Source organism: Callorhinus ursinus, unplaced genomic scaffold (assembly GCF_003265705.2).
Source record: "Callorhinus ursinus isolate GAN/ISIS: 27379988/994484 unplaced genomic scaffold, GSC_fseal_2.0 scaffold42, whole genome shotgun sequence".
Classification (NCBI taxonomy): Eukaryota; Metazoa; Chordata; class Mammalia; order Carnivora; family Otariidae; genus Callorhinus; species Callorhinus ursinus.
The window spans coordinates 4,615,721-4,759,899 of NW_027397104.1; the positions used below are offsets into that span (position 1 = coordinate 4,615,721).

The 144,179-nt window shown below is 35.9% G+C and overlaps 1 non-coding gene across 1 annotated transcript; it reads right to left on the reverse strand.

The window, feature by feature from the left end:
* Positions 1-68,706: 68,706 nt before the first annotated feature.
* Positions 68,707-68,814, reverse strand: LOC112809671 (U6 spliceosomal RNA). The gene has a single exon (XR_003204632.1). It is a non-coding gene; the product is annotated as a U6 spliceosomal RNA (small nuclear RNA).
* Positions 68,815-144,179: the final 75,365 nt, after the last annotated feature.

Sequence of the window (144,179 nt, forward strand, 5' to 3'; positions counted from 1 at the left end):
ACCTTTGCTTTTCCTTTTATGGCTTATCTTTGTTCAGCAGATGATCCCCCTGGGGTGTGTTGGCAATTGGGAAAGTGTGTGATTTTATCAGCTGACTCCCTGTATTTGACAATCTGAAAGTTTCAGTCAAAGTGACCTTATTTATTCTCTCTTTGCATATTGCTTATATAGCTTGCTATTTTTTAAATATATCTGTATTTTATATTCTCCCTATTTGAGTTCCTAAAGTAATGATGGATCATTTTTATATGGTAGATATTTAGCATTCTTTACCTTTATAGTCTACTTGGCCTATTTACTTTGATACCAGCATGGCATTTTTAATGTATTTTGAAATGTGGAATTCATGCTAAAAGGATTAAGACAATGCTTTCTTTAATCTAGAGTTAGCTAAAAAATAAATGTGAGATGGGGGAAATATTGTGAGAATTTAAGAAAAAGGGAGAACAACCTATTTGGAGCCAAATTCCAACAGACTCTTACCAGCAATGCATGCAGTCTGAAGAAAAGAGAAAATCAGGGAGCCATAGGAGTTTCCATTACCATGAAATCTCACCAAGTTACATATCTCTCCAATGGGATAAATTCTCCTTTATTAGTTATCTGGTGCTTAGTAGCAGATCTTCCAAATATTAGCTTCTAAACCCAACTGTCATAATTTCATATCTCTCACAGTTTCTCGGGGTCAGGAGTTTGAAAGGGACTTGGCTGGGAAGTTTGGGCTCAGGGCTCTCCTGGGGCTGCAGCCACGTGAAAGTTTGCAGAGAGCTGAAGGATCCACTTTTAGGAGATGCTGTTGCAATATTGCTGGTCAGTATTACTCGGAGGCTTCAGTGCCTTCTCCTGGCCTTTCTGGGGCTGCTTAAATGTCCTCACATCATGATAGGTTTCCCCCAGAGTGAGCAATCTGAAAACCCAAAACAGAAACTGCAATACCTTTTATGGTCTAGCCTTGGAAATCACACTTCCACCGTATCTAGTGGGCACACAGACCCATCCTGATTCAATGTAGGAAGAAACTAGACAAAAATATGAATACGAGGAGGCGGGAATGATTAGAGTCCATCTTGTGAGCTGAGTCCACAACTACTAAGCTTAAAACTCTCTCTAGGCAGAATTAGAGAGACAGAAAGCAAAAATGTATCTCTCCAATTGTGACTGCCTGTATAATATTAGCTCCCTTAATAGTTTTTTCCTCTGTCTGAATGAATAATCAAAATCTACAACATCCGGTCCTACCATACCTTAGGGAGAATTCAAATGTTCAGACAGACATGAAGGAGACCTAAGTAGAATATACAGAAAGTACTTTTTTTTTTCTTCCATTTTTTTAAAAAAAATGTCTTTTTCAAATATCAAGCTTGGTAGAATTGACCTGTTCTCATTTAAATATTGGAAAAGAGGAAAACAAAGCAAATAACAGAATAGAACAATAATCATATGACATTTCCTTAGCCTGTTTTCTCTTCCACTCCCTGAAATTATCCTTTTGTGCCGTCATTCTCCTCAAAGCTCCTGCTATACTCTGTCAGTTGATGACCTTGCCTCTTAGTTCTTCAGCAATTAGCCTCACTTCTAGAAGATTAACTTTCCTACGTCTGCACCACATACTCTCCTCACTTCTGTTGTTAGGGGAGAATTGTCTGTGCTTTCGGCTGCTCTCAGTTCTTCCCCTCATGCACTAGAATGCATCATCTCTCCCTCCTGGAAACTTGGCTAACAACTGTGTCTTTTCTTTCCTCAATTTTCAAAGTTTTTCTTTTTTGGGGTCATTCCTGTCAGCCTAAGAACATGCCATTAATTTTCTCACTTTATGTTATTTTTTTCTTGACCTCACATGCATCTCCAAATCTTGCTCATTTCTCTTTTCCCCTTCAAGAAAGCCCCTCAAGAGAAGAATGAAGGGGAGTAAGTCAGAGGGGGAGACGAACCATGAGAGACGATGGACTCTGAAAAACAAACTGAGGGTTCTAGAGGGGAGGAGGGTAGGGGAATGGGTTAGCCTGGTGATGGGTATTAAAGAGGGCACGTTCTGCATGGAGCACTGGGTGTTATGCACAAACAATGAATCATGGAACACTACATCAAAAACTAATGATGTAATATATGGTGATTAACATAACAATAAAAAAATTTAAAAAAAAGAAAGCCCCTCAAAAGATCTCTGTATACTTGAGGTCTGTAATTCCTCCCTCCTCAGTCTCTCTTGAACAAACTTCATTTGAGCTTTTACATGGTTCCACTGAAACAGCTCTCGTCAAGGCCATCATTTGACCATCATATTGCTATGTCCAAAGGTCAGTTCTAAGCCCTCTTATCGGACTTATCAGTAGCACCCGACACAACCAATCACATCTCCTAGATCCTCCTTCATCTTGGCATACTATGGTTAATTTCTTTCTCCAGTGGTTTTTTGCATCCACAATACACATCCAATGTTAGAGGCAGATAGGAAACTCTTTACAGACTAAAGGCTGTTGAAATGGCTGCTCCTCTCCTTAGAGCTAATGGGATCCTTCCTGCTTTCCCCTATTTATTTTCTTTTAACAGAGAGGAACAATAAAAACAAAATAATGCAAACAAATCAACAAGGTCCTGAGTCTAAGAGTAAGACTGCATGTAAGCAATATGAACAATCACACACGAGTTAGAAGGAGGGATATTTAGAGCTTGGGTATAGCAACTAACCCAGTTTGACGTGCCAGTATGGGAGATGGGAGCGCCTCCTGAGTACCAGTCATCCAGGCCTTGTTTTTAACACATGTATATTCTACGAACATTATAATTGTACAATCCAAGTGTTTTATATTCCCTGTTTTTCTTCAAGTACCATGAAATGAGAGCATATTAAATTCTCCAATTAAAATAATTCTATCAATACTAATTTTCAAGATTTTTTTTTTCTGAATAGTCTTCAGTGCTATAAATTCTTACAACTGTTTCCATTTTACATTGTTGTGAAGAGATCAGGTAGATGAGGGAGAAGAAACAACATGAACTGAAGATGTGCAGCCATTGTGACAGGCAGAAAATGGAAGAGTGTAAGTATCCAGGATACTTACTGACACTTGTATTCCCACTGAGGGGACCAGAATCCTAGTGCATTTAAACTGAACAGAAGCTGGGGCTAAAAGAATAAGAGAGTAGTTTTATTTAATAATTTAAGTTGCTGATTTTGGTGATAACACCTGTTCAGATTTTCTTACCCACAGAAAAAAGAATGGCAGGGGAAATTTTATCTTTTCCATAGTAGTATTCATTGAGAATTTTCTTTGTAAGTATGTACAGGAAGCATGATCAACTGGAATATTGTTAAGATGAGGGGTGGCTAGTATGTATATCTACTAATTTTGGAGGTTAATTAGAGTCTAGAAAGATAGGAATTCAAAAGAAATGTTTTCCAAAAGCAAATAGATAAAATAATGTACTTAGCATATTTTAATTTAATTAATCAACATTTAAATAATGTCTTAGGCATCCCTCAGTGGAAGACATTTCTAAGGCATATTAAGGCATAGTAAATGTTAGGAAAAAAATGATAGGGGCGCTGTCTCCATAATCTCATTCCATAATTGGTGCAATTTGTGCTTTGATGTGCACTTTTGGGAGTCAAAGATAAAGCCTCTGTAGGGTTATTTTTTACTCTAAATGTCCTTATGGGTGCTAGTCATAGTAATTTATGATATCACCTATTGGGGATTATCTGGAAAGTACAGCATTATAAGTAAAGTTAGTGAGTCTATGATATTGAATATAAATCAGTGCTATTAAAAGTGGAAAGGATCCTATTAATTTATATAATGAAAAGCAGAATCCTGTATTCATTTTTTGGGGTCTCATTTCCTATCAAATGGCGATAATAAATATTGGAACTAATATTGCTTCAAATAATATATAAAACAAGATAAGTTTTGTGCTAGTGAATGTTTGATTAAAATTATTTGAACCAAAATAAACATTGAAATAGAGCATTATTTGGGGATTTCAGGCACGTTAGGTGAAATTGGCTAGCAACTAGTATGAATAGTGATAATCGACTTGTATCTACTGGCAAGGGTGTAGATAGTGAGTTGAAAAATAGGACAATAAAAACATAAAGCTTATTTCTTTATGTAATAAATTTATTAAATAATGAGGTTTTAAGAGGTAGTTACTTCAGATTTTATTTGTTTTGGAGCACCATACTTAAGGTCGGAAAGCAATTTTTAAAGTTGATATGGATTGAGAATTTTGAAATTAAAAAAACAAGCGTATACCTATCAGTCTTAGAAGAAGTGCTAAGCATTTAGTTCTAATACAGTATTACAATAAATAACAATGATATTATGCCCACTAAACATTATAATGAAGTTATTATATGGGATAAATTAAAAGACTTAGGAAGGCTATTATGAATGTAACTGAAAGGATAGGGGTATTAAGTAATTATGGTATAACCCATAATATAAGGTGTCAAAGTTATTTGTCTTGTGCTTACACTAACTAATTTTACTCTTACAAGCCTTTTTGTAATTCATTTTTAGGCTAAATCTGTGACTCATAGCTTTTATTTTATTTTTACTTATTTATTTTTATTTTCTTTATTTTCTTTATTTACTTCTGTTATAGGTTGATATACTGGGAAGTCCAAGGCAGTGTTAGTAACAATAAATTTTGGGGGTCAAACAGTAACACTTCGATTAATATGGGAAGCATTTTGTTGTAAACTACAGGTGAACAGTTCTAGATTTTCAAATCCAATTCACATGTTCTTGATTTTTCTGTATATAGGTAGTTATTGTGGTAATAGAAGTGAAATTACTAATTATGGAAGTGAATAATGTTAAATATCTTGATACTAATAGATTAATTGCTCTTCACTGGGTTTAAAGCAAAACTAAGATTCCAAGTTAGTTGTACTAAATTAGTACAAGAAAAATAGGATCAGTATCAATACATTAGTATATAAAGACATAGAGAGCAGTTAGAAGGGTCAGTATTAGGGTCAGTTCCAAAAGTGAAGTGATCATGTGCGAAGTAAAGCTTTATTTGGCATATAAAACATGGTTGGGGAATGTTTTACCAGAAATAACACACTTTCCATGAAATCTATTTTTATAAGTACTCATGAGTCATAGATGCTGTCAGAATTAGTATGTGATGTTTCATAATAATTCGAATGTAAACATCTAGGATGGTGTTGATAAATAGTGTTTGTAATATTTTTTAAAATTTATTTCCTTTAGGCTGTGGGGGCTCAGGTGATAGATATGCCATCAGCAAAAGAGATAAAAATATTAAGACATGATACCACTAATGAGTTTAGCATTGCTATAAAGAAAATTATTGTCAAGACAAGGGCAATAATAATCAATTATAATCAGCCATAAATCTAAACATCTCCTAATAAAAACCCTCACTGATTAAGGTCAGCCTGAATTAGTTGTCTCTACTATTCTATTTGAGTTTAAAAACCATGTAGTCAATATTGTGATCACTTTGTGATTTGCTGAGTATAGTCAAAAGTAGGTAAGTCTATGTAAAATGGCTAAGCATAAGCTTCATTCAGCAAATGTAAGGGCAGAAGATAATTCTTCATTTTACCAAGTTGGGAGGTTTAACTTATGTACTGAATTGCACATTCCAAGAAGCAGTTAAATAAAACCTTGTCTGGGCTTCTTCTGCCTCTCTCCCCAAAAGTTACAAGTAGATCAAAGCCAGTTATTTAGGGAAGGTAGTTGTTAATGTAAAGGGCACACGTACATATATATATGTGGTTATTATTACCTATCACAGAATAATTGCCAACGTGACCTCATGTGGAATTTTTGTTATGCTCACATAGCTCCAGTTAGTGGGCACACTCTGAGCTTAACTGTCTGCACAGCTAAGCTTCATACAGACAAATGGTAGTTTGAAGTTTAATTCTATTAGTGGATATGATCTTAGTGTGGACGTTCAGATTGTTTAAGCAAGGTCAGGATGATAATAGGGGCAATAATCTATATTAGTGTTGATAAAGTTAGAAGTCAAAGTTGTTCTTTGATGTATCATTTGATGGCATCTGCCAGTGGCTGAAGTCCAAATGGACCTACAATCTTTGGTTCTTTTTGAAATTCAATGTGACCCAATTTTTTGGTTAAGCATTGAGAAGGCCAAGGCTAATAGATAGGACTAATTAGTAATTGCAAAGTAATTGGTAACATGTTTGTTAAAATAAAAAATTTGAGCCCCCCAAAACAAAGTTTTAAATTTGTTATTACCTATGTTATTATGTTATTACCTACCACCTCAATGAGCCCAATTCTTACAGAGGGATTTTAATAATCTCTTAAATCCACTGATATTTAATATCAGTCTTTCATTTTGAATAGACCTTATTTCTCAAATCCTTTTATAGTATGAGGTATCTTTATATGAAGAGAAACCAAAAGGAACTGCTCTGATTTGATCTCAGGCCACGCAGAATTTTAATGTTGGAACAAAAGAATATTTTTACTAGAAGTTACATCTTTAGGATGTCTGGATGCAACAATAAAACCATACATTTTAACATCAGTTTGATCTCTAAAATAGGATTTCATTGTTTCCACTTGAGAAATCTGTTCTATTGATAAAAATTTTGGTGCAACTAATGATGGTTATGTATTTTGAGTGATTAGTCTAGATTTGACCGTTTGCTGGCTTTTCTGTGCTCTGAGGTCACTCAACCAAAACAATTAATTCAGATAATTATTCCTTTAGTTTGGTAGATACTAGTTTTCATATTCAATTAATACATTTAAGTTTTTTTATGGGTTCCTTTAGCAAATAACAGGAAGGTTGAATGTTCATTTACTTTAACTTCTTTTAATCATTCCTTACTGCATTTATATTTCAGATTAATAGTATGTTAAATTAATATATTAACAAGTTTTTTTCTATTATTCTCAATCAATGGCTCATCCATTTTCATAAGGGATTATTCAAAGCAGTATTTATTACTATAGTACTTTTTTCTCTGCATATATAAGTTAATCCAATATAGTATTAAGAGATGATTTTGCTTATAGGTATTTAGTTATGGTTGAGCTGGAATGCATTTGTAATTGGTGCTGCCCTTAAGCCAATTATAATTTTACGAGTAATTACTCTGGAGGAAGGTTTTATCCTATTTCAAATGATCTCTACATCTTCTGATTAACATTTAATTTACATTAGGATTGATTCTTAAGGTAAATTCAAAGTTGAACTTAAATTCTGCTTTGGATAACCAACTGTCACCTGGCTATATTTTATTTTACCTCTATCTGTAAATCCGTGTCATTATTTTGTCACAGAGAAGAATTTTTCCCTATTAACTGTTTACAAGTAGCCCTTACATGGTCTACGTTTTAAGTTAGAGTTCTCTTGATTATGTTCTAGTTAATTCATTAGGCCAAAATGTAAGATTTAATCTTTCTTCTTTTGGGGGGGACAAGGGGAGGGGTTTGAGCCTTTAGTGGGAAAAAGATAGAATATGGAGCTCAGGAGCACTGAATTTGGTGTGTCACTGTGTCAAGGGTTGGGGACACATGGCAGCACCGGCAAACAGGATATACATAAACAAAGATCCACAGGGGCACAGGATGAAAACTGGTACGTGGCACGATTAAGTCTGGGTGCCTTCCTCACTCAGCAGCATGTTGGAGATCCTGCTGCTGTTGGGGAACAGATGTCCAGACTCTGGGCATTGCAAGGTGCCCTCTGACACACCCATCTCCTGCAGCGGGTGGTGCACCTTCCTTCCTCATCATGCTCAAAACCCTCAGTCTGCCCTCTGGGCACCTGGACCAACAGAAGCAAGGCCCTGGCCACCTCCAGAAGCCTTCCAGATACCACTTCCGGTATCACAGGTGACAGAAGTCGAGGCACGTGGGGTTGGGGGGAGGAGCCACAGAGCCGCACTCCCAGCACAGGCGAGCTCAGAGCGTGGTGGAAGAGCGGCTTCACGTCTCTAGGGTCTCTACCACGTGCTCAGTCAGGGGGAGCAAGGAGGCCAGCTCCGGGCAGCTCCACTTACTATGTTGTTGTATTAACCTTTGCATTACCAAGTTATTGTACTAAACTTTAGATTAATATTACTTATTTGAATTTATTCATATTATGTTTGGAGTTCTGTTTGAGGAAGGTGAGCTATGTACACACTTCAAGGCCTGATTCTATTGGTTTTTTTTTTTTTGTTGTTGTTGTTGTTAATTTACTTTTAACTTCTCGGTTTTCCAAAGGTACTATTAATGGACTCAGAGAAATGTAGCTCATTCCATATAAACTGATCTAACATTGTTATGGTAATTCTTGTCATTATTTCATCACTCTTGAGAGTTTGCTGAAATGGCACTGTACTGGTTAAATGAACAAGTGGTTATGAAGATTTATTGATTATAGAACAGGGTTCTTTAGAGGAGTTTAAAGCATTACAAAATATTTTAGATTTTTTTTAAGATCATTTATTTGAGAGAGACAGAGAGAGTGAGTGGAGGGCGGAACAGAGGGAGAGGGAGAGAGAAAAATCTTAGGCTCCGTGCCCAGCATGGAGCCAATGCAAGGCTTGACCTCTGGACCCTGAGATCATGACCTGAGCCAAAATCAAGAGTTGGAGACTTAACTGACTGAGCCACCCAGGCACTCCAAAATATTTTGGATTTTAAGGTACTGTTAGTAGTACTCTGGTGAACATACATAGATATACGTATATATGTATATATGTGTATATATATACACATTATATATTCTAATGCATTTATCCCAGTTGTTAGAATTTGTGGGGATACTTTCTTTGTATAGTTCCAAAATATTTTATTTTGACATATCTTTAAAGAATTTGATTTCAAAGTCAAGATTAGTTTTTTAATCTTATCCATCAAATAGTTGAATTGGAAAAATCATTTCCCTTTAAAATACAGCTTCAAAAAAGACACATGAATAAACATAACTCACTATTGTTAAATATACTATAAAAACCTCTGCAATTCAAATAAATAACTTATAGATTCGTTGGTTGCCTGTCCATCCCTAGCAAAATGAGAATCTCTGTGCCATTGGTGTATTAACATTTTTTCAAGGTGTTAGCCTTGAATAGAACAATCTTATTCTCATTTTGAAACTGGGAGGAAGAATAAGATGGCTTCTGAATGGATTAGTGAATGGACACTTTATGTTCCTTAATTTTATGTAGTTTATTTTATTTTTAAAAAACCAATGTTCATACATTTATGTATTCTTCTATATTTTAAGGAAAAGAATACTGAGAAGTAGGAGGAAGTCCTGGAAAAAGTACAACTGAAGTTTTTTCAAGCTTTGATAAATTTTTCTGTCAAGACATAAACTAGGAATAGCACATGGCTTTCAGGGGGCTGTGCAGTGTTGGGTAAACGAGGAAGAAGAACTTGGCACGGTGGTGAGAGAGTGGAAAAATGACCCTAGCAGCCTGCTGGAAGCTGACAGCATGGTGGGAATGTTCCACAGTAAACATAAACAACTTTTCAGAATAGAATCAATACTCAGAGAAGACCACTCTGTGACTGCTATAGAGTAAGACAGAGATGTTACGCTTGCAACCACAAGCGTAACATCCTCTTCTTCATGAAGGCATGCATGACTCTTGTTTCTTTACTAGTGACAAGTCTAGCTCTGCTTTGAACTTCCTGCCTCCTAGATAAAAAAAAATGGGAAGATAACCAGTGATTGATTTCTCTGTGCTGTCTGACAGCATCCCACTCAATTCTTCACATGTCTCTAAATCCTACTTAGCAGCTCTGGCACGTGTCCAAATACTCTATTAAGCTCCTCCTAACTCCCTTTTAGAGAGACACTTCAGTGTTCCTCTGATGTGTGTTCTCCCTTGCTGCAAGAAACTAAATAACCCCAGATGTGTTTGGGGAGAGATGCGTGGTGATCATTGGTTGGTAGGCTTTCACAGTCGTGGCAGGAGATGATTCTATCCTGGAATGAGATGATAAAGGCATAGTAGAATGCCTAATGCCAAGAAAATGGCCCTTCATCTTGTCTGCCATGGATGATTGCTGGAAGATACAATAAACAAGAGGGAGCACTTCAGAATTGTTTAAAAACATCATTTTGGTGGTGGTTTGGAAGATACATTGGTGTAGGGGCCAGACTGAAAGGAAATAATCTGGGTTTCAGTTTTAGTAATCTGGACAAGAGGTGATGAGGACCATAGTTAAAGATGTCTAATCTGGATGAGGACCATAGTTAAAGATGTCTAATCTGAATATAAAGAAGTAGACAGAGAGGAAAAGTGCAGGGCTTGATAACCGATTCTAGTGATGTCATTTATTGAAAAGCAGTGTGGAAGGAACAGCTCTTGGGAGGCCTGAATGATTTGTGGAGTAGGAGTTGCTTGTGAGATTACAGTTTTGTAGTCCAGGAAGCAACTCAATTCTTTGATCTGAAACTCAGGAGAGATATTTGGGTTGGAATGCAGATTTGGTTGCTACCAGCAGAGTGGTGACAATTACAGACATTTAATTTTTACAGGACATTTAGTTATATCGTACACTAAATGAACCCCGAAGTCTCTGTTGTACTAATTTTTGCTCTCTCTCTCTAGCGACTGATGGATGCATTCAGTTGTAAAAACACCAAGTAAAATTGAGTTGGATAATTTATACCTGCTTTAAGAAGGCAAGTAAACTAGATGCAGGCAACTCATAAATACAGTTGGGCTATGAGGTAGGATAAATAATCATTCTCTCCAGTTCGTGAATCCACACCGTCAAGCAGGAAAGACCTTACGGATAGCATCGCTTAGCTAATTGCTCAGATCCAGGCAAACGCATGACTATGGAGGGGAATCAGATGAATAGATGCATAAGTGGAGGGTTTCCTTTGAAAGTGGTCTAGTCCTTCCTTTTCCAGGAGAGAATACATGTAGGCATGAATGATAGCAGTAGTAGTAGGGAAGAGAAGCTTGGTAATCCACAGACAAAGGATTTTCAGTAATTATTCATCTCCACATTCATTCCAAACTAAAGGACTTTTTCATACAGCCAAAATCTTTTTTTAAAAAAGATTCTATTTATTTATTTTTGAGAGAGTGAGAGTATGTGTGTGTGAGCGTGAGCTGGGGGAGGGGTGGAGGGAGAGACTCTTCAAGCAGACTCCCCGCTGAGTGCAGGGTCCGGTGTGGGGCTCAATCCCATGACCCATGAGATCATGACCTGAGTTGAAACCAAGAGTTGTACACTCAACTGACTGAGCCACCCAGGTGCCTTCAGACAGCCAAAATCTTGAAGGGCATTTGAATCCTTACAGAATAAAACATTCTTAGTCCATGATTAGGCAAAGTCTTTGTATAGCAGGGTTCTGTTTTTCCCCCAAGAGTTGTAGAGTATGAGGATTTATTGTTTGATTCCACCCTTATCACCCTTATTTATTTTTCAGTCACAGCTTTGGAAGATATGAGAGAGAATGTTATAAGTATAATGATACTGGACATGCATGCAGTAGACACTGTTACATACTTACATGTATTATAGTGAATTGTCATCACAATCTCATGAGTTAATTAATAATTCATCCTAATTTTAGGGTTGAAACAACTGAGAAATAGAAAAAAAGTCTTTATAATGTAATTAATAGGTAATGGAATTGTTTCTAGAGGTAGAGCTCTTAAGTATTACGTATACATAAGTAGAAAATTAGTGCATAGTCTTCTGATGAAGAAAAAAAAGTGTCACTGACCTAATCATTACATTATTCCTGTTTGATAGCAATATTTATCATAATTTGCTTCTATTTTTTGATTGGTTACAAAATATAATCACTGTCTGCCAAATTTTATATCGGGCATATATAAATCTCTTACATTTTACATAATGTAGCTTCAGTTTCTCATCAAGTACAAAATTATAATCATATTCTCCTTCTAATCTTCTCTTAAAATTGGTAAGTTCTTTTCTTATCTTTTAAAATCACTCTTTTTTAAGTATTTTTTCTTTAACAAAACAAAAGACTCTAACATAGATGTACTTACCTTTTCCTTTTCTGCTGTTTATTTGGTTTTAACCTCTATTGATGAGGAGGGTTCTCCTTGCTCTGTCACCCACCCCCAACACACACTTTTCCTGTCGGCATCCTGCCTGTGAACCTTGGTGTGCTGATTTAAAACAGTTTCTTGGATTCCACATTATATAAACTGAATCAGAGGTCTCTAGGGATGAGGCCTATAAAGCTTGAGGATTTTTATCAAGGGTTTTAAGTAAGTCTTATGCATATTATAGTTTGACAACCATAGTTCTAGGGACAGATGATTGGACATAATTTTCTAGATATTTTTACCCTGATGCTAATCTTTATGATGAAAACAAAATTTGTTTTTATTTCCTCTAAAATTGCAAATAATACATTATCACTCCACACTCTTTATAATTTTACAACATATTTTCAGTATCACATAATTAGTATATTAATATAAACATACATATAAAACTCAAGTGTTAAAAGATGCATTTTATTAAACATATGATTCAGTGTTGGAATTTATTTATTACTATTATTTTTTTTAAGATTTTATTTATTCAACAGAGAGAGAGACAATGAGAGAGGGAACACAAGCAGGGGGAGTGGGAGAGGGAGAAGCAGGCTTCCCACCGAGCAGGGAGCCCGATGCGGGGCTCGATCCCAGGACGACCCTGGGATCATGACTTGAGCTGAAGGCAGACGCTTAACGACTGAGCTACCCAGGCACCCCGAGTGTTGGAATTTACAAACATGAATTAACACTTTAAAGAAGAACAAAGAAGACTCATGGCCATGAACACAGAGGATAAAAGTTTTATTCTGAAAGGATGAAGGAGAAGAGACCAGGAAGTTCTTACCATATCATTGGAAAAGGTTAGTTTTCCTTATTTCATAGCTAGCACAACTGAAAGGGGAGAAAAGGTAACACAATTATATGAGCTAAAGGCATCATGATTCATTTTATCAATTACCTTAGAAGAAAAACTTTAAATAATTAGTCTTGCCACTTTCAAAACTAATGTAAACATAAAATTACCAATGGTGAATAAAATGAATATAAAAGATACTGGTAGGGTGCCTGGGTGGCTCAGTGGGTTAAGCATCTGACTCTATTTTGGCTCAAGTCATGATCTCAGGGTTGTGAGATTGAGCCCCAAGTTGGGCTCCACATGTGGGGGGAGTCTGCTTAAGATTCTCTCTCTCCTTCTTCCTCTGACTCTTCCCCTGCTCACACATGCTCTCTCTTAAAAAAATACACACACACACACACACACACACACACACACACACTGGTTTTATATTATGGTTAGGTAAGGGAATGGAAGGAACATGGGGGTAATAAATAAGGCAAGAAAATGAAGCCATAGAAGCAGAAAATAAGAGGGCAAAGACAGGATCATAGCAAATTAACAAGGTTTATGTATTAGTGGGGAAAAACTGCAGGGGAAAGAATGCAAGCATCTTCTCAGACTGCTAATTGCTGCACCCTATCTATTTCCTCCTCCTTCTTTAGGAGCAGATCCTGAATATCACTTGGGTGCTCAATATTTTCAGCTAAGTGATGACATTTCCCATCCTTTGTGTCTGGATATGCTATTGAGACCAAATCTGAACCAATAAAGAAATAATAGAAGGTGGCTAATAGCATTAACTCATTTGGGAGAAGCACTCTGTACCCTTCCATTCCTCCTCTACCCTGCTACCTGCATTTGGATGTGGTGGACAGAGCTCCAGAAGCTCTCTTGTACCATGAAGTACACTTGAGCACAGATGCCAAGGCTGGGTGTGGCAGCAAAGGATAGAACAAACTCCATCTCCTTGATGATGCTCACACCAACCCTGGACTACCCACACCTGGAATTTTTCTATAAGAGGGAAATTCTACCTCGATTAGGCTTTTGTAGCTTTACTGGTTTGTTAGTTACCTAAAACTGAAACTAATTTGAACTGAACAAAAGCAAGGCATCAAAGAGAGTAGATATATATTTCACCTTTCCCCCCATCTTTTCTGCAGTTGACTTTAATTTAACCAAAATCTTAGCCCTAACTTTGGCTTTAAACTCATTTGTCTGGGAATTCCTCTAGCAATAGAAGAAAAGACATCATATATACTCCTATCCCAGGGAAAGCTATTCTGTATTGAAGAGTCTAGGCCAAGACTTGAAAGGTGGCACTTTAGAGTTTCTGCTTGCTAGTAAATAATGATATTGGTCAGTATAATTAATACTGGTTATTATCTTTAATTCCATCAACAAACCATTGCTGACTCGTCTATCCAGTACACATTGGCCCGAGCATCCCAAACAATATCACCCTGGTGCTAAATCCTGCGCTTCCTCATTATACTTTTCAAGCATCTGTTTTATAATCTACTCTTATCAGTCTGACCTTTATTTCTTACACTCTGAAATTGGTATTTCAGAAAAAGCAATGAGGAAAGATCCTGGAGAAATGAAACATGGTCCTCAACTTTAATGATTTTGATAGTATGTACAGTTGTGAATAAGTTATGTGAATTTTTTGTTGATAGTGATGGTAGATTGAGTTGATCCATATGCAGCAAAAGAGGAATTGACTAAGGGTCAAATTCTTATATGTCCCTCAGACTAGAGGGAAGGGCTACAGAATCAGCTATTCATTCTTTCCTTTTGGTCATTTCCATAATTGCAGTTTGTTTTGTTTTGTATAATTTTGTGTAGACTGAAACTTAAATAGTTCACAGTTATGGGATGATATTTTACTTCTAATATATCTAATTTTCCCAAGTCTGCTAATATGATCGCTAGAAGGTGTAATTAAAGAAAATGATCAACAAATATTTTGTTTCTGTAACCCTGATACTAAAAGCATTTATGGGACGATCTAATTGAAAACACGTTTTTCAACAAATTAGGAAAAATATTAAAATAACAAGAGATCGCCATATATTCATAAAATTGAAATCGTCACATAAATTCATAAAAGGGCTACACTATAAATACATGATTCAAATGGAAACCAAGTGCATATAGTGGCTTTATTCACAATTAACTCAGGAAAAATAGGCACCCACATGTTTACAACGATTTTAAGAAACACGAGATTGTTCCTTTACCAGCTAAATTATGTCTGAAATCAAAAACAGAATTAAATAGCAGAGCATCCCCTGAGCACAAAGGATTGAATTCATGCTTTTACCTTTGCTTTCTCCCAATACTCACTACAATTGCTACAGTAAAACAAGATGCACCGGGACTAAGAGAATGAGAGATGGTGTGACCACAGTATATTTGTGGAAGAGGGAAAACAGATGAATGTTCAATGATTTAAAAGAGCAAGGAAATTTGAAATCTAAACAAATGGTCAGGGAAGTGCAGAGGACAGTCACACACCCAACCATGGAAAGGCTCAGATAAAAGAGGCGACAGGGATCTCCATAAATGGAGATTCAGGTGGAGAAGATTTTTTAAAAATTGTATAAGATGCTGTTTGTTACCTTTCCATATCTGGCAGAGCTCACAACTACCCTTCCTCAGTGCAAGCAGAAGAAAGAAGGTTCACTCTATCAATAGTCAAACTAGAAGGAATCTGGACTCTGGGATATTAGTCACAGATGATAAAAGGGGTATTAAGTGAAGTTCAGTATGCTAAACTGTGAGATTTATCAGCCCATTTGTACAGTTACCTACCACTGTCAGGCTCAAAATCTCTAATCAGGAGTGTGAAAGTTTCATTTCTAGAAACAATCCTGTATGAGATAATATTCTTTAGGATACAGAGAGTAGGAGTTCCTCCATCAAAATATGTAGACTGGAGCTGGACCTCCCACCAGTCTGCAAGCCCTACTCCTGCCTTCAGAGCTTCCAATATGCTTTCCAGTGCTTCCTACTAAATAGGAATTCATAGCAAAGAATGGCAAGAAGTTTAGGTAAACAATTGAATCTGAAAAGCAAAGACCAAAATGAAGAGGTGTAAAGGAAATGACATAAGTATATCTATACACATAGATATGTAGAAAGAGAGAGAGCGAGAGCCTGAGTGCAAGTGAGCATGCAAGCAGGAAATAGGAATAAATGTTTTACTTATATATCCATCTATATAATTAATATTCTCAGAGGAAATTGGAAAATATTCCGTGACATAAGAAAGAAGATGTTAAGGATAAAAGTTTGTAAGATAAGAAAAAGGCTTATATTTAAAATAGAGCAGAAATTAAGAAACAATTGGAAATAAAATTGAGATATTCTCTCAAAGAATACGGAAAGAAAGGTCATACAATGGAAGCAAAAGTGAAAAAATAATGATTTTAGGCAATAAATGTAGGTTGTCCAGCATCTGGATTATAAAAATTCCAGAGAGAGAGAACTGAGAAGCTAGAGGGGAGAAAATTATCAGACAAATAATTTTAAAATGTTTTGAAGAACTGAATAACATGTGTTTCCAGATTGAATAGGTCCAGTAGTGTTTAGAAAATGTATTTTAAAAGGCCACATCCGAAAGAATATGATCAAGGAGAAAATCCTAAAGGATATATATATATATATATATATATAAAAAGAGAGAGAGAGAGAGAGAGAGAGAGTGAGAGAGAGAGAGAGAGAGGGAGTGGAGGAGGAGGGGATGCAGAGAGAGAGATTAAGTCATATTACAAATATTTGGAATCAAAATAGTATTGAGTGTCTCCACAACTATAGTCAAATCTAGAAGACAGTGGATCAGTGGCTAAATTACTTTAAAATAGTGTAAGGAAAATTGTTTTGAACCTAGAATTCTCTACTTGACCAAGAAACCAACTAGTTAGAAGAGTAGCTTGAAGACATTTTCCAGACATGCAAGGTATCTAAAAATTTCCTCTCTTGCACTCTTTCCAAGAACTCTACTGAAAGAGGTATTATATCAACTGAGATAATGAATTCAAAGTGTAAAATATATTTTAAGAAACAGAAGATTAAAACTGTATCTAGGAAAGAATCTTCCCCCAAAATTAAAACTGAAGAGCCCAAGATATCAACTTTGCACTAAATTTGGAGAAGCAGAGTCTGGATTTGAGCAGAAGGATTTAGGACTCCATAAGAAGTATTTTTGAAAATAAAACATCAAATAGGATATTTGATGGTTTTTAATATTTACAAAGCAAATTTACAATTATGATTGGTAGTTTGGTGGATACATTAAGATACAAAGAACAAAGCAAACAAAATAAAAATGTTTCTTCAAGGAAAATGAGGAAAGCTGTACACAAAAGAAAACGAAATCATAATGTACTTCAGCAATGCATTTTATTTACAATGTAATAATGACAGTGACACCAAACATTGACTTTGACAAACATTATTAATTACTCCATTGAAGAGATGGAGACATGGAAAGAATGTTTCAGTTTACAATGTAAGAAACCAGCTAAATCCACACTGGATATTTTTAAAAACTGAAAATCAGAAACAATACTATAAATGTTATTTAGAAACATGTAGTTAAATACCAAATTATCAACTAAAAGAGTTGAAATGGGTGGTCCCTGAGGAAGAGAAAGTGAAAAAGGGTGAATGTTTTTCATAAAAATGTCTTGCATTTTTGCAAGATGTACTAAATGAATTTTTGTATTGACATAACAAACTATAATCGTTTCAATTATAATTCTAAATAAAAGTAAAAATAGTTTTTAAAAGATGTATGATAACATTTTAATGCTGTCATGCTTTTTTAATTTGGAGTGCTCCATGTTACCAGCTGTTTCCTAACATAGCTTTGCATAGAGGTGTAGTTTGCACAGAATTGTAGTTTGCACGGAGTTGTAGTTTGCACAGAGGTGGAGGAGCAAGGAAGCTGGGAACACTGTCTCTGGGGACAAGGAGAAGATGGAGACACAGCAATACCCATTTTGTACTTTCTAGCTTACCCTGGTTCTGCTTGGGACACTATTTATTATCTAATGGCAAAAGACCAAATATAATCCACTAAGTTAAAAATAATGAGTCACTCTTTTAATGAAGAAAAATTATAAAAAGCCAGAAAATATGGAAACTTCTAAAAACTGTAATATATATTTCTTGTAATAAATATGTAATAAATATATTATTATAATATATAGTTATATCATTAGGCAAATTTTTAATTTGTTTTGCACGCTGTACAAAGTGACACAAAGCAGCACTCTAGCCTTTATAGTGACTTCAAATTATTCTGCACCATGGCAGAATGATTTACTTACTATCAGAGCTTTTTTTTTTTTCTTTAATCATGACTGTTCTTCTGTTACCATTTTTATGCCACCTTCCTTTGGGAATCAATATTAATGCTATTTCAAAGCATGATAGGAAAATCAATCTAAGAGTTATTTTTTCCAAAGTTTGCCTCCAAGGACCTGTTTACAAAGTTAAATGTCTTCTCAAGGATGACTCTTCTGATGTGACTGAATCAAGAGATTGATGAAGTCAAACAAACTTGCAAAAATCTTTTAAGAAAAAAGCACTAACTTTATAAAACAGAAAAAAAAAAACCAACCTGATCTTTAGGTAATACAGGCATTTGCCTTCTCCCTCTCTTCCCTCCCTCTCCCTCTTCCTCTCTTCAGATGCACATGCAAACACACACACACACATCAGTGTAAGTAAATGCACCCATCTATCAATCATCACCCTATGTATGTACAGTTACAGGAAGGAAGGTGTGTTGAACTGACATAGAAATAGATATTATAAAAGACCAGACTCCAATACTATTACTTTACTGTTATTTTTCACATAATGCTGAGCTAAATATTAATGATATATGGAACATGATCCCTAATGGCCTTAAATTAATCACCCAAAGCAAACAGAGCATTGTCTAACCTTTGATTATGTCTCAGAGAAATATTACATGAGGATCCCCTGGATATTTTTTAAAGTTGCAGATTACCAAGTCAATGTCTACAGAATTATGGTGTCTGGAAATAGAGGCTAGAATTTGTGCTTTTAAAATGCTTGCTTCTTTAAGAAAAAGTTTGAGAATCACTCACTGCCTGGGTCCTTCCTTACATTCGCTATGCATTTCTCAGTATGAAGTAGAATTCTATTGCCATTAACAAAACAACCAGCATCTGAAATTTTGGTTCAAGCAATGCACAGCACTGCAAAAGAATATGAAAATGTAGAAAGAACTATAAAGCAAATCTAGTTAGATTAAACTAAGTGGCTCCCCAAAGTGGTTCTATGTACTAGCTGCATCACAATCTCCTGGAGACTCTTATTTAAAATAGATTAGGATATGTTAACTAACTGGAATTTAAATAAAAACTTGAAACAAAAAAATAGATTAGGCACTTTTCCCATAAGTCTAAGATCACAACATTATAGAGTGTGTTCTGGTAACTAACAGATAAAAATTGAGCTGTTTCAAACTACCTGCTTAGACTGAGATGATTTTTGTTTCTAATATCGCCTTTGTTTATATTTAATTATAATAAACACTGAATGATAATTGAGGGTAAGTTAGTTTCTGCCACAGTTTTCAGGTTGTTATTGCATAAGCCACAACCATAATGACTGAAGGTAGATCTTCCCTCGGGTTACAAATTTAAAGGGTAAGGAGCCTCTGGAACCACAGGGGTAGAGTTGTGGGAGGGGGAGCGGAGAATCCTTGCTTTAATTTGTCACTGAGCGTTGTGATCTTGCCTCTTTTGTAGAAATAGGAAATTCATCCCTTAGGCTTAGAGGTTATTTTTCTAAACTACAACTCACTTCCAGAACCATGGATGAATATCTGAGGGAACACATGGTATAAAATATTTTCTGAAGACAAGATATTAAGTCACACGTGTCATGAGGGATCAATGAAACTTCACATACAGAGGCATGAATTTAATTGCCAGAGAATTCCAGGAAAAAAAATCTTGTCATCAAGGATAGATTTTTTTTTTCAGAAGGACTGGAAAGTCCCCAAATGTTAATAATGGTTGTCTGGGAGTTAAAGGGACAATTTAAAAAATGTTCCTTCTTTTTAGCATTCTTTAATTTTTTCAATAAAGATCATGCATTACTACTGTATTTGGGAAAATACTAAACATAATTTTAACATGCTTCCTTTAACAGAAAAACCATTAGGTGGGTTTATTTTTATTTTCTTATGGTCACAAAGCTGGAAAGTGGGGTGACTCTTGTGTCAGTCTATTTCAGGCTCTGCCTCAGTTGGTAAAATTTCCTCTACACACAGAAAGTCTTCCTCGTTAATGTGGGGGTTTGGGATTTTCAGATTTGGGTTTGTCTCTAGGAGTAAAGAGCAGTCTGGGAAATAGCTACAGTATGGGAAGATGGTCAGAGAAAAGTCTACAGTATGACAGAATATGCTTGATTAAATTTACCCCATATTACTTTAGGAGATAGTGGGACTCTCTTGCTTGAGGCTGTTATTAAAGTTAATAGAGGAGATACCCAAGTAAAATTAGGCTATCCCTTTCTTCTCTTCTGTGACATTGACAGAAAGATCAAAGGACTTTCCGTGAAGTTCAACATATACTTTACCTATAGACGTAGGGGGGTGTGCACACGAGCTGGTCAGTCCTGCATGGCAATCTGCTTGTTATGTGTTAGTACAGCTATTGCATGTTTAGACTTATTGTAAAATACACCCTATAACTTTTAAGTGATTTTACCAGCATGGATATATATATATATATATATATATATATATATATATATATATATATATAGGAGATGGGCAAGAAAACCTTTTTATAAGGGAGCAGGATTATCAGATAGTGACTAACATTTCTAGACGGGAATATTGATGAATGACTTTCTGCTTTTGACAACTTGGCAGCTGTGACTGCACAAAAAGACATTTGTTTAGAATGGGTTTGCAGGCCCTGTTCTGAGACTTGTCTTTTTTAAAGAAGTCCAGCTTTCTTTAATTCTATGAGTCACACATGTGTGACTAAATACGAAGTTTTCAAATTATGCTCTGAAATTTTATGCCTCTTATGGACAGATATCAATTACTTAGCTCTCCTCAAGTCTGTGCCCCGATTAGTCACCGTACCTCATGAGAGTCCATTAAAATGGTACGATCCCTTATCCTAGTGGTTGTAGACACCAAGCCGACTGTTCTTGAAGCTCCAAGGTTTGGGGAAAGATTTTATTCCTTTTAGCCACCTCATCGTGATTTCCTACTCTGCTTCCTCTTAAGCTACTGTATTGTGATAAAATTCACTCAGAAGTTAAATTGGCGTCACCTTCTCCCACTGAATCTGCTGCCTGGCATGTGAGAATAATGGCTGGAGCGCCAACAGTCATCTTCCTACTTGTATCATTCCATTAACTTCCTGCTGCTGGCTTTCTGTTGCAACTCTTGAACCACTCCCGTCTCTTCTCAATAAAGCAGCCAGAGAGACCCCTTTAAAAGGCAGAGGAATTATTTCATTCTTTGATAAAGTCTCCACTAACTCTCTTGCTCATTCAAAGGAAAGGCTAAAGTCATTTCAGTGGTCTACAGATCACAGTTTGGAGTCTTAAAATTTGGGTCTCAAATTACTGCCCTCCTGCTTTTCACATTATTCATTCTGCAATACACTAGCCTTTTTCCTTTTCTTTTTTTTTTAAGATTTTTTATTTATTTATTTGACAGAGAGAGAGGGGACACAAGCAGGGGGAGTGGGGGAGGGAGAAGCAGGCTTCCCGCAGAGCAGGGAGCCGGACGAGGGGCTCGATCCCAGGACCCTGGGACCACGACCTGAGCCGAAGGCAGACACTTAACGACTGAGCCACCCAGGTGCCCCGCCTTTCTTTTTCTTAAATGATTTATGAATGCTCCAGACCATGGATTTGCTCCTCCCTCTATCTGGAACGTTCTTCTTCAAGATAATACAAAGTCTCACGTCCCTTATCCCTTCAGGTTTTGCACAATTCTCAACTACTCAGCGAGACCTCCTTGAACAACTTCTTTAACATTGTTATGCCCGTAACTCCATATCCTTCTCCCTTCCTTGATGCATTTTTCTTCATGGACCCTCCCATCTTCTAACGTATTGTAAAATGTGTTGATTTTGTTTAAGGTGTGCTCAGTGACTAGAACACAAACTTTGCATTGGTGAGATTTTCTTGTCTTTTCTTTCTTTCTTCTTCTTTTTAAAAAAGATGTTATTTATTTATTTGGCACACAGAGAGAGAGCACAAGCAGGCGGAGCTGCAGGGAAAGGGAGAAGCAGGCTCCCCACTGAGCAAGGAGCCCGATCCGGGACTCCATCCCAGGATCCTGGGATTACGACCTGAGCCGAAGGCAGCCGCTTAACCGACTGAGCCACCCAGGCGCCCCATGGTGAGGTTTTCTTGTCTTCTTTTTTATCAGTACCCTATCGGCCATACCTAGAACACTGCTTAGCACCAGCACTTCTTGTTCCTGTGCCAGTGTAATTGCAAGCAGCCCCGAACTCAGAAGGGCCCCCGTACTTGGAATTTAATGTTCTGCAGTTGCCATCTTGAAATGTAATTTTTTAAAAAGATTTTATTTATTTATTTGACAGAGAGAGACACAGACAGAGAGAGGGAACACAAGCAGGAGGAGAGGCAGAGGGAGAGGGAGAGGGAGAGGGAGAAGCAGGCTTCCCACAGAGCAGGGAGCCCGATGCGGGACTGGATCCCAGGACCCCGGGATCATGACCTGAGCCAAAGGCAGATGCTTAAGGACTGAGCCTCCCAGGCACCCTTTGAAATGTAATTCTTGAATGTAATTCTTAATGATTTTCTCTTTGAGTTTGCATTATAAGTGAAGTCCAGTTAGACAATGAAGTATGTGTCTAGGTCTTGGAGCCTGAGCTCCAAGAGTCTGCCTCCTGCCACCTCCCTGTCTTCTCTGAAAGGTTCTGAGCTCACTGATCCCCAAACTCCAAGGATCCTAGATTTTGCTGGGTTTCCTTGTGTTGCCTTCAGCCCCTGGCATTTTGGGTAGGTCTGGGCAATGGCAGTTGGACTGGCATTATAATGCATTTGGTGTGTGACTCAGTGGAGTTGAGCCTCTTTTTCTGCTAAATTTGGTATTTACTTACCAAAGGTAAGTAAATATTACAGGCTCTAGTCCTATACACCTTCATTATATAACGATCAATTTCTCCCTCCTATGTGTTCTGAAATGTATTAAGATCTAGTCATTTTCTTCTGCAATGGCCTACCTGGTTTCTGGCCAGTTTTTAATTCTTTCCAATCATCCCAAGCTCTAGGGTTAGGCTCTCTTTCTCCCAGCAAGCCCCGTGGCTCTCCATCTTTCTCAGAGCGTTCTTACATATCCTTACTTTGTAGCGGTATGTGTTCTATGCCACATTCCTTTTATGGAAACAATAATTTACAAGTTGAGTTTTAAAGAAAAGTAGTTAGGAACTGAAAATAAACCGTGGATGGTGTCCCTACTATAAGCCTTCAAAGATATGTCAGTTTTCAGGAAATATGTTTACATTTTAAAGAAAGTATTTGATTTAGGGGCCTGGGTGGCTCAGTTGGTTAAGCATCTGACTCTTGGCTTCAGCTCAGGTCCTGATCTCGTGATCCAGAGATCGAGCCCCCTCCTGTTCCATGCTCAGCATGGAGTCTGCTTCAGATTCTTTCTCCCTCTCCCTTCCCTCTGCCCCGCCCTGCTGGCACTTGCTCTCTCTCTCCAGGAAATAAATAAATAGGGGCGCCTGGGTGGCTCAGTTGGTTAAGCGTCTGCTTTGGGCTCAGGTCATGATCTCAGGGTCCCAGAATCAAGCCCTGCATCCGGCTCCCTGCTTAGTGGGGAGTCTGCATCTCCCTCTCCCTCTGCCCCTCCCCCTGCTCATGTTCTCTCCCTCTCTGCTCTCTCTCTCTCTCAAATAAATAAAATCTTTAAAAATAAATAAACTCTTTTTCTTCAAAAAAGAAAGTATTTAGTGTATTTCTAAATTTTAATGGTACAATAAGTATTTCCGTCTAGTTATTGCAGGAGACATAACCTTTTGAAGTCACTCTACAGGTATCTTTCAGCATTTTGATGCATGAAATGGTTCTCAAGAAATAAATTTAATCATTTGAAAAGTATGATTACAAAATACTTATAGAAAAGCAAATGAGATCTTTTTTCAGGCACTTCTAGGATTATTAAAAAGCAGATATTCACATGAGAGACTCTGAACTTTGGGAAATAAACTGAGGGTTACAGAAGGGAGGGGAGTGGGGAGCTGGGTGATGGGCATTAAGGAGGGCCCGTGTTATGATGGGCACTGGGTGTTATACACAACTAATGAATCGTTGAACACTACATCAAAAACTAATGATGTACTATATGCTGGCTAACTGAACATAATAATAAAAAATAAAGTTATAAAATAAAATATAAATTATTTTATAATTATAAAATAAAATAATAAACTTACAATTAAATTAAAAATAAAACAAAGGTAATACATACTCAAAAAAAAAACACCCCATATATTCATTTGCTAACCAGTTAGTCATCAGAATATATTTACCATATTTTTTGTAGCAGTCTGTAGAGACAGGGAGAAATCACAAACTTTGAAGATATACCAAACTTCAGGAAAGTTACAAACAGAAATGCTAAGTAATAACTAACAGCAGACATGTGGAAGGAGAGCTACTTAAAAGTGCCAAGTGGGATAATGGAACAAATACAACTAATATGTGTTTAGTGCCCACGATGTGTGAAGCTTCACACCAGGCACTGGAGATAGGAAGGTGAACGAGAAGCACAAGATTCTGGACGTCAAAGTGAAGGGATTGAAATAACATGAAGTTCACATGGGAAACTGCAATGGGAATAACCCCTTCCACATATTCTGGGATAAATGAGAGAAAAGTGGGGAGTGAAACTGATACCATTTCTTTATTGAGCATAAAAACCTTACGAAAATAATAACTAATGTTTATAGATTGTTCATCGGGGACCAGGAGCTCAGTTATGAGCATTCAAGGAATTATTTCATTTAATCCACAGAAAATCACATGAAATAAAGACTCTCCTTATCGTCCATTTCTAGATTTTTGCCCTGAGGCTGGGAGTTTAACTAACTCACTAAATTGACACAGCTATTAGTGGCAGACTAATCCCGGGGGCTGTGCCTTTAATAACTACATGCGTGATCTAAGATCGTGTCTTAGGTAGGAGAAAAATAGTGAGGGGACTCAAGCCTTAGTAACTAACATTCTCAGGCTCACAAAACTTTCATGAGCAAGAAATGCTATTAAAAGTCGCATCTACATGATTTCAAATTACCTGTTTTTTCTACTAAATCAAAGCTACCTCCCGATGAGATTAAAATGGAAGTTTGGGGTGATGAGCAAAAGCTAGGAGTGAGTGGAAATAAGGTTGACTGGGCAGCAGGGTGAGAAATCAGTGGGAGGCTGTATAATTCCTACTTATGCAAGCTGTGTATTTTTATGTTATAGTTTGACACCTTTTCCACATTTCAATCTGCATGAATTTTGGAAGAATTAATTTAATGGAAAAGCATATTTCATCTTTCAGAAGAAGGAAAAAGCAATATTTATTTTATTTCTCCATCCAAATATCACAGACTCTACAATGGCTAGAATCTAAATGAATACTTTAAGTAAATATCACTGTAAATCTTTCAAGAAATATGAGTTCTTTAGATCTTCAAGGCAAATAGTATGGTTTCCAGAAAGGATGTGCACTTATATGGGAATTGGAGGGGAGTAACTCATTTTCCTTCAAGATGTTGGATGAACTTCTATTTTATGCACCAGTATTTCCCATGCTGCCCTGACGCATTCACCGGAGATGATTTTTTGAAGCAGTGGCTAATGGAACATTTGAATTTGTGTGTATGTGTGGCTGTGGCATTTAATTACGTTTTGTAACCATTCTTGGTTAAGTTTTCTGAGATGTAAGGCTAACATTTTATTTCTCTTTCAATTTCATGCTTTGAAAGGCATCTCTGAACTAAAAACTAAAATGTGCCCATGTTCTCTTTCTTATGCTTAATGCTAACATGTAATTTCTTGAATAAGCCTAGACTAATTATTAGAGACCAAGAGCTACACTATAAGTGTATTTCTTTATTCCTTGTCATTTGCTCTGTTTGAAATCTTTGTATGTCTTATCTCACTTAAGTATTTTTTAGATGTTACTGTAATTAGCCCTGCTTTACAACTTTAAGTAATTCCCCAAAGCCAAAGAGAGAGTTTGAGTTAGAATTTTATCCATGGACTCCAGGCTTACTCCTATCATTTGCGTTCCTGACTTCTTTATTGTGGTACGGTTTTTAGCCAGATTATGTTCTTTTATGTAAAACTATTTTCTGAAATACTTCAGAATGTCAACATAAGAGCTACATTTATTTTTATAATCACAGAATGGTATTCAGGTAACAAAACAGCAATAATTATGTAAGCTGCTTCAAACACAATTAAAAATGAAAAAAAATACTCCACATATAATTCCTTTGTGTTGTTTACGGTCCAGCAACAGGAAATGTTTTCAGTGTCTACCCAATTTCACACTCCCATCCTCTACCAGGTGAAGTAAGTAGCTATTTCATATAGCAGCAGGCCAGAACTATTTAAAGACATAGTAACATGCTAATTAGATATATCTGATAGAGCCTTGTATTTCAATGTTTCATTTTCTTTTCAAAGAAGGGTTTTTTTTTTTAAAGATTTTATTTATTTATTTGAGAGAGAGAGAATGAGAGACAAAGAAGGGGGTTTTCTTCCTTCCGGACAGGAAAACGAATGTACTGGAACTAACTGAGTTTGCATCATAATCTTGATCTTCCTCCTTCTGTTTTCCTCATGTATCACATCTTTTCTTGGTTTCTTTTTCCTTGTATTTTTCAGCCTTGGCAAATTCTTTTACTTCCACATCAAATTTTCTTCCAGTCTGGTATGCACTAAGATCTGTTTCTTTGTCCTTTGTTTTACTAGCCTCTTTTTACAGTAAGGCCACTTGTTGTCTACAGCAGTATTTTCACATCTTATAGTTTCTTTGCAACATAGCCATTGGTTAGGCTCAGATGCTTTCTTTGGTTTGGAGGTGATGCTAAAAACAAAACAAGAAAACGATTAGAGAATGCTTGTTGGGTGCACTGGGGTCTTTGCTGTTCCCTCTTATTCCCCTTTTAGGAGCAATACAGACTTTCACTTCTCTCTGTGACAGTCCTTAGCCACTTTTCTGTATTTAGTCTTCTTTTCTTTGGCAAATCTGTTCTTTCAGAATGCATATTATGACATTTGCCTCTTGATTACTTAGTATCCTTTTGGCTACTTTTATCTATCTATCTATCATCTATCTATCTATCTATCTATCTATCTATCTATCTATCTATCTATCATCTATCTATCTATCATTTATCATCTATCTATCTATCTTCATTATTTATCTATTTATTTTTTGCCCAGTTACTGCCCAGTTCTCTCTTCTTCTGGCACTGCCTCTGCCCAGAATAAATTCTGAATAAGTGTTTTAGAAAAAAAATTATAGCTATCATTCCATTGAGCCTTTGTATATCTGAGAATGGCTTTCAGTTATCTTGGTAAGTAAAAGACAAACTGGATAATTAAAGAAATTGCAAGCCCCTTTAGTTTACTATAAAACTATAATTATTATTTGTGTGTTGGGATCCAATAATAGTAGAGAATAATTTCATAAATGGCCTAATTCTATTCCTCTTTATAGATAAACCTAATTATGATTATCTTTTTGCCTTCGTGTTTATAGGATTCTTTACTGTCAGAATAGCAAGAAAACTAACAAAATTCAAGAAAAAAAAACAAGAAAAAAGTTCTCCCACATATCAACGTAGCTTCCATAAAAATTGCAAGTCTCCAGGATAGCTGGATTTCATCTTCTTTCAGCATCAGAAGGGGTTTTATACTAAAAAATATACTACTTTTGAAAGGGCACACTTAACTTTAGCAGAAGTTGTAGTATCAAAATTTATGTTTTATTGCTTTATTCTGTTCCTTTACATTATGTGGTTTGTGAAACCATTGTTTAGAGGTTTCCTATGGCCTGTCAGTGTAAGAAATTCATGGACAAATCTATGAGGTCTCATCATGGAAGAAGCTAAAAGTACTTATCTGTCAGTTGACAGTTCCTGACTGAGATGCTCTCAACCTCAAAATACCTGCAAAATGTTGGGAAAAAAGCGATAAGTTTTTAAGATTTTCAGAATCTTAGAGTAAGTTCTCTAATCCTGATGATTTTGGACAAAGTAAAACAGCTGCAACCTTGCCCATGTTTCATTCGTAACACATCCTATGGTATGTATATATGTATATATTACATTTTCTTTTTCCATTCTTCTGTCGGTGGATATTTGGGTTGTCTCTATATCTTACAGTGAATAATGCTGTAATCACCATGAGCAAGCAGACATCTCTTCAAGACCCTGATTTCAATTCTTTTGGAGTATGCTCAGAAATAGAGTTGCTAAATCATATGGTAATTCTATTTTTATATTTTTGAGGAACCTCCACATATTAATGGCACTATTTTATGTTCCCTTCAACAGTGTACAAGGTTTCCATTTTCTCCACCTCACCAACACGTTATCTTTTTTTTTTTTTTCCTGATAATAACCATTTTAGCAAGTAGGAGATGTCTCACTGTGATGGTTTTAATTTGCATTTCTCTGGTGATTAGGGATGCCAAACACCTTTTCATATGCCTGGTAGTCATTTGTCTGTCTTTTTTGAAGAAATGTCTATTCAAGTTCTTTGCCCATTTTTAAATGGGCAAACTCCCATTTAAAAAGGCAGAAGGCAGATGCCAAACCAACTGAGCCACCCAGGTGCTCCTCCCTTTTTATTTTTATTTTTTATACATTGCTAAGTTATTTATGAGCTAATTATATGTGAAATATGGTGTGTGCCTGTTGGAGTATGAGGCTTGATTATGTTTTTAATCAAAGAAATTATTTAAGATATATTTCCATTTATCCAATAACTGTTATCTATTGGGGGTGAGTGAAGGAGAACAGGGCTGGTGGCTATAGGCACAAGACCTCCTTAAGATTTGCTCTTCCATTTCCAGTGAAGCTTCTGCATAAACCCTGAGTTGTTTTGTTTTGTTTTGTTTTTCATTTGTTTGTTTTGCTATTGAGTTGTAGGACCCTTCTGTGTTTTGGATATGAACACCTTATCAAGTAAGTGATTTGCAAATATTAGCTCCCATTCCATTTTCATTTTTGATTGTTTTCATTCTTGATTGTTTCCTTTGCTGTGTGAAAGTTTTTCATTCTTGATTGTTTCCTGTGCTGTGTGGAAGTTTTTAGTTTGATATAGTCCTACTTGTCTGGTTTTTATTTTGTGGCCTCTGCTTTGGTATCACTAAAACCAATGTCAAAGAGATTTTCCCTGATATTTTCTCCTATGAGTTTATATTTTAGTCTTTAATCCAGTTTGTGTTGATTTTTGTATATGGTACAAAATAAAGATCCAATTTCATTCTTTTGAATGTGGATGTCCAGTTTTCCCAACACCACCTGTTGAAGAGACTGGCCTTTCCTCACTGAGTATTCTCGGCACTCTTGTTGACAGCTGTATGTGGGCAGGGCAAGGGCAGAGGAAATTCTGGTGGAGGTCCTTAGTGGTCCTGTTGTGCAAATCAGTCATCACAGCTGAATTCAGGGGGATAAAAGTAATTGAACCATGTAGTAGCTGCTTCACTCTGAAGGTTCCCTCAGGAGAACTGCAGCTCTGCACATGAACTCATACAGTTTTATTGGGTAAAGTGGATGGTTAAAGCTCTTAGGGACAAAATGGTCACAACCTGTTTTCAAACTTTAAATGGGCAAGAAGCTCTGCTCTCTGGCATAATACTTTTTGGCAACGAAAAGATAGAGTAGCCATAAATAAATTAAATAAATAAATAAATAAATAAATAAATAAAATCAATCCAGCAATGATTAAAAAAAGAGAAGAGAAGTAAAAAGGAAAATCAAAATGAAGTTGTATCTAAAAGGAAGTGCACGTGCAGAAAAAATATGCAGAATGATTACAAATTAATAGGAATTTTACCTCAGATGTTTTGTTAGGTTACCTTTAGTTAACAAGTTAAGGCATTTGGGGAACTAAAACTTTTTGGTCTAATGGTATATTCATTTAATTGACTGCCTGGACACAAACCATTCCATAATTCTGAACCTGCTGCTTCTTCATGAATAAACATGAAGGTCGCTTATGTGATTTTTTTTAGAGCACATATTTTATTGTTTTTTCATGATAATTGCATGGCACAATACCATGCATTATTAGGAGTAAGTTCTCTTTAATAAACCTTGGAAAATGATTATACTTTCTAAAAGAAAATTTCCAGAATTAATAAAATTCAACCATATCAACAGATGTGATAAACATATTTAATTTTTTTGCAAAAGCTGCATTTTATTTCCTCTTTTTACATTTGACAACACTGCATTATGTATAGAGCCATAAACCTGTAACATTTACAAACATCACCTCATTTGCAAGTGTCCCAGAAATACAACTGAACATATGGGTAAACACACAATTTTTCCCAAGGCACAACTAATCTCCAGCATGCAGCGCAGAATGTGGAGCATGGCTAGAGACAGAAGTCCCTGGTGTGATGAGGTGCCCTTCCTTGGTAGAGTAGTTTAATATCTGGCCCTACGGTGGTGGCAACCAAAAGATACTGTTGAAAGTGAATGCTTCGGGGCACCTGGGTGGCTCAGTCGTTAAGCGTCTGCCTTCGGCTCAGGTCATGATCCCAGGGTCCTGGGATCGAGCCCCACATCGGGCTCCCTGCTCGGCGGGAAGGCTGCCTCTCCCTCTCCCACTCCCCCTGCTTGTGTTCCCTCTCTCTGTGTGTCTCTCTCTGTCAAATAAATAAATAAAATCTTAAAAAAAAAAGTGAATGCTTAGCTTCATTGTACTTCCATGTAATTGTCTCAGAATGTGGTAGTGATATAATAAAAGGGAGGAGTTGGTAGAGTAGTATCAAGAGATGCTCATCACAGGGTGCCTTTCTGGTACTGTCAAGTTAATTATAGTCAAGATATTTTCCAGATTTTCCTAGAAGTTTTCATCAAAATTCTCCATAGGTTGTCACTAACAACTCTGAATATTGGGCATGTGCTCTGGTATTAGCTTGGTTTTTTTTGGGAGGGGGGCGTGATACTTTTTCTGTACTTAATAGGAATACTTTTTTATCTGTAAAATGTTATAAATCATTGTTAAAGTCTTCAAAGTCATACTCCAATTAATGATGTGTTTGACCCCTAATCATCTCTTGACCTCCTAAGAATTAAAGTATTTCAGTAACATAGGGACAGTGATCAACAGATCCCAATAGTACAGTGTATCTCTTTTGTTTTCCTTTTTTCCTTTTTTTGTTTACTTTGTTAGAGTAAAGCCATCAACATTCTTCATTCTTTTCATCTGTTTCAACAAAAATCACATGAATATCCCTTATCTTTCTATACATGCCCTGTTATGTTGTGTTCTTTAAAAACAACAAATAAAATATAATGATACCTACCATCATGAAAGAATTAAGAATCTTTCAAAGTGCTTGTTTGGATTTATTTCAGATTTGACTTGGAAATTATACTTTTCTTATCAACAGGTGTCATTATTTAACTAGCCCTATAAATAAGCTTTATTTACTTGAAGGTTATTATAAATAATGAGATATTATTAAAGTCTTCTTTTAAGTGTATTGATACAGTCCAAGGGAAGGCTAGATTCAAAGAAGTTAAATTTTTCTTGCATGTGACATCTTTTATCACTATCAAAGTGGACAAGACACATTGCTTTGTGATTTCTAAAGAAAGACAGCCTTAAATATATTTATGTAGAAATCAGAACAGTTATAATAGGATTTTATCTAACTATCCATTTTAAAGTTTGCATTGGAGTTATATATTTTTATTTATAGTGACCCATCACTTTTAGAGTATGCAACAAATTCAACTTTGTAATTAATTTAAAGGTTATTTATTGTCTGAGGCCGACGGTTAAATATTGCAAAAACATATTTAAAAGGTATGCAAAATGGAAGTTGATAGGACACAGCAATGTAGAAGGTTATTTAAAAACTGATTTGGACTCATATCGATTTTGAGACCAAAGCCAATTAAAGAAAAACAAGTAGATGTGACAAGAAAGAGCCATATGTCAACACCTATTTCTTTTTAGATTTGTTTGAGAACTAGTTAAATGTTTGTGAAATAGCTAATGCCAAACCTTTGTCAGAGCAAATTTATTTAAATTAAAAATATTGATTAAATTTATTACCTGTAGCCTTTATGGAAGAGGACTTTTATCGTAAAGAGAACTGCTCTTAGTTTGCTTTCTATGCATATCTGATGTTAGTGTTTATTAGATTACCCTATTAGATCTGGCCATGGTAGAATTGTGCTGAAAATGTCAATTTTACCCTTAAAATTAGGTGTAATATGGTGTTTTCCCCTCAAAAGTAATAACAATAAGTAACTAGAATAAACTTTGGATGGCTTTTTAAACTTTGACTTTTGGTGGCTATTTTTAACCCCAGTACCTTAGCAATAATTTACACTTCTATCTTATCTATTTTATTCTTCTAAATTTTATCACCATTACATCAATGTTTAGAACTAGAATCATTGGTAATTTGATAACAGTATTCTCTGAGAAACCATACAGAAGGGACAATAATTATTCTACCATTTTGCCACATAAAAGACAGTGACAAGGGTTGGATAAATTTGAGTTATAATTAAAGAGTAACCTCTAATAAGAGGTTCAAAAATGTATAGGAATTAGTTAAGATTCCAACAGTTGGGATTGGAAGCTTTGTTTCTCATATGTTAGCCATATAAGTTGCATTTTATTTGTAGATCAACTTTATTGATTTGAATACATATATGTTGCTTATTTATTATTTGTGTATATACTGAGTTTCTACCATGAGTCTCACCGTGATCTAGAACTAGGTAGGACTGGGTATTATAGTGCTGAAAAAAACTAGACAGTTACTAAATTCATGAAGCTTGGTTTCTGGAAGAAGTAGGCAATAAATAATCAGATATACATATGTGATACATACACACATATATGTATGCATGTGTGCATGCATATCAGAAGGTACTGATGAATACTGTGAAGAAAACAAATAGAAAAAAGGGGTATGTTTATAAGATTATCAAGGCATCTGTGATGGTCATTATTTTACATGGTGATCATCATTTAATAAAGTTGGTTGTAAAGGCAAATTTTTCCTGGCTGAGAATATGCTCAGCACCAAATTCCTCCTGAGACCGAGCATAAACTGGGTATTAGACTCAACAGTTAAAAAACAAATGAATATCTGTTGCAATTGAAAGAGAATAAAAGTTTGTTTTTTCTTTTTTCTTTTCTTTCTTTTGCTGTTTACGAAAGGGAAAGAGGTAAGCAGAATGAGAAAAAAATGTCTCAATTCTGTTGTTTCTAAACTAGGTTGTGGGGCATGCCTTGAAACAATTTTTTTCCGCTATTATACCCCAGGATAGAATTAGCCCATTCAGGCATAGATGATAGAGAATTGGAGCCCTTCGCCATAGACTTCTGTCTTTATAAAATGTAATTGGTATTTTAACAAGTCTGAGTGTTTATTGTGCTCAAAACATAGCATAGATTTTCACCTCCCACTATCCCATTACAATTTTACCAAGTGGAGAAAATCTTCCCCTTTCTTTGTATCAGTACTCCAGCTCACTATACTTCTGCTTGCTTTAGGATAGAAGGCATGCTTGCAGTCATTTTAAAATCACAAACAAAATGTCAATCCTGTAAATAGAATGCCCAGGTCAACAAATAATACAATGCAAGCTCTGAACTTGGTTTAATTTCAAATATTCCCCCTTCTGCTAGAAAAGCATGCTTTCAGGGCAAGCTTTCAGAGAATAAGGCATTTGGCTCTCTCCCTACTCATTTTCTGCTTTCTTCACTAGTGGCTGTTGAGAGAGAGAGAGAGAGAGAGAGAGAGAGGGAAGGTGGGTGGTTTGCAAACTTTCTGACATCCATTATTAGTTCAGTTTCTCTTACACATGGTACACCAGTATTTCCTGTCACAGGATGCTATTGAAGTCACTTGGCTTACAGCCACAAGAACATGAACCTTGGCCTTCCTGAGGCGTTCTCCTAAATCTGAAGGTTTTAGACTTGGTAACAGCTCATAAGAACACATTTGTTTCAGATTAAAACTAACTTATTATCTCCAACTTTACAATTCAATCACAGGACACAAACTGTATTACATTAAATATATGTATTTATATTTATGAGAGTCGGAGACTCAGACTCTTCTTTGAATGACAGTGTATAAAAAAGACATCAGGGCAAATCACTGCTTTCGACATGAATGTTCACAGGGCAGTTGCCCCTTGTGTCTGTTGCATCCTATCAGATAGATGTGGCTGATAGCAGAGATGATGGATGCTATTTTAGTCCATCTGGGCTGCTGTAACAGAATACCATAGCCTGGGTGGCATGTAAGCAACACACATTTATTTCTCAAAATTCTGGAGGCTGGGAAGTCCAAGATCAAGGCACCTGGTGAGACTGGCTTCCTCCTGCATAGACAGGCTTCTTCTTGCTGTGTCCTCACGTGGTGGAAGGGACAAGAAAGCTCTCTGGGATCACTCTTATAAGGGCACTAATCCCAGACAGAAGGCCTCTGCCCTATGACATAATCCTCCCCCAAAGGCCTTATACCATCCTTATACTATCACCCTCTGGAGATTAGGATTTCAACATATGCATTTTGGAGGAACATAAAACATCCAGTCCATTGCAGATGCTGATGGCTGCTTTTAGATCACTAACTGCCAGAGCTGTCTAACCACCTTTTCTCCAGGCAGAGGGGTGGAGCTGGGCTGAGGCATGGGCTCAGCTTTCTTACAGTCCCCTTTTCACTTTGTTCTAGGAGTTGAGGTCTTCCTACCTACTTTCCGTCTCCCTCATTTTCAATTTGCAAGGGTGTGATAATTTCCAAGTGGTTTATTTTCTTTTACTAAAGTCCCATATTAAAAGCTAGAACTTGCATTTTTATTGACTCAGCTATTTTCTCTGGTTCAGGGACTCATTAAAATTAAAACTTTAATGGAAATTTCATCTACAGTGTTGAATAAACCTCTCTAAGACAATGATTCAGAATGAATCAGGTTCAAAGATTCAGCTGAATCTTCACTTTCCCAGCTGCCACAAGGACGGCAAAATTATTTGAATGTTTCTTATCCCATACAATGAGCATTTTAGCATGTTTATCTGTTATGTTATTTTTCAAATGGTAAATGAATTGTGAGTGTGCAATTCACTGCTACTGTTGATTTTTATACTGAGCTTTTTATAGTGGTTTTCATAATAATTTGTAAAAATTCTCTGTATAAATTTCTATCTGTTCAATGTATTGGGTAAATCAATTCATTATTTTTCTCAGTTATTTGCCTTTATTTTAAAATTATTTTGAAGGATATATTTTATTAGCCAATATTTCTCTCAATTCTTCTAGTTTATGGCAATATATTTTCTTGATTAACTCTATGATAGAAAGTATATAAAACTGATAAGTATATAAAAACTAATAAGCAACTCATCATATATATGTGTGTGAATATACATCATATCTATATGTTATATATATGTTTTATTAATTTTTAGCCATCTGTGTTTTTTTTGAAATAAGTGTCTCTTGAGTATTTTGATTTAATATTTAATTGATACATTGCTGGACTGTATTTGTCACCTTTAGGGCTACTGCATCTATTTTATAAGTAATGTAGACTAAATATTTCTTTTTTGCCTATCACTGTCAAGTTTTGGAATGAGATGTATGTCAGTAGGTAAACTGGATTGAGGCACTTTTATTATTTTGTTATGGCTGGAAATAATTGAAACAAATGTGATATTAATCACCAATAATTTTCCAAGTGTGCAAGCTGGAGTATCTTGTTCATGTAAAGAAGATCATTAAATCTTGGAAGATATTAGGCACACCAAGGTGAAGGTAAGCAATAAAATAGTTTTACTTCACATTAAATACTACAAGAAATGTTCAATGACCTGTGTATATATTTACTAGGAAAAACAACTGGCCAAAATAACAAACATATGTTGAGTCTGTATGATAAGAAATACAAGGTTCAATAAATCATATAGCATTTAATATATAATTTTTTGACTGCGAATTAATGAATCAATGGTGGATTTATGCATCTCCTGGATAGTTTCACAGGGAGTATAAAGCATATCTTGAAGGAATTTTATCCACTAAAGAGAAAAAACTGAGTGGTTTTATCTTTTTAATCCTAATACTTAAAGGATTCATTTTGCTACCTTAATAATCACACTCTGCTTTGTCAAGACACAGAATGTAGATAAGAGATCTTATCTCTATCATTGCATGACAAATAAATAGGTATAAGAAAGTAGCAGTTCTTACCTAAGCTTATTTCATAATATGATTTCTAGTTCATCTAATTAGAAGAAAACAGGCTGTAAATAGGCTTCCACATATTTTGTCAGTCAGATCAAGAAATTGAGAGAATACATACACTGTGTCTCCATGTTTAACACATGCTTAGCACATGTTATGTCCTCAATAAAGTTAAATTAATCAGATGCATAGTGTATAGTTACTGCATACAAAATCTAGCAAGGAAACAGAAGTTAGAAAGTCCCAGTTGTTTCCACAGATGGTTTAAATTTTAGTAGCAAGGATGAGAGAAAAAGACAACTATTGCACAAAATGGGATAAAATAAATATCACAAGACAGATTTAAACAATATGCCATGGACATTCAAAGCAGGAAGAAAATATAGAAATTTCTGTTGGAAAATGAAAATCAGAAGTTTAAAAAAATTACGAGGCAAAAATGTGAACCGCAAAAATGTTAAGTCAAAATAACCATAGAAAATATAGCTAAAATGAAGAAATATGAAGGTTTACAAATATTGAGACTCAGTAAGGAAGGAATGATTAGATGGCTAAGTAATTCAATAAACATATGTTGAGCTGCTGGGTTTAAGATAAATTAAGATTAACACAGCCACTAGCTTCTAATCACTCACATTTTAGAGGGAGAAACAAATAAGTAAACAACCACTTTTAATAAATTTGATAAACTTAAAAGGGAATAGCTGTGGGTATAGCTAACTCAGCATTTGTGGATCAAGGGCAATTTTCTTCAGAAAAACAAAGAAAGAAAGACAGAAAGGTGGATTCTATAGTGGCTGCTGAAAATGTGCGGGACTTCTGCAGTTGAAGTAAGGGCTGGAACAATATGAATGTACTTCTCTGCAAGCATGACAGTTCATCCATAATGGCACCCTGGCACTGTGTTGTAAATATTTGTGTAACTAGTTTCTGATTCCTTCACTTGACATTTGCAACATTGTGCATTTTTTATCTCTCTATTGCATGCTTGGCTAGCATTGTGAATGCTATCATGTTTATTGTCTCTTGTTTTTGATACTATTTTTTGTTTTACGACTTAGAAAACAATTCAGACTTCCTTATGGGGAAGGATGATGATAGCATGCAGTTTTAAATTACTCTCTCTTCCAAATCCTCCAGGAAAAACAAGCCGGGATAGCAAAACAGATAAATTTTACATGGATAACATCATTAATCAAACTGTATGATAAGGAATCTCCATGAAACACAAGATGAATGGGAGAGATGAACCGACACCCTCAAAAGAAACAACCCAGTTTACCAACAGTGCATAGGTGGTGGAGTGAAGAGACAAAGGATCTTTAACAATCTAAGAAGCACAGGAACATAGAATTTGCCAGTGGATATTCACTTGCAAAATGAGAGGACCCCTTTTCAGCTGGTAACTCTGGTAACTACCAGTGAAATAGGGAGAGGTCTCCACAAACTTCAATTTTTTTAAAAAAACAGTTCTATTAAAAAATAATTCACATCCCATAAAATTGACCTATTTTAACTATGGAATTTATTTTTTTGTGAATTTACAGGGTTATATGACCGTCACAACAATCCTATTTTAAAATATTTTTTCTGTACTCCAAAAAGATCCCATTTATCTTTCCTAGTCACCCCATGTTCCCAGCCCTGGTTCTAAGCAACCACTACTGTACTTCCTGGCCTTTTTATGGACAATTCATATAAATGGAATCCAAGAATGTGGTAGGTTTTTTGTTTTTTGTTGTTGTTTGTTTTTTTATGTGTGCCTGAATTATTTTGCAAAGTATAATACTGTTGTGAGTCATCCATATAGCAGGTATCAGTACTTTGCTCCTTTTTATTGCTGAATAGTATTCCACTGAATGGATAAACCACATTTCACTAATTGCTCACTGGTTTATAGACACGTGGTTGTTTTTAGTTTGGAGGCATTATAAACATTACATATAAGTCTTTGTGTGGCCATGTATTTTCATTCTTTTGGTTAGATTCCTAGGAGTGGTATTGCTGGGTCATGTGGTAAAGCTACATTTATTTGGAAAGTATCAAACTGTTTCACAAAGGAAGCTTCCTATTTTACTTGTCCTCTTTCAATGTATGAGGATATCAGTAATGCTCTACCCTTTCCACTGTCTTTTCTAGTCCAATCTAGTGGGTATAAAGTGGTATGTCATTATGGCTTTAATTTCCATTCTTACAAATACGATGCTGAGCATCTTTTCCTTTGTCAATTGGCTCATTTCATATTTCTTTAATTAAATGTCTATTTAAAACTTTTGCCCATGTAAAGTGGGTCATTTGTTGTGAGACAGGAATCCATCAAAATCCTAGAGGAGGACACAGGCAGTAATCTCTGTGACCTCGGCTACAGCATGACATGTCTCCAAAGGCAAGGGAAATGAAAGCAAAAATGAACAATTGGGACTTCATCGAGATAAAAAGCTTCTGCACAGCAAAGGAAACTGTCAACAAAACCAAAAGACAACTGACAGAATGGGAGAAGATATTTGCGAATGACATATCAGATAAAGGGCTAGTATCCAAATCTATAAAGAACTTATCAAACTTAACACCCAAAGAACAAATAATCCAATCAAGAAATGGGCAGAAGACATGAACAGACATTTCTGCAAAGAATACATTCAAATGGCCAACAGACACATGAAAAAGTGCTCAATATCACTCAGCATCAGGGAAATCCAAATCAAAGCCACAATGAGGTACCACCTCACACCAGTCAGAATGGCTAAAATTAACCAGTCAGGAAATGACAGATGTTGACGAGGATGTGGAGAAAGGGGAACCCTCCTACACTGTTGGTGGGAATGCAAGCTGGTGTAACCCCTATGGAAAACAGGATGGAGGTTCCTCAAAAAGTTGAAAATGGAGTTACCCTATGACCTGGCAACTGCACTACTGTGTATTTACCCCAAAGATACAGATGTAGTGATCTGAAGGGGTACCTGCACCCCAATGCTTATAACAGCAATGTCCACAATAGCCCAACTATGGAAAGAACAGAGATGTCCATTGACAGATGAATGGATAAAGAAGATGTATGTATATATACAATGGAATACTACTCAGCCATCAAAAAATGAAATCTTGCCATTTGCAATGACTAGGGGATGGAACTAGAGGATGGAACTAGAACGTATTATGCTAAGCAAAATAAGTCAATCAGAGAAAGACAAGTATCATACGATCTCGCTCATATGTGGAACTTAAGAAACAAAACAGAAGATCATGGGGGAAGGAAGGGAAAAATAAAACAAGACAAAATCAGAGAGAGACAAACCGTAAGAGACTCTTAATCATAGGAAACAAACTGAGGGTTGCTGTTGGGGAGGGGTGGGAGGATGGGGTAACTGGGTGATGGACATTAAGGAGGGCACATGCTGTAATGAGCACTGGGTGTTATATGCAACTGATGAATCACTGAACTCTACTTCTGAAACTAATAATACACTATGTTAATTAATTGAAATTAAATAAAAAAGGGAGGAGTAAAGTGGGTCATTTGTCTTCCAGTTATTGGGTTATAAGATTACTATTCTTTTATAAATTTCTCCTGAGAGCACATTCTTAATAAATCCCTAACACATGAACCGTTTTCTGCTTCTGGGGAACCTAAACTAAGATAGGTTATCTGCACACACACAGTATGTATGTAAGTACGTGTATATGTAGAAGCAATGATGGGCAGGGGGTTATTTAATATTGCCTGATATGTATTGCTGTCTTGCTTCAATCACTGGCAATGATGCCTTGGATGGAGAGAGAAGTTAGTTCAATTTTGGGACAACTGAGGAGAGTAGAGACAAAAATGAGATGGGACTCAAATTAACAAATTTAAAGTTCAATAAGTAAAATGAAACACAGTTCATTAAAATTCAGAGTCATGAACAAAAGCAATAGCAATGGAAATGCAGTAAGAAGGTACTGAGTTGTCATAAGAATAGTCCAGGTACCAAGTGATGTGAGTTAAAAGAACTATTGGCAGGAGTGCTGATAAGGATTAAATCAGTTTCTAAAGAGGTATAAAATTTGGATTGGCAGGAAGGAATGGTAAGAGTATTCTCTTTGGTGGAACCATGTGGGCAAAAATGCAAAAGCTACAATATTCAAAGACCAGTTTATGCTAATAGATTAATAAAAATGACACTGGTAGCTATTAATTATTGAGATTGCCATGAGATTTCACATGTGTTGTCTTTGCTAACCATGCTGTGAGATAGGTATTGTTATTCTGCTCTATTACATGTGAGTCTAAGATAAACAGAGAATACATATTTGCTCAATGGCATGTAGAAGATTAATATTCACAAATAATATATTTCTGGAAGGAAAATTAGATATCGATTCGGGAAAGCTGGTTAAAAGAGTGGACTTTTCATGTTTTACACAAATTGAAGATACTGAATGTTTATACAGTGGTGAGGACACCATTATACAATTTCTCAGAGTATATGCTGTGGTTATGTTAGTTTCATCAGGCTCTGAAATTTGTCAGAGATGCAAAGTAGTTAAGAATCAAATTAGAGCATTTAGAGCTACACCGAAGCATTTTTACCTCTGCCTCTGGACATAAGAAGCAACACCACCAGCCTTTGCATCACAGCATTTTAAACCCTACTTGGTCTGAAAATCCATTGGTAAATTTATGTCTCTATTTACCCCTGCATCTTTACAAATCACACTGAAGTAATATTTTTAGAACATTAATTAAATGTGAGTGAAATGCACAAAAATAAGCCTTCAGTAAATATATTGGCTCATCAAAACATTTATGTTGGATTTTTTCCCAGAATTTAATAATAAGTTAGGAAGATGATATTATTGTTGGCATAATTCAAATTGTTGCAAATATTTTTTTCAAACTTTAGATTATCAATATTGTTTCATTAATTTCAGTGCTAATGTTGTCTGTGTAGCTGCCATATATCTTTTTGATCATGGCATCATGCCTTTCTTTCATGATTATATATAGACATTCAGAGTTTGAGGGCATTCAGGACTATTTATCATTTTTAAATTCATAGGTTCTTTTCTATCTCCATATATGATCATCTTTGCCTTGTCAGAATGGTATTTTTCAGCAGTTTTAGTTTTTCTTGAAAATGTAAAAACAACCACCTCTACTATTCATGATACCTGAAATGATCCTTTTGATGTTATTTTTAGACAAATGTACATTCCTATTTAATAATTTTCACTTTAAGTCTAGATCAAATCCTGGAAACTTCCTTTGTTTATTTCTATATAGAATAAGTAGTCTAATCTGCCTCTTTGGATTCTCTATCCATAATGGCCAAGTGTATCCAGTCCTATTTAAGAGTAAGTCTCATCAGATGCCGTTTTTTTTCCTGAATTTACATCCTATATTGAATTATCTAATTTCAACCACTCCATGATCTTGTATGTAACTTTTCTTTACCCCTTTGTATGTCTGTCTTGTCTTAAGCTGATTCTTTCTCTTAATCCTCTTTGAATTTTACGCCCATCTTGAGTCCTCTCCTGACAATGGTTTGCACCTTTCTTGCTTAGAGGATATTTTCTGGCATACAGTTTGTCTGTCACATATTTACTACCTAGTGGTATGAGCACTAGCATGCAATAAATATATTGATAATATCACCCTGGGTGAATTATAGTGGCAGGAACTATTCCTTGAGAAATTACTCAGAAACCCTTCCTGTTATATGTAACATATGTAAGATATGATTTGATATTTGAAAATTAGGTCATATCTATATCAATGGAAATGTTCTATAGTTCCTGTGTTTGATAATAGGGTGCTCTATTCTAATTTAAACAAACCAAAAATTGGCTAATACTGTTTAGGTTTTGTTCCAGGCCACTATAGTTTTAAGTTTTATAGTTTTAAGCTTATATTCACTACCAAAAATCTTTTAAAAAGACAAGGAAACTCCATTATGAGTGTTGGCTACTAACAGATGCACCATTTATCGGATCCTGCAGTATGCAATTTTTTTTAAAAAGATATTTTTTAAAAATAAAGTTTTAGATTTACAGAACAACTGTAAAGATAGTAGAGAGATTTCCCATAAACCCCACACTCTATTTGCCCTATTATTAACATCTTACATTAGAATGGTACATCATTACGCTTAATTAACCAATACTGATATAGTATTAATTAAATCCATAGTTTAGTTGTACTTCCTTAGTTTTTACCTAATGTCCTTTTTTTTCTACCCCAGGATCTTATCTTCAATATCTCATTATATTTTGTCATGTGTCCCCTTATGCTCCTGTTTGATAACCTTGACAATTTTGAGGAATGCTCAGATATATTATAAGATGCCCCTCAAGTGATGATTGATTGATGTTCCTATCATGATTAGATGGGGTTTCTGGGTTTGGGGGAGGAACTTTATAGAGGTAAATTAATTTTTCATCACATCATATCAAGGTATATAGTATCAACATGATTTATTAGTGTTGATGTTCATCTGGACCATCCAGCTGAGGTAGTGTTTGCCAGGTTTCTCCACTGTAAAGATCCTCCATCTCTCTTTCCCTGCTATACTCTTTGGAAGGAAGTTACTCTGTGGAGTGCAGAGTAGCTACATAAATTATTTGGAATTCTTTTGCATAAGAAACTAAGAGATTAACCAATTATCAATTTATCACATTGAAGCCTCCAACTATAAAAATGGAATTTTCTATTTCTTTCTCTCTTTTTTTAAAGATTTTCTTTCCTTAATCATGAGAGACAGAGAGAGGCAGAGGCAGAGGGAGAAGCAGGCTCCCCACGGACTCGATCCCAGGACCCTGAGATCATGACCTGAGCTGAAGGCAGACACTTAACCGACTGAGTCACTCAGGCGCCCCTAGACTCATAAATATTTCTTAAAGACTTTTTTTTGTCATAATCCAATACTACCTTATTCACTTGGTTGCTCAATTGTTCCAGTTTGGGTATTAGGAATTCTTTCAGTTGGATTTTGTGCCCCTTTGACATATCCCTAGGGTGCTCATTGCTACTGGGTGTCATTTCTTTTAGGCCCTTTCAGCTATCAGAGCTGAAAAATATATGTGTATATACTAACCCAAGTTTGATGTTAGCTGTAATTTTTTAGATGTTCCTTATCAAATTGAGAGAGTATCCCTCTATTCATAATTTCTGAAAGATTTTATCGCTAAATGATTGGTGAATTTTGTCAAAGGCTTTTCAGCATCAATTTATATAATCACATTATTTCTCTTCTTTATTTTGAAGATTTTATTTATTTATCTGACAGAGAGAGACACAGAGAGTGAGGGAACAGAAGCAGGGGGAGTGGGAGAGGGAGAAGCATGTTCCTCGCTGAGCAGGGAGCCCGATGTGGGACTCGATCCCAGGACCCCGGGATCATGACCTGAGCCAAAGGCAGACAGTTAATGACTGAGCCACCAGGTGTCCCAACATTATTTCTCTTCTTTAGTTTGTTGATATGGTGTATTACCTTTATTGATTTTTGAATGTTAAACCATCATGGCATACTTGGGATAAATCTCACTTGGTTGTATGCATAATAATTTTAATATATTGTTGAATTTAATTCCTAATATATTTTGAGGATTTTTTCGTCTGTGTTTATAAGAGATATTGGTCTATTGACTTTTTTCTTGTAATGACTTTATCTGTTTTTGGTGTTAGGTAATGCTGACCTTCTAGAATGAGTTGGGAAGTATCCCCTCTGCGTATGTGTTTTGGATGAGATAATAGATAATTGGTATCATTTTGTCCTTAAATGTTCTATAGAATTCCCTACTGAAACCATCTTAATTTGGTATTTTGTTTTTGAAATGTTATTAATTATTGATTCACCTTTTTAAATAGATACAAGGCCTCTTCAGATGATCTCTTTCACCTTGTATGAATTTTGGTAGCTTGCTTTCATTTTCATTGGTTTTCTATGCTGTTTTTCTGTTTTCAATTTCATTGCTTTCTTCTATAACTTTTGTTTCCTATCTTCTGCTTGCTTTAGGTTTACATTGCCCTTCTTTCTATAGTTTCCTAAAGTGAAATCTTAGATTATTGCTTTTAATCACCTTTTTTTCCTAATAGATCTGTTAAATGCTCTAAATTTCTTTAGAGATGTACCCATTGCTTTGGCTGCATCTCACAATTTTGATAAGTTGAATTTTTATTTTCATCTATTTGAAAATAATATAAATGTATCTTGAAATTTATTTTTTGACCCATATGTTATTTAGAAGTACTTTGTTGAATCTCAAAATGTTTTGGGATTCCCAAGTTATATTTCTGTTACTGATTTTTAATTTAATTTCGTTGTGGTCTGAGAATATACTTTGTATGATTCCTTTACTTGTAATTTTGTTAATGCGTCCTTATGGCCCAGAATGTGGTCTTATTGGTAAATGTTCCTTGTGATCTGAAAACAATGTGTGTTTTGGTATTTTGGGATTAAGTCTATAAATGTTAATTTCATCAACTTGATTGATGGTGATGTTCAGGTAAAATCTGATAGAACTGAAATAAGAAATAGAAAATTCCAGAGAACTTGGGTGGCTCAGCTGGTTAAGCATCTGCCTTCGGCTCAGGTCTTGATCCCAGGATCCTGGGATCGAGTCCGTGGGGAGCCTGCTTCTCCCTATCTCTGCCTCTCATGAATAAAGAAAGATCTTTAAAAAAAAAAGAAATAGAAAATTCCATTTTTATAGTTGGAGGCTTCAATGTGATAAATTGACAAGTGATTAATCAAACAGGCAGAAAATCAGTAAGGTATTTGTAAAAAGCAAGGAGACTAGCATGGCTGGAGGAGAGTGAACATGTGGAGGAAATGTGCTCCATATGAGAAGGGTGGGCAGACCATGTGGGCCTTAAATAAGATGTGAAGAAAGGGACCCATCTGGAGGAAAAATGATGAGTTCATTTTTATAGATGACAAGTTCAAACTGAATATTCAAGATTCAAGTAAAGGTGTCAAATAGACATCTGGGATATTAGCAACTACATTATACAGCCTCTAAGAAATACTATGAAATAGTCATCCATGACTGAAATTATCATATTCTCCCACTAGTGGGAAATGTATTACAAATTCTTTGCAGAATTAAGGCCTCCTTGGGATTGTCTGGCATAAGTTGAAAACAGGGCCAATCAACATAATTTTGGCTTCTTCTCTGCTTATCTTCAGCTGTTAAGGTAGGTACAGAGGTTGTAGGGAACTGTTTTTAACAAGGTTATATGTGAAAAAGCAAACCTGGGATATGAAAGTTGTGTACATGTGCAAGAGAGTAATTGAGTTGTGCACTATGGATTTTAACCAGTTTAAAGGGGAAAGTAAAGGTATGAGGAAGATGAGGAATGTAAATGTATGATATGGTCAATAGAGTGTAAGTCTATTGATAAGTTATTTCTGTTAGAATGGTAGTGAAAGTAAGCTAGTAAGATGGGAGGTATTAGTACAAGAATATGATTTATGGGTGAGTATGTTGACAAATTATTGATTTTGTTAGTGATTGAAAGGTGGAGTGTGACCACAGCTGAGAGTGGCTAATATCAGGTAGAAGTCAAAGTCAATGGAGGAGAAGAGTTCAAAACAATTAAAGTTTAGTGTCTTGGAAGGATCATTCAAGTGGATATTAAAATCACCAAGGATGAAGATAGTAGTCTTAGGGAGACTGAGAGTGACCCAGGTACTAAAACCTTCAAGGAACAAAATGGAGTGCTCTTGGGGTATTTAGAAGGCCAAAACTGAAAGTAGCATCTGGTATAATCTGATGAAGTGCAGATTAAAGCGCAAGAGTTTTACAAGGAAAAGGGAAATGTTTTGGAAGTAGACATTGGGGAGGGTATGTGCTACGGTGAGCGCTGTGAATTGTGCAAGACTGTTGAATCACAGATCTGTACTTCTAAAACATATAACGCAACATATTTTAAGAAAAAAGAAAAAGAAGAAGATAACAGGAGGGGAAGAATGAAGGGGAGTAAGTCAGAGGGGGAGACGAACCAGGAGAGATGATGGACTCTGAAAAACAAACTGAGGTTTCTAGAGGGGAGGAGGGTAGGGGGATGGGTTAGCCTGGTGATGGGTATTAAAGAGGGCACATTCTGCATGGAGCACTGGGTGTTATGCACAAACAATGAATCATGGAACACTACATCAAAACAAATGATGTAATATATGGTGATTAACATAACAATAAAAAATTAAAAAAAAAAGAAGGCACCCTGTTCCATCTTCAGGTCAAATGATACAAGGTGTATAAAAAATTTATTAAAAAAAAAAGAGTGAATAACTCAACTAAATTCACAAGTGACAGAGCTAGACTCACACTCAAATACCCCTGTGTTGAAAAACATGTATTCTTTTCATTTTTCCTTGGCAAAGCAAAACAAAATACTTGACTCATGGCCCAAACCTATTGCAAACAAGGCTGAGAAATGTAAACGTTCTAGTGGGACCAAGATGATGAAATGGAGTTGTGAGCATCTCACCAATCTGCCACAGATAGATAGAGTCTATTTGCATTCTTATGAAGAAAAAAAAAAGTAGTTCTGGGATAGAAGGATGTAAAAAGGAAAGTAGGAAAGTGCATACAAATATGTTGAGAAAGAAATAGGGAGAAATATCTAAATATACCAATGAGCCAGACAGCAAGCAGTCAGATGAATTCAAAAATAAAAATGACAACTCATATGTCAAGGAATCTTGAGTGACTTGGTTGCTTAGAGTTACATTATTAATGCAGAAAGAATAAAACTTTAAAACCAATATAATATTCCATCATGGAATATACCATCATAGAATATGCCAGCATAGAAAACTTCAAAAGGAATATAGTATCTAGAACAAGGATTTAAGAGTCTTCCACAGGTGAGATCAGGCTAAAATGTTGTTATTCTGAAATTTGAAAACACTTAGGAGAATGCCATACTTTATGAAATATCGAAACCCTGGAATGTATTTGAAATAAGGAGCCTGAAAGGGGAAACCTCATTCAGCAAATTACCTGCTTCCATATAGACTTGGCAGGGTGGGGCTGAACAGCTTTCCAGTGTGCAATGGGAAAAACACCTAGGAAAAGTGAAACCTATAGTTTCAATGTGAGCTTTAGTTGTAATGTTCTTAGACGTTAGGAAGTTAAGTATAAATGGTTACAGCAGTAGGATCAGTCTTTAATAGGACTTATATAGGGAGATTTAACTTGGAAAATCAGCCTCAATAAGTCAAATCCTAAATATTTACTGCATATTCAACTAATACCGGTAATACTTGAGATTTTCTTGGATAGATTTTAAATACATGAGAAGACTCAAGATACATGTAGTGTGGAGAAATAAATAGAAAAGTGAAAAGACACTTCCATGCAGTGTACCATTAAAACGTTACTTTTTGAATGTCTTTTCTGACCTAGAAAGATGTTAACAATTCATTGTTTAGTGAAGTTTCCAAAAAAGCAGAGTCTTCATTACAAATACTTCCTGAGTACTGGGCATTTGAAAAGATGAAACAGAATCTCTCTCCTATTATGCTCTTTTGTTGTTTTTTTTTTTTTAAGTGGCTATGCATTTTCATATGAAAGTTTCTCAAAGGTCTAAAAACAACTTCTATAGAGGAGTTAAGCTTTAAGATATTTTGAAGTTTCCATTTCATTTTGTCCCTCTGGATATTCTAATGTTTGCAAAATTAACATATTTTTTGGATAATGAAAGTAATATATAGAAAGGGCTGTCGACCGAAATAAAGAGGTGTAAACTAAAGCAAGCTCAAAATTGTCAAAAACAGTTTATTCAGGAATAGCAGAAGAATTGGGATTCAGGACACATGAACTGTAGCACATTATGGGTGAGTCCGTTGAGGGTTTGGGGTTGGCTGTATTTATGAGCAAGGAATTTAAAGAGGTAAGAGTTCAGTCAGTCTGTGAAAATCAAAAACAAATGAGACCAGCTTTGAAAATTCCCTGAGCAGACAGAACCGGTGCAGTCATACAAACAAAGCTCAATTCAGTTGATTTTGTGAGACCAACCCAACCTGGGTCATTTCTTGTTCATGTCTCTGGAAACCATATGCAAAACTTCCCAGGGTTAATATGAGGCAACCCCTGACCAACTACCTATCACTTAAGAAAAGTGATATTTTTCTTAAATATTATAATATTAATATAATAATATTAGCATTTTTCTATAAATCAGGCACTTACATGACATCAGTCTCTTAGTCCTTAAGTTAGGTTTCCCGAGGGCACATACCCAAGATTTTCCATTTTATATCTTCTGGTTCCATTTTAGATTGAAATTCTTCCACATTTCCTCCTTTTGATCAAAGAAAACATCACTGATCAATTATGTCATTCAGCTGTTGTTTGTTAATTTTTGTCATTACCTTCCCAGTTCCAATAAGTCATAGGGAAAGACCCCAGGTTAGCAGTAGAAGGAAGAGTTTTTCTAATTTTGGCATCAAGTGTGAGGGCAACAATCCCATAATGCCCCTCAATTACTGTTTCTTCTCCTTAAAAGGAGATACCCAGTGTCTTCTAAGGATGAGGCATATTTGGGTTCCTTTGCCCAAATTCTTTTCCTTGGAATGAAAGAGAGGCTCTCATGATCAGAATTATAATCATTTATACACAGCACATGATAGTATGGTTTGCTAGCGTTCTGGGAATAGTTATGAGCATCCTACATGTCTATAGATCTGAAGTAACAAGTGGCTGATCTAGTATGAGGAAGATTTTGGTGGATGTTTGGAAGATCTCTAGGGAACAGTAAGTTGCATTAAGTTTCCACCATTCCCCACATTTTTGGTTAATTCCTAATGAAGCACCACTGAGTGGGGAGCACATCAGCTTCCCATTTACAAATAATACAGTTTTCTTGCCTCACCCTTGCTCCATAAATTCATGGAAGAGATGATATAGCCTTGTGAATTCCAACAGGGAGTGATTTCATGTTTGTCTGTGTCATATAAATTAGTATAGTTACAAATACTTTGTGAGAGATATCCTAAGCTTTTGCCATTCCTATCACTTTTTTTTTTGAAACATAAACATTTTGGTTAAGAGTCCAGATCTGAGTGAGGGGTTATCCCCTTATGAGTTATCCCCTTATGGAAAGCCATAATTTTGGTACCAGTCTTTTGGAAGGGAGAACATGTGTGATTTCAACGTACCAAAGGACAATCCTACATCTTTACCAGATAGATTTTGCCATCCATCTAAAGATAGTGTCAGGGCCACCAATTCAGAATCATCAATAATATTTGCTCTGCTTCTATTCTATACAAACTTATTTTGTGTGAGTTTTTCCTAGACTAACTTGATAGTCAGAGTTTACTAGTGAATACAACCATTTCACAGTACCAAGCATGATGGTTTGAATTGTAACTTTATATACGTAAAAAGAATTTAAGACCTTTTTTTTTTTTTTAAAGAAGGGATCAACTGTCACTTTCTTTTGTCCTACCGGTATGCTTCATAGATTTTCCTTCCCTAAATATGTGGGAGAACAACCGTCCACAAGTGTTTAAAATAAACTCACTTGAGTTTTTATTTTTCCTCCAAGTTGAATGTTAGCTGTTTTGTTTTCACCATCACTCCAATAAAGAAAAAAATGTTAAAAAATAATATTTGCTCTGGAACAAATCCAACAATCAGTAAATTTAGCAGAATCAGAGAGTTTCTGTAGGGTGGGGATAAAGGGATGTGTTGGAGCTAAAGTAAAGGACTATATGAAAACCGGGGAAAGAATAATTGAAGGTCTGGATGATGTGATTTAACTGAATGTAGAGTGAGAAGAAAGAGAGAAAAAGAAGGAGCGTTATGCAGACCTGGTCAGATATCTTGGATGAGCTGTCTGTTTCAGATGTTGAGTACTGCAAAATCTCAGTTTTTGGTCACCAGATGGTGTACATGTCCATTCAGGTTTTGGGACTTTCTTAAATGTAACACATGAATCCAGGAGTCTATTCCTTCAAGCTTTGTCACACAGGGGTTAATGACACATGACAGGGTCCTTTCCAGTGAGGTTGAAAAGAGTCTGTCTGGAGATGTCTTTTCTTTTTTCTTTTTTAAAAAAATTTTTATGGACATAATGTTTGTTTCGGGGGGACAGGTCTGTGATTCGTCAGTCTTACACAATTCACAGCGCTCACCATAGCACATACCTTCCCCAGTGTCCATCACCCAGCCACCCCATCCCTCCCACCCCCCACCACTCCAGCAACCCTCAGTTTGTTTCCTGAGATTAAGAGTCTTTATGGTTTGTCTCCTTGGAGATGTCTTTTCTAATAGATGAAATTTCCAGGCTGTAATGTTTGATGCCTCTGTCTCCCAGGAGCTCACTGTGGGAAAATTGTTCTACCAGAGCATAATTGTTTCCTATTGATTTGATCAGGGCTTAGCAAAATTGAAGGGTATCCCTTTTTATTAGCTGTGGGTCAAAAGAAGCAGGGGCTAAGTTCATGGACTGTCCTGTAATTATTTCAAAAGGTGAAATTTATGTATCCCAAAGAAAGTAGGTCTAAGATTTGGAAGAACCAAGGGTAATGCTTTTGGCCAGGGTATTTGAAGCGTTTCCACTAATTTAGCTGAGTCTTAATAATTCCATTTGTCCGGTTGACCAGTCCTGAAGACACAATGAAAGTGCTGCAGAGCTGGCCAGACAGCACAGACTTGTCCAACTGTTGATTCATGAAGTGGGTTCCCCGATCATCATGAAGTTCAAGGACTGTTCCTAAGTGGGAATAATCCTTTCTGATAGGATGTTAGCTACAGAACAGACAGTTGCCTGCTTACATGATAAAGTTTCAGTCCAATGTGAAAACATGCAAACAATTACTAGAACATACTTAATCCATGAGATGGGGGGGCAATTGTATGAATTTCACTTACCAAACCTCAAACCTGCTGGCAGGAGTATAGCACCTAACAGATTTTGGACATAAGGATCATTTAAAGTTTCGTCTCACTGGATGGGGAAACCACACTGTTTCCATAACATTACCAAGTCATGGACTCACCTGTAGCTTGCGATTCCTTGCTATTCCCAAATGAACTCACCTTTTTTTTTTTTTTGACAATTTTGATCTTGCCTCAGTTTACTTCTTTATTTAGGCTATTCCAAAAATGATAAATACACTTATTTAGAACGTGTTTTTTTCACAAACTGGTTTTGCCATATGCAAAGTGGGTGGGAAAGATCACACCATCTGCTTCCAGCCCACAGCCCATAGTGACCAGGTAACTCGCTAAGTTCCCACTGCTTAATCAGAGTAGGTCTCAAATGCTCTCATGCCTTGTCCAGAAAGTTCTTTCAAATCTACAGAGGGCATCAAATTAAATCAGTCAATGGCCTAGGATATGCAGGACGACAGATAGTTCGCATGACTCAGCGAAGAGAAACACAGCAACTGAAGTTGAGGTGCGGAGTCACATAGTACATGCCTGGAATCCAGACTTTATTTAGACACTAACACATTATGTCATTTAGTAAAAAATAAAATGTTAAAGAATCTTAAACTTGCAGAACAAATCTGTTTGATGTAACTGGTTTTTTTATTTTATTTTATTATGTTATGTTAGTCACCATACATTACATCATTAGTTTTTGATGTAGTGTGCCATGGTTCATTGTTCACGTATAACACCCAGTGCTTCATTTAATACGTGCCCTCTTTAATACCCATCACCAGGCTAACCCATCCCTGACCCCCCTCCCGTCTAGAACCCTCAGTTTGTTTCTTAGAGTCCATAGTCGCTCATGTTTCCTCTCCCCTTCTGATTCTCCCCCTTCAGTTTTCCCTTCCTACTATCTTCTTTTTTTTTTTTAACATATAATGTATTATTTGTTTCAGAGGTACAGGTCTGTGATTCAACAGTCTTAAATTCACAGCTTTGATGCTCTTGCATACTTTCATGTAGATCTGAGTTAGAGCTATTTTCTTTCTAACGATCTTTTTTTAACATTTCTTGCAAGGCTGGTTTACTAGCAACAAAACTTCAATTTTTATTTTTCTGAGGAAGTCTTTATTTCTCCTTTTTTTTTGCAAGTTGACAAATCTGCACATTACTCAGTGGTAACCATGGTAAGTGTGGTCACCATCTCTCACCATATAACATTATTACAATATTATTATTTATTTATTTATTTATTCACGAGAGACAGAGAGAGAGGGAGGGGCAGAGGGAGAAGCAGGCTCCCAAGGAGCAGGGAGCCCGATGTGGGACTCGATCCCAGGACTCTGGACTCGTGACCTGAGCTGAAGGCAGACGCTTAACCATCTGAGCCACCCAGGCGCCCCTATTACAATATTATTGACTATATTCCCTGTGCTGTACTTTTCATCTCCGTGACTTACCTATTTTATACTGGAAGTTTGTACATCTTAGTCCCCTTCTCCTATTTCACCCACCCCCCTCTCCTGGCAACCACCAGTATGTTTTGTGTATTTATGAGTTTGTTCCTGTTTTTTTGTTTGTTCATTTGTTTTATTTTTTCGATTTCACTCTTAAGTGAAATCCTATGGTATTTGTCTTTCTCTGTCTGACTTATTTCACTTAGCATAATACCCTCTAGGACCATCCATGCTGTCACAAATGGCAAGATCTCATTTTTTTTTTATGTCTGAGTAACATTACATTGTATGTGTGTGTGTATTACATCTTCTTTATCCATTCATCCTTCTGATATTCCCATTATGCATATGTTATATATGTGTGTGTGTGTGTGTATGTATATAAGATTTTATTTATTTATTTGATATATAAGATTTTATTTATTTATTTGACAGAGACAGACAGCGAGAGAGGGAACACAAGCAGGGGGAGTGGGAGAGGGAGAGGCAGGCTTCCAGCCGAGCAGGGAGCCTGATGCGCGGCTCGATCCCAGGATCCTGGGATCGTGACCTGAGCTGAAGGCAGACACTTAACGACTGAGCCACTCAGGCGCCCCTATGTTATATATTTTATAGTTGGCCCACAGTCCTTGGATAGTCTTTTTTTTTTCCTTTGTCTTTATTCTCTTTGCTTTTCAGTTCTGGAGGTTTCTATTGCTATATCCTCAACAGAGTAGTTCCCTCAGCTGCATCCAGTCTACTAATAAGCCTATTGAAGGCCTTCTTCACAATTCTTCATTTCTGTTACAGTGCTTTTGATCTCTAGCATTTCTGTTTGTTTCTTTCTTAGGATTTCCCTCTCTCTGTTTACATTGCCCATCTACTCTTGCTGCTGTCTACTCTATCCGTTAGAGCCCATAATCCCAGTTGTTTTAAATTCTGGTCTGATGATTCCAATATCCCTGCTGTATCTGACTCTGGTTCTGGTGTTTGATCTATGTCTTCAAATGAAGTTTTTTTTGCCTCTTAAGATACCTTGTAATTTCTTCCTGAGAGCCAGATGTAGTCTACTGGGTAAAAGGAACTGCTATACTGCTATAAATAGGCCTTTAGTCATGTGTTGTTGAGGTTGGGGAGATGGGACATGTTCTATGATTTGCCTCGGTCTTTTAGTGAGCCTCTGCTTCTGCATGGTAAACTTCCCAAGTGTTTACCAGTTTTTTATTTCTCCCCCACTAAGATAGGATGGCTAGTGTGGGCTAGAGATCTTCCCTCACTGTGGGAGGCTACAGCTGACCGGTTTTGGGTATTTCCCTTCCTCCAGGTCAGTTCAGCTCTAATAATACCCCGGCTGGTTGGGCTCTCCCTAACTGGTTTCTGCTGAGGGCAGGTCTTGTTAAGAACTGAATGTGCTGGTGGATTTCGGAGTTGTTATTTTGCCCTCCCCCAGCCAGATACATGAGGGGAGATTTCTCTGATCTCCACTGTGAGAACCTCGTTGAGTTCCTGGAGGTAAACCTCACAAAATATGGGGGCCTCCCATGATTCAGTTCCCCTGAACTATGTAACCCTCTGAGTTGTGCACACTTAGCCTCCAGCAAGTCATCAAACACAGCTCTGGTTTTGCTACCCGGCGCTGGCCCCTGTGGCAGCTTCCACTCATGATTGTCTGCCCCGGTAAGCCATGGCTTCTTATTTTCTGTGTTCTCTCCAACTTTGGGGGCAGTGGTTTGCCTTGTATCCTCCTGTCTTCTAGATCCAAAAGAAAAGTTGTGGATTTTTTAAGTTTGTTCAGCTTTTTGCTTGTTGTTTTGATGAAGTGGTGACTTCTAAGCTCCTTACTTGCCGACCTGAGGACACATCAGTTAATTTTTAAGGTCTCTTGAGCATGTTTTCATATGGGAAAAGGCAGATCCGAGAGCATAATGGTTCTTAGGTCTCCCCTTCCCCGCTTTCTCCTTCCGGACACATGTAGGCCCGAGCTCCTCTCTCCCACCTCAGTGGTGAGGGCAGCTCTTAAATTAGAGCCATTCTCTCAACATTATTATTTTTTTCATATCTTTTTTATCCTTCTTACCTGAGATCAGATGCTTCTTCCTCAAATATATAGAGATTCCTTTCTCCATTTATGGAAATGCAGTTTCAAAAAAAATTTCTTTTCCTGGAGACATTGTACATTAAAATAGTAAACTATTTGATGATTTTGTTGTTTATTTTTAATTTTTCTGAATAAAGAGTGTGGTTGGTGGGAGGAAAATGGAGTTCTTTTAAAAATTTTAGTTGTCCTAGGCCCTTGGATGATGGAAATGTTGTGATAGATTTGAGCTTTCTAAAGTGGACTATTTGAGGAGGTACTGAGTACAATTTCCATGGAAGTATTCAAGCAGATATTTGACATTCAGTTGATAGAGATACTGTGGAAGAAAATGGAACAACAGACGATAATTAGAATATTTGTGTTCTAAGGTCTCTTCCTGTTCTATTGTCTGTAAATTTACACATAGATTCTCCTTGGTAACAGACGTGAATTTCACTTGAAGCAAACTTCATAGTCATCTAATCATTTTTGGACCCAAATAACTCACGGTATGATCCCATGAAATATTGGCCCTCACTACTAACTGACCAGTAATACCACATAAACCAAGTCCCTGAGGTCATATGCTATAAACTCATTTTTTAATATTTTAACTTCTATCTACACACAGATGTGATTTCCTGCTTTAAATTTGTAGTATTCTTTGTTGATACAGTTATAGTAGGTGTGGAGTAGGAAAATTGGTGGAAACTTAGTTCATTTGTACAGGCACCTAACTCGTAGAAGAGGGCGGAATTGAGAGATGAAAAGGAGGGCAAGCTGGTGCATAGGGGTTGACTCTGATTTGTGAGGACGAGAATGAGATATGGTGGAGCACAGAATATAAGAGTGATACACATAGGAACAGAGTGTAAAAGATTTGTGTCTGATGTGAGGTAATATATAATTTTTGTGATATAAAATTGATGTAAAGGGGGTCAGCTATCAGAAAGCACTGAAACTCAAAAAGTATCAGAATTGGGAAGAACTTCAAGGAGTCAGCGAAGGGCTTTGAAAAGAACTTGCTTTGAACCGTGTGCACTTTGCAAAATGATGCAATTCAATTTCAAATCTTCTTGCATCTCTTCGTGTGATTTTAGGGGCAGCCAGTAAATGGGATCAATATTGATGGCAAATTGAATTTTCAAAAAACACTCAAGAAGCATTCATTATACTAAATAAAACCAATTCTTTTTTTATGAAATAAAAGCACTTTAAAAAGGTATTATGTTAGCCTTAATAATATCAGAGTTGGTGGCTATTCATACTAGTTTGTTCATTTAATGCCACTCTGTTCTTACTCTGGGCAGGTCATTTTCAATTCATTTTGTTGGAAATGAGGTTTATAAAACATGGTGATGCTTTTTAAGCCTCTTCCAGTTGTTCATGACTGGAATATGCATTTGTAGATAAATCTTCCTGGTGTAACTTCTTTACTTACCTATCACTGGTTCTTTGGAAATAGAGAATACATTATTTAATGTTGGCAGTATTTTCCATGACCATGATTGAGTTGGCTGTCTTTGTTGGTACCATGAACTTTACTAATTCAATAAGTTCAGTGGTTAGAAAAATAGACTTGACTCTCCTTGATGTAAGATGGATGAGTAGCTCCAGGATATTATGCCATTCATTATTAAAGCACAAAATAACATTTTAGCTAGAAAAATATGCCATGCTCTCTCTCTCTCTTTTTCTTTCAGTCTACAGTAAACAGATCATGTGAAATAGGTGTAGTGGTTAATCTGATCTAGCAATCATACAGTTAAATAATAAATACCGATATCGATACTTTCCCCATGATTGAATAGAGCTGTTGAAATCCTTCCACAGGACAGCAAGTTTTTAAAAGTAGATACATGCGTTAACGGACACATGCTATCTATATAAATGAATAATTCTTTTTCAATTAGACCTATTATGCAGGATTAAAAATTGCAAGGCTGAAGATGGGTTTTAGCAGCTTAACTGGGTTGTAAGTCAACATAAATTGGCTGTGGAACAAACCGGAGGTCCTAGGCACGATTTCAGAAATAACTTCTTGTTAAGTAGAAGTTTTTTAAAGTATGGGGTTGTGTTGTTATTTCTTTAAAATTTATATGTTTTAGTCAAATTTAAATCCATAACATCCTTGTAACTTTTATAAAAGCATATTTCAATGAAAAATACCTAGCAATAGTTTTTTTTTTTTTTAAGATTTTTTTATTTATTCATTTGAGGCACAGAGATGGAGGGCATGGGCAGTGGGAGACGCAGGGGGAGGGGAGGAGTCAGGCTCCCCGCCCGGCCGAGCGGGGAGCCCGATGCGGGGCTCGAACCCAGGACCCCGGGATCCTGACCTGAGCGGAAAGCAGACGCTTGACCATCTGAGCCACCCAGGCGCCCCCCTAGCAATCCTTTTGATTATTTAAAGTACATGGGGCACCTGGGTGGCTCAGTTGGTTGAGTGTTCGACTCTCGATTTTGGCTCAGGGTCATGAGATCCAGCCCCGTGTCCCGCTCTGTGCTCTGCATGGAGTGTGCTTGTCCCTATCCCTCCCCTTTCTCTCTCAAACAATAATTTAAAGAGAGGTTTCTGCTAATAAGCATTACAATAGACACTTGGTTTATTTCAAGTGAAAGCACCAATTCTAAAAAGTTTGGGATTTTTCTTGGTTACTTAGAAATTATGCATCATTCAATTTTACATCTTCTACTATAAAGCTTAAAATAAAAATGATAGAAAGTATAGGATTTTTGGGATTTGGGGGATTTTTCTTGGTTACTTAGAAAGTATGCATCATTCAATTTTACATCTTATACTATAAAGCTTAAAATAAAAGTGATAGAAAGTATGTAAAATATAGTTGGTGATTCCTTCTTCAATAGATTACTGGTATCTCAGATTTCCTTTACTAATTTTCCCATTTTCATATGTATAGGTATGTCTTTACTTTATTATCTTTTTTGTATTTTCAAACCGGAAACTGTAGTGAATTTTTTCTTCATAAGATTTTCAAAACTGGAAACTGTAGTGAATTTTTCTTCACAAGATACCAAACACTTTTCATGCATAATTTTCAGTTCATGAAGGTATATAATTTTTAGTTTAACAATTCACCCAGAACACTATAAGCAAAAAAAGTGAGATGTAGCACTGGCCACAAGATAGCCTTAAAATGCAAGTTTTTTAATTTGTTTGTTTGAAAGCAGTCCTAAAACTACCAAAATTGAAATCGGATTTTAACAATGTAGATACATGTCAAAGGTGGAAGTGCTATATTTAAGACATCATATTCATGCATAGATGCTATTATGGTCAAGAGGGCTGTGTGTGTGTATGTTAGAACATATTAGAGAACATATATACCTCAACATACTGCATGTGTGAACTACTTAGTTAAATTGAAAATTCTAGTGGCCACATTACAAAGAAGTAGAAAAAAGTGCAATTTTAATAACGTGCTTAATTTAATCAGTTCACTCAAATATTATTTCAATTACAAACAATGTAAGCAATGCTAGTAAGATTTTTTTGCTATACTACACCTTCAGAATTTGGTGTCTATTTTACAATTAGTGCACATTTCAATTCAGACTAGCCACATTTTAAGTGTTAAAATGCCGTGTGTTATCCAAAATTTACAGAGATCTCTTAAAACTCAACAGTAAGAAACCAAACAACCTGATTTTAAAAATGAGCCATAACAACCTCACCAAAGGAGTTAGATGGCAAATAGGCATGCAGAAAGATGCTCCACATCATATGTCATGAAAGAAATGCAAATTAAAGCAGGAACGACACCCAAATTAAAGCAATAACGACACCCCACTACATATTATGAGAATGGCCAAAATCCCTAACACCAACAATACTAAATGTTGGAGGATGTGAAGCAATAGGTACTCTCTCATGCATTGCTGGAGGGAATGCAAAATGGTATGGTCTCTTTGGAAGACAGGTGGTTATTTCTTACAAAACTAAACATACTCTTACCAAAGATCCAACAATCACACTCTGTGGTATTTACTCAAAGGAGTAGAAAACTTGTGCTCACACAAAATCCTGTACATGGGCGTTTATAGCAACTTTATTCATAATTTGCAAATATGTCAAATAAACTCTTGTCAATACTTGATAAATATATACATAAAGAATGATAAGGTATGGATTTGTAAAAAAAAAAAAGTGTGCTTTTTCAAAGAGCAGTGCCTGAAATATGCTAATCATATCACTGTCAAGCTGGTTAAATAAATGTATCATTTTTCTCATCATCACCTGTTTCTGAGAGTAGATGCACCATAAGTATTTGTATCTGAAAAATGCAGATCCCTTTGTTCCATCAAGAGCTAACTTATTCCCATTTTTGTCACAGTTTAACCAAAACTGAAAATGCATTTTCGCAACCCTCTGTAATAGAATGTAACTTTGAGGAGTGCCTGGGTGTTTCAGTCAGTTAAGCGTGCAACTCTTGATTTTGGCTCAGGTCATGATCTCAGGGTCATGAGATCGAGCCTTAAGTTAGGCTCCGTGTTGAGTGTGGAACTTGCTTAAGATTCTCTAAGATTCTCTCTTTCCCTCTCCCTCTGCCCACCAGCCCCCAACCCTGGCTTGCACATGTTCTCTCTCTCTCTTTAAAAAATAAAATACGATAAAATAGAATGTAACTTTGAGTTAACTGTGAAACCTCTTAATGTTTTATGTGGGCTATTAGAAAATGAAATGTTTATTTAGGAGATGTTAAGACCATCCCATAATTAGTCGTGTTTCTATGGATAAGTAAATGAGCGAAATCATTTGTAGTTTTGAGAGTGAACAGTTAAACTGTGGAATTTCCTGCTGTAGCCAGTTACCCAGTATGGACTCCCTGGGTTTCTGAACTAATGAAGAGAATGGGGATCACAATTTTGTTTCACAATGTGATGTGTTTTTCACTGACTAGAATAAGGTTTAAATTTGTTTCTTTACTAAACAGATAATTCTGAGTTTTTAAAATCACTATTCATTACCCAGTTAGGGAGACTATATTTAATACACCAGAGATTTTACTCATTTGAGATGTTTAGAGGTTTTGTTTTCTTTACCATGTGTTACAGAGATAATGTGTGAAAAACTATATCCTAATCGGATTTGTTCAAAGGGGTTTTGCAAATCATTATCTCCTACAGCAAAACCTTGGACAGTTACAGCAATCATTTCTACCACTTTTGTATTTCTAAGTAAGTGACTGTGTTAATAAACTGGCTTTTCCCCCTGATGGGCCAGTATAATGTAATGCCAGTAGAAACTGCTGAGCAAATTAAGGGACATTATAGCCTTACATTTGTTCACATGAGTTCATATGAAGAGAGGCTATTGCATCAGTAGCTTTGTCCACAGAATATCATGCGACTCTGCTTTTAATAGTTCAGTCTTTTTAATAGAAATTGCAACAAATTCCCTGTGTAAGGTGCTATTTTGATATTAAGTATCACAATTTCAAGAGTTAATTACCATAGTGATGTGATTGGTTTATCTAGAGACTATGAAATAGAGTTGTGTTAGGCCACATCCATATATTTCAATATTTAGTATGTATAAATTACGTGTATACACACATATGCATAAATGCATGTCTTTAATATCCTTTTTAATCAAATGAGGGCCTGAGTAGAATGCTATGACTTGAAGTGTCAACTAGGTGTCTTAAATAAGCAGTCAGTTGAATCACAGATCTGTACTTCTGAAACAAATAACGCAACATATTTTAAGAAAAAAGAAAAAGAAGATAGCAGGAGAGGAAGAATGAAGGGGAGTAAGTCAGAGGGGGAGACGAACCAGGAGAGATGATGGACTCTGAAAAACAAACTGAGGTTTCTAGAGGGGAGGAGGGTAGGGGGATGGGTTAGCCTGGTGATGGGTATTGAAGAGGGCACATTCTGCATGGAGCACTGGGTGTTATGAACAAACAATGAATCGTGGAACACTACACCAAAACAAATTATGTAATATATGGTGATTAACATAACAATAAAAAATTAAAAAAAATATAGATAGATATAGAACTATATATATATATATATATATGCCACCATTTCCAGAACTAAAACTTTTTAAGGTATTTTTTTCTCTCTGTGTATAAATTCATTTTATTTAAAAAAATTTGGAAACATTGAATTCAGTTACAGAAATTACTTCCTTGAAATTTTTTTTTGTACTTAGTTTATTTGTAATTTAGTATTTAAAAAAAAATCACTCAGTCTGTGAAGCATTCTGCCTCTTTAATAGAATTTGAATTTTTAGGATATCCTACCATCAATAGTCATGTTCACTCTGTATACATGAATTTTAATGAGCCTTATGATCATGAATTTCTAGTTATGATTTTAAAAACTGTACACTCTTGCATTTAATGAGTAACCAGAGATGCATATTTTTGTTTCCATCAGCAGTTTGGTCTCAACAACAGCTTTAAAGGTTCAGGTTCACTTTGAGTTCAAGTAGATAAACTGTCCAAAATACTATGCAGCTCAGATAGAATTAAACTCCTTGTTAGAGCATATTAGTTTACTCCAGAAAGTGTTATTCAAAGAGATGAGAGTACATGGGAAGACAAAGACAACAGAAAATCAAATAGAAGGATCAATATATTGCCCAGAAACTAAGAAATTATTGACCCATGTATATGCATTTTCACAGGAGAAAGCAAAAGAACTACAATTAATAAAATAACCTCGGAGTGAAGTTTCTTAACATGAAAATGGAAAAGGAATAAAAAAATGAGGGTCTTATATGTGGGTATGATATATAACCAATCTAGAATTTTAGTAAATTTTTAGCTTCATTTTAAATAACTCTTGATTTAGTTTCTTCTATCTATAATATTGTACCGTATTATTCTGCATATAGACCATGCCATCCCCTCATTGTGCTCACAAGAGGGAGAATAGAAGTGAAGGAATGAAGGAAGTATGATATTTCCAGTTATTTAACAAGCTTGCCAGTAAGACACCGGCTCATCATCTGTCTATAAATCCAAGTCCACACCATCTCCTAGGAATCTAAGATTGATATAGCAGTAGTACCTCACACTTGACTTTTCCACTTATATAAATTAAATATACAATTATTGTGCTTCTTTGTTTTTTCTTGTCCCAGTTCTCTAAAGGTCCATATCATCTCCTGGTAAACTTTCATTTTCACCCAGTTTTGGTCTACTCTAGTTTTGACCTCCAAGAGCCATGCACTATGCTCTTCTTGTCTTGAACAATTTATCTTACTTAATCGTGGCCCAAGCGGTGTTTTTCTTCAGGACAGCTCCTAAAACAGTCTATTTACTAAACCTCCCCGCTCTCTGTTACCCATAACAAGAGAGGAGATCTCCTAATTCATCAAGAAAAAAAAAACAAATATCTCATATTCTGCGGTTATTTATTGTATTAGTGAACTTTTTCTTCTTCCTCGTATAAACTCTTGATCGTGATAGAGCATCTTCGCAGTCTCTGGGTTTTCTAAACTTTTCAGGGACAGAGAAAATGAGGAACAAGATCACACATTTATAAAGCTAGATTAGATCTCTTAGCTTTGCCTAATTCAAGACAGAAACCATCTTCTTATCCTAGTAGATTTCAAGTCTTATCATAAAAACAAATTAATACAATAAAATAAATTTTTAAAGTTTTTATTTAAATTCCAGTTAATTAACATACAGTGTAATATTAGTTTCAGTTGTCCAAGATAGTGATTCTACCCTTCCATACATCACCCCTGGTGCTCATCACAGCAAGTGCCCTCCTTAATCCCCATTCCCTATTTCACTCATTGCCCCCACCCACCTCCCATCTGGTAACCATCAGTTTGTTCTCCATAGTTATGAGTGTGTTTCTTGGTTTGGTCTATGTCTCTCTTTTATTTTCCTTTGCTCATTGGCTTTGTTTCTTAAATTCCACATCTGAGTGAAATCATATGGTGTTTGTCTTTCTCTGACTCATTTTACTTAGCATAAGACTCTCTAGCTCCATCCATGTCATTGCAAATGGCAAGATTTGCCAACAGAAAGCACATTCTAGAATTTAATGCCCTATTGATTCCCTGCCAAAAGGAGAAAGATGTTGAACTGTCCTCACTTAAGGAGAATTGCACTTTGAAGACTGGCTGTCAGTTCACAGCATGAAGCAAATGTTTCAAAAAAAAAAAAAAAACACAACTGTGGAGCTACAGGAAATATGAGAAAGTGAAAATCATAAATTTAACATTTTTCACTTCCTCCCTTTTTTCAGTAGACATTTATAAAGAAAATCTATGTTTATTAGGTTCTGACATGACAGTCAAAGAAAATAAACTAAATTGTTGCAGCAATTATAATCATGGCAAATGGACATATCTTGGTTTGATTCTTCATTTTGACAAGAAGCAAACATTGGGAACATACAGGATGAACAGGTCACGAGATGTTCACCACAGATTGTTAAATCTCAGGTCACTAACTGCAACTCTTAAGTGTCTCACTCAGTCATTCAAAGATCTCCATGCTGGTGCCCTAATATGACTTTGCAATCTTCTTCAAACTACTCAACTTATACTGCATTTTCACTAGTTTTCTTTGCTTTCATTTCCTTCCTTCTTTCTTTCCTTTCTTCTTTCTTTCTACCCCAGTGTCCCCCATCTCATCCATTTTGTTACTCTCCTATATATAAATGACCTATATTCTTTTGCTCTGTTCTCTGTTTGGTATATGTCCCACCCAATTCTCATATAGTCAAAATCCACCCATCCTTCAAGGCCTAATTCAAATTCATGCTACCCTTAGACAAATATCTACAGAAAAATATATAATTCCCATCTCTAACCTAGCAATGAATTTATCTGAAATAATCTTTTGGAACCTAATACTGTATTACATGATTTATAGTAAAATATAATGGCCTTTTCCCTGATTGTAAATATCAGGATGAATTAATCTTTATATATCTCATAATGGGCATCTAATTACAATGTAATCAATACCTATTCACTTTTTTATTGAATGGTTATTTACCATTATTGCACCAAAAATAATGAGGTCTCATGGACAGTGAAGTGCAGTGCTGTAAAGATTCCAGGAGTCATTCTTGGCATCTGGACTGGTAGCAAAGGTCCAAAGAATTCATGGGAAATTACGTGGCTGTATAAATTCAACAGTTTCCAAATTGCTTCAGGGGATCCGGAAGCAAATTATGAAACATTTAGGGCCACCTGGGTTAACTCAGCACTACTTTTACAAATTGCTACAAATACACTTTGTGGGAAATTAGAGACTTTGTGTGGTGCCTTACAGTTCTTTCAGATACTTAATTCTACATATTTCCAGATCGCCCTGCCAACTGGTATGCCAGAACTTCCTGAGAGAAGGAAAAATCCAATACACGTACAAATGCTGACAATTCTGCCCAAAGTCCTTTGTTTCATAAAAGGTAAAATAATGGTTCCAGCTAGTTATTGCATACTAATCATTCATTAATTTATAATCACCATGAATAATTATCTAATATGGTCCAGGAATTTATAATAATAAAGATGTGGTATGTGATTTCAAGGTGATTTGTGTAGCTTTATTTTTCTTAAATGTAATTTTTAGTATACACACATAGGAACCATATTCACATAAACTACCACCACAACCCAGGTTTGGTGCAATAGGATTAGTGATTTTCTCTAAGGATTTTTTTTCCTTTTTTAATGCAATCAGTTGAACAGATTTTTACAGCTTCTTATCTTGAGGTCAATTACATAACATTAGACCTTCTAAAAGAAACTGAGATTGATTTGGTTTTGAAGTAAAAAGATTTATACATTTTAGTTCAAAGGGTTTGTGGTCTCTGAGAATCAGTGCTAGATTGCTGACAATAGCAGAGATCATTGATAGGTTCTCTAAATACATTTTATTCCTCTGACCAAATTCGTAATTATGAAGGATAGAATATGTACTATTAATTACTTTGCATAAATTTATAGTGAGATCTTCTGTATGCAACTTGTAAGGAATTAAGTGAGGAATTATTTCCCAAGGAATTAATTCTCCAGATCACTGAAACTATTTCATCTAAAAATTAGTGTTTATTTTAAAATTTTGACAAAATTTTTCATGAATTTATTTTCTTGGTTTGTAAAGATATTATACTGAAGATAAAACCTTGAATGAGTAGAAGAGTAGAAATTGTTAGTCAAGCTTATTGATTTTAAAGGTAGAGAAAATAAGTCCAGCCAGTGGCAGAACCAACACTACTAATTGAGGTTCCTTATTCTTTTTGACATTCCATGTTGATTTCCAATAAATTAACCTATACTTTTCCCAGAACAGTCTTTTTGATTATCATTAATACCCTACCTTCAGTTTGAGTGCAATGTGACCCCTAGAGATGTTTGGGTATGATATGGTTTGTTGTGATTTAAAGTAAGTAATTTATTTTGGAGTGGAGTTGGTATTTAGAAATGCCAATTTCAAATGGATGGACTGATTTTAATTGCAAATTTATGACCAATCCTTAAATAAATAGATGATAATGAAGAAAATTAACATTTTTCTTAATAGTTAGGGATCATGTTTTTGTCAGATGTGCCTCAGATGGAAAATGTAAGGCTGAAATAAGAATTTCTGCATTTTTAACTAGCTGTGTGCTGTAACTGTAGCTTCTTCAGGAAGATAAATGGCATATTCTCCAAATAACCACTATTGACTAGTAATGGATTCAGTTTTCAAACATGTATGTCAGTCTTTTTCAATGTGTTTTGCTATTTGGTTGACATCATAGGTAGGGTTGGTTGCTTGTTAGAAATCTAGATCTTGGTTCCCACCCAGAATTGACTAGACAAACCTCTAGAAATGGGGTCAGGTAATTTGCATTTTGAAGAAGTAACAAAGGGATTCTTATACACACTAAGAACAAAAACACCTGTCATCGTGTCAAACATTTATGAAATACAAGTAAATGTTTTATTCATTAAATTTTTGTTCAGGACTTTAAATAGGATAAACATCCTCCTATTTTCCATTTGCCTTGTGTCTGGGCCTTATTTCTGGAATTTGGCTTTTGATTTCATATCCTTCTGAAGTTAGGGAAGACCAGGAAAGAGCCATGTAAAAAGAGACCCTGAACCTCAACAGAGAGTCTGGTGTTACAGCTCCTCTGGGATACTCGCCTTTCAGAAATAGGACAGATTTTTTTTCTCTATCTTGAACCATATGGTTGCTCCAAGTCAATGGGGTAAAGTTTCAATTATGTCATCAACTATTAGAGAGATCAACCGTTGTTTTATATTATAAAATCATGAAGCTATCAGAGTCTGCTAAGAAACAAAGAAATATTGAATTCACCCATTGATTTATTCAGTGAGTATTTATTGAGAATCTACTCTGTAATTGCAATAGAACAGTGAGGAAAAAAACTGATTAAAATCGCTATTCTTATGGAAATTGCATTTTTAGTGGTTTGTGAATATAAGAATTGAATCTCCTGAGACAGTGAAATGTAAGCAACATATGAAAGGTATGGATAGATGGAAGAAAAATATTTGTGGTAAAGGGAACAGTGAGTACAAGTACTCTGATGGAGAAGTATTCTGGTTATGCTTGAGAAACAGCAGTTGTGACTGAAATAAAATAATCTGAGGACACTAATCATGTCAGAGAGGTACTGCTAAGTGGCAGCAATATAATGAAGGAGCTTGTTGGTCTACCAAAGAACTTCAACTTTTACTCTAAGTAAAATAAGAAGCCTGCAGAGATTTAGAGCAAAATAGTGACAGTGTTTTAGGTTTAAATAGTCACTGTAGGTGCTATGTTGAACAGACTACAGAGGAAAAAGGAAGGATGCAAGGTAATCTGTTGCTATTATCTAGGTAAGAAATAATGAAGAGTTAGATCAGCATAGTAATCGGAGAGATAGTAATATCTGGTCAGACTCTGGATATATTTTGAAGGTAAAGTGAATATGACCTGTTGGTTGATTTTTAAGATGGAGTGGGAGAGTAAAAGAGAGTTAAAAACAACTCCAAGTTTTTGCTTTGAACAACTGGAAGACTTTTTTTTTTTAATTTTTAAATTTTATTGTTAGTCACCATACAATATTTCATTAATTTTTGATGTGGTGATCCATGATCCATTGTTTTCGTATAACACGCAGTACTCCATGCAGTACGTGCCCTCCTTAATACCCATCACCGGGCTAACCCATCCCCCCGCCCCCCTCCCTTCTAGAACCCTCAGTTTGTTTCTCAGAGTCCATAGTCTCTCATGGTTCATCTCTCCCTCCAATTTCCCCCCCTTCATTTTTCCCTTCCTTCTCCTAATGTCCTCCATGCTATTCTTTATGTTCCACAAATAAGTGAAACCATATGATAATTGACTTTCTCTGCTTGACTTATTTCATTTAGCATCATCTCCTCCAGTCCCATCCATGTGGATGTAAAAGTTGGGTATTCATCCTTTCTGATGGCTGAGTAATATTCCATTGTATATATGGACCACATCTTTTTTATCCATTCATCTGTTGAAGGGCATCTCGGCTCTTTCCACAGTTTGGCTATTGCGGACATTGCTGCTATGAACACTGAGGTGCATAGGGCCCTTCTTTTCACTACATCTGTGTCTTTGGGGTAAATACCCAGGAGTGCAATTCCTGGTTAAAAATAGAGCATAGCTCTATTTTTAACTTTTTGAGGAACTGCCACACTGTTTTCCCAAGTGGCTGTACCAACTTGCATTCCCACCAACAGTGTAAGAGGGTTCCCCTTTCTCCACAACCTCTCCAACATTTGTTGTTTCTTTCCCTGTCCATTTTTGCCATTCTAACTGGTGTAAGGTGGTATCTCAATGTAGTTTTGATTTGAATTTCCCTGGTGGCTAATGATGCTGACCATGTTTTCATGTGTCTGTTAGCCATTTGTATGTCTTCTTCAGAGAAGTGTCTTTTCACGTCTTCTGCCCATTTTTTGATTTGATTGTTTGTTTTTTGGGTGTTGAGTTTGAGAAGTTCTTTATAGATCTTGGACACCAGCCCTCTTTAACAAAGATAGGAGATGACTGAGAGAATAGCAGTTTTGGAGGGAAAATCAAGAGTTTAGATTTGGAAATCTTAACTTTGTTACATTTGGATACCTTTTTGACATCTAACTAGAGAGCATAAGCTGTTGAATATGAACATCTTGTATTAAGGAGAGAGAGCTTCTTTGGAAACACAAATGTGAAACCATTACCATGTAACTAGTATTTAACTCCAAGAACCAAGATTAAGTCAACAAGGGAATTAGTGTTGGTAGAGAAAGTAAAAGGACTGAGGTTTGTGCCATAGGGCACAAAACTTTAAGTAGCCTGGGAGATGAAGAAGATGCAGCAAAGGATTCTGCAAAGAAGCACCCAGTAAATTAAAGAGACATCTGGAAGTGTGTAGTGTTCTAGATGTCAGCTGAGAAAAGTGTTTCATGGGGAGTATGGCAAAATTTGTAAAATGCTACTGGGAAGTACAGTCATATGAACACAGATGATTTCCCATTGGACTTAATGTAGAGGTCATTGAGAATAACTATCCTTTGTATGAAGAAAATTATATGGGAGGAAGGGGGAATTATTGCAGTGAAGGCCTTGAGTGAAGTCAGTTATACAAAAGATGCCCACTTGGCTCAGATAGTATTATGGGCAGCTCATCAAAAATTTGAGTGACCATACATCACAGTTTGCCCAGGGCAGTCCCAGTTTACCTGGGACAGTACTGATTGAGGTTTGTGGTAATTACCAAAAACACCTTTTTTCACTATCAAAAGTGTTTCAGTTTTGACAATAAAATATGTGGTCACATTATCTATAATAACATCATTAAAAGTTGTGCTCTTAAACTAAAAGCAAAGCCAGTCAATATAATACTACTTTTAGCCAGTCATATTTAGCTACATTAGTGCAGATGTGGAAGCAGTGGAGATGCAGATTTAACCAGAGATGCATGCATGTTTGTCAGCACAGTTAGATGAAGAAAGGGATGAGTGAGAGAGTTAAGGATATACGCAGAAAGTTTGCACGTCATCCTTGTGCAGGGGCCATGCTAATCTTCTCTGTATCATTCCAATTTTAGTATATGTGCTGCCAAAGCGAGCACAATGCAGAAAGTTTGCAGTGCTTAACCATTAGATTCAATAGTGTTAGGGAAAGGAAATGAGGACGTGAGGGGGGGATAAAGGGTGGTGGTATCAATAGAATATAAGTTCCAATGGAGTTGAGTGTTTCCTCAATTTGTGGAACTAGAAGAACTGAGAGAGAACAAGAAGAGATGGTGCTCACAGAACAGAATGTTGGAAACTGAGGTTGAGTTCCAATGTACGACCTTGAAAATAAGGGCTGAAGTAAAAGTAGAGTATAACATCGCTGGAGGAGAGAAGTTCAAGGATCAAATAGACCAGATTGGACAGATCATCCAGATATGACTAGTATTGTGTAGGAGAGAGTGACAATAATTCAGGAATTAGTACGTTTGAAAAATGAGGCAGAGTGACCTTGAAGTCTGTTGATGACCCAAATTAGGAGGAGTTCTTGGCTATATTAATCCTGTGATGTGAAATTCAAAGCTAGGTACTTTCAGAGAGGGAAGAGAGAAATGATCTGAAAGTATTACTAAAGAGAAATAAAGACACCTATCTACCTCAAAAGCTAGTGATAAAATGTAGTGTGGTAATAAAAATATTGAACATTTAAGAAGGGTATGAGAGAGTCAGTATCTTCATGAGATAATTCAGCTTTTAGGTAAAATAAGGTGCTGAAAGAGTTGTTGAGATAGTAGGTTAAGATTAGAGAAAATTGTGTCAATGATGGGACATAAGTTCCAAAGGACATAATGGAAAGGTTTTAGGAGTGTGAGAGGGTGGGGGATGAGTCATAAAAGATAGACTGATGTGAAAAAGAAATAAAAAAAATCCCATTTAAATTATATTTAAAAGAATAAAATACGGGAGCACCCAGATACATAAAGCAGTTAATCACAAACCTAAAGGAACTAATTGATAGTAATATAATAATAGTAGGGGACTTTGATACCTTACTTACATCAATGGATATATCATCCAAAATGAAAATGAACAAGGAAACAGTGGCTTTGAATGACACATTGAACCAGATGGATCTAATAGATAGCTTCAGAACACTCCATCCTAAACCAGCAGAATACACATTATTTTCAAGGACACATGGAACATTCTCCAGAGTAGATCACATAGTAGGCCACAAAACAAGTCTCAAAAAATGTAAAAAGATTGAAATCATACCACGCATCTTTTCTGACCACAACACTATAAAACTAGAAATCACCCACAAGAAAAAATCTGGAAAGACCACAAATGCATGCAGGTTAAATAACATGCTACTAGACAATGAATGGGTCAACCAAAAAATCAACGAGGAAATCAAAAAATACATGGAGACAAATGAAAAACAAAACAAAACAAAACCCACAATGGTCCAAAATCTTTGGGATTCAGCAAAAGCTGTTCTAAGAGTGAAGTTTATAGCAAAACAGGACTACTTCAAGAAGCAAGAAAAATCTCAACTATACAACCTCAAAAATCTACCTTATACCTAAAGGAGGTAGAAAAAGAACAAACAAAACTCCAAATCCATAGAAGGAAATAATAGATTAGAATAGAAATAAATGAAATAGACACTAAAACAAACAGTAGAACAGATCAATGAAACCAGGAGCTGATTCTTTGAAAAGATCAAAAAATTGATAAGCCTTTAGTCAGGCTCATCAAAAAATAAATAAATGAGAGAGAGCTAATTCAAACAATCAGAAATGATAGAGGAGAAATAACAACTGACACCACAGAAATAAAAAGGGTTATAGGAGAATATTATGAAAAATTATATGCCAACAAAGTGAACAATATAGAGGAAATGGATAAATTCCTAGAAACATATAACCTCTCAATACTGAAGCAGGAAGAAATAGAAAAATTTGAACAGAACAATTACCAGCAATGAAATTGAATCAGTAATCAAAAAACTCCCAACAAACAAAAAAGTTCAGGACCAGATGGCTTCACAGCGGAATTCTACTAAACATTTAAAGAAGAGTTAATAGCTCTTCTCAAACTGTTCCAAAAATTGAAGAGAAAAAAAGCTTCCAAATTGATTCTATGAAGCCAGCATTACCCTGATACCAAAACCAGATAAAGACAATACAAAAAAAGAGAACCACAGGCCCAATATCTCTGATTAACATAGATGCAAAAATCCTCAACAGAATCCAAATCCAACAATACATTTAAAAATCATACACAGTGATCAAGTGTGACTTATTCCTGGGATGTAAGGGTGGTTCAATATTTGTAAATCAATTAATGTGATACATATCACATCAACAAGAGAAATGATAAAACCCATGATCATTTCAATAGACTATAAGATGTTGATGAGAGAAATTGAAGAAAATCACAAATAAGTGATAAGATGTCCTGTGCACATGGATTAGAATAATTAATATTTTCAAAATATCCATTCTGCCCAAAGCAATATACAGATTCAGTGCAAACCCTATCAAAATTCCAATAGCATTTTTCAAAGAAATAGAAAAAAAAACTTAAAATTTGTGTGGAGCCACAAAAGACATTTTATAGACAAGCAATCTTGAGAAAGAAAAACCGGGAGCATCACATTTCCTGATTTCAAACTATATTACAAAGATACCATAATCAAATCAGTATGCTTTGGCATAGAAACAGATATAAAGATCAATGGAACAGAATAAAGGCCCCAGAAATAAATCCATGCAATATAGCCAGTGAATTTATGACAAAGGAGCCAAGAATACACAATGGGTGAAGGATAGTCTCTTCAATAACTGGTTAGGAAAATGAGACAGCCACATGTAAAAAATTAAACTGGACCCCTATCTTATACACACACACAAAATCAATGAAAAATGGTTTAAAGACTTAAATTTAAGACCCGAAACTGTAAAATTCCTAAGAGAAAATAAGAGACTAAGCTCCTGATAAAGTTTTGGCAATAGTTCTTTGGATTTGACACTAAAAGCAAAGGCAATCTTCCAAAAAAGAAAACTTCAGGCCAAGATGACTTTACTATCAAATTCTACTTAATATTTCAAAAAGAAATAACACCAATTCCATATAATCTCTTCTACACAACAGAAGAGGGGATGATTCTCAACTCATTTCATGAGGTCAGTATTACCTTAATACCAAATCAGATAAAGATATTATAGGAAAACCTACAGATCAATATCCCTCTGAACATACATGTAAAAGTCTTCAACAAAATATTTTTAAATAAAATCTGGAATGTGTGAGGGTAATGCAGCATGACAAAGTGAGAGCTATCTCAGGAACACAGGAGTGATTCAATATTTGAAAATTAACTAACATTATTTACCATATTAACATGATAAAATAGGGCTCACCCCAAAATATAAGTTTATATGCAGGTGTTTTGTTCCTTTCTATGACTTCTTCCTTTCTGAAATTTATCCCCTCAATTTCCCACTGTTCTAGACATTCTGATCTTTGTTCTCTAGTATCTCAAGATACTGAAACTGCAGACTTTCTACTTGGGTTACAGTCACTCAGCATTCTTGGGTTCTGTAGGATTCTGTCATGGTAAAGCTTTCTAAAACGAGTATCCAGAATTGTTCTGGGTAGCAGAATTTTGAGATAGTGCCCAAGATTCTATCCCTTGGTGTATCCATTCTGTACAAACCTTGGTGAAATTTCCCTTGGTGAAAGAGGTTTGAAGCATAAGGGAGAATTTCATGTACAGAAAATCCTCTGTTGTTGACTTTGAAGATGGAGGGAGTTATGTGGCAAGAACGTAAGAGCAGGATCCGGAGCGGGGAGAAACTCCCTGAGGGTAGGCAGCAAATAACTGAATTCGGCCAATGTCCGAATGACCCTGAAAGAGGGCACTGCGCTCCAGATGAGAACACAGCTATCTGGCACCATAATATCAGTCCCGTGAGAACCAGAACAGAGAACCCAGCCTAACGTGCAGTCCTCTGACCTACAGAACTGCGAGATAATAAATGAATGTTGTTTTAAGCTAAGTTTATGGTACACAGCTCTAGAAAGCGAATACAGGATTCCTTCTTTCTAAGATCATGTTTCTCCTGGTTTTGTGCTTAGTTTTCATAATTCTACAGTGCCTCAAATAATTTTGTTTTTCCTTTGTCTGATCTCTATAATTGTCTTTGTGAAGATTATTCCTATATAAGCTACTTTGCTATTACAAAAAATGAACTCTCTTACTTATGAGACTTCCTATGTGGATTAAAGCATATTTTTCATATTTTCCTAATATGTGCAGGTTTTTCATAACTACCTGGTTTTGCAGATTACCTATCTTAAAATATTGTCAGAAGCGGAACATTCATATACATTTTAATGGCAGCACTCTATGGACCTGAAGTTCTACAGGAAGTCAGAAGCAGATACTGAGAATCTTAGGAATGAAGTTTCTGTTCCCTGATGACTACATGCACAATTACTGCACTGGATCTAAGATCATAGGGAATTTTTTTTTTCACTCTGATTCATTTAAGGAAGGAAATCACAAGTGTGATCATGCCAGAACAGAAAACTTCAAGATCTATTCAGCCTCTACAGTTTATACAGTCATAGTCAAAGGCAGGCCAAGAGATACAGAGTGAAAGGCAAGGCTCAACATAGAAGTGGACCTGAAAATTAAAATTAACACAAGCCATTCAGCAACATAACTTGGTTGACATTGTAACACTGAATACATTTCATTGAACCGATGAAGCTGAAACGAGTGGTACTGAGTGTGCTTAGGTACTTGTACCTGGACCATATTTGCTTCCTCATGCAACTTGTAGGGCGTTGACTACTAGTGATGATCTGCTTCTTCTTTTCAAAGAGAAGGCATAGGCAAAGAGTACTTATGCGGTGGAAGTCAGTTACACTTAAGGGGGGCCAGATACCTACTACTCCATTCAGAGGGAAACAACGGGTTATTTTTGTTCATTTCTCTTTTGTTCTCTTTTGTTCAGGGAGGGGTTTTTCAGTTCATGTGCCATTATACACAAGGTCTGTATGTCTTAAAACTTGTTTGTTTGTGAAGGGAGGGTGAGGTTTGCTGACATACATACAATGATGGATATTTGGCAGTGGTGTTGATGAGAGTTTCATGTTTGAGGAGACTTCTTTTCCTGAGTCCTTTTCATACTATCAGTTGGTCATCAAGTTGGGAAATACTCCTTCCTTCCATTCAAATACTCCTCTGCTTAATGTTCTATCTTTCCTTTGGGTATTAACCCCTCCAACTTCCCTCCTCCTTCTCCTTGTCACTACTTCATCTTCTCTAGAGAATGAGAAACTAGTTTTGTAAAAATTCAGAATCTTTTGCACATATTTAAATAAGATGATACATCAGCATTTTTTTCCTATTTTTCCAAGGAAATGATTCTCAGAGTGCCAGTGAAAAATAAAAATAGGTACATTCTTAGTGAACAATCAGATTCATTACTTTATCTAAAACCACAGCATTCAAGAAAAAAAATGAAATCATGAGATGGCAGGAAAACTTTGCTTTTGTAGCAATCTGATGCTCTGGCTCCCAATCGTCCCATGTCTGCATATGCAGAGGGGTGAAACACTGGGAACATCTCCCAGTGTCACTCAAGAAAGTAACCTTGGGAGGAAGAATGCATTTTCAATTTATTCTACCTGTGTTTTTATTGGCAAAAGTAGAGAAATTTAATGGGTTATCCTGGTACAACTCTGCAGAGTGCCTCTTTCGGGAAGACTTCAAGACATTTACCTCAATGTTGGCTAGGTTCCCTATGCTCACCTCCACGTGTGGTTGTCCTCAGTGTGTGCTGAATTCCTAAATCAAGTCATTACCAAGAGAAATGTGGGTTTCACCTTATCAAATGAGTATGTTACTATTGTAGTGGTAAGTTAAGTAAATTCATGAAGATCAACTACCTCAAATTTACTCTGTACATATATTCAGGTATTTCAAGCAATCATACCTAGAACATATATTTGGAGAGGAAGTACTAATAAAGAGTAGAGAATGGCAAGCCTGGGAATAGAACTATTATTAGAGTAGGTAGCTAATCTATTTTTATAAACAAAGGGTATTTATCAGGATAGATTATCTAAGTAACAGTCAGTGGTATTTTCTAATGCCTAGATAAATTCCAGTACACTCTCCTTTTCCAGAGAAGAATGTTCTTCTTTAATTTTAAGCACTATAAAAAAAAAAGCCTATAAATACAATCTTTACATTTTTTTGAAAATCTTATGGCAATATGGTCTTAGAGTTCCCACAGAAACAGAAAAATAGAAATTTCTGTTTGGAATATCAAATTATGTGCATCCAAGTACTATATTTTCTTAAATCTATACTGCCTTTGATTTTAAAGACACTAATAAGTGAAAAAGTCATCTTCGCATCAATATAATATAGTGGTTCATTTAAAAATCCTCTCTCGGGCACTTGTGACAAGGTCTGGGTGTTGTATGAAAGTGTCGAATCACTAAATTCTGTACCTGAAACTAATATTATGCTATACGTTAACTAGAATTTAAATAAAAACTTGAAAAAAATTCTCTCTAATTAAAAGCAAGAAAAAAGTACTTCAAATTCTGTTTTATATTCATTCGTTGACGTTTCCAAATTTTATCATTGTACTTATGTGTGAGGCATTTTATTAACTTCTGTAAAGTAGTCCATATTTAGGAAAAAATACCATCTTTTTAGATGAAAAATGTATAAGGAAATAATGTAGGTACAATGTTGAAACATAAGATAAGTTGACATATGAGTGAGATACAACCTACTAGACAAATTGTGAAGGTTTTTTGGATACAATTTTCTCTGTATCCACTGGAAACTGGTGAGATGTTGCAAATGCAGAGACTGAGAAAAGAGAGATAATATAAGCGCAGAGAAGTGACCTGAGTAGCTATAGGGAATTATTAATCATTTTATGAATTCATTTAGTCTAAAATTTTTGCTAAATAATAACATTATTTAACTGATATGAAGATTTTTCCATCTCCTGTAATTGTAAAATATTTTATTATACAAATTATGTATATATTTGTATTTGTAAATAAGAATCAGAAAATACTTCTGTACCCATCATCACACTTCAGAAACAGATTATTAAATAAGTTCACATGAAGCTCCCCAAACTCTGTATAGCTTCCCTCATATGGCCTTAGGACTCAGAGAAAGCAATGATTCTGAGTTTTGTGTTTCCCATCTTATTCTCCATATATGTTTCATGTATACAAATATAACAGTGTTTAATTTTGCTTGTTTTTAAACTTTATGTAAATGGTATTTGTACTGCATTTAACAATTTTTCCCCTCTAGCTTAACCATCCATTAGTATTGATGCATACAGCTGGAGTATATTTGTTTTTTATTCATTTTCAAGGATACAGCATATTAAATTACTATATTTACCAAACGACGTACGAATGTCAAATTTATTGTTTTTCATAGCTTTAACTTAACCAAATATTGGATTAACTTTTATTAAATTTCATACATACTATGTTATAATACATCTTAGGTTTTTGCTATGTTTTTTAGAAATTGTCAAATATTTTGGTATTTCAAACATGTAATGTAAATGTTTGTTTGTGCAACAGCTTCTTGTAGCTCTGCTGAGCATGGTAACTGTTAACATCTTTCTTTTCTTTCCATCTGTGAGAGAGAGCTACTGCATAAGCTATGCATAACTGATTTAATGATGGCCTAATATAATTAATGCATTCACTAGTAAGATTTTCTAAATGAATATGACTTTTGTAATAAAATATGGCTGTGGATATATTAAGATCCCAATAAAATTATGTGTTCCTGAGTCATTAGAAGAGCTATAGTAATCAATAAGAACCCTTAAGAAAACCTTAGTTATAGGTTACTGGTTTATGATGATTACTATTGTTTAACTACTTCATTTTAAGTCTTTTCACCAATCCCCACCCCACTTCAATTGAAATTACAAAGCACTATTGAAAAGGGGGGAAAAGGTGCTTTGGTAGTTGAAACAGAGGAGAGGGCATTTCATATGCTGGTGAAATTAAACATTCTTTTTTTCTCCTGTAAGATATGTTCAAATGAGTTTATATTTGGGAAGAAAACAGCGAACCATAATTTGTCCTCATAAAAATATGGAATTGCTTATGAAGACACAGAAGGTATTCCAAGCTTATCTGATTTTGTGTGCTAAGAGTTACAATTTAGATCAGGCCATCGAACATTATGTGATTTAGATTTTGATTACCTAAGGACTATGAAGACTGCGGAGAGTATTCTTGCAGCTAGGACCGAGTATAACATGGTTGACTTTGGCAACCTGAGTTCTACATTTTCACAAAGTGCTCCTGCTGGGGATAATCATATCAACTAGAGAAGTAGGGAAGTCACCCAACTATCTTCAAGGTGCCCTTGAAATAAGCAAAGAGAAAAACTTCACATCAGTGACATTAGCTTCCTTATGACAACGGCTTATATACTAACAAATTGTCAAGAAAGCTATGTGAAAGCTCAAGAGATGTATGAGGCTCAGGAGTTAAAACACATTGTTTCACTGGAACAGACAATAAGCAATAGGGTACTAGCTAATGGTTGTAAATTAAATTTCGAGTATTTATTGGTTTTTATTCATTCGTTAGCAGTATTTATCGAATGGTGCTTGGTGCCAGAAACCATGCTAAACAGTGAATGCAGCAATGAATGAACTGACAGAGTCCCTATTCTGAAGTGTGTCAATAGACAATAGATAAATTTATAACTCGCTAAGTGGTTGTAAATGCTGCAAAGAAGATTAAAACCAAGAAAGATGTTAAAGGAGTGAGAGTGGAGCCTATATATAGGACAACATAATTAAGGGAAGCTTGATTTTATATGAAAAACTGAATTGCCGAATTGAAAATAACAGTGGGAACTGCAGATAAAAGGCTACACACTGAAAACAAAAACTAATGATTAAAAGAGCAGTTGGAGAAGATTTAATACATGCTGTGTGTGTGCAGGGGGAGAAAAGCAGGGAGAGAGACAAAGACAGAAGGAGAGGGAGAGAGGCAGAGGTGGTAAGGGTGGGGTGTGCTAAATTCAAGGAGTAAATGTATTGCGAAAAATATCACTAAGTTGAAGATAACCTAGAGTATATGGTTGGAGTGAGCTCACTAAATATAAGTGCAATTAATAAGAATAGCCTCACTTTAAGATACAATGATAGTTCGCATTTATTGTGTGTGTGTGTGTGTGTGTGTGTGTGTGTGTGTGTGTGTTGTGTACTGTTTTCTGAGTGAGGTGTTAAGCTTTTGTCTTCAGTGTATCATTTCCTTCTCTCTCCTTATCCCCCTCATTATCAGTGATCTGTAAAATCAATAGAAACATAGCTAAGACGTGGAAGGATTCTGAGAATACACCTCCTCAGTGCCCTGTATGAACATTGACCAGAAATTACACCAGGCAACTTGGAAATGGGTATAATGTGAGAAACAAGAGTGAAAAAGAAGTGACCTAAATTAAATGCCAAAACAAGGAAAAGAGAAGACCTTCTTCTTTTGGCTTAGTGTGAACGTGGAACATAAAGCAAATATCAAACGTTAATTGATGAAAGAATACTTGAGTTAAAATTAATAAAAACTTGAATGAAAAAAGGCCACCTAATGCTGGGAAACACTGGGTAGTGAAGTGAGACAGAAGAAGCAACATACCTTAAAATGCTAAAATGCTCATGTTACAAAACTGGTTTTATTTTATTTTTTTTATTATGTTCAGTTAGCCAACATATAGTACATCATTAGTTTTGGATGTAATGTTCAGCGATTCATTAGTTGCCTATAACACCCAGTGCTCATCACCTCACATGCCCTTCTTAATACCCATCACCTGGTTACCCCATCCCCTGACCCCCCTCCCTTCTGTAGCCCTCAGTTAGTTTCCCAGAGTCCAGAGTCTCTCGTGGTTTGTCTCGCTCTCTGATTTCTTCCCATTCAGTGTTCCCTCCCTTCCCCGTGGTCCTAGGAGCTATTCCTTATGTTCCACACATGAGTGAAAAACTGGTTTTAATAGGTATGCTTTTTGACTTTGATAGAGAAAGAGAATTTTAAATAACTTAAAGGTAACAACAGAAAAAAACATCTATTTAATCCCTAGAAAAAAAAAGAAGCAAACTGATAGCATAAACAAGATATTAGAAGTTAAAAGACTCAAAGAGTGGAAATTGAATCATCTGGGAAAGAGAAACAATAGAATAGGATGGCATTTTTAACAACAAAAAATGTAATTCAAGACAGGAATCATTAAAATGGACAAAGAGAAGGAAAAAACTTTAGTGTAATACAAAAGGAGTTTAGAAAACTTACAGAGAAGAAATGTAAATTGGTAAGTAAACTGCAAATATTTTTAATCTTGCCAGTAATCAATAATATGTGAACTAAGGCAAACAATTAAATATAATTAAAATTACCATGGTTAGTCTTGGTGTGAAGCACATAATTACTACTTGCTATCAACAAAGGCATAAAAGCATAAACACTCGAGGAATATAACTTGATAGTTTTGTATTGAGAGCTTTAAAAATGTATTTTCAGTTGTCGAAGTAATTTTTCTTCTGAGAAGTTATCTTGTAAAAACATTAAACATATTCAGAATATTTTATGTAAAAATATATTCTCTGCTAAAGTAGTTACAATATTGAAAAATGGGCAATGATCCAAGTGTCTAATCGTTATCAATGTTGAGTTAATTTTGAGGTAGGAAAATGTTAAAATATAACCAACCATTGAAGTCATTCTTTTGTAGACTATCTTCTACTGTTGAGAGATCATTATGTAATATTAAGTAAAAAGATGTGATCTAAAATTATGTATAGATCATGATACTAATTTTATTTTATTTTTTTCATGATACTAATTTTAGATAACATATTTTAATAGCTTCAACACTGTATACAATTGATGAAAATTGTTCTTCTTTTGGTGGTAGGAAACTAACTGAATTTTATTTTCTCCTTAAATTTTTTTTCCAAAATAGATAAAGCCTAAAACTCTGTAATCTAAAAGTTGTTATGAATATAAATAAAATGTATCACCCCTCACTAGATATCATAGTATTAAAGTGATACTAACGAAATCTTTCTCCAAATATGCAGACCATTACAATGTCTTAATTGACAGGATCTTCTGCAACTCATGAGATAGCACCTTTTTAAACCAATGGAGGGGCTATTAGCAGAGTCACAAGGTGTTAAATGTAACACATAGGCCCTGAAACTGGAACAGAGCCAAGCTCTTGTAAAAATTTGACAAAAGTCCAAGTCAGTGTACTTGCTAACATCACGGGTTTTCTAAATGAAGCCACTTGGAAGGCTCCTGGGAATCCTCTGAAATTGACCACTTGACATATTTTGTACTATCAGCAGAATAGCTGTAAACTAAGGATTTTGAAACATGTGATGGCTTTTAAGTTTTTAGCACATTTATTAGAAGATGTCGCTATGCAGCTGTTATGGGTATTTAAGGAGCTGGGGAACATCCAGATCATAGCACTCTTCAAGGAAAATGAGTTATTAAGAGGCTATAGCAATAACAGCAGGTTGTTACAGCAATGCCCTTTTCCCATAGATCTCACAAAGGACCTACTTAATGTTATTGGGCTCTGAGATGAGTAGGTGGAGAGGATGATTTCTCCATTTGCAAACAATAAAATTGCATCTCAAGAAGTACAGTAAGAATCAGGAAGTGATGTGGAGGACAAATTAAAACATGTCAATTTTCAATGCATATTATAATTGTGACTGTACATGGAGGAAAGAATGATCCCCCAAAGACAGAATAGGTTCATAAAGAGCTAGGTCTATTGCAGTATCGTGCACCATCCTGATTTATTGTCCTGTTACGGCATAATATTAAAAAAAATCAAGTTTTGGATTTGGGAATGACATGTGGCAAAAATGCTATTTGTATCACTTATATAAGTGATAAAAATGATTTGGGGTCTTATTTATGAGATGAATTTGCAGAGAATTTTAAACTGGTTAAATAATCTTATCTGATGTATCACATTAAGGATCTAAGTCAACCTCAATGGACAGGGAATAATCTAGTTTTAAGTAGCAGAGTTTTATTGTTAGTTGCATTGTGTTAAAACCTTTTTATCATAATGTGAATGAGGCCTTAGATGACACATAGAACAAATTATCAGGTGACAGGAAACTAGAATGATAAAAACTACATGGATTGAGATCATCAGTATCTAAAAAAGCCTCAAAGGGATGGAAAAGTGGAATAAGTATAACCAGATAAGTTTTTTTTAATTTTTTATTGTTATGTTAATCGCCATACATTACGTCATTAGTTTTTGATGTAGTGATCCATGATTCATTGTTTGTGCATAACACCCAGTGCTCCACGCAGAACGTGCCCTCTTTAATACCCATCACCAGGCTAACCCATCCCCCCACCCTCCTCCCCTCTAGAACCCTCCGTTTGTTTTTCAGAGTCCATCGTCTCTCATGGTTTGTCTCCCCCTCCGACTTACTCCCCTTCATTCTTCCCCTCCTGCTATCTTCTTCTTTTTCTTTTTTCTTAACACATGTTGCATTATTTGTTTCGGAAGTACAGATCTGTGATTCAACAGGCTTGCACAATTCACAGCGCTCACCATAGCACATACCCTCCCCATTGTCTATCACCCAGCCACCCCATCCCTCCCACCCCCCCACCACTCCAGCAACCCTCAGTTTGTTTCCTGAGATTAAGAATTCCTCATAACAGTGAGGTCATCAGATAAATTTTATTAGGGGGAATATGAAGATTTACACTTACATTAACCAAAAATGTCTGTAAAAATAAAGATTAGCTAAATGGGAATGTATTGACTACATGTCTATTATCAGCCCGAAGTAAGATGTAGTAGCCAAAGCATTATCTACCACATTTGTAGGCTGTTTAATGTGATAAAGCATAATGATTACAGTGATTTTAATAAAGTAACTAATCATAACTAAATTAGGCATGTTTTCATACATTTCTTCACTTCCTGTTTAGAACCACACTGTGTGTTAGTGAATCAAATATTTCAGGATCATTAGAGATTTCTCCTTATCATCTCTTGCTCATTTCACCTTTTAGGACGAGGGAATATACTGGGTCTGTTCTCCTTATGTTAAGAGAATGAAAGATGATTTGTGAATAACTCAGGTTATGAGAGGTCAAGACTTCCATTCACAGTAGATATGGTGAAAATGGTGCAGTGGGAAAACACGTAGTGGATTTTCTGAAGGAAATTCACACTTTATGGAAATGAGGCACTGTTGGCTTTTAGGTGATACCTGTCCTAGCCCAGGCAATTATCCATTTGACCAGGATCCAGAACTCCATTTAGAAATCATAAATTAAGGGGATGCCTGGGTGGCTCAGTCAGTTATGCCCCCAACTCTTGATTTTGGCTCAGGTTGTGATCTCAGGGTCCTGAGATCAAGCCACCTGTCGGGCTCTGCACTCAGCACAGAGTCTGCTTGAGATTTTCTCCTTCTCCCTCTGCCCCTCCCCCTGCTCACATGCTCTCTCTGTCTCTAAAATAAATAAAATCTTTACAAAAATCATAAATTAAGAAAACCATGCATAAAATAGGTGTTACTGAAAACTTGGGAGTGTCGAGAAGTATGAAAAACACATTTCTTGGAAAAGAAAATGCTAGCTGACACGAAAAAAAGCTTTTCCAATACACAAAGGGATTAATACCTTCACTGACATCCTATTTCACTCAGGAAATTAAGACACGTATCTTAGAAAAGAAAATGCTAGCTGACATGACAAAATATTTCTAGTATGCCATGTTTTTGATACCTACAGTGACCTGTAAAAACCCGTACAATATGGCTCCTTTGTCTTCTCCATCTCCCGTCCTGTGAATTTCTCTCCTTCCTGCTCTGCTCTAGCCCACTGGCCTACTTGCTGTTTTCTGAGACAGACCGCACTAGCGAATAGCTCTTCTGAGGTACTCTTCTTTCAAAATGCCTCCCTGGTTTTCTCCGTCTTATTCAGGTTTGACCTCAAATATCCCCTCCTTAGGGAAACCTCTCAAATCACTTTTCATCCCCAATTCTGGATTCCTCTCCCCACTTCAGTGTCCTCCCTATTCCTCATCAACATGTGGCACATTCTACATCGTTCTTACTTCTTTTGTTTTCTGTCACCCTCCCCTCCCTAGAGGGTAAGTCCAACGAATACAGAGATTTGTACCTGTTTTGTTCATTGATGTGTTTCTAGTGCTGATGATAGTTCTTTTCCTATACAATATGTGGCTAATGCATATCTGTTATTAAATATAATGTATAGGCATCTTTCATCCATATAGACAATATTACCATTCCGTTTCAGTAGTTCCATTGCAGAAAAGAGGCTGTTTTTGTTTTTGTATTTTTGAATATTAATAGTCAAGGATTAAGTTAAACAGATGGTATATATTACGTAAACAGACATTGTATGAGCAGCTGCTAAATTGAAATATATTGGACTTTACAATACTTTCAATATAATAAAAGCTCATGTGAAGATGTCTAATTCTATAGTAATATCCATAAATTACCCATCATTTTGAATTCATAGCTTTTATATTCTATTATTAACCAATAAAATGATAAGCATAAAATAAAACAACAGGAGAGAATAAATGGAAATATTTAATTTGTATTAAACACTAAATTTCCAGCAATAAGTGAGACGTGAATGGGAGAGACTCCTGGAATAAAAAAAGCCCATAATTGATTTCAGAAAGCGGTTGCATGTCCCCTGTGCCTCCAAGCTGTTTTTGTTTTTTTTTCTCTCTCTCTCTTTTATCTCTAATACTGCATTTCAGAGATATTGCAGATATGGTTGGACCCACAGAGGAGGAGATGAGGGAGTGGACCAGCTATCACATATTTTCGTTGTTGTTAGAACGCTCCTTTTACTGTTTTTATTTCTTCCCCCTTCTGCTCTTCTGCCTCTTGCTTGGTATGTCTCACTTTCTGTCACAGGTATTTCTCAGATTGTTGATGAGCCCATCTCTCTGAGCTCTCCAGCAGAGCCTTTGCAACATGAAAGTGAAATGCATTAAAAGTAAGAAATGGCAGGCAGCCAAAGGGCTGTCCCAGAGTGATGGATGATAGGACATAAGGCGGTGGACCTTCTGTGAAAAAAACAGGAAGCTAGACTTCTTTTATCAAGCCCCCAAGAGGCAAGGAAGGTGGTCCAGAATTTTCATATGAATTCCTGCTTCTCTGAGGAAAGTCACTAGTCTCACCACTCTGAAGATTTGCCAGTCATCCAACTCCAGAGACCTATCTCTGGTCCCCCTCTCTGTATCTCTCATTACCCTTACTGAGAGCCCCAGGCCTCTCTCCACTGGCAGCTCTGCCTTCCTCACTTCTAAGTCGCCTTTGGTTTGCTGCCATAAAGAAAGCACTTGCTGGGACTGGAGATCTTTTCTCAGAGTCATTTTGGCTCTGTAGGTCCCACAGACTAGTTGGATGGTCTATTTCTCACTTCTGAGAGCACACAAATGAGGGCGGAGAACAAGGCTGGTACGTTGTTGCATCAACTTGTCATAGGTCAGAACAAGGCCGGGGTTCTCAGCTCGGGTGAACCATCTTGTCACTTTCTTTTTAACCATATGGCTCAGTTGCAATGATCTGTAAATGCCTGTTTTCTGAGAAATTCCACCTTCAAATAAGAAAACACGCAAACCATAAAATCATCTGTGTCAGAAAATTGTCATGAAGAGAAATAGAGGAGGGTAAGATGCTAGGGGGTGATGTTAATGTATGTAAGTTGATCAGAGTTTTCTCTGAAAGGTGACATTTGATGAGGGATCGCTGTTTCCACACTAGTAGATCATGTCCCACTAGAGTGAGGGCACAGTCAGGGCAAGGATTTATAGTTCATTCCTATTCTAACCTGGTGCCTAAAACAGTACTGACATAGACTGATGATCAAAAATAATTTGTTGAAAAATTTTGGTAAATTACGTAATATTCTCTCCAGCTTTCCCTTTTTAAAAACCACATGGGATTTGGTAAGGCATTAAAATATTCCTATTGAAATTGTTAATTATATAGCCTCTTTCTGAAAGTTTAGTCCTCAGCCATCCAGATTGGCTAATTCGCACAGTTTATTACACAAAAGATTCTTTTTTGATAAAAATAAAAAGGAAGCCACAGAAATGACACAGTCACACAATGGATACCATGATCGTGGAGGGAGCACTTTGCCTCTTCAGTTTAATTCACGTGATTGCAGATTTATTTCTTCTGCCTTTTAGAGGAGTGACTGTTTCTCCACTCATGATGTGACACAAAAACTCTTCCTTCAGTGAATATCATTTTTCTCCTGAAACAGAAGGGGACTGTGGGTAGCAGATTCAAACCAACCTTTTCAGAATCTGCCTGTCGGATATGTGGCTTATATATAAAAGAGTAAAGCAAAGAATAATGGCAAAAAGGCACTCCGGGCTTTTACAGATTAATAGGTTTTTGAATCATTCACCTCCAAGTCTGCACTTCAGATTGACCTAGTTCAAAGTGGTCAAGGTGAAGCATTTCTGTCATATATATTTAAAATCCTATTTTGGTTTCAAAAGTAGTGATCAAAGGCATGGAGAAGAAAGCTGAACAAGATAGTAAAAGGGCTGGCAGATGAGAGTCAGAAAAATAAAACTGAAATAAGTTTTGAGACCCAGGCAGGGCTTGATGATTTTGTTTTCCTAAGCACATAAATCAGATTAGTCTAAATTTGTCTTTGTGGATAAGTTATACTCATATTTTAAGCATAATTTATAAAATGAATTTGGAATAATTTATATCTGTTTCACCTTATTTCTTAGAATTGGTGCGTGCCACAGATAGCAGTTTGAACAGGAAGATGCTTTCTTTTTTGAGGTTAGAAAAATATAAATTAAAATAGAAACAATAATTAGATGACATGCTTTGCGTAGCAAGAATGCATGTTAATTTTTCTGTGTAGCTTTTCCTCACCTCTGGGGGGCGCTAGACTCGCTGGTGCAGAATGCACCTTCCTAGGAGGGGGCAAGGAGCTAGCACAAATGCACCTTCCAGACAGCCTCTGATTCCCATTCTTCTGTTGCGTTAGGGAACAGAAGCAGAAAAGAAATAGCCAAAAAAAGTGATGTAGTTAAAGGACTGTATAGAATTTAGGCAGAGAGGGGCGCCTGGGTGGCTCAGTCATTAAGCGTCTGCCTTCGGCTCAGGTTATGATCCCAGGGTCCTGGGATCCAGCCTCACGTTGGGCTCCCTGCTTGGCGGGAAGCCTGCTTCTCCCTCTCCCACTCCCCCTGCTTGTGTTCCCTCTCTCGCTGTGTCTCTCTCCCTGTCAAATAAATAAATAAAATCTTTAAAAAAAAGAAAAAAAGAATTTAGGCAGAGAAAAATAGCATGTCAAGCACATAATTATGTAAACATGTAAGTGCATGCAAACACTCGGGCATTCACAAGGGTTTATATTTCGAAATACGGCACCAACTCCTGTCGCTTTCCAAAGAGAAAACATACATACTATCAGATATGTGGAGCAAATGACAAGATCAAAGATGCGAGATTTTGATTTTTTTGTAATATTTAAATTCTATCTTTGCTGTTCTATGTTTTCTGTTATCATGGTAAATTTTAATTCATCAATCTTACCCACTAATTGCTTGTTACTACTTCATGTCCCATTTAAAAAATATGCAAATTGTTTATGAATTGCATAAATATACATATCCATACTATATGTAATCCATATGTATTAGTTATATATGTTTTATAGTGTTTAAATGATTCTTTAGAGTAATAGTTTTCTCTATTAGTTTTTCTCTATTTTTAAATGTGTTATAAATATAATTAATTTTAAGTGAAAGCATACTTGGAATTTTAATTTGAAAATAGAAAATGTGGCCCCTCAGGTCTTCAGTATATTTCTCCTTTTTTACTAGGATTATGTAGATATGAATTGAATCAGAGAAATACAGATTTTAGGCCTTATTTTAAAAATGAGCTTCCTAAAGTGGACATTATCTCTTTTAGTCCATTAAACTAACAAAAATTAAGTGAATTAATATGTATGGCTCAATGTTTATGTTTTTGAGCCTCCATACATAATTATGCCATCATATATATGGAGTAAATTTTAGAAAGGAAAATATGAACTTTCTTAAATGAAAAAATAAAAAAACACGTAGTGAAAGGCTTTATAACAGAAACCATCTCTGTGGCCTGTACAAAAGAAAATACCTGAAATAAAGAGACGTTCAGAAAGGTTAAAAATAAAAGGCACATGGAAAATACACAGCGGGGCGCCTGGGTGGCTCAGTTGGTTAAGCGACTGCCTTCGGCTCAGGTCATGATCCTGGAGTCCTGGGATCGAGTTCCGCATCGGGCTCCCTGCTCAGCAAGGAGTCTGCTTCTCCCTCTAACCCTCCCACCTCTCATATGCTCTCTCTCTCTCTCATTCTCGCTCTCTCAAATAAATAAATAAATCCTAAAAAAAAAAAAAAGAAAATACACAGCGACCATTATCTAATCAGGCAGGATGTAAATCAGGCCAAAAAAGTATTATTTAATAGAAAGAGGACCTTATAACACCAAAGGCAAAAATTCACAATGAAAAAATTTCTTAATATCTATGTACTCAATAATACAACAATAACTGCATAAAAAAGAAAGTAATAAGATGCAAGAAGAATCAGAAAGAATCTCAACAATTCTAGAATTTAGCACATATCTCCCAGCTCAAGACAGAATCAGTAGAAAAACAATATTGGAAATAAGACGGTGACAACATAATCAGTAAGGTAGATCTCAGAGATTTATAGTGAGTTCCAAACTCCAACAATGAACAATGCACTCACACATGCAAGATATACAAATGCTTGCAATATATTACGCCATCAAGAAAATCTCCATAAATATAAAAATGCCGAAATGATAAACATTCTCTGAACATAATGCAATAAAAGTAGACTCTACCCTCAAAGTCAAAGTAAATATCTATGTAATCAGAATTTAAAAGTAAATGAATACCAAACACCAAGAATTTAAGATACTAAAAAAATTGAACCAAAATAGTAAAGGAGGAAACTTAGCATGAAAGCAGCACTTAATGTTATTGTTGACAAAGTAGAACTAATAAACAGCTGAATTGAACAACTTTTAAAAAATCAGGAAATAAAGCAATTATACAAAACAAAGGGGAGAAACCGGTATATACAAAGTAAGCCATGAAAAGGAGAAAATGGCCTCAGAAGAGAGGACGTTACAAAAATCACAAGAGACTTATGTGCATAATTGTATGCAAATAAACTTGAAAATCTAGATTAAATGCGTAACTTCCTGGGAAAATAAAATATGCCCCAGTTGAGATATACTCAATAAAAATAGAAAGTTCAAACAGGGTAATTTCATAGGAGAAACGGAAAAATGTGGCAGATCTCTCATGCATGAGAGCAATAGGCCCAAAATAGTTTCATAGGGGGATTCTGAAATACTTAAGCATTTTTTAAAAATCCAAATGCTACTTAAACTACTCAAGGGCATTGAAAATTAAGTAAAACTTTCAAAAATTTTCTATAGCAGGTGTAAGAATGGTGCCCAAACCTAAAAAATGTTAAGCACGAGAAAGAAAACTGTTGACCAACCTCATTTATGAAGAGCAGAGCAAAAATCTGAACTATCATTTAATCAAAAAGAAACCAAGAGTATACTAAAATTATGACACATTATAACCAAGTGGGGCTTGTTCTAGAAATGTTAAGGTAATTCAGGATTAGTAAATCCATTAATCTATTTTACATTAATCTAATAGGAAAAAAACCCAGCAACACAGGATCATCTTACTAGAAGCTGAAAAGGAATTTTACAAAAGTCAAATCCCATTCCTTAAATGAAAACACTCCATAAAATGAGAACAGATGAATTTTTACATGATGAAATACAAATTAGCTTTTGAGCTCACATCTTGTTTTAAAGAAGTTATTAGATGTTTATCCAAAACTCTAAGAAAAGAGTAATCTATGATTTGCTTCTATTGCATATGTTTTTCTAAGTATCAGCCAGTGAAACAGACCAAGGAAAACTATTAGAGGCGTGTAAGTTGAAAAGGAAGACAGAAAAATCACACTTACTTTATTAGGGAGAAAGAGATGACTTCCGCCCCTGTACTTAGGTTTCTTTTTGATAAACTAGATGGAAGTCTTGCTATCACCAGATAAGATTCCCCGGGGAAGGCTGATGGGCAACGAGGAGAAGAGAGCAGCATGTTTAGGGCACAAACCCTATTGTTACAGCAGCCTTACCCCTCTACCCATTACTGTGCCTTCCCTGCACAATCTCCCAGTCACCTTGGGACGGTCACGTGGGTTTTACTCATTTGTATCATTAAGTTAAAAAGCATGCTTCTGATATATTTTAGAATTATCAAATTAATCGTGAATATGAGGCCTGTTAACAGACTGGTTAATATTCTTGGACTTCTGTGCATATTTGTTTTCATTTTTCATGCGTCCTAACCTTCTAATTTCATCTGCCCTGCAATAGAGGTGACTCCCCCTATCATTCTATGTAGAGACCTAATCAAGAGACACATTGTGGGCAAATACACACATCCTAGAGAGGGCTTGGGAGAACATTTTTAAAAGAAGTAGATCTATAGCTCCCCAAGTGCCCTTTACTTTCTCTTCTCTGGGCATCTGTTTCATTATCTGTGAAATTACCCTCAGTCTCATACTGACACTGTTTATGTGGGTTGAATGGAAATAACATTGTCATCATGAAATGGAGTGCTCTATATAAATGAGATGTATTATTTTTACAAAAATGAATTATTTTGTAAAATTGGGAACATAACCACTCAGGGGGTGGAACATAGCAGCTGTTGAACAGTACACTTATAGAACTACAGTACCGTTTGGAAAAGGGTGCCAGAGTCTGCTGTCTAATTTTATTTTTTCAAAACGAAATTACTGGAAGAATTTGTCTCTGCAGCACAGTGCAATTATCTAAATGGGAACTGGCTGGGGGACGAGGGTTAATAACCTCATCTCTTTCAGGGTCTTGGTTTTAATTTGTTATAAAAAAAATGAGCTGATTTACACATTACCAAAATGGAACACAGATTAATAATACTTAAATTAAGTTTTCCAGTGATCAAATCCTCTGCCTTATTCTTGGAACCCATGGTTTTGTTTTGTTTTCTGTTTTCCTACAGGTAGAGCCTAAAACATTTATACTCTCTGGACCCAGACTAATCAGATTATCGAAGCCCATAACCTTAAAGAAATAGTTGGCAAAATATGCTGAACTTAGCACATGGACAGCAAAAACAGCATATAAGAGAGTGGCTGTCATTATCTTGTATTTTTTTTTTTATCTAGATGATTTATGTAGCTTTAGGTAGAAATTTTTTGTCTTCATTCCACCACCCCAATATTGATTTCATCATCCTTAAGATACTCAGGAGATTAAGTGCAATTCAATTATGAGAAGGAAAGTAGATAAATTCTACTGAAAAAGCCATTACTAATCAGTCTTGATTGGGTTGAACACTTGACTTGTATATGTAAGACATCTTTAATTGTATTATGCTCTGTAATAATTATTAATATTGTTCAATAATTGAAGTCTCCAATTTGATATTACCTTCCCCCTTTTTATTGCCAGTAGAATGTTTTCCCACATAATCTATTCGTGCAATTTTTTTTAATTTTTTTAATTTTTATTGTTATGTTAATCACCATACATCATTAGTTTTTGATGTAGTGTTCCATGATTCATTGTTTGTGCATAACACCCAGTGTTCCACGCAGAACGTGCCCTCTTTAATACCCATCACCAGGCTAACCCATCCCCCACCCCCTCCCCTCTAGAACCCTCTATTCGTGCAATTTTTAAAATATATTTTATACAGCAGTAAAATTACCCACATGATTTATTAGAAAGGCAAATATTAATGTAATTTGGCAGAATGTGTTTCCTTACTTTGGAACAATGATGTGATGAAGGAGGGTTCTGTCTTCTAAGTTTGAAAAAAAAAAAAGGGCCTGGAGCATAATTGGCTAGCTCTATGATTTTAAATAATTTTTTTTAAATTTGATTCTCTCCTCTGCATAATATAAATAATTGTATATATGAGGCTCAAATCAAATAGTTTATTTGGGCTTATTCACAAGAAGGAAATAATAGGAGATACAATGAATCACAATGTTGGGGCTAAAAACTTGTGGTAAATCACTACTGCTCACCAACTCCTCCTTCTTTTCTGACACATGAGAGAACTGTACCATCCATTCTCAGAGTTCAGTGCGCCAAGTGTGCATTATGTGATTCTCTTCGTTCCCTTTCCCCATGGCAGACCAGGAATCCTGGGCTCATATGATACATTATAAAATGATAGCGCCTCCATCAATCTGGGTCCCTGAGCGACCACAAGAAACAATGTCCATGCAAAGCTGGTACTGGACACGTGCTGTGAATGAGAAATTGACCTCGTTTAGGTAAATCCACTGAGAGATGAGGTTGTTGTTGACCACAGCATAAAGTAGCCCATTTGTACTGTTATACTCCTGGGGTAGTAATAAAAGTGAGGTGTGTCCATAGGCTAAAAGGTAAGAAAAGACATATTCAAAATTGTAGACACATAAAATAAGTTGAACCAGAACAACATAAATGACTGTTTTAACGTGGAATATAATTCATTGTCAACCTGTTTACCAGAAAAGGAATAATACATATGTAAATAACCTTTCTAATAAACACAAAAAAATCTGACATTCAAATTAATCATTCATTTTTTTTAAAAAGATGTTATTTATTTATTCATGAGAGACAGGGAGAGAGAGAAGCAGGCTCCCAAGGAGCAGGGAGCCCAATGTGGGACTCGATCCCAGGACCCTGGGATCATGACCTGAGCCGAAGGCAGATGCTTAACCATCTGAGCCACCCAGGCACCCATCAAATTAATCATTCCTTTTAAACTACTTTGAAAAATTTACAAGAGAATCTTATGAGTACTTCTATTGCTCGTCTTGCTAAACACATATGTGCTGAGAAAAGGTAAGGGTTATTAAAGCTTTCAATACACTAATAAATTTAGCAGAGTTCCAGTTAACAGAATGGAGTGACAGTTGAATTACTGGGCACTTTTATGTTCTTTGTTTTATATTTCTGACATATATTAATTTAATAAGTATCTGCTTTGCCATATGCAAGGAAAAATAAAGATTAAAACAAAGGATTCCATAGAGAAGTCTGTTCAAAATTTCTTTTTACACAATCAAATTTTGTAAGTTTAGGCTCTGCTAAGAAAAAGTTTAGGCTCTGCTAAATCAAAGGTGTAAATATAAAAAAAAAATAAATCAACCTTCAAATCACTGATATTGTCATCAGTCAGGGCTCAGCTTTGTACTCCCATTTACTGACTCAAATCAAGCTAATGATTTTGGCATTTTCAGGAAGGAAGTGTTTGCTGTATTTTGAATATCTCATCCTACCTCAGGTGACATATGCAATTGAGATTAGGAAGGCAATCAGTAAAAAGAATACATTCAATTTTTTTTTTAAATACGCACAATTGCCTTTTTACATAAATGTCATAAGTAATTAGCACACTGTTAAGATCCGATATGGTGTTCCTCCCAGCGGTCCTGGCAGGTCTTCTGTAGTATCATAACTGAACACACTAGCATGGAGCTCATTCTTAAATAAAGTATATAAAAGTACCAGAAGTTTGGCAGAATGGGGAAAGCAGAACTAATGGAATGACAAAAGCAACTCTTCACTTTGTACTCTGCAGCCCTTCTGAAACATGAACAACATAGCTTCCATCATGAACCTGACAATTCCACGTATACCCAGGAGTTGTGTCTGCTTGCTCCTTACCTCAGAATCACTCCTGAAGACACCAGAAAGGCAATTATTTACAACACTATCTTATTTTAATAGTGCTTCCTTTAACTTTCTCACTAGGTAAGTCATAAAGTGAAACTAATGAATTTAAGCTGTAGGTTATTTCTGTGCATGGGCCTCTGTGAGTGCTGGAGTTTATCAAGTGTTCTGAGTAGAGAGGAGAAGCCAGATTGCAATTAAGAAGCAATTCTGTACAACCATTTCAGTAGAATGACTAAGCAAACTTCAGAAGAAAGTTATTTAGATTTACAAGGCTTCTGTTATTATTTTCTTATTCTAATACTATATTTCCTTTCATACCTAGTTTTGTATTTGTAATTACTCTTTTTCTAAAATGAGACTCTTCAGCTTTCATAAGATTGTGGTCTCTCCAAACCTGGATCTTCTCCCCCAGGAAAAAGGAGTTTGTGGATACTCATTACCCCATCACTGATTTATAAAATAGAGCCCTTGTATCACTTACCTACTGCTATTGTAATGTTTGTTACCTGTCCTCACATTTCTGTGACTTATAACTCTAAGTACTTATTTAGCTCACAAGTCTGTAGGAGGGTAATTTCAGTTCAATTTAGTTGGACTCCCAAGTCGGGGGTCAGTTGGGTAGAGGCTGATCTGGGATGGTTTTAGCTTGGTCCCCTGGGGTGAGTTGGGGCTCTGTTGCACGTGTCTCTCACCCTCTGGTGCACTGCTCTAAGCATCTTCTCAAAGCAATGGCAGAGGGAAAGCGTGAGTCTCAGGGAACATGTTGAAGCTGGTGCAAACAGCTGTGCATCCCATCCATTACCATTCCTTGCCCAAATTGCCGGGAGGGCCTAGCTCAGAATCAAAAGGTACAAAAACAACTTGTAACTTTGGAAAATGTTCATCAAACTATTTAGAGTCCTGACCTTTTAAAGATACAAACCGAGGGGAGCCTGGGTGGCTCAGTCGGTTAAGTGTCTGCTTTTGGCTCAGGTCATGATCCCAGGGTCCTGGGATTGAGTCCTGTGTCAGGCTCTCTGCTCAGCAGGAAGTCTGCTTCTCCCTCTACTCCTCCCACTGTTCATGCTCCCTCCCTCTCTCTCTCTCTCTCAGATAAAGTTTTTTAAAAAAAGATATAAACTGAGATATTTGCTGTTGAGATTATATGAGTTCTTAGATTTGCTTCAAAATAATTTGAAAAGAGGGAAATGTAAGGGAATGAGAGGAAGTAAGATTGATCACGAATATTTCTCATGAGTATCTCAACTTGATAACTATTGAGGTTGGGAGGTGGGTATATGGTGCTTACTATTCCATTTTGCAAATGCTTGGGGAGGGAGGGAGCCTTTATTAGCCATTCATTGCACTAAGGAAGAAGGGGTTATCTTTAGTGATAATTGACTCTGTTTGGTGTAGGAATTATATGACTTTCATCTAATATATGATATCTAGAGAAAAGTGGAGAATAGAAATTACCTAATAAAATATTAGTTGTATAAAAAAAGAACAAATGTCTTATCAATTACATACCTTTAAGGAAAGATTTATTCCTAGTTAATCACTACATACATTTATGTATTTAACAACTACTTATTGAGCTCTTTCTATGTGCCAGGCACACCTCTGGGCTCTGGCCAGAGTGAATCAGATGGATGAAGTTTCTGATCCTGAGGATTTTATCATTGTCTTAGTTTTTTGTTGCTAACAAATTACCATGACCTTGGTAACTAAACACACACACACACACACACACACACACACATCTTACAGTTCTGTAGGTCAGAAGTCCAACATGGCTCTCAGTGAGCTAAAACCAAGGTGTTGGCAGGACTCCACATCTTCCTGATAGCTCTAGGAGACACTCTGTTTCCTTGCATTTTCCATCTTCTGGAGGACTCCCACTTATCTTGGCTTGTGACTCATTTTCTCCATCTTCACAGCGAGCAATGTTGCATTTTTCTGGGCTTCTCTGCTATAATCCTATCTCCCTCTGACTGGCTACAGCCAGGAGAGGTCCTCCATTTTTGAGGATTCATATCATTATGATTAAATTGAACCTGCCTGAATAATCCAGGATAACCTCCTCGTCTCAAGGTCCTTAATTTTAATTACATCTGCAAAGTTTCTTTTGTCATATTAGGTAACATATTCACAGGATTCAGGGCTTGGGATGTAGACATCTTTGGAGGGCCATTTTTCTGCTTACCACAAGAGCTAAATGATAGAGAAAAATACACCACAAATAAATAAGCAAAAGTGATACTTTCAGACACTGGTATATACTGTGAAAAGCCATAAAGCAGTGATAGAATAGAGAGTTGCTCACAGACTGTGTGTAAGAGACGCTCCCCCTAAGGAAGGAATATTTAAGTTGGGACTTGTAACAAATGGAGATCATGTTGCAAGGTGGGCATATCTTTTCTGGTAAAGGCAAAGACAATGTAAATGCCCAAAGTGGAAGAATAGAAAGAAGGTAAATAAATGAACTGAATCCTAAAAAGCTAAAGGGAAAGAGGTATTCCATGAGTCTAGAGAGTTAGTTAAGGTGCAGATTTATTAGCTTATATAGTGTCTGATTTGCTTTGATTTACTCACTTTATATCAATTGAAGTGAAGAGCCAACTGAGGGCTTTGAGGAAAGAAAAGACAACCTGGGGCACCTGGGTGGCTCAGTAGGTTAAGTGTCTGCCTTCGGCTCAGGTCATGATCCCAGGGTGCTGGGATTGAGCCCTGCATAAGGCTCCTTGTTCAGTGGGAAGTCTGCTTCTCTGTCTGTCTCTGCTGCTTCCCGCTGCTCACGCGTGCTCTCTCTCTTTCTCTCTCTCGAGTGCTCTCTCTCTCTCTCTCTCAAATAAAATCTTTAAAAAATTGTAAAAGAAAGAAAAGACAATCTGATTTATGTTTAAAAATAACGTGGCTGGGGCACCTTGGTAGCTCAGTCGAGTAAGCATCTGACTTTTGATTTTGGCTTCGATCATGATCTCAGGGATGTGAGATTGAGCCCCATGTCAGGCTCTATGCTGGGCATGGAGCCTGCTTATGATTCTCCTCTCCCTCTGTCCCTACTCCTGTGCACTCTTTTTATCTTTCTCTCAAAAATAAAATAAATAACATCTGGCTGTTTTGTGATAATAAAGTGTAGTTGTCTCTTCTCCATAGCACCTATTATGGGCCTTGGCTATTATGTCCTAAGTATACTAGTAAACTAATAAACTAGTAAACTAATATATTTCCCATATTTAACAAAATATTCCTTTTCTGTAATTAATAGTAATTTTGAAAAAGGATCCAGTATGAGATTTAGAATGGATACTGGAAGGATAAGTCAAATTGGCTAAATTACTAATTATTTATTTTATGTAAGTATTCTTTTTTTTTTTTTAGTAGAGCTAATTATATTTAGCATTTGTCTCACAGGTTCAAACAGTATTAAGAACAAAATGTTCACATATATTTTTAACAAATCCCAGTTCCCAGTGTCTAGGGTCCCCCATTATATTAAACCTAAATGAGAAGAAAACCAATCATACCATATTAAAGTGTTCAAAACCACTGCTCTTGTTTACATTTATGGGTAGGCAACCATTTCCCAAGATTTATTTTCTAAATATATAGGTAAAAATTTATAAGATTGGCAGGAGATGGATGAAAGAAATAATGTCAGAAATTTATGCTATTCGATGAATGGGAGAAAATGATCCACATTTATAGGTTGCGCTGTACTAAATGGATGAGCTGTGCTGTTTTCTCTTGTAATATACTCTGCTTAAAAGATCAGTCTGTGAACTGTGAAGTAATTGGGAGTAGTTTAGGTGGTCAAATTTGCACACATTATAAGATGTTGGCTAGGGAAACCAAAAAACAAAAACAACAATGACAAAACAAAACAAAGTTAACTACAGAAGGCATATATGAAGCTCCATCCCCTCCCTACCCACTCTATCAGAACCAAGGTACCAAGTTCTTACATCGGCAGTGAGTGTTTGAAGATCTGCACGTGGCTTTAATGTATGTCCTTCTGTCTGTTCTGCACGGTATACATATAGCCAAGCCTCTCCCTCTGGCAAAGAGTTCTGGACTCTTGATAACCTTGATAGAAACTGAATTAAAATTTAGAATTGACTTTCTGAGAAATGAGATTACAATAAAAAGTTTTTTAAATTTTATTTTTCTTAATTTCAGTACAAATAATTTTGATTAATTATTACATCATTACATAAAAAGGATAAATCTGGAAAACTCATGATATTGAAATTATATGCTAGAATGTAAAACTGATTTTTCTGTCTGTTAAAGTCATGAATATGTGTGTATAACGAAGTTAGAGTATACCTTTATAATCACACACCCATACATAAATATAGCAAATTTTAGTATAATTTTTCATCAATACATGGAAACAAAACCAACACATATTTTAAACATAAAACCTCATTTGAGCACCATAACTGTTCTCTGATGCAGTTCATGGCCCCTGTACTAACAATTTTGGTATTACTGTTTTCCCCCAATAACCCACATTCAGATGATGGCTATTCATTGGAAATGGACATTCTTTTTTTTAATTTTTTTATTGTTGTGTTAATCACCATACATTACATCATTAGTTTTTGATATAGTGTTCCATGATTCATTGTTTGTGCATAACACCCAGTGCTCCATGCTGAACGTGCCCTCTTTAATACCCATCACCAGGTTAACCCATCCCCCTACCCTCCTCCCCTCTAGAACCCTCAGTTTGTTTTTCAGAGTCCATCGTCTCTCATGGTTCGTCTCCCCCTCCGACTTACTCCCCTTCATTCTTCCCCTCCTGCTATCTTCTTCTTTTTCTTTTTTCTTAACATATGTTGCATTATTTGTTTCAGAGGTACAGATCTGTGATTCAACAGTCTTGCACAATTCACAGCGCTCACCATAGCACATACCCTCCCCAATGTCTATCACCCAGCCACCCCATCCCTTCCACCCCCCACCACTCCAGCAACACTCAGTTTGTTTCCTGAGATTAAGAATTCCTCATATCGGGCGCCTGGGTGGCTCAGTTGGTTAAGCAACTGCCTTTGGCTCAGGTCATGATCCTGGAGTCCCAGGATGGAGTCCCGCATCACGATCCCTGCTCAGCGGGGAGTCTGCTTCTCCCTCTGACCCTCTTCCCTCTCGTGCTCTCTATCTCTCATTCTCTCTCTCTCTCTCTCTCTCTCTCAAATAAATAAATAAAATCTTAAAAAAAAAAGAATTCCTCATATCAGTGAGGTCATATGATACATGTCTTTCTCTGATTGACTTATTTCACTCAGCATAACACCCTCCAGTTCCATCCACGTTATTGCAAATGGCAAGATCTCATTCCTTTTGATGGCTGCATAATAGGAAATGGACATTCTTTATGAATAGCCTTGTAACATTAATGGATCCCTCATTATGGAATAACAATGCTTTTCTATAAAACCTCAACAAGATCAGTTCCTGACTCTGCCTTTGGTAAATAAAGATATAATAGAAACTAAGGCACTCTCCTCTCACCCTCTACTCCAATGAATAAATAAGAGGAAGCTACATTGAACAAGCTGCTTTATTTTCTACTCCCTTTTTATTCTCCTCTTGCTGTTCTGTAGACCAAGGGGAAGTAATAGAGCAATTAATCATATGATATTCCCATCCTGACAGCACCGGCTTCTTCTGACTACATTTATTGCTATACTGCCAAGCCTCTTTCTGCCACCTCATCTGGCTTGTCATACTTTCCCCATAAATCTCCATGCTATCAATTATTTAGCACAAGCAGCATTATGCATCAATTCAAGAATGATTACTTAGGTAGAGAATCAATAAACAGCAGGTCTATTAAAACCCAGGTAATAATGGAAGATACCAGAAAGATTACATATAATCTGCCCTGTGATTTACACAAAGGGTGCTCTCATAAACTAGAGTTCATTTGCACCAGTAACATCATCTCAAAATTTTGTGACAGTAGAGCATAATCATCTCAATGTTCTGACTCACTAATAGATTTTTAGAGGGGATACAAGTTGATCCACTGACAGACTTTTGAAGTTTCAGATTTTTGACCACGAGAGTAAAAGAATTATTCTTTGTCATTTTCCTGGGTATAAGTTTTGGTGATTGAAATACTCTGAGGGGTCTTTTGGAGATGGCCTGCTAACTTGTAATTAAGGAGATTGCAATCTGGGTAAGAATTGAAATTTGCAAAACATCTCTTTCCTAACCTCCTTCGGATAGGTCTTAAATCTCCAGCAACTTCTCAATGTATGGGAGAGGCATCATGAGACAGGTACCTAAGCCAACAGTTTTCTTCTAGAGATCATAGGGGAATACATCTTTTATGTGCCTGTTCAGAACTCTCTTTCAAGAAGCAGCCTCTAAAATGTTGTTATTGCTCCATTCTACCACTGAATGTCAGGTGTCCATCCTGGTGAGTGCGTTGATTGTGGAATTTCTAGCATGACACTTAGGCAGCAATTCAGACTGCCTTGAATAGTTCTGCCAGGCAATGGAGTGGAAGGGAAGTACGGAATCATATCCAGACAACTGTAGAGGGCATATTTCATAACAGAGGCTCAGCCCCCCCCAACCCTGAGATTCACATGGTTACTTATGTTCATCTTCCAGTGTTTTATGTAAAGTTGAACAGAGGTTGAGGTGGCTGGCTTCATTCAGCAGTGTCTTCTTAAAGAAGAAAGACTGGGCTTTAGGATGATGAGTATGTCTTGATGTCCGTTACAAAATAATGAAAAATTACGTTTATATTCTAGAACAATGGGAATCTAACACTTGAAGATGCATAATTATAAATTCCAGCATACTGAGTGAATACATAAAGTGATTTTAGAATTTACTGTCTGGACAAGATAATCAATGATATTTCTAGCTTGCTTCTTTTAAAGTTTGTTCCAGTGGCAACTGATAATGCTTACAACTCTATGTGCCGCCTAAATGGAACTAAACAGAGGAATTCAAGTCCTTTGCAACATAAGAAGGAAGAGAATGAGTAGGTTATGTTCTCAGAGTTCTCCTTATAAGGATACCTTGTCGTTTTGAAGATAAAGTTTTGCTTCGTTTTGAAGATAAAGTTTTGCTTATCTTCATGTTGATATGTTCAGTAAGAATAAATAGGATTTTGTTTTCAAACTCTATTAAATTAAAATTATAGTTTTTGTTTCTTTTATTCTTTCTATAATTTCACTTATTTTTCTCTATATCAGACAGTAAATCATGTTTACATGTAATAATGGCAACGAAAAAGATGAAGGCCTTTTCCTCCCAGGGCAGTCTCTACAATGAGGCCATTGTTTTTTCTTCTCTAGAAATCTCAGGCATAAAAGACAATGAGTTTAAGAAATTAGGACAAATACACACACACACACACACACACACAATACAAAATAGCAAGAACACTAACTAAACACATTCACTCTCAAAGCCCTTTTTGACTGTGGTATCAGCTCATATTCAATTTGCCTTGGTGATGTCCTCACTTATGTAAGTTTTTTAATGATAAGATGTTTTTTTCCCAGAGGATTTTATTACAACCTAATGATTTAACCGGAATATAGAAAGAAAAAAAAAGTAAAATCCGTGTGTTCTGGAGAGGCAGAGCCTGGAGGCAGTTTGAAGAGAGACACGGGGAGACAACAGAGTCAGGTCTGAGGCACTGCAACCCCTCCACAGAGTTTTCTAAATTTCCCTCAGCAAAGCAAGATTGTTTTGTTTTGTTTTTTTTTTCTCAAAAGACAGCAGTGTTGAGGTGTCTGGTGGCTCAGTTGGTTAAGCATCAGACTCTTGATGTCGGCTCAGGTCATGGTCTGAGTGTCGTGAGATCGAGCCCTGTGTCCTGGTTCTGTGCTCAGTGTGGAGCGTGCTCAAGATTCTCTCTCCCTCTGCCTCTTCCTGCCCACTTGTGTGTTCCTGCGCTCTCTTTCTCTCTTAAAAAAAACAAAAACAAAAACACATAAGTGCTTCTCATGTCTGTGTTCTCATAAGGAACGTAGTCAATAGGATCATGAAATTTTTTAAGAATGGCTACTGATCATAATACTTCAGACAAAAAGGAAATTCAAATGTTCTGTGCATCCAAATGAGTGCTACCATCCAGTTTTTCAAATAAAATAAAAAATAGGGTGACTTCTGCTCACAGAGGGAGTGTCATCCATGGTATAGTCAGGTTAGTCCTAGGGGAAAAAAATAGCTTTGTGCCCACAGTGTTTGGGGGGAAAAAAAAACAACAAAAACCAAAAACAAACCAAAAACAAAACCTAAAAAAAATTCTTTTAGATGTCTTCTACTCTAATAGAAAGCGAAGTAAGTCTTCACTTCTAAATTACTTATTAAAAAAAGAAAAACAGAAATATTGGTTAACAGTCTTTATATCAAATGTACTAGAGGACTATTTATAACTTATTAAGTAACAGCTTCAATTTCATATTTTTCTGGAAAGAGAAAAAAAACATAATTGCATTCTGGTGAATATTAAGGGGCTTAGATTTTAAAGGGGACTTTAGGAAACTTCCAAAAGGTTTCTCTTTCTACATTGTCCCTTTAGTGTTCTCGTTTATTATTTTGACTGATAAAATCATTTCTGTGCAGAGGGCTTCCAAACATATTCTATGACCAATCCACTGAGTTGGGGCTTTATTTATATAGTAGCCTACTTAACAATTTCAGCTTATATTCAAAATGACCAAGTTAGGGCTCATGATTTCTTGCCTCTACAGACCCCTAGTGTATTCTTCCCCAAGTCTTCCCCATTGCAACAAAGAACACCCTCAGTGGCTCTACCCAAAACGTGCAGAATCCTCGCTTCCACCAAATCCTGTATCTAAGACTGGAGCAACCACGTATATTCAGTTGTTTCACTTCTTTCCATTTTCACAGCTGCTGTCCTGGCCCAAATCATTTTGATTTCTTAGTACTACCACATTCACTGTCCTGGTTTAACTGTTCTGTCTAGCTCTCTCTACAGTTCATTTTCGGTACAGCTGCCTCTCTAAAATGCCAACACATCTACAACACTTCCCTTGGTGAAAATCCTTGGCTCTTAATTCTGTCACCTGAAAATAAGTCCATTCTTCTTACCATGGCCTTCAAGTATCTTGATTTGGTTATTTACCTTGGAATTTGTTCCCCAGGACTCTTGCCATGACCCATGAGGCTCAAACCCATGCTTTCTTGCTGTTCTTTGAACACCAAGCTCATTTCCTTTGTAGAGCTGCTGCTTTTATTTGTCCAGATGACCTTTCCTTTGACTATGTCAGGCTCTTTCTTGTCTTTTAGATCTGAAGTTAAATGGCACCTTGTCAGCAAAGCTTTACCTCACTGGCCTCTCTGTCTCCCCGTGATACCCTGTCACATCATCAAGATTTCCATTTGCATTACTCGATCACTGTTTGAATTTATGCTCTACGTTTGAACAGGTATGTGTCTATTCACCACTACATCTTCAGTGACCAGAATGTCTGTGACACAATTATAAGATAAGATATAGAGGATGAATAAATATTTATTAAAAATGAATAAATTTTGTTTTTAAATGTATTTTGAATCCTTAATATGTATTCCATATGAATTCCTCTTATTATTATTTTTTTGAATCTCTTATTTTGGACTTTATAGCTGCTTCCATTTATTTCCATTATAATTAGAACTTTCTAGAAAATATTTGCTGTATTTTGACATAAATTGAAGGAAAATCTGCACCACTCTTCATTCCAACAAGCTATCTTTAAATAGTGAGTTTCCTCATACCATGCCAACTCTGTTTTCTCTAACTCTTTCAGTGTTTGCCAATATGATAGTCAAATATGTATCTCATTGCTGTTTTAATTTTTATTTTGTTTCTGGTGAGTTGAACATTGCTCACAGGTTTGAGGTTATCAACATCTCTTCTGTCAATGTCTCTGGGACCATTTTTAGTAAATTTGTTCATTTTATTCAAAATACTGGAAATTAAGAATATATATTTTAAAAATAAAACATGTCCATATTACAGAAATTCAAGTGGTCTAAATATAAATGTCTTTTTACACCATTTATATTATAAAACCTTCCAAGAAATCACATAGAACAATCTTTCTCTCTACCACTGTGACTAACTCGTCTGCTCTACTACACCTCTTATATAGAACTTGGCCCAGTTTAACCCCAACAATCCACAAAATGGCAACTCTGCTTTCACATAACTTCATGGCTGTTTTGGATTCAGAAGTTTTTAGATAAAGATTTTCATATAACTGAAATTTCTGTTCTATGTTATGGCAGGATAGGGAAGTAAAAATAGAAATATTATTTTGACTCTACAAATTTAAATAATTGAAAAAAAACACAAATAATTAGATGAGACAGCTGTAGATAAGATTGACATATACTCCAGAGAAATCTTAACACAGATTAATAAATAAGAGTACCTGGTATGTGGTATGTAGAAAGTAGTAATACTTAAGTACATATTTCTTAGGCTAGGATACTTGGTAATAAAAAACAATCCCCAAATCTCAGTGGCTTGACACAGCAAAAATCTATCGACATAATTCCAAGAGTTCCTTGCTCCACACTGTCACTCAGGGATCCAGGCTGACTTCCAAAAAAAGCTTCAACATCTAATAACATCACTGTCTGGGATATGCATCCTGCTAAGTGCTGCACCAAGGGAAGGCACTGTGCAGGCATCATGCTGACCCTTTAATGCTTTGATATGAATAGACACATGACCTCTCTACCCATAGCCCATTTAGTTGAATGAGTCATTAGTCCCACTTTGTAACTGGACAGAGCAGGAAAAAGCATAGTATACCTGTACAGTTTTTCCACCAGGTATAAGTAATACCATAATTATATGATTTCCAGCAGGATTAATACCCAAAAGATAGGGTTTCTATATTTTAGCAAAATATTCTCTTAGTTTGTTATTTTATCTTTGGGTGAGAGACTGAAAAATGAGATATATGATATAGGTATGTGCAATTTTAAAAAGTTTTGGTGGGACTCTGTTATCCAGAAACAATTGCATAAATGATCAGTTATTGTCAAATGGAAGGATTTTTCCTTTGGCTTATCCTGTTCAATTTTAATCAACAATATAGATAAGTACTGACATATATTATCTACTAATAAAAAAATTGTTTAAAAATTGAGAATTTATGGATATTACTTCAATGACTTCTGGAAGAAAAATTGGTATTTTATGCATCAAATTATAGTTTGATCTCATGTATATTTTACCCTCCAAATAGATGATTTACATGTTAAAATCTTACTTTGTTCTGGTATTCTGCTAATTAGAGAATTGAACATTATTCTATTTATTTTTTAATCCTTTGCAATTTTTATAATTATTTATGGATGACTTTTTATTGGGCCTGTAAAAGTCACTATGCATTCCATTTTATGTTTCCACATGATGAGTTGATATTACTAATGACTTCTTTCAGAGTAAAAATATATAACTGATAGAGTATTTCTAAGTGAATTAAAATGTAAAGTTTAACAACTGTGGGTATGTGTTCTGAGTTATAACATATTTACATGTTTCACACATTTTAAATGATTTGAGTATTTCTTTGAAGGTATTTCATTGATAGATTTTTCATTGCCTTCTTGCTTCTTCTTCTGATCTACTCTTTATTGTACAACGTTCAAATTATACCTAACAATTCAAATGCCTGTACCTTCCATAGATGCCCTCATACATGTACCATTGCTCTGCAACCAAAGAAGGCAATGTAATTGTTCTTAATTAAATAGACCTTTGTCTGAAAAAGGAGAAATAAATCAGTTATAAATGTTTTAAGAGAAATGGTGAAGGATATAACAAAGCCAGAAAAGGAGAGATTTGTCATGAGAAATGCTGGTAAGAGATGGCGTTGAGCAGTGTCAAAGGCTGTTTTGGATGTCGGCTAGCCTGAACAAAAGGACAAGACCTCCTGAAACCAGAATAAGACCACTTGATTTCCCCAGAGGTGAAGGTAGATGAAAGTAAATAGATAATTTTTTGTCTTAGGTATTTAGAGGAGCAAGGATGAATTAAGTTGATGAAGAGGAAAATAAAGGGCAAAAGCCAGAGCACACTGGCAATTTGAATTTCATAAGTTGTAGTTGTAACTTACATAACTATAATGTGTCAAGCCAATATTTACTTACAGTGTAATATATTTACTTTTTCTAACAAACTCCTGGTATCAGTGTGTATGTATAAAAAAAGGGGGGGTAGGAGGGTGGAAGGGAATGAGGGACGGGAAAGGAGAGGAGAATAGTAGAAGGGGAAGAGAGGGAGAGAGAGAGAGATTGAGATTGTTTGATTCATTCATTGATATCTTCTGAATATCCCAGTTTGGACTTTGGTCTCCACTTTGGGATGAAAAGCCCAATGACATAATAATTGTCACTTTATTTAATCTTTGTTCCCTAGAAACATGACTAATTCCAAGAGACAAACAAGTAAACTGCATGTTTGGAAGTGTGTTCCTTGAAGCCCAATATCCTCTTTGTGATTATGTGTATGGTTCAAGATTTTCTGGAAAACAACTTTTTTTTTTTTAAAGAAACCTGCGGAAACAGTGTGAAATCACACTATTTGATATATGTCTCTAAAGAGTTAAATTGGATGATTATTTCCTCATAATAACTAGTCTGTACATTAGTTTCCCATACATATGTCATTGCTGTCAGCAATTTAGCTTTGAGTATGCCTAGTTGTATCAGAGTCTTCTAGCTCAGAAATCTAGAATTGATGGCTCTTCATTTTTTAATTCTTACATCCACATCTTCATTTGAAAATTCTTTAGGACTCACCCCTCACTCTCATTTCCAAGTGATATATTCAATATTTATGTTTACACATACCTTTGGAAGTGCTCTTGGATCTTTTCAGTTCATTTTTACTTCCATTACTTTTGCTAATATTTCCTCAGTATAGTTAGAGATTACTGTCCCCCAAAGAATTTATCATTACAAGATCCCACTATTTCTGTTACAGGTAAGAATATGATTTTAGATCTTGATACCATCCTTATGATCCAGCCATTGAAACCTTTAAGAGTACCAGTTTTCTCATTAAAAATTACAGAAAATTGGAGTGAATGTCTGATATCCTTTTCAGCATTCACACACTGTGATACTCTGATATTATTGTCTATACCAAATTAAGCTTGAACTATATTTTTCAAGTTTTCTTCAAATTTGCCCATCTTAAATTTCCAATTTCATTTCCACTATTGCCCAACATATATTTTCAACTCTAGTTAAACTAGTCACCTTATATAACCAAACTCCATGTTTATCTATGTTGAGTTGACTTTGACAATATTATGACCTCTGACAGAATGCTTCCATCTTATCTCCAAATTTCCCTACCCATCAAAGTCCAGAGAAGAATTTGCATTGGCTAGTTTCTACGGTATTAAAATCTACCTCCTTTTCTTCTCACAGAAAATCTCTTGCTTTCCATTTCCATATTGCTATCTCTAATTTTTTTTTTTTTGGAATTCTGAGCTAAACCATATACTTTAGAAATTACATTTATGCTTTATGTATCTTTCCTAAGTACTTACTTATTTGTAAATTGAAATAGCATTCTGGTTTCCTGACCTTACATCTTCTTCTCCTCATATATTTTCAAATTTTTAATTATTGATATTTTCCATATATGGGGGTCTTTGGGTGCATTTCTACTTTAAAATGTGGTTCACTCTGAACTGTAAGGATTACTTCAGTTTGGTGACCATGTTTTAAGAAATCAATTTGTTTGTCATTTTTTTTTGCATTTTTTTCCCCCTGGTCAGATGCTATCTAATTGCTCTTTTGCAGAATCTTCTATTCTGCCTCTAAATAATTAAATCTTTTTACTGTGATCATCAAAATGAAGTGGGCTCATTTAGAAAATAATATTCAAATTAAACAGAAAAATCTTGAAAATCACTTGAAATTGCATCTTTAAATATAACTTCTCTCTTCATTATATTGAAAACTCTTCCAAACATGCTTTTTATAGATGACTTACAGCATTTATGTGCATTTGTGTGTATGTATGTGCGTATATGTGAGAGAAGAGAGAGATCTATCAAATGCAGATATATGGCTGTGCATCTGGTTATTTTAAGTCAATAACATGACCTTTCCTCCTCAAGAGTTTTTAATGATTACAACAGTAAATGGATGGATGCACCTGAATTTATTTAACAAGCTACTATGGAATGGATTGGTTGTTTCTCAAATTTTTAGTGTTATAAACAATGCTGCAATGAATGATTATGTACCCATATCTTTGTATATTTTTAACTTTTTTCCTTATAAAAGTAAGGAAGGTGGGTTTGATGGGTGGATTTGAGAGGTCAACAAAAGTTCCAGTTAAAATAAGACTACATAATCAGGACTGCTTTATTCCGCTTTCTCACACAATGGCATTTTGAGATTCTGCTATCTTCCCATATGGAGACATGCTATATTAAAAAAGTATAAAATTCTTAACTGTACTCATAATGTATCTTTAAAGAAGACACAATATTTTGGGGTCTTGGGGCGCCTGGGTGGCTCAGTTGGTTAAGCGACTGCCCTCGGCTCAGGTCATGATCCTGGAGTCCCAGGATCAAGTCCTGCATTGGGCTCCCTGCTCGGTGGGGAGTCTGCTTCTCCCTCTGACCCTCCTCCCTCTCGTGCTTTCTATCTCTCATTCTCTCTCTCTCATTCTCTCTCTCTCTCAAATAAATAAATAAAATCTTTAAAAAAATATTTTGGGGTCTTAATGAGTTGCATTTGGTATGACATCTCTGAATGCTCATGCTTACATCTATGTATGTATGTATGAAGAGGATCTATGTTATGTAATGATGATCATTATAGTTTAACTCCATTAGGCACAACTACTGTGATATGCCAGGCAATATTGTAAACATTTTTTTATTCTACAAATATGGCAATGGAGAAAGATAGTAATAACTTACCTGAAGTTGTGATTATTACATTGTATTACTACATTTCTACCACTTACTAAAATCTCATAATTAAAATCCTTGTGTACAGAGGAAATCAGCTATCAAAATAAAAATAACTTTTGATCAGTCTTCCACAAATGGAGCAGAATCTGCTTCAGTCCTGTGTTATGGAAAGCCATTAACCTATTGCTCTTCTGAAAATGCAAATTTTTATTTCTAGAAAAATAGTAAAGAAGGCAGATTATGAGATACCAAAAAAAAAGCAAAAAGAAAATTTTTGATAGGGAAAAATAGCAAAATTGGTATGGAAAATACAATGGTGATATAAACAAGATAAATGGTTCTACCATCAGTCCCAGGCTTTGCTTTAAGGAATATTTACCATGAGTCATCATTTCTTCTCTGTAGAATGCTTTATAATGCATATTCTAAATTGGAAAAAAATGCTGAAATCTATGAGTTTAGCTGCTTTAATATCTGCTGCTTCATTTAACTTAATTTTAAGTTTGTCCTCTGTAAGTGAAATTGATCAAATTTAAGCACATCAGCACTTATTAATTATCTTGTGATAATAGGTAGTAACTAATAAACACATCATTAATGAGCAAATTCTGTTGGGTGAAAGAAAACAGTGATCTTGACAAATCCTTTATAAGGAATTCTAGATATCATGTCAACTTCCTCGTGTTCTAACTGAAGTGTCACTCAATAACTATTTATTTTTTATTATTACATACCAATCGTGCCTTCATCCTTCATTATGTTCTCAAACAAGGAAAAAACATAACTTCATGGGAATGTAAGCATTCCCATAACTGAAAAGGCCCATGGCTCTTTTCTTATTAATGGAAAAGAATTAATTGCTATCAGTTAATTTAATTATGTTGAATTTAGCTAGAAAAGTCTCGTTGTACCTTAATGTTGTGACAAGAAACAGTTCCCACTATGTATCATATCTTTTTCCATTACAAAACTGACTACATAATTAGAGATATTACACTTGGTGAGAAATGATATACTTAAAATATTCTGTGAGGTTTTTTGAAGAGAAATAACAGTGCAAATAGATTTTAAAAAATAATACATCAATTTGTACCAAGGAAAACATTTATTAACATGATAAAAAAGCTTTTTATTACCTATCTATCTATACATCTATATGTATTATATCTCTATAAACCATACTTTACTGTAGTTCTTCACTGGCCTTGTACAGCCTAATTGTCTGACAAATCATTGCTATTAAACAAAATTAAAACAGGATGAGATCTAGACGATCTTAAAGCTTCATTAAATTACACATTCACATTTGATGTACAAAGAAGCAAATGTAGACAGGCTTTATTTATTTATTTATTTTTAAATTACTAAGGGTGGAAGAGATCCAGCGTTAGATGAGAGAAGAAATAAATTTAAATTTCTCTGTATAACAAGAAAACAGATATACAGATAGAATGTATAACTGAATGCATTGACCTCTCCTCTCTGTCTTCTTAAGTGTCAAAGTCTGTCCTTAACTTCTGCTTCCAAGGCTCTTTTTAAAACTGTTTTTTGTCTCTAAGTCCATGAGTATTCTCGAATAGCCCCAAACCTTTACCTGACAATATAGAAATGGAGATGTAAGATCAAAAGCATGAATTTTACGTTTCTAATTCTGTACTTTGGAATTGGTTAAAAAGAATTCTTTCTTGTCTTTGGAGAAGATAGATTTTACATCTATCTCCACATAAGGCAGTAGAGGTTCTTTCCTTTTGTTTTGATTCCCCCCCCCACATGGATCTGATTCTCCAAATCCCTTGATTCTGGGAGTATTTAATTTCTGAAAATAAAATATAATCTGGGTGAACAGCAGGCAAGGAAGAAGATAAAAATTCCATCTGTGTGAGGATTACATCTTTCTGGTCTGACCAGGGACAGCATGTACATGTTTAATCAAGTATTTTTTTAAAAAATCTATGTTGTTATCTTACTTCCCTCTTTCAAAACACTAGGAGAGCTTACATAATCCATGTATTCTTCCAGGAAGGCTCGCTCTTTGGGCGCCTATTATTTAAGTGAGAAAACACTCTCCAGGAGATGTAGAAATAGATGAGACATGCTCTCTGACCTTAAGATTTTTAATAGAGAAACTCAAAGTAAAATAAACCTGAGGCAGTGTTAGAGAAGGGATCAAGCAGAGAGCTAAGCATGGGCTGAGAGTATTGGAGTGGGAGCTGTTGGTTCAGGCTTTGAGGACCAGGGAAGGTCCTTCTGTCATAGGTAACATATTCCTGAGAAAGAGGTCAGTTACCACAGGAGGACAGGGAGGAAGAATCCCTTACCAGATTTAGAGAATTGCATAAGGAATGTATTACTGAATTTGGTTTCCATCTTTTGATCACCATTTTGGATTGTTCACAATGTATTTCACCTGCTAATTTACAAGTAGGTGGTCCCACCTAGTCATCCCAGCTTCTCTGGAAGTTGGTTGTCTTTATCCCCACTTTGCAAAGATGTGAAAGATCCATTTGTCTTCAGTAAACTGCCCGTTACCAACTAATGTTGGTTAACTAATGTAAAAAGACTGGTGATGGAAATCAGATCTTCTACTCCCAAATCCGTTCTTTCAAACATCACACTGCCACCTGATACTAAGAACTTTTGAGGTAGACCATTGGCATTATTTGTTCATTGGCTGTGCAAGTAAAACACTGAAAGCAGAAGTCATCAATAAGTGTGGATCACATGGATGAGAAAAATTCTTCATTTTGGCTTTCCTCTATACATCTTAAAATCCATTTCAAATGGTAAATATAATTGTATTTTGTAAAACTTTTTTTGCCACGCTCAATATTTTTTAATCACAAGGTGAATGACAATATTTTTTTAAGTAAAAAAAAATGGAATATTGCCAGAAATCCAAAAGGCCCCACATGTACCATTCTGATTGCTGTAACTTCCACCTTCTCCAAAATGTACTCACTATCTTGATTGCTAGGATAATCATTTCCTTGCTTTCTGTTACTAGATTTACCATATAAGAATAAATCCTTAAACTACTACAAATCAGTTTTCTATTTATAAAAATTTTACATAACAAAACCAGCCATCATGCTCTTTCATGCGCATTTCATTCTCTTATTACATTTGTAAGACTTATCCACATTGTTGTAAGTAGGTACATTTCCTTCCTTTTCATTGATCTTTGCTGCTTTGTTAATTGAATAAATCACAAGTTATCCACTCTTTTTTTGTAGCTTTACTGAGGTATAATATTCATCCTACTCTTGATGTACATATGAATAGCTCCTATTTTTAGTTATTAAATCAGTGCTACTATGAATATTTCCATAGATGTCTTCTGGTTACCTTGTGAATGCATTCTGTTGGATATATACCAAGAAGGTAGACTGATGCATCATGGAGTATTGATACTTTCAATGATAATAAACAATCGAAAACCCTTTACTGAGGTGTTTATAACAATTTCTTCTCTTGCCAGCAGTTCTCTTTGCTTTACAACTTCACCAACACTTGGTATCAATAGACATTTTGATCTTCAACCTTCTGGTTGGTATCTAGTATTACCTCTTTGTGTTGTCTCATTGAATTCACAGTATCTTCACTACTAATGAGGTGGAACATCATTCTTTTTATGGCTATTCTCTTTTCAAGCTCCATCTCCAAATTCATTCTCTGACTTTTTCTGTCCTGTTTAAGCTACTAGAAGTTTGACTTTTATGGACTGCAACTCTATACATTTTGGGATTTAAATATCTGGTTGGATTTGCTAAGAATGGAGCTTATTAAAAGATAGGAGTGACTGTGGAACAAGAACTTAAGGTAGTTACTTCCTCCTCTGGAATGTCATAGAACCAATGTTCTATGGTTATACCTCCTATTCGGTGGCTTCTTTTCTAGACTTCACAGTCTTTTCAAGCTCTGACAGTGTTGTCCTTTGCTCTTCCCTCTCAGGTTGGTGAATGCATTTTGCTCTTAGTCTTGAGCATTTTCCCATCCCTATGTTTAGGAAATACCTCTGTAAATAATCTATTCCTCTAACTCTCATCAGTTACACATTTTAGTATACCATCTACTTTCTGCTGTATCCCGAGTGATACAGTCATAGGCGCCAGAAGGCAGACCTTCAAAGTGGGTTAGTTAATTTTTTGAAGAGTGTGTTTGTAGCTTCCTTGTTGAGTAGAAAAAGAACCATTGTAATTTGCAAGTGCAGTGACATACATTTTTGTTTTCAAATTATCAGTTGTGTCATGAGATGGACTAACTGTGAAGGTTAAGGTATTGGAGCATAATGTACTTGAAATAATTAGTAGCTCTGGCAACAATAGTGATTACAATAAATATAGTGTGAGATGACAATTTATGACTTCCCAGAGATACACAAAGAGAAAAAGTTCAGTTTAGGCATTGAACTCCCATCTAAGGAAGGAACAGAGAATCAGAAATTTCCTGGGGAGGGTTTAAAAATTTTTCCTTTTTTTTTTTAACACGTCCATCACCTCACATATTTACCGTGTGTGTGTGTGTGTGCGTGTGTGTGTGTGTGTGTGTGTGTGTGTGTGTGTGTGTGTGAGAGAGAGAGAGAGAGAGAGAGAACATTTAAATTCTACTCTCTTAGCACATTTCAGCTATACAATATAGTATTATCTACAGTCACTATGTTGTGCATAATTCCTCAGATCTTATTAATGTGATACTGAAAGTTTATTCCCTTTTACCAACCTATTTCCCCCACCTTCAAGCTGCCCCTGGCAATCACTTTCCTGCTCTCTATGAGTTGTACTAGTTAGTTAGTTTTTGATTCCACATACAGTTGAATCCTTGAAGAATTTGTCTTTTTCTGTCAGAATTATTTCATTTAATATAATTCCCTCCTATTTAATCCATGTTGTTGCAAATGACAGGATTTTCCTTTTTTTAAGGCTGAATAATATTTCACTGTTTACATATACCATATTTTCTTGATCCATTCCTCCACTGATGGACATTTATGTAGTTTCCATATTTTGGCTGTTGTAGTTTCCATATTTGGCTGCAATGAATATGGGAGCAGAGGTATATCTTTGAAATAATGGTTTTGTTAACTTTGGATATATACCCAGAAGTGGGAATGCCAGATCATATGGTAGTTTTATCTTTAATTTCTCAAAAAATCTCCACACTGTTTTCCATAGTGACTATATCAGTTTACATTCCTACCAACAGTATACCAGTTCACAAGGGTTCCCTTTACTCCAAATCCTCACCAGTATTTGTAATCTTTTTTGTCTTTTTGATAATAGCCATCTTAACATGTATGAGGTGATACCTCATAGTGGTTTTGATTTGCATTTTCCTGACAATTAGTGATATTGAGCACCTTTACCTGTACCTGTTCTCCATTTGTATGTCTTCTTTGGAGAAATGTCTATTCAGGTCCTTTGCCCATTTTCAATTTTTTAAAAATAAAAAAAGTATATTAATTCCATGTGTGTTTTGGATATTAACCACTTATCAGGTATGTGTTTTGCAAATATTTTCTCCCATTTTATAAGTTGCATTTTCATTCCTTTGCTTGTTTCCTTTGGTGAGTAGAAACTTTTTAGTTTGATGTAGTCCCACTTGTTTATTTTTGCTTTTGGTGTCAAATCTAAGACATCATTGCCAAGAATAATGTCGAGGAGCTTACCCCTTATATTTTCCTTTAGGAATTTTATGGTTTCCAGCCTTATGTTCAAGTCTTCAATCCATTTTGTGTTGATTTTTCTGTATGGTGTAGGATCGAAGTTGAGTTTCATTCTTTGGCATGTGGCAATCCAGTTTCCTCACACCATTTATTGAAGAAACTGTCCTTTCTCCATTGTATAGTGTTGTCTCTCCTTTGTCAAAAACTAATTGTCCATCTATACATGAGTTTATATTTAATCAGTTCCATTGATCTACGTGTCTTTTATGCTAATACTAAAATATTTTGATTATGTAAGATACTTTAAACATATGTTAATGCTCTTTTTAGTTTATACACTCCATGCTGTTGTTAAGAAAAACTTCTGAAAAGGAAAGATTAATTAGTATGAAACACACCAGGATGGTTGACTCTTCCATTGTAATAACTATTTTTTGATGTGGAAAGATCCCAAGGAACCTTAATTATCATTATTTTTATTATGATTTAAATTAGAACTACTTCTATTGAATAGTGTGGAGGTGTTTTAACATATATACAAATATTCCCTTTTACTTATTGCTGGCTTTATAGTGCTATATGTGAAAATGTAAGGCAAATAAAGCTAATTTTTTAGTTGGAAAAATTTTCAATGATAATTTGTCAAAACCCCAACTGTTTGTGAATCTACTACATTTACTGGCAGAAGAGTTATTCACACCTCAAGTTGTTCAAGGCCATGGTATAGTCAAAGCTTAGTCTAATGTTTTTCAAGATAGATTTTAAGTTTTAAAGGATGAGTATAATATCTTTTCATGGCATGTTCTTAATGTAAGCATACATAAGTAAATAATATTTTAAACTTTGGAAGTAGTCATACTTTTAATAGAGCTACTGACTATATAATTTTTAATGATAAATTGCTTAAAATTAAAAATAATCTGCTGGAGTGGAGGGGGTGGGAGGGATGGTGTGGCTGGGTGATGGACATTGGGGAGGGTATGTGCTATGGTGAGCACTGTGAATTGTGTAAGACTGATGAACCACAGACTTGTACCCCTGAAACAAATAATACATTATATGTTAATTAAAAAAAAAAAAGGCACACGAACAACCTTATGTCTGACTCTGCATAGGAACCGTTCCATTCACCCTTGCTCAGGGAGTCATGGGTTTGGAAGTTATTCCCCATGATGTCCTTATTTGCTGCAAATAAAGTTCCCTTTGTGTGACCAAAAAAAAAATTAAAAATAATCAAATAAATTCTTGTGTGTAAAAATCAGTAACCAAATAAAGTCAAACTAAAACCAACAACAAAAATAACCAGGCCCTCTGAACACAGTTCATTTTTGGACAATTTGTCTGTTCCTTCACATGCCTTATATCTTATGTTTTTGGCTATTTATATTTATTAATAGTTCATTGAAAAGTATTAGTCTGGTTTGTTTATCATTTCTTGATAACAAATAGAGATGCTAATGTTTTTAATATAATCTCAGTTTTAATATTCATGGTACTGATGGAAGAAATTTAACTTTTATGTCTAAACATTATTATTGTTTACAAGAAATCAGATGATGCCAAAAATATAGCAGTGATTTTGTCATTTAAAAAAATAATGTATTCTAAAAAAAAATAATGTATTCTTGGTGAATTAATACTTTCAATTCAGGATAGAATTTTATCAACTAGTTATAGGTTGTTGTGACAATTAGAAAAATTTCTTATCGTAGAACATATTCTTATCACAATATAGGGAAGAGTTTTTCTAAATACAATATACAGAAATAAATAGTATACTGAAAAATAAATACATCAAGAGATACTCCTCACAGTCAAGCAGATATTTAAGGGCAAAGCAGAAAATTAAAATTGGTTGTATAAGATTTAAATTCCAATATACTGTAGATTACTAAAAATATCAAACTTTACCTCAACTAGGTACTGTAATTGAATGGAGTCAATGCAAGCCAATAATGTTGAATAAGACTTAAAACAGTGGACAGTTTACAAGACAGAATAAAGATCTAGAAAGGTAGGGGAAAAGGGTTCAGTCCAGTTATGAGACAAAATAAGTCAGAGCCCTATTGCCAGATCAAATATATATTTTTAGTTAATAAGGCCTAGGACACAAAGATGAAAAGGAAAAGTACTTGATAAAGTACAATTAGGAACCAGGAGAATTATGTTTTAGTTTTAATTCTGTAGCAAGTCACTCTGGAAAAAGATGTCGTTGATATTCCTGTGCTTCATTTTCTACACCTGCTCACTAGGAAGAAAACTCCCACCCTAAGTCACTAACTGTCTTGATTATTTTGAAGATTACATTAGATAATGCATGTGAAAGTGCCTGGTGAACCACAATGTGCTATACACATATTTCATCATTATTAAGAAACACTTGCTACTGTGTTACTCAGAGGCTACCTTTCTGAATTCTAAGTTTAAATATCACTCACCAACTATGGATAAAGGCACTATTATGCCAAAACATGATAGCTAATTACATAAATTTATTCAACCGTGAAATTACTTTGTTAATACATAAAGGAACAGATTTGTTATATGTGTTCTTGCAAATGAATTGATCTGTGTAAATAGTAACCTTCACAGGACACTTCATTTTCTTTCTTTCTTTATTCTTTTCCTAATAAAATAATATTTGTAGATATAACTCTCTTTATCACTTGTAAACACAATAAGATTCATCTAATTTCACACCCATGGTCAAGGGCAATAATGTTGAAACATGACACTATTGATGCAGAACATAAGTAAAGAATGTAAATTATTTTTGTGGCTTGAATAGTTATTTTTCTTGTATTTAAATTACTAATACCAAACCATTAATGTGAAAAAAAAAGATATTAGTGTGCTGATCTTTTTAACCTAACATATTCTCTTGGATCTTTCTTTGACTTATTTTAATTTCTTCCTTGCCTCAATGGAATACGTTTATGTGCCTGAAACCTTTTTAAAATTACAAATAATGTTTAGGTACACCATCCAGAAGGTGGGATGTGCAACACAAATCAATTTTGAGAGTTTTCATTTACATTTAAGAAAGTCAGCTATAATTAAATCCTTCACTTTTACTTGGTGGTCCTTGTGTCTTTGCTTCCCCATGGAAACTGCAATTCTTCAGATAATGTGTTTTTTTTTAATTGAAGTATAGTTGACAAACAATGTTTATTTTTAAAATTAAAACATTTTACTGTCCTATAACAGTCTTTGGAAATTATGAGATAGCAATGAAGCATAATAAAAAAGGGAAATGTTATCTTAGTTTTGTACAAATCATCATCTGTCACAGTGCAATCTCCATCTTCATGGGTTGGAATTTGTTTCTATCAGTTTATTAGTATCTATTGAGTAATGTGTGTATTCCATGATAGGCAATGATGAGAAAATAATAATATTTCCTTTCAAAGATGTAATGAGTTTAAAGAAACAATGAACATATTTAGTGACTAATAGGAAGCAATAGGTACATAAGCATTAAATTCTCTGGAGAAAACATAAGAAAGAAATGTAGACAATCAGAATAAAGGGCTAATGTACACTTGGGGGTTCTGGCTCTGTGAATCAGTTGGAGTCTGGGAGGGGGGTAGCTTTTGACAAATACTGCAGAAGGGCTCCAGTCTGTTCCCACAGAGGGGGAAACAAGCAGAGACGATGACAGCTAAGGGCAGAACTTCTGATCAGCAAGGAGTAAGTAATGAATATATGTGTAAATGTAAGGTATTAAGGGGTACCAGTGTTGAGACTTTGAGAAACTAGAAACCTTGACGTGGTCATCACATATTTGCTGGCAGGGGACATGGAAATGAAAGTTGCAGTAAAGGCGTAGGGCTTTGCAAGCATGTGCACGCTCCTCCTCATCACTGTACTCACACAAGAAGTGATAGTTACTGAATTTCAATTATCCAAGCACTGTTTGAAGTACTGCCGTGTCCTGTCTCATTTAGTGTTCTTTAGGATTCAACCCCATGAAAGAAATACTAAGCATTACTTCCTTCCACAGATGGAAAAGAACTAGGAAGGTTATGTAAATTGCCCATAGTCACAGGATTAGTCAGTGGTCTGTCTTCATAGGAACTTAGAGCTCATTGAATTGGAGGAGGAACCCTACAAAGTTGGTGATGGCTACATCCATGAGTACTTTTTAGATAATTTTAAATATTGATATCTTGATAAAAATTTTATAATATTGATTGAATATTTAAAAAAATGTTTAAAAGCGTATGAGTGGGGATAGCATAATCATATTTAAACTGATTAAAATACAGTAAATAATTATTAAAGAATACCCATTGTCCTGAAAAAGGAGACAGAATAATAGAAATCTTAGAAGTGACCTGGGTCTCTATATGAGTATTTACCATATATAAAGATGGTCTTTTTTATGTAGGAAAGAAAGAAAGAATATTCTTAGGAAAACTGGTGATTTTAGAATGATTAAAAGTAACAATGATATTATATTCCAATTCTCACAACATGTACCAAATTAAAATTAAATGCAAAAACTCTAAGAATTGTTCTTTCAATGATAAAATCTCATGAGAACTAGAAGAATATATAAAAATACATCTAGAGTAAAAGGCAGGGGGTTATAAGCATAAAATGATGTAAGATATCATAAAGGAAAACAAAACTTTGACATGAAAAATTTGTAACAAAGAAAATAGTAAACTTTCATATAAAATGAGAAAAAAGGGACAAATTAGGATAAATATCTTCAAGGTATTGGAAATATAAGGGTCAAGGTCATAAGATACTAGTAATTTCCCAAGTCAAGAATAAGACTTGAAAACTAGAAAACAATAATACACCAATAACAGTGAACAACATATGAAAGCAAATTTTTCAGATTCAAGCCACCATTACTAAAACATTTTCAAACTCACTAATATATGAAGATATGCTAAATAAAAAAATCCACAAAGTACAGTGTTATTGATTAATCAGATAACATATGAAAAAAAGATAACATAAGAATAATTTTAAAAAGCACTACTAAGAAATTAGATAAAATCATATTATGAGGCAATGTGAAAATATTAAAAAGAATCATTTACATGTTTATAACCACTGAGCTATTATTTATGCTTCTAAGATTTATCCTGAGGAAATTATCTGAAAAATGCACAAATACATTAATTTTCTTTATTCACAACATCCCATTTTTACAAACAATCTTATTAGGGAAAAATGAATAAATACATGAGAATGTTAACATATTTCTTTCTTTTTCAAATTTTATTGATTTATTTGACAGAGACAGACAGCGAGAGAGGGAACAGAAGCAGGGGGAGTGGGGGAGGGAGAAGCAAGCTTCCCGTGGAGCAGGGAGCCCGATGCGGGCTCCATCCCAGGATCCTGAGATCATGACCTGAGCCGAAGGCAGACAGTTAAGGACTGTGCCACCCAAGTGCCCCAATTTAACATTAATATTTCTGAGTGAGGAAATTATAGGTATTTTCATGAGCAAATTTCCTTGTATAATAGTATAAATTATTTTCAAGTAATAACTTACAAAGATAAAACAATAAATATACAATAGAGAACTGGGATTGAAACCTAGGTCCGTTTAACTCATGTTTACTAATACATACTTGCACAACCATATCATGTGAATTACGGGAGGGTTCCAAACACTTAGCATATGCCTGAAATTCATAAAGTGCTCAATACATAGCTGAGGTTGCTTGGTTTGTGGTGGTGGGAGTGCTCATAGCGGTAGTAATAGTAGTAATAATAGAATCAATGGCAATGGTAGAGGAACAAGAGAAGCAAACCGAAAAGTACTGGTGGGAGTAGTGAAAATAGTAGTTATAGAATATAAATGTAATTAAGATTTCCAGTAATTGACAGTAGAAAGTCAAAATCAGAAAACTAGCATATTGTTTAGTGATTGTTTAATTGTAAAAAGAAAAATCTGAGATGCCACATAATAGTTGCATGGCCTTAAATACTTTGGCTATCTGATATCAATCTCTGTTTCCACATCTATAAGACAGGATGCATAATATACTTATCTTGACAGTTTGATATTCTTTTGTAAAAATGAAGTATTTTAATACTAATATTGTGTATGACAAACAGCCAAAACAATACAAGATACTTGGCATAAAGAAATAGTTTTTCTTCCATCTGTTTCCTTAAAATATTGTACAAATGATTTTCTTTTTGTGAAAAAGTGTTCTTCATTTAAAAGAAATCTCACATACTTTTTAAATCATTATGGGCTAGTCTAATTATAAAATCTGACATTTTTAAGCCTAGTAACATCACACTCTATATTCTTTTCCACATTATGATTTCATTTTGAATAATGTTTTTCTTCTAATTCAATAGTAATATCCTCCAGGGAAGAGAAGGGGATAACATATTTATTACTCAAAGCACTTAATATAGAACCTAGAAAACAGGAGGTGTTTATTTATTTTTTTAATTAGGAAGCAAGAGTAACAGGTTAATAATTATTTTTTTAATTTTTTTATTGTTATGTTAATCACCATATATTACATCATTAGTTCTTGATGTAGTGTTCCATGATTCATGGTTTGTGCATAACACCCAGTGCTGCACGCAGAATGTGCCCTCTTTAATACCCATCACCAGGCTAACCCATCCCCCCACCCTCCTCCCCTCTAGAACCCTGTTTGTTTTTCAGCGTCCATCGTCTCTCATGGTTCGTCTCTCCTCCAACATACTCCCCTTCATTCTTCCCCTCCTGCTATCTTCTTCTTCTTCTTTTTTCTTAACATATGTTGCATTATTTGTTTCAGAAGTACAGATCTGTGATTCAAAAGTCTTGCACAATTCACAGCGCTCACCATAGCACATACCCTACCCAATGTCTATCACCCAGCTACCCCATCCCTCCCACCCCCCCACCACTCCAGCAACACTCAGTTTGTTTCCTGAGATTAAGAATTCCTCATATCAGTGAGGTCATATGACACGTCTTTCTCTGATAGACTTAATTCACTCAGCATAACACCCTCCCGTTCCATCCATGTCGTTGCAAATAGCAAGATCTCATTCCTTTTGATGGCTGCATAATATTCCATTGTGTATCTATACCACTTCTTTATCCATTCATCTGTCGATGGACATCTTGGCACTTTCCACAGTTTGGCTATTGTGGACACTGCTGTTATAAACATTGGGGTGCACGTACCCCTTCGGATCCCTACATTTGTATCTTTGTGGTAAATACCCAGTAGTGTAATTGCTGGATCGTATGGTGATCGATTTTCAACTGTTTGAGGAACCTCCATACTGTTTGCCAGAGTGGCTGCACCAGCTTGCATTCCCACCAACAGTGTAGGAGGGTTCCCCTTTCTCCACATCCCTGCCAACATCTGTCGTTTCCTGACTTGTTAATTTTAGCCATTCTGACGGGTGTGAGGTGGTATCTCATTGAGATTTTGATTTGGATTTCCATGATGCCGAGCGATGTTGAGCAATTTTTCATGTGTCTGTTGGCCATTTGGATGTCTTCTTTGGAAAAATGTCTGTTCATGTCTTCTGCCCATTTCTTGATTGGATTATTTGTTCTTTGGGTATTGAGTTTGATAAGTTCTTTATAGATTTTGGATACTAGCCCTTTATCTGATATGTCATTTGCAAATATTTTCTCCCATTCTGTCGGTTGTCTTTTGGTTTTGTGGACTGTTTCTTTTGCTGTGCAAAAGCTTTTTAGCTTGATGAAATCCCAATAGTTCATTTTTACCCTTGCTTCCCTTCCCTTTGGTGATGTTTCTAGGAAGAAGTTGCTGCGGCTGAGGTCGAAGAGGTTGCTACCTGTGTTCTCCTTTAGGATTTTGATGGACTCCTGTCTCACGTTTAGGTCTTTCAACCATTTGGAGTCTATTTTTGTGTGTGGTGTAAGGAAATGGTCCAGTTTCATTCTTCTGCATGTGGCTGTCCAATTTTCCCAACACCATTTGTTGAAGAGACTGTCTTTTTTCCATTGGACATTCTTTCCTGCTTTGTTAAAGATTAGTTGACCATAGAGTTGAGGGTCCATTTCTGGGCTCTCGATTCTGTTCCATTGAGCTATATGTCTGTTTTTGTGCCAGTACCATACTGTCTTGATGATGACAGCTTTGGAATAGAGCTGGAAGTCCGGAATGGTGATGCCATCAGGTTTGCTTTTCTTTTTCAACATTCCTCTGGCTATTCGGGGTCTCTTCTGGTTCCATACAAATTTTAGGATTATTTGTTCCATTTCTTTGAAAAAAGAGGATGGTATTTTGATGGGGATTGCATTGAATGTGTAGATTGCTCTAGGTAGCATTGACATCTTCACAATGTTGGTTCTTCCAATCCATGAGCATGGAACATTTTTCCATTTCTTTGTGTCTTCTTCAATTTCTTTCATGAGTATTTTATAGTTTTCTGAGTACAGATCCTTTGCCTCTTTGGTTAAATTTATTCCTAGGTATCTTATGGTTTTGGGTGCCATTGTAAATGGGATCGACTCCTTGATTTGTCTCCCTTCTGTCTTGTTGTTGGTGTATAGGAATGCCACTGATTTCTGTGCATTGATTTTATATCCTGCTACTTTACTGAATTCCTGTATGAGTGCTAGCAGTTTTGGGGTGCAGTCTTTTGGGTTTTCCACATACAGTATCATATCATCTGCAAAGAGTGAGAGTTTGACTTCCTCTTTGCCAATTTGGATGCCTTTGATTTCTTTTTGTTGTCTGATTGATGTGGCCAGGACTTCTAATACTATGTTGAATAGCAGTGGTGATAGTGGACATCCCTGTCGCATTCCTGACCTTAGGGGAAAAGCTCTCAGCTTTTCCCCATTGAGAATGATATTCGCTGTAGGTTTTTCATAGATGGCTTTTATGATATTGAGGTATGTCCCCTCTATCCCTATACTCTGGAGAGTTTTGATCAAGAAAGGATGCTATACTTTGTCAAATGCTTTTTCTGCATCTATTGAGAGGATCATATGATTCTTGTTCTTTCTTTTGTTAATGTATTGTATCACGTTGATTGATTTGCAGATGTTGAACCAACCTTGCAGCCCAGGGATAAGTCCCACTTGGTCGTGGTGAATAATCCTTTTAATGTACTGTTGGACACTATTGGCTAGTATTTAGGTGAGAATTTTTGCATCCATGTTCATCAAGGATATTGGTCTGTAGTTCTCCTTTGTGATGGGGTCTTTGTCTGGTTTTGGGATCAAGGTAATGCTGGCCTCATAAAATGAGTTTGGAAGTTTTCCTTCCATTTCCATTTTTTGGAACAGTTTCAGGAGAATAGGTATTAATTCTTCTTTAAATGTTTGATAGAATTCCCCTGGGAAGCCATCTGGCCCTGGGCTTTTGTTTCTTGGGAGAATTTTGATGACTGCTTCAATTTCTTTAGGGGTTATAGGTCTGTTCAGGTTTTCTATTTCTTCCTGGTTCAATTTTGGTAGTTGATACATCTCTAGGAATGCACCCATTTCTTCCAGGTTATCTAATTTGATGGCATAGAGTTGCTCATATGTTCTTATAATTGTTTGTATTTCTTTGGTGTTGGTTGTGATCTCTCCTTTTTCATTCATGATTTTGTTGATGTGGGTCATTTCTCTTTTCTTTTTGAGAAGTCTGGCCAGGGGTTTATCCATCTTGTTAATTCTTTCATAGAACCAGCTCCTAGTTTCGTTGATCTGTTCTACTGTTCTTTTGATTTCAATTTCTTTGATTTCTGTTCTGATCTTTATTATTTCTCTTCTCCTGCTGTGTTTAGGCTTTATTTGCTGTTTTCTCCAGCTCCTTTAGGTGTAGGGTTAGGTTGTGTATTTGAGACCTTTCTTGTTTCTTGAGAAAGGCTTGTATTGCTATATACATTCCTCTCAGGACTACCTTTGCTGTATCTCAAAGATTTTGGACAGTTGTGTTTTCAAGTTCATTGGTTTCCATGAATTTTTTTAATTCTTCTTTAATTTCCTCGTTGACCCATTCATTCTTTAGTAGGATGCTCTTTAGCCTCCATGTATTTGAGTTCTTTCCGACTTTCCTCTTGTGGTTGAGTTCTAGTTTCAAAGCATTGTGGTCTGAAAATATGCAGGGAATAATCCCAGTCTTTTGGTACCGGTTGAGACCTGATTTGTGACCTAGGATGTGATCAATTCTGGAGAGTGTTCCATGGGCACTAGAGAAGACTCTGTATTCCGTTGCTTTGGATGGAATGTTCTGAATATGTCTGTGAAGTCCATTTGGTCCAGTGTGTCATTTAAAGTCTTTATTTCCTTGTTGATCTTTTGCTTAGATGATCTGTCCATTTCGGTCAGGGAGGTGTTCAAGTCCCCCACTATTATTGTATTGTCATCAATGTGTTTCTTCACTTTTGTTACTAATTGCCTTATATAATTGGCTGCTCCCATGTTCGGGGCATAGATATTTACAATTGTTAGATCTTCTTGTTGCATATACCCTTTAAGTAGGATATAGTGTCCTTTCTCATCTCTTATTACAGTCTTTGTTTTAAAATCTAATTTGTCTGATATAAGGATTGCCACCCCAGCTTTCTTTTGCTGTCTGTTAGCATGGTCAATGGTTTTCCACCCCCTCACTTTCAATCTGGGGGTGTCTTTGGGTCTAAAATGAGTCTCTTGCAGACAGCATATGGATGGGTCTTGTTTTTTAATCCAATCTGATAGCCTGTGTCTTTTGACTGGGGCATTTAGCCCATTTACATTCAGGGTAACTCTTGAAAAGTATGAATTTAGTGCCATTGTATTGCCTGTAAGGTGACTGTTACTATATATTGTCTGTGTTCCTTTCTGATCTGTGCTGCTTTTAGGCTCTCTCTTTGCTTAGAGAAGCCTTTTATCTCTCTTTCAATTTTCAATGAAAGCCTCGCTGGATATAGTATTCTTGGCTGCATATTTTTCTCATTTAGTGTTCTGAAGATATCATGCCAGTCCTTTCTGGCCTGCCAGGTCTCTGTGGATAGGTCTGTTGCCAATCTAATGTTTCTACCATTGTATTTACATATCTCTTCTCCCGAGCTGCTCTCAGGATTTTCTCTTTGTCTCTGAGACTCGTAAGTTTTACTATTAGACGTCGGGGTGTTGACCTATTTTTATTGATTTTGAGAGGGGTTCTCTGTGCCTCCTGGATTTTGATGCCTGTTTCCTTCCTCACATTAGGGAAGTTCTCTGCTATTATTTGCTCCAATATACCTTCTGCCCCTCTCTTTCTTCTTCTTCTGGGATCTCAATTATTCTAATGTTGTTTCGTCTTAGCGTATCGCTTATCTCTCGAATTCTGCCCTCGTGATCCTGTAGTTGTTTCTCTCTCTTTTTCTCAGCCTCTTTATTTTCCATCTTTTGGTCTTCTATATCGCTGATTCTCTCTTCTTCCTCATTTATCCCTGCCGTTAGTGCCCCCAGTTTCGATTGCACCTCATCAATAGCCTTTTTGATTTCGATTTGGTTAGATTTTAGTTCTTTTATTTCTCCAGAAAGGTTTTCTCTAATAACTTCCACACTTTTTTCAAGCCCAGCTAGTATCTTTAAAGTCAGGATCCTGAACTCCAGGTCCGACATCGTACTAATATCCATATTGAGTAGGTCCCTGGCTGACGGTACTATCTCTTGTTCTTTTTGCTGAGGTGATTTTTTTCGTCTTGTCATTTTGTCCAGAGGAGAATAGATGAATGAGAGAACAAAATGCTAACAGGTTAACAACGTCCCCAGCAAATATACTCTAAACAAATCAGAAAAGACCTGAACCCAGGGGAAAAGAAAGGGAAAGAAAGAAAAAAGAAAGAGAAAAGAAAGAAAGAAAAAAAAAAACAAAAAGAAAAAGATAAAAACAAAAACAGAACAATACAAAAAAAACACGAATATGATCAAATGTGATCGATCAGGCTAGTGCATAGATCAGTGCCACACACTAGATTTTGCGCGTATTTTGGTCTGTTAGAAAAAAGTGCCTCCTAAAATTTTAAAGGAAGAAAGACTTATATATGTACAAAATAATGGTTGATACTATGAAGGGATGGAAGATGACTGTAAAGATGAAAATTATAAAAGATTTTATAAAAGGAATTGATACGATAAGAAGTTGTTTGAAAAAAGAAAGAAGAAGATTTAAAAAAAAAAGAAAGGGAGAGAACGTGATCAGGCAGGAGACTAGAACAAAGCCATACACTAGTGATTTAGGGTATATTTTGATCTGTTAGAAGAAACTGTATCTCAAAATTTTAAAGAGAGAACAACTTTTATATATATGCCAAAAATAAGGGTAACTACTATGAAGAGATAAAATATGACTCTAATAATGAAAAATAAAAAATGTTTTTTTAAAAAAAGGGATTGATAAGATATTGGTTGAAAAAGCGAAAAAGAAAAATTAAAAAAAAAACAGTTAAAAAAATTAACTTTGAAAAACTAATGAATCATGGTAAAGAACGCCATGAATTCTATGTGCAGTATTCCCCTAGCGCTGGAGTTCTCCCGTTCTCCTTGATCGGTAAACTTGGTCTTGGTTTGCTGGCTGTTCGTGCTGATCTTCTGGGGGAGGGGCCTGTTGCTGTGGTTTCCAAATGTCTTTGCCGGAGGCGGAATTGCCCTGCCCTTGTGAGTCCGGGCTAAGCAAGCTGCTCCGGGTTGCTCTCAGGAGCTTTTGTTCCCTGCAAGCTCTCGGTACAGCTTTGGAGGACCAGGGCGAAAATGGTGGCCTCCCAGTCTCCACCCGGAGGAGCTGAGAACTCAGTGCCCCGCTCCTCAGTGCGCCCCCAGAGAAAAGCAGTCACGCCCGCATCCCCGGTCTCCGGCCGCACTCCGTGCTCACCTGGCCTGTGACCGAGCGTTTCTATCTCTCGCACCCGACCCTGTGTGGAGTCTCCAAACCCAGCAGATCCCTGTGGTGCGCTCCTGCGCCGCTCCTCACGGGGGAGGAAGGAGAGTCTCCCCAGCTCTGTCGCTTGCTGGGTCCCTGCTGCAGGAGCAGTGGCCCGACTGGGCTGCGGATCACAGTTTATGACAACCCCGAGCTGAGAGCCCGCGCCTCGGCTCCGTCTCTGCAGCCGGCTTCCCTGCTCCGATACCTGGGAGCTCTGCCGCACTCAGGCACCCCCGGTCTTTCTGTGACCCCGAGGGTCCTGAGACCACACTGTCCCACGAGGGTTCCACCCCCCGCTTAGCCACTGGAGCGACGTCCCTCAGCGGAGCCGACTTCTAAAAGGTCCGATTTTGTGCTCCGCGGCTCTAGCACTTGCCAGAAGCAGCCGACGGAGGCCCCCTCCCCCGCCGTCTATCCTCCCGAATATCGCCTCGGATTCACTTCTCCGCGCGTCCTACCTTCCAGTAAGTGGTCGCCTCTGTTCGGAGAGTTGTTGCTACTCTCTTCTTCGGTCTCCTGTTGAGTTCGTAGGTGTTCAGAATGGTTTGATCCCCATTCAGCTGAATTCCTGAGACCAGACGAAATCCAGGTCTCCTACTCCTCCGCCATCTTGCCCAGGTTAATTATTATTAATAGGAAAATGGAGGTGAGTGGTTTAAAACAAATTTTTTTTCCGTTTTTATTTTAATTCCAGTAAGTTAACATACTGTGCAATAGTAGCTTCAGGTGTAGAATTTACTATTTTATTTTACTCTTTATTTATTTTTTTAAAGATTTTTTATTTATTTGACAGAGAAAGACAGCGAGAGAGGGAACACAAGCAGGGGGAGTGGGAGAGGGAGAAGCAGGCTTCCCGCTGAGCAGGGAGCCCGATGCGGGGCTTGATCCCAGGACCCTGGGATCATGACCTGAGCCGAAGGCAGATGCTTAATGACTGAGCCACCCAGGTGCCCCTAGAATTTACTATTTTAAAGTGGACATTCCTGAGCATGAATTCCTAGAAATAACACAAACACTAAATTGTCAGGGAAAAACCAAGGGAAACCTGAGAAATTATAGGAAATACCATTAATGAGGAAAAAATTCCAGTTACTTGAAAATTAGATTTGAGGTGTTCACACCTTTGCCTTTGAGAGCAGTTACTTCCCTGTCCTGTAACTGCAAGTTGATGCCATGGTTAGATTAGATGTACCCAAAGTCATGAGAAAATCCTCTGTGGGCCCTGGTTTGTGAGTAAACGAGGTGATTCCAGGACACAAGATGAAATCCGAGGCCATGGAAGGAAACCACACTCAGTGTCAAAACTGGTGAGTAAGGAAATGTCCACAGGAAGAAAGAGTTCTGTAACACTGAAATCTGAAAATGCTGCAGAGGGTCTGGGTCTTCTAAAGGAGCCATGGTTTTCTGATTCCATAGGATAAGACAGTTTCCTGCCATTAGCAGGTTTGAGGAATCTTGTTACCCACCCAGAGAGGGAATTGATGACATTGCGTAACAGTTGGTTGAAAATGAAAAGGTGCTAAGGTTATAGATAACAGGTGAGATTATTACAGTTCAGGCCCTGAATCTCTTAGCGGATTCATGGAGCAGAAAATATGTACCTCTAGTACACTGTCTCAAGTCCCCTCAGCAGTTTTTGTATGTTTTGTTTTGTTTATTTGCTTGCTTGCTTCGGCCATTGATACAGCTACCCGCTTTCTGCAGGTAGGAACTGAAGTCATGTCACTTCAACAGGATGGCATCCTCCTTTGGGAGATTTTCTGTATTTTTGCTGCTGTGATAACTACGGAAATTCACCATCTAACTTTGACAAATTCACAAACCTGAAATTATTAAGAGTAAGACTTGATTAATGAGATATGAGAGCTACTGGAAAAATAGCCTTTTTTGGGTCTAAGGTGCAGGCTACATTCTCTTAACAGTGTCCCAGGTGCCATCATGTCCCATCCTCACCCCATGATAACCCACTCCATAACACACTGTGATTTTGCTTTTCTTCCTTCAATTTGCTGTTTCAATCACCACTGACTTAAAAGTATTACCTTTTGGGGGAGAGCCTAGGCTAAGAGAGTGGGGAGAATGGCCACAGGAAGCACATGCGCCCTATGGGATTCTGGATCTGGATCTTTTGGTGTCGGTGATAAAGACTCTATTGCTGATAAAGTGGGAAGGTAACCATCCCTGACTTGTGGCAGTATCAAAAGTCTCAACAAGGTTGTAAAATATGTTACTAAGAATTGTTTGTGGTGGGTGGGAATCCCATGCGGCGAAGTGTGAAACTCTGGCTTCTGTAATGGTCGTGGCATTTAAACATTATGGGGCAATGGTATTTTTAAGGCCTGTGATGTTACCTGGCTTTGGCTAGCAGCCTTAGAAGCCAAGAAAGAGAGAGAGAGAGAGAGAGAGGGAGGGAGGGGGAGGAGGGAGAAGGGAAAGGAGAAAGGAAGGAACGAAAATGGTAATCCCCTACTAGTCAGCTGTTAATTCATGGCTCCTTGGAAAATTGGAAAACCCCCATGGCAGTGTATGAAGAGCACCTTATTTCTGCAGGTTCAGGGATGTCTGGTGAAAAGCTGGCTGGTTATTGCTGTAAGAGTGCAGGTTTTGCAGAGACAAAGGCAGGCCTCTGTCAGTCTTCAGGACCAAATTCTGCGCCCCAAATGGAGAAAGAATGTGACTTTGTGACTTGGAATATAGATATTTTGATAGAAAAACCTGAAGATCTTTAAACCCCAGTTTCTCCTGGACTTTCCAGCCATAAGGTACAGTTTGAAGAGGTAGGTGAAATGAGCACCCCTTGCTTAGAGTTCACTAGAACCTCACCTCAGACCAGAAGCTCACAAATGGATGCTTGCCTTCTACAAGGTATGGCACCATCTCCAATCTTTTGCCTCCAGACCAATAACTAGAATCACTTCATAGCATATTTTGATGGTGGAGAGTAGTATAGTCCTTGTTATTTTAAGGAATAGTTTACTCACTACAGGAGTTGATTAAATATACCTGATGTATATGTCCTGGCAGGAATGAGGGAACACATCTGGAAAGACCTTGGGATTATTGAACCAGAGATAGAGGAATATAAGTCTGAATAAGGGAGAATTTAGTGACATACTGGTTAATTCGTCTAATCTTATGTATAATTTGTAATGCATAATGTTTATATATTGCTCCATCACAGCAACGAATTAAATGTTAACAGGAAATTTTAAAAGATTTAACTTGGAGTTGGCTTCAAACAAAAAACAAGAATTTTAAAATGTAATGGCATTGAAATCAAGCATACAGAAAACTAAGAATGTGGAATTCTTTTTTAGATTAAAGGCAAACTTCAACTTTTGAAGGAATATCCCCTTCCCACCCTTGAGAACTTATGCCAACGTGAGAAAGACAACTAAAACATAGTTTTCCTTGAGCTTCAGGATATTGTAGACATTGCCAAAATGATCATTTCCATCTCTAACATATGCTGCATTTATCTTTATGATTTTGGCTCAGAGAAGATAAAATGGATGCCAGAAAGATAAAGATCTACATTTTAGTTTGAAAATCTGAATGTCAATTTAAAGAATTATCATTCTCCCACTATAAAGTATTGATTCAGAGAAAAATATTTTATTTTTCTTAAGATTTTATTTATTTGAGAGAGAGAGAGAATAGGAGCGGGGGGGAGAGGGACAGAAGAGGGAGAAGCAGGCTCCTAGCTGAGTGGGCAGCCAGAGGTGGGGCTTGATCCCAGGACCCCAGGATCATGACCTGAGCTGAAGGCAGACGCTTAACCAACTAAGACACCTTAGGCACCCCTCAGAGAAAAATATTTTTATTTCTGTTTTCCTTTTTAGAGTTTTATTCCTCTTGGGACACTTTTTTTTTTTTTTAGATCCCTCTCATTCATATTATTACATTGTTTCATGCTAATGCTCATAACGTTGTTTGGATTGGATCCATTTTACTCAAAGAGATGCTTCCATCTTCTGCAATTTTATCCAACTTTTATCTGTTTCTCAATTGCTGCAACACTCTTCAGATCCAGTGGAATTTTTTTTCTACTCTTCTGATACCTATCTCTAAAATATAAATCAGTATAGCTAATTAATGCTCCCAAATTAACAATCATCTATAGAATGCCTAGAATCAATTGTTAATTTTCAATACCTGTTGCACATCTCTGCCTATCCCTAACATGTCTAGCCACAGGGGGTGAAAGAATATAGCATGTAAGGTTGATTTTTCCCATTTTCTGATTCCATGAATATAATGCTGTTCAGCACACTGAGAATGCTTTCAGCATCAACAGTAGCTTAAGGCAGGTGGTTCTCCCATCTTGGGTGTGTCAGAAGGCAGCCCGTGTGTGTCTACATGAATACTGAGCAACAGTTCTAATTCCCTAGTCCCTTATTGATTCTGTCCATAAGATTTTTTGATAGGTTCTGGGCTGATAACACTGTATTATGTGTTGTCTACATCAGGCAAAATCAATATCATGCATCATGTTTGGAGCAAATTCTATTTGGGTTCAAAGCTCAGTTGTGGCACAGCTTTCTAGATGTGTGATATTTATTTATTTAATTTATTTTTATTGACATATAATGTATTATTTGTTTCAGGGGTACAGGTCTGTGATTCATCAGTCTTACATGATACCCGATGCTCATTACAACACATACCCTCCCCAGTGTCCATCACCCAGCCACCCCAACCCTCCCACCCCCCTGTACTCCAGCAACCCTCAGTTTGTTTCCTGAGATTAAGAGTCTCTTATAGATGTGTGATATTTATATAGTTATTAACCTCTACTCTCACATTTCTTGATTTAACATGGGACAACTACCTATTTTTAAGCATTAATTGAAATATTGTGTATGAAATGATTAGTTTAGAACTGGACACATAGCAGTATTCAAAAAACATCAGCAGTTATCACTATTATAATAAATGAGAGCTTTTTGTCTCCAGATACTTTGCTTCCAATTATGATATAGAATTCCCAAAGAATTGTTTTGTGTTTTAAAAATTAGATAACAACTGGACACATTAAAAGTTGTAAGTGTTAAAGCCAAAAAAGAGCTGGAGATTAAAAAAAAATAAAGATTACATTCCAGAGAGGTATCAGAATTTTCTAGAGCCAGAGAGCAGTGGCTCATCTCTTCCTTCAGGCTTATGCTGAATCTTGGAATATGTGTGGGTAGAGAATCAAGCTTTCCAAACATGAAGGGAGTCTGCTGAAACAAGGAGAAACCAGTGGAATGGTTAACAGACCACTTGAGCTGGTGTGATAGATTAGAGAGAGTTTATTGTTATTGATTCTGTTAACCTATGTTTGTCTCTATAGTCTTCCATGTTTAATTATGGTGAGAATCCAGGTATCCTTGTCAGTTCACAATCTTGAGAGAAACAGGAAACTTCATAATATTATTTTAAATAAATAATCACAAACTACTTAATCAATTTCCTATATTGAGCTAAATGCCTGACTTATTTACATTATGTGTTACTTCCCATTTCCACTATTATAAATAATGCTATAATGAATGTCAATATATATATTTTGAAAATTTCTCATAGCATAATTTCCAAGAAATATGATTACTGGATCAATGTTAAGATTTGTGACTACACACACACACACACACACACACACACACACACACTCCCATTTTATTTTCCACAGAATTTACTTTAACATGGTAGCATTTTTAAAAAGCAAAACCCTATGACCATGACATCCTTACATATTAAAGGGACTTAGAAGCTAATTTGTAGTTTGACAGTTCTCAGAATTTATTCACGGATAAAAAGTTCATCAACCCAAGGGAAGAAGGGAAAGACCTATTAGGAAAAGAATGAATCCATCTTTAAGAGATACTCTGTTTTTTTAAAGTTTTATTTATTTAAGTAATCTCTACACCCCATGTGGGGCTTGAACTCATGACCCCAAATTAAGAGTCCTGTGCTCTACTGACTGAGCCAGCCAGGCACCCCCAAGAGATACTCTTAAGCAAACCCTGATGATTAAAATTAAGAAAAAACAAACAAACAAATTTAATTAAGTTCTGAATCCGGAACAGTACTAGAAGCAGCATTAATTTGTTTAGCAGAGAGAAGGGATAATCAAATGCTGTAAATACCCAAGTGATGAAAAATGAAAATAATCCAGAAAGGAAGCGTTTCTGTATTACCCAATACATTTAGAATGAAATGGTTAAGGAAAGTATAGTAGATCAGCCATGGTTTCAAAAGCCTATCTCAATAATGATACAGAATATTTATATATTGTTTTTTATGCTAGAATGGTTTCTCTGTTATATTTCCAACCTTCAAAGTGAAACAGAAATTAAAGGATGATTCCTTTTTTTCTTGACTATTGACTTCATTTTCATCATATGTACATAAAATGGAACATAAAGTGGATGAAACATAAATTAGGATTACTGAAATGTTCATCCAATTTAAACATTAATGTTTAGAAATCATATGTGATTTTTAATATGATTTAATATCTCATAAGGTAATTAGAAAACATGGCCTACTTGTTCATTTATTTGAAATCAAAGTAAACCACCCTCAAAAACACTCTATAATACTAAATGAAAACAAATTATCCTGGTGAACTGCTTGATAACAGAATAATATAGTATCACAAATTATTTTAGCTCCAGTCAGTTTTAAGTAAGTGCTGCACATAAGTGCCCTCCTTGATACACCTCACATCACATACTGTTCCTAAAGCTTCAGGAAATTTTCAGTTAAAGAGCAGCTTTCCTTCTAGCCCTTTCTCAGACTGCGCACAGAACTGAAAGAGATTAAAGAACCCCCGTGTAGAATCACCATGCACATGCATGTCTCTTCCTCTTTAAAAATCATGTGGATAGGCTAGCATACCTGTAAGACACCCCAGATCGCATTCTGATCCAAAGTTCAAAATATCAAAATTGTTCACCTATTACCCTCCTTAGTTGCTGTTTTGATCTTCACCATAGGCTTCCTACTGCAGACTTGTAACTGAATTTCCCTGGGACTCCTAGAACAAAACTGGCTTAGCTTCATTAATGTCAGTACCTACTGATACCATAATGGTTACCTCAGTACTTTCTACTTGCATGTTCATCATTCCCATTCAATGCTGGCTTCAAATTTTCCAAGATTCTTTGGGTTCTGCCTCTAAGGTGATAAAAGATAACTATTTTGCATCTGGCTACTTTCAACCTGTCATAAGATACCACCGTATGTCCTTCAGGATTAAATCATGTACTTCCCAATGCTTAGCTTAAATCCAGTAATTGATAAAAAAATATATGGCTGTCTTCCTGAATATTTGACTGTCAGTTTCTTTGTTGCTATGTCGAGAAATGTTTTGTAGAGAATGCAGAATTCATAGATGTGCTCTGATATCTCTCAAATTGTGATACTTCAGCCATAGTGTATTCTTGGCTCTGCTGAATTTCACTCTTCCTTTAGTGACACTGAAGTTCTTCCTACTTCAACTATTTGAGGTTCTCCTGCACTTTTCCTATCAGCTTGACCCTAACTCCCATGGCAGTTTCATTGGGATGAGGCTTTTTAGTTTTCTATTTCCCAGAACCACTTGGAATGTTTAAGTTACAGAACAGATATCATGTTGATACTTTTCACCCCTCTGCTAGTTGCAGTCTTTGAAGAAACAGATTCTTTATACATACAAAATCAGGATTTCTTTGCTCATATAAATAAAATGTATCACAACAACGTGCTGACCAGTTCTCTTGGTTATTTTCCTTTGTCTTAAACATATGTCTTCACTGCTTTATGGTATTTCCTCATTCAGATGTAAATATATGTTTTGGGGTTTAATATTATTTGACAATATAATAATATCAGTTGTCTTATAAAACTTAACCCCATTTTCAATATTCTGAAGTCCAAGTAGCTTAGGTCATGTCAGTGTCATAGTCCCGATGCTCAGGTTGAAGAACCTAAATGAACTTTCTCATTTTTGGGGATTTGAATGCAGTTAGCATACGCACAAATATAGCAACAGGGATGTCTTGAACATGCTCTGTTTCGAATAAATAGACAATTTTTTCAATTGGTGACCCAAAACAATATCATGACTTTTCTGCTAAATATTTTTCAATAATCTTTAAATATATTTTAAAAAACAAAATTGAACACTAATAAGAGTGAGACCCTCAAAATGCAATATAATAAGCATAATATAACGTTTGTGTATGCAATAAATTATATATGTATAATGTGTGTGTGTGAGTAGTTTATTTGCATATGTTTGTATGTGTAAAGAAGACATCCAGAAGGAGATACACAGATACCAGCAAGATTACCTCTGAGTGTCATGATTATGGGTGAAATTAATTTTTTTCTTTGTATGCTATTTTTATTTTTCAAAAATGAATGTTTTACTTCCATATGAAAAAAGTTTTAAAATAGCTTTTAAAAATAAAAGAATAAAAACATACAAGTAGCTTTTTCTATTTTAATGCTGAATTAAACATCCAATGTTTAAATTGGATGAATTATGGTTTTGAATCAATTTTAGCTTTTTCCAAAATATCATTGAGGAAAATAGGCATTGATTGACCTTTTCCTCATATTCAAGGCTTATTTTCATTTATATTTTTTAGTTCCATTTTCATTAAAATAAATGTTCTAAAACCAAGCTTATATAAAGAAAATTTTGTTTTTATAAAATAGTCACAAATGAAAAATAAATTTAACTGTATGAATTTTAAGACTTTTACACCTCAAAATTTATAATATGCTTCAGCAAATGTACAAAAATTTAGGTACAAGGATTTCCACTAAGTATTGATTCTAACAGAAATATCTGTGAAGTCAAACTTTGCCACATAAAGCTTTAATTTTCTACCTAAGAATCATGACAGAATAAAAATGGAAACACACAAAGATATATGTTTGATAATTCATCTTTAGCATTGATTATAAAAGCATTGATTTATAAAGACTATAAAATAGAAACAGTCCAAGCATCCATAATTATGAGACTGGATACAAAGTTTATGATACATCTATTCAGTGATATACTACTCAACTTCTAAAGTGAATTAGGTGATACTATATGTCTTGACACTAAACAATGCCCATTATTAAGTGGGGGAGAAAGTGGGTGGTGGAGGAGTTAACTAGTGTATAATCACCAATGATCCCATTTTGTATGTGCTTGTGAATATATAGATGTTCTCCCAAAAAGAGAGGAGAGAGGGAAGGGAGATGAGGGGAGGAAGGCAGAGTGAAGAAGAGAGAGAGTTATGTTTAAAAGGGAAGAGATAGAGAGATGTGAAGTGAGGGCAGAGGTGAATAAGACAAGGTGGAGTATAATCAAAAGGAGTGATGCAAAGAACAAAGAGAGAATCTGTATATGGATGGACTAAAATGGTATTGGTAGATTTGAAAATGAGGTACCTTCATTTGTATCCTTATATGATCTAGTGACACTTGACAATTCTACAAGGTAAATTTATTACTTTCATGATAAAATGTATTCTAATTATAAATAAAATGTTAAAACAACCTACAGGAAAAAAAATATAATACATGAAACAAAAAGTTAACACTGGCATTTTAAAAAGTTCAAATCAATTTGGCATTATAAATGAAAGGGTGCAAATTTATTCTTACAGAAATAAAAGTAGCTAAGAATATGGGAAAATATGTACAACCTCAGTAGGAATGAAGGAAATGTGAATTAAAACATTGATTGGATTTTTTTGCCTTCTAAATAAGCAAAACATTTTTGAAACATATTATTAGTGGTGATAGGGGCTTTTATACTCTTGCATAAATTTATGCATCCTTTCTTTAGAGGTAATTTTATGATACATATCAAGGGTCACACACAATTTTATATCATTTTCTGTAGTAATTTCTCATCTAGAAATGTATTTTAAGGACTCCATAAGAAATGTGGACTAAGATTTATTTACAGTGTTCTTAATCACATGTTGTAAAAAGGCTTGCATTTTCTACAAGATGATGATGGTTAAATAAATAGTAGTTACAGAGAATTATGTAGCCACTGACTTTTTTGAATAATAATATTGAATGACATGGAGGAAGGCTAAAAGAAAATTCAAATAAGAAAATAGGATGAATTATTTAAATAGCAAATTTCCCATAGAGGGGTGTGCGTGCACACACTCATGCCCTAAGAGGACTTTGAGATGTCCTTTCCTTTTTTGTTATTAAAAACACTTATAACAAAATAAATGTTTTACAAATAGCTCTTCATATAGATCGTCACAGTCAAGCTTTCTTATCCTTTCTGATACTAATGATAATATATCCATTTGTATATTATGCAAACTAAGTTAAGAAAAGTATTTCTGAACTATACAGCTCTTCTGATAATTAACAGTCATTGGATCAAAACCCCTGCTTGTTCCTCTACAACATAAGGGGCAGTGAGGCAAAGTGATTGAGAACTGGTAGCCAAACTGATAGGGTCCAAACCCCCATTCCACTAGTGAGTAACTGTTGAGACTTGGCCATATTACTTCACCTTTCTGTTCCCCGTATTTTTCAACTGTAAAATGGGAAATACAATTAGATCTATTTTACAGAATTGCTGTGAGAATTCTAAATGTTGATACATTTACAGAGTAGCAGTGGGGCACCTGGATGGTGCAGTTAGTTAAGCATCCAACTCTTGGTTTCAGCTCAGGTTGTGATTTCAGGGTCATGGTGTCAGGGTCATGAGATCAAGGCCCATGTAGGGCTGTGCACTCAGCACAGAGTCTGTTTGAGATTCTCTCTCTCTTTCCCTCTGCCCCTCCCATTCATGCTCTTTCTTTCGCTCTAAAATACATACATACATACATACATACATACATAAGAGTAGTGACTAACAACTACTAAGTACTACGTAAATGTTTATCATTTTTATCACCATCATTATTAAATAGGATTATTTCCTAAATACCTATACTAGGCAAAACTTGATCATTATTCCCAATCGAAAATACATATGGTTTTCTAATTATTCCAATTTAACCAGGAGCCTTGTGCTAGTGAACTTTTTGAATCCTGTTTAAAAGACAATTTACTGAAATGATTTCCAATCAATCCCAATCTCCCACTGACTTAGGAAATTTATAGCAGAATTTTTTATGGACAACAATTTCTCCAAATAGCATACATTGAATAGTTTGACAAAGATAGTTATGTGGGTCTGGCTAGTTCTTAACTCTTCTTAGTTTTCTAAAAGTATTGTGCACATACATACCACCAACTAGTTAATGTATTATTCCTCTTGAAAAATATGCACTAATGGGGTGCCTGGGTGGCTCAGTTGATAAGCGTCTGCCTTCGGCTCAGGTCGTGATCCCAGAATCCTGGGATTGAGCCCTGTATCGGGCTCCCTGCTCAGTGGGAAGCCTGCTTCTCCCTCTCCCACTCCCCCTGCTTGTGTTCCCTCTCTCACTGTGTCTCTCTCTCTGTCAAATAAATAAATAAAAAATCTTTAAAAAATATGCACTAATGAGTATGTCAAACAGTGCTGTAATTTTTATCCAATATGCCATTAAAGCTAGTATATGTCAGATCTATCTACGTGTACATAACAATATATATATATAGAGAGAGAGAGAGATATTCCTATATAGCTTTGTACTTAGAGATCCATGAAAACTATTCTTACATAATATCTTCTCATATGAAATCTACAACCATATATACACATGTATTACCAACCATGTATATCTCTTTGGAATTTTGCTTTAATCAGATTAATATCAATCCTTATTCTTTCTTTATTAACCTTGAAGTTGGGAATAATGACTCATTGAACCAGTCAATTAGCATATGCTGGGTGGATTGGAGGATGCAGGTTCACAAATCATGCTCATGTCTTGTAGATGAGTATCCAAACATAAAGAGTTGACTAATGATGCATAGGTGTAGAAATACGTCTGGAGAGCAAAAGGGTCTCAGCATCTGCCCCATCCACTGTAGCTCTCATTAATTAAAAAAACATTTACTGTGTTGCAAAATGTTACCAATTTGATGGTGCTCCGTTTCAGGCCCAGCTGTCCAGTTGTGGCAAACAGTATGAGGTTAAATATCCCCAATAATAAGGAACTTCAGTGCGGTACAGCACAGTTCATACAAATGTGGAGAAGTGCTTATGGAGATGGGAATTTGGATTTGTGTTTTAATTTCAGGGCACAATTAAAATATTTGGCAAAATGTCTTATACTCAAACCTATTTAGAAGAAAAAGTATTTAATTCATGGTTTTTGTTTTTTTCCCTGCATGCTGCTATTGTCTCCAGTGTGACATATTCCAGCAGCATGGATTTGACAAAATCTTGCCAAAGCGTTTTGTTGTAACTCTCCTTTGCCAATAAACACAGCCAGACTCAGAAAAAAAATGTTGTTATTTTTCATTTTTAGATTACAAGAAACATTTTTATTTGCCCATGACACATTACCAAGATAGAGTCTAAACTTGTGAGAATAAAAATAACTACTCACAAAATAATGAGATAAAAGCAACTTGTTTATTTATGTGAGAGCTATTATTACACCACATGTGAAGCAAATAATTTTCAAAGCTTTTATTTTACTGCAGAAATAGAAAAATGATAATATTTGCCGAGATGATTTGGGAACAGTACAAATTACATTGCAGTCCCAAAACTGTGTATCAAGTGCCTGAGCATTTAGGAAAAAATAGTCTTTGAACAACAGAACTGGTGTTTGAAGACAGTTCCCCATATGTAGCGGATTGATTGACCTGGAATTTTTAGTTTTCACTTGGCCCTTATGGCAAAACCTTAAATTTAACAGGTGCTTTCAAATTATGACTACTTTGCTTTTTCCTATTTGGTTCCTGACATTGGGCTATGTTCAAAGTTGTCGTAAAACTGAGAATTTCCCTGTTGTTTGTTTTGTTTTGTTTCAAAGACAGGAGATCCTAGAAAGGGATGGTTTGTTTTCAGGTATATATGCCTTCTTAGTGGTAATAATGATAGCAATTGACACTGTCATATGCCAGGGACTATTCCACACGCGAACATGTATAATTCACTTAACGCACACAAACATACTGTGAAGTAGCTTCTATTATTACCTCTTCTTTAAATATGAGAAGCTGAAAAACAGAGTATTTAAGTAACTTGCTGAAGACAAAAAAGTAACGGCAGTTTGGGGAGTCAGGCCCAGAATATCCAGCTTCCCCTCTTTATGCTCTTAACCACTCTGGGGTGTGAGCACTGCTGGGAAGGGGGACTTCTATATTGACCAGAGGTCGCTCTTTCTTAGATAAAAAGGAAAACTCTCTGTCAGCAAAATGAATGCAGGCTTATGAAAAATAGGTGTGTAAGAGAGAGAGGAAAGAGAGATCAGGGCAATGGAGACGAGAAAGGGAGAGATAAGAAGAAACACATGGACAATCCAGACAACATAAGAGCCAAGTGACTGAACTTGAAGAGGCATGAACAAGTCCAGGAGCAGGGCTTAAGGAGTTTTGAGGAAGTCTTGAATCTGAAATGTCCTGTGGGATTTCCAGTACTTTCTGTACTGTTTTCTTCATTAGCTTTTGGTTTCCTGAGGCTTCATACCTTTGTGATTAGGATAAAATGTGTATGATTGCCTTCCAAATAGACTGAGCAGCTGAGCAGTCCCCTTTAGAGGCTGGAGGTATAGAGGTGTGGTGACGGAGAATGTGCTGTTGGCTAGACTGGTTTGAAATGGATATTTGAAGGATTTACAGATAATAAGGAAAGTTGGTAGAATGAGGAGAGGTGTGATGTTCTGGGAATAAAAGGTGTACTTGAGAGCTAGGGGCAGGGAGGGCAGCTGTTGGACGAAAGGATGCTGCTCCTCTTCCAGTAAACATTTAAAGCTTATTTTTTGTTCTATCATTTTTATTGTACATACTTTCTATTCTTCTATAAATATCCCAGTCACACAAAGGGGTATCTAGACACAACTCATAGACCTGCCCTTTTTTGATAAAAATTAAAGTTTCCTGTAAACTCAGAGATGTACTTTAACCCAAAGCAAAAAAAAAAAAAAAAAAAAAAGGAAATGAGGTCGAGGTCATTGAATCATGAAAACAAACAAACAAATCTGTGCTGCAAGAGAGGTGCAGTATGAGGTAAACAAAAGCATCTAATAATAAGCAGGATGGGATATAGATAGTGAACCAAGAAGAGGACCCAGCATGGTCTCTGTACACCACGGTCTAAACAATTTTTTCCATGCAGTAGAAGGAATTATCCACATACAACTTAGATTGGTGTAATTTTTATTATAGGCACTGTGTAAAGGTTAGTTTTAATTATTGCCATAATAGAAAACTTTGTTGTATTCAAATAAACATTTTTTCTTGCCAAAGGCTAAAAATAATTTAGATATGGTTAAACTATTGTGCATTTATATAATACATGAAAATGCTATTAATTTTGTTAACTTTATATTTAATATAAATTTTATTTATAAATACTGTTAAAATCATATCAAAGATCCACATTTATTTTCTTGTGGAATGCCCGTTATATTATGACCATCTCTTGATTTATGATTACCACAAAATCTTAGGTGCTACTGAAGCTGGGCTAGCCTCTGGAAATTAGTATGTTCCCAGTATAAAGTGTTGGTTTCAGGGAAGTGATTGATCCTGGGTCCCTGTGACCTCTATGAAGAATGCTTAACAATAGCTCCTAAGAGTTGTCTCCATTCTCTTGAAATGGCTGAATGATTAAGGAAATCAGTTCCTCTTACCCTGTGGGCCCAAGCCCCTGAGGAGATCAACTGACAGGAAGGCTTTCTCTAGCTCCTCCAGTTATAACCTGCCCCATGCCTGCTTCCTCAGCAGATTAAATGAGAAATGCTTGGACTTATCTTCTAGATCTGAGCACCCTAAGGAGCAGACCAAGATGGATAAAGACATATTCAGAAGAGACTAGAAGTATGAGAGAAGACACCAAACAGACAGAACATACATTCAGTAGTATAGATTGGGAGCATGACACAGAGCAACTGAATGACACATTTTATGTCAAATATGAGAACCATCCAAATGACATGTGGAAAAAATGAACTGAGAACATGTGTAGCATCTGGATTTTACCTTATATAAATTCAAATTTATCTCAACAGATAATTAGAAAAAATGTTAGTTTAAAGATGAAGTCGATAAAAATACAGTGACTTAGGATATAGAATTTCAGAAGGCTAAGTGAAAAAGTCAGCCAGAGAAACACAAATATATGATTGCACTCATATGTGGAATTTAAGAAACAAAACTGATGAACATAGGGGAAGGAAAAAAAGAGGGAGAAGGGGAGGCAAACCATAAGAGACTCTTAAAGATAGAGAACAAACTAAAGGTTGCTAGAGGGGAGGTGGGTGTGGGATGGGCTAGATGGGGGATGGGTATCAAGGAGGGCACTTCTTGTGATGAGCGCTGGGTGTTATATTTAAGGGATGAATCACTAAATTCTACTCCTGAAAACAATTACTAGAATATATGTTAACTAACTAGAATTTACATAAAAACTTGAAACATAAAATGTATATATATATATAATAAATTAAATTAAAATAAAATTTCAGAATGTGCTTATGTCACACCTGATAAAGTGTGTTCACTAATTAGAACAGAGCATTGGAAATTTATATCAGAGTATTATAAAATAATAAATTATTCTGAATTTATTATGTATTATTCTGCTTAAGTTAAATTAATTACATAGACTATTTGCATCAAATTATAATGAATTAATTCACCTAGTGCATTCAGTGTGTGTGTGTGTGTGTGTGTGTGTGTGTGTGTAGGAATTATGAAAGCTTATCCAAAGGCAAATATTTTGTAAAATATTAATTGAAATAAAGAAAGAGGAGTTACTACTCTAAATTACTATCAGGATGGTTTTAGTACTAGTAGAGGTTTCTTTCCTCTTTTTATTCTTTCCCTTTCCCTCCTTCCCTCTTTCTTTCTCCCTCCCTCCTTCCCTCCCTCCCTCTCTCTCTCCTTCCTTCCTTCCTTTCTTCCTTCTCCTTTTTTTTTTTCTTTTTTGGTAAAGAGCAGGAGAGGGGGGAAATGTATAAATGTATGTTTTAGAGGATGAGTTGACAAAACATAGTGATTAATGCAAAATCATGTAACTTTGAGTATAAGCTATTTATTCCACACTGACAGAAAGAGCTCATGTTTGTGAAGGTGTGAAAAACTTCCCAAAAGCACATTTAAAAAAGATGAGAAAAGTGGAATATTTCACACTAAGGTATATTTCAAAGATGGAGTAAAAAAATTCTCAGACTTTTCTTGTATCCTAAGTGGATCTTCAATGAGAGTGTACATTTGTTGTAAGAATAGTGATTCCAGGGGTGCCTGTTTGGCTCAGACATTAAGCGTCTGCCTTCGGCTCAGGTCATGATCCCACGGTCCTGGGATCGAGCCCCGCATTGGGCTCCCTGCTCTGTGGGAAGCCTGCTTCTCCCTCTCCCGCTCCCCCTGCTTGTGTTCCCTCTCTCACTGTGTCTCTCTCTGTCAAATAAATAAATAAAATCTTAAAAAAAAAGAATAGTGATTCCACAATTCTATAAATATTATTTATGTTTAATTTTAGGAATTAAAACAATGCAGAAAATGCAAATGGTAAACAATTAACTTCAAATTCCTCTATTGAAAAATAATTATCATTAACTCAATCGAATATACTTTCAGACACTACTTTACATCTATGCAGATTAGAAACACCAAGAAAACTAGACAGGCAGATACTCAAATGAAAATTATATACTGTAGAAACTGTTTAATACAAAGCCATCAAATTTAGTTTTGCTTTAATTTGTAAGAAATAAACAACACAAGTGAAACCAAACTAACTGTTGAATTTCAAATAAATTTTTCTTCATCTTAATAGATTACTTACTTGAATATTCCTCTAAGGCAAATTGAAAAGATTCTAGAACATACTTGTATACTGTAGTCATTTTTTAAACACCATGTTTCAAATTTAGAAAGTACTATTTTCCCCCTGCTGTGAAAGATAAACAAATTATTCCTCCAATGTTGATTCTCACCTACCCTGTCCTCATGTTTGAGTGATAACATTTTCATTTTAATAAGGTTTATGTATTGCCATTTTATAGAAATGTTAGTACTTTTCCTCTGAGTTGTGAGTATTAATCCTGGATGTAGACTCACAGTATCATATTGTCATAGTTTTTCTCCTCCTGACTTAAATATTTTATTGATCACTAGATTGTCTGGGTATAGATAGAAAGATTTCTCTCTCTCTTTTGTTTGCTTTTTAAAGAAGGACTCAGGGATATTATTTCTTGTTTAGGAATGTCTGTCTATTGCCTTTAGAGTTTAACCATTCCTTAGTTGAGTATTCTCCTCTTGAGTCACACTTGAGTTCCTCTGAACTTTGCAGGCTGCTCCATTGGATTTTTTATATTGAATGTAGAAAAAGGAAGAAAGCGCATTCAGGAAGTCAGGAAGCATGGGGCATGGTTGATTCCATATAAATCTTAAATTCAGATTTGAGGTTTGGTTTTTTTTTTTATTTCAGTACATTTTAAAAAATGAGAAGAATGATGTTTTAATCATTCACTTGTGGCCTTTTTTTACTCCTATTTAGGGGTCTGGGATCAGCCACCAGAGTTTGCACAGAATTTATGTAAAGATTTTCCTTTAGCTTTTTAAATGAATCACCTTGGCTTCCCTATTTATATCAATGGGGAAAATGATTTGAGCACCTTGAAACTGATGAGTTACTACCTCTCCACTGTTAAAATGCTCTGGCTTCAGGAACTTAATGATTAAGGTCTTGATTTTTTTTAGCCTTTTAAGTGCTTCTAGACTTCTGTCTCCCCATTCCTTAGATTGACTGGCACTCTGCACCCCCTTCAGTTAAGTCTTTAAACTTTTTTTAAACTGGGGAGATTTATATAGCAAATTTTTTTACTTAATGGCAAGGCAAGAAGAATCCTTTCATCAACTTGCCTGTGTTCTGACTTGGAACATATGCTACTAAAACATTAGAGACAAGGATACGGTAAAGGAAAAAGAAAAGAGAGACTGGGGGAAAAGTCGGCAAAGAGAGCACACAGATCAGTACTTCATAAGTAGTTTCTCAAGCAATAG